The 144,179-nt window shown below is 34.7% G+C and overlaps 11 protein-coding genes, 1 long non-coding RNA gene and 1 pseudogene across 24 annotated transcripts; 4 read left to right on the top strand and 9 right to left on the bottom strand.

The window, feature by feature from the left end:
* Nucleotides 1–38,907: 38,907 nt before the first annotated feature.
* LOC120358699 lies at nt 38,908–40,735 on the bottom strand. The gene is made up of 2 exons (XM_039453739.1): nt 40,636–40,735; nt 38,908–39,809 (listed from the first exon to the last, which is right to left on the bottom strand). The coding sequence occupies exon 2, from the start codon at nt 39,807–39,809 to the stop codon at nt 39,195–39,197; it is 615 nt and encodes a 204-aa protein (XP_039309673.1). The 5' UTR covers nt 40,636–40,735; the 3' UTR covers nt 38,908–39,194.
* Nucleotides 40,736–51,558: 10,823 nt separating this feature from the next.
* Nucleotides 51,559–52,834, top strand: LOC113002993. Its single transcript, XM_026130480.2, has 4 exons — nt 51,559–51,894; nt 52,066–52,241; nt 52,406–52,513; nt 52,665–52,834. Exons 1-3 carry the CDS (start codon nt 51,696–51,698, stop codon nt 52,511–52,513), a joined length of 483 nt encoding a protein of 160 aa, XP_025986265.1. The 5' UTR covers nt 51,559–51,695; the 3' UTR covers nt 52,665–52,834.
* A 12,685-nt stretch (nt 52,835–65,519) lies between these two features.
* Nucleotides 65,520–72,903, top strand: LOC113005666 (retrovirus-related Pol polyprotein from transposon opus). Of its 8 annotated transcripts, none has more exons than XM_039453295.1 (6): nt 65,522–65,657; nt 65,763–65,874; nt 68,040–68,120; nt 68,252–68,351; nt 68,466–68,628; nt 68,715–72,903. In XM_039453295.1, exon 6 carries the CDS (start codon nt 70,273–70,275, stop codon nt 72,808–72,810), a length of 2,538 nt encoding a protein of 845 aa, XP_039309229.1. In that variant the 5' UTR covers nt 65,522–65,657; nt 65,763–65,874; nt 68,040–68,120; nt 68,252–68,351; nt 68,466–68,628; nt 68,715–70,272; the 3' UTR covers nt 72,811–72,903. The 8 variants fall into 8 exon arrangements, with proteins under 8 accessions (XP_025997281.2, XP_039309229.1, XP_039309228.1 ...); XM_039453294.1 differs by having other exon boundaries at nt 68,235–68,351; XM_039453292.1 differs by having other exon boundaries at nt 68,019–68,120.
* A 3,677-nt stretch (nt 72,904–76,580) lies between these two features.
* On the bottom strand, nt 76,581–80,364 carry LOC105198961 (annotated as a pseudogene).
* A 1,076-nt stretch (nt 80,365–81,440) lies between these two features.
* Nucleotides 81,441–82,541, bottom strand: LOC113004610 (E3 ubiquitin-protein ligase HUWE1). Its single transcript, XM_026138466.2, has 3 exons — nt 82,324–82,541; nt 82,047–82,209; nt 81,441–81,959 (listed from the first exon to the last, which is right to left on the bottom strand). Exons 1-3 carry the CDS (start codon nt 82,431–82,433, stop codon nt 81,945–81,947), a joined length of 288 nt encoding a protein of 95 aa, XP_025994251.1. The 5' UTR covers nt 82,434–82,541; the 3' UTR covers nt 81,441–81,944.
* A 614-nt stretch (nt 82,542–83,155) lies between these two features.
* On the bottom strand, nt 83,156–86,929 carry LOC105207101. Its single transcript, XM_039453731.1, has one exon. The coding sequence runs from the start codon at nt 86,927–86,929 to the stop codon at nt 83,156–83,158; it is 3,774 nt and encodes a 1,257-aa protein (XP_039309665.1).
* Nucleotides 86,930–86,946: 17 nt separating this feature from the next.
* LOC120358694 lies at nt 86,947–88,314 on the bottom strand. The gene has a single exon (XM_039453730.1). The coding sequence runs from the start codon at nt 88,312–88,314 to the stop codon at nt 86,947–86,949; it is 1,368 nt and encodes a 455-aa protein (XP_039309664.1).
* Nucleotides 88,315–90,245: 1,931 nt separating this feature from the next.
* LOC113006188 lies at nt 90,246–92,740 on the bottom strand. The gene is made up of 3 exons (XM_039453287.1): nt 92,147–92,740; nt 91,237–91,547; nt 90,246–90,566 (listed from the first exon to the last, which is right to left on the bottom strand). The coding sequence occupies exons 1-3, from the start codon at nt 92,248–92,250 to the stop codon at nt 90,481–90,483; spliced, it is 501 nt and encodes a 166-aa protein (XP_039309221.1). The 5' UTR covers nt 92,251–92,740; the 3' UTR covers nt 90,246–90,480.
* A 5,481-nt stretch (nt 92,741–98,221) lies between these two features.
* Nucleotides 98,222–99,418, bottom strand: LOC120358641. Its single transcript, XR_005575547.1, has 3 exons — nt 99,059–99,418; nt 98,794–98,982; nt 98,222–98,515 (listed from the first exon to the last, which is right to left on the bottom strand). It is a non-coding gene; the product is annotated as an uncharacterized LOC120358641 (long non-coding RNA).
* A 1,445-nt stretch (nt 99,419–100,863) lies between these two features.
* On the top strand, nt 100,864–110,876 carry LOC113005856 (copia protein). Of its 4 annotated transcripts, none has more exons than XM_039453325.1 (3): nt 100,864–101,157; nt 101,274–101,354; nt 108,121–110,876. In XM_039453325.1, exon 3 carries the CDS (start codon nt 108,134–108,136, stop codon nt 110,126–110,128), a length of 1,995 nt encoding a protein of 664 aa, XP_039309259.1. In that variant the 5' UTR covers nt 100,864–101,157; nt 101,274–101,354; nt 108,121–108,133; the 3' UTR covers nt 110,129–110,876. The 4 variants fall into 4 exon arrangements, with proteins under 4 accessions (XP_039309259.1, XP_039309258.1, XP_039309260.1 ...); XM_039453324.1 differs by having other exon boundaries at nt 108,113–110,876; XM_039453326.1 differs by lacking the exons at nt 100,864–101,157; nt 101,274–101,354 and having other exon boundaries at nt 108,188–108,343; nt 108,411–110,876.
* Nucleotides 110,877–111,056: 180 nt separating this feature from the next.
* LOC105205380 lies at nt 111,057–114,472 on the top strand. Its single transcript, XM_011174735.3, has 7 exons — nt 111,057–111,319; nt 111,418–111,468; nt 111,669–111,785; nt 112,169–112,303; nt 112,380–112,642; nt 112,876–112,981; nt 113,062–114,472. The coding sequence occupies exons 2-7, from the start codon at nt 111,435–111,437 to the stop codon at nt 113,217–113,219; spliced, it is 813 nt and encodes a 270-aa protein (XP_011173037.1). The 5' UTR covers nt 111,057–111,319; nt 111,418–111,434; the 3' UTR covers nt 113,220–114,472.
* On the bottom strand, nt 114,466–116,553 carry LOC105207186 (putative nuclease HARBI1). 2 transcript variants are annotated; one of them, XM_026132173.2, is made up of 5 exons: nt 116,334–116,550; nt 115,691–116,231; nt 115,471–115,614; nt 115,132–115,392; nt 114,466–115,059 (listed from the first exon to the last, which is right to left on the bottom strand). In XM_026132173.2, the coding sequence occupies exons 4-5, from the start codon at nt 115,279–115,281 to the stop codon at nt 114,526–114,528; spliced, it is 684 nt and encodes a 227-aa protein (XP_025987958.2). In that variant the 5' UTR covers nt 115,282–115,392; nt 115,471–115,614; nt 115,691–116,231; nt 116,334–116,550; the 3' UTR covers nt 114,466–114,525. The 2 variants fall into 2 exon arrangements, 1 of the variants encoding a protein (XP_025987958.2); XR_005575511.1 differs by having other exon boundaries at nt 114,558–114,914; nt 116,334–116,553.
* Nucleotides 116,554–132,856: 16,303 nt separating this feature from the next.
* On the bottom strand, nt 132,857–134,807 carry LOC120358629. Of its 2 annotated transcripts, none has more exons than XM_039453374.1 (2): nt 133,630–134,807; nt 132,857–133,505 (listed from the first exon to the last, which is right to left on the bottom strand). In XM_039453374.1, exons 1-2 carry the CDS (start codon nt 133,934–133,936, stop codon nt 133,333–133,335), a joined length of 480 nt encoding a protein of 159 aa, XP_039309308.1. In that variant the 5' UTR covers nt 133,937–134,807; the 3' UTR covers nt 132,857–133,332. The 2 variants fall into 2 exon arrangements, with proteins under 2 accessions (XP_039309308.1, XP_039309309.1); XM_039453375.1 differs by having other exon boundaries at nt 133,682–134,221.
* Nucleotides 134,808–144,179: the final 9,372 nt, after the last annotated feature.

The following is a 144,179-nucleotide window of genomic DNA, read 5'->3' as shown; positions in this document are numbered from 1 at the left end:
GTTTCCTACTGTGTCCGATTGCAACCACCGTGTGTCCGTTTCCTACTGTGTCCGATTGACACTGTGTCCGTTTCTTACTGTGTCCGATTGACACTGTGTCCGTTTCTTACTGTGTCCGATTGTCACTGTGTCCGTTTCTTACTGTGTCCGATTGTCACTGTGTCCGTTTCTTACTGTGTCCGATTGTCACTGTGTCCGTTTCTTACTGTGTCCGATTGTCACTGTGTCCGTTTCTTACTGTGTCCGATTGTCACTGTGTCCGTTTCTTACTGTGTCCGATTGTCACTGTGTCCCACTGCAACCACCGTGTGTCCGTTTCCTACTGTGTCCAATTGTCACTGTGTCCGTTTCGTTCAACTTGCTGTGTCCGATTTATTCTGTGCGCAACTGGGACGTTCCCGTTTATGATGTGATTTAGGAAAAAAAAAGAAAAATATAGAGTTTAATATGGATATTTTGTCTTCGTGAAGATAAAGGCTGATTGCTGTGCAGGATGATGAGTATACACGTTTAAATTTGATCGGACTCGTCTCTTTCTCTTTCTCTCTCACTCTGCATTTTTATTTTTCAATCACGCATTTTAAATATGGTATTTTTGACTAAAAAAAATATTTTCTACACGTACAGAATTATTTAAAGCAAGACGTAAAATAATTAAATATCGTTTTTAATTCTAGCATTATTTTAGTCTTAGTGTTTGAATTGATAAATAAATAAGAAAAAAATGAGAATGAGAATGGGATAGAGGCTTTGAAAGAACGGGTGAGAGAGTGAGAAAGAGGGGGAAGGGAGAGAAACTTGTGTTCTAGTTGTCAGCTTATTATTGCGATCGCCTCACGTAATTGCCCATATCGAATGGTGAATTGCGCCGGCCCTGCCTCACGCGCCCGGTTATTGGATAACTATTTCCTTTTCTTATTTAAAAACTACGCTTCGGACAAGTTTCTACTAAAGGAAAAGTTGTTTTAGAATAACCTCAGGAATATGTCTCGTCAAAGACACAAGGTTATCCTGAATCACCCTGTATATAGTGTTGGCAAAGATGTTACTAATGTCTGACCGATCGTCTATTGCCATCTGAGGGACACGGAGGAGTTCAAGATTCAAGATTCACGATTTGTCTTGATTCATACTTGCTACAAACGTGCGATCCTTCGTTTTCGGGACTCTCGAAATCCTCTCGGTGCTCACGCGTGTCGGAAACTCGGAAAAGGAAATAACGGAGAAGCTGCAAAACACGATTAAACGCGACACGACTTCCTACTATGCATTCGACACGACGGATGTTGGTACGAAGGCCAACACTTCACTTTCGGCAGTTCACGACAATATCAAAACATTCGCTCGCATCAAACACTCGTACGAGATGATAAGAATGTGAGTTGAAATGCGCTACGACGCATCGCGATCTTCCGCCGTGATCCTTAACCGACCTTTCTTCCTTCCTTCTAGATTCTTGGTACCCGCCCTACTATACACAGGAGCAATACGACAATGGTACAATGAACTGATTGATCGTAACAACTGTTTAATCTGGCGATCAAACTACTCAAAATTGTTTTCGAAAAAACTTTAAATTCTGCTATTAAGGGCACATGTGCGTATAGTCCTACTTGAAATTCGGAAGTGCCCTCCCCTTGAATGCGCAAGAGGAACGAACTCACTGACGAACGCTTGTAATGCGGAAGGAATCAATTGGATAACTGAGCAGATTTCAGAAATGCCAAAATAAGACGACATATTTTAGGGCTTGGATTGGTTAAAACAAACAAGATATCTAAAGGACGACAAGGGAACTTTTTGCTAATATGTTTTAGGAGTTTGAGCGACATACTTTTAGTCAAGGGATAAATAAAAAGAACATGATTGATGTCCTGTTTGCTGTAGTCACATGAGCAGGCAGGAGTGTTGATTAAATATTTTCTATAGAGATTGTAGTTAAGGTTATAGTGTCCACTGCGATTAATTAGTACAATTTCCTCCCTTTCGAGTGGCATCTTGTAGAACCAGGTTTTGGTAGGAGCTTTATTCCTGTTTTGATACATCGTCGAATGAAGATGTCCCTTTTAGTCAGCAGCAGCATTCAGATATTCGAAAAACCGCCGATCTCTGAAATTTTTGGCTTGGGAATGGAGATCTGTGTACGGAAGTAGAGGATTGGGCTTATATCCTTTGTTGACAGCTAAAATAGCCGCTTTATCTGCTTCTTTGTTGCCAAAGATACTCTTGTGAACTGGGATCTAGACTATAGTTATGTTGATATCCTGTGATCTTTTTCGAATAATTTCTGTTTTATACGAGAAATCAGATAATTATTATTTTTAGTGGAAAAACTCTCAATCGCTTTCAAAACAATGAGTGAATCCGTATAGATAGTGGCGTCCTCAGATGTAAATTTAATGGTCTGAAACAGGGCCAAGGCCTCAGCGGAGAATATGGAGATTGAAAGTTTATGAGTTATAGCTGCTTTAATATGAGGCAGATAAACAGCTGCCATAGCGCGGCAGTTTTTGAGTGACTTAGAGCCGTCTGTAAAGATCTCCATTAAAGAGTTGCAAAATCGCTCTCTATGTGCAAGAAAGATTTGCTGAATTTCCGCATCTGAATCATCCTTACTCACGAGATGATGGAGATTAGTATCAATAGTAGGCCTATAGATAGCGGCATAGTAATTGAGCAGAGAGTCTGGAGGAGTTAAGCTGCTGAATATTACATTCCTTAAGTAGCGAAATTGAGTATAGCGTTCAAAAATAAAAAACGTTTTTAAAAGATTGAGTTTATCACTTCTCCTTCTAGAAGCGAATGCTAAACACTCAAGATAATGTGTAACCGGGTTAGTTTGGTTAGAAAAGCATTTAATAGCACATTTGAAAGCTAAACATATAAAGCAAATATTTAGAGGTAGTTCGCAGGCTTCAGAAAACATCACGTTAATAGGAGTAGATATTCGATAGCCTAAGGCAGTGCTTATAATACGATGCATTAGTCTCTTGAACTTGAGGAACTTTAGAGAGCAGGTTTCCATGCAAAAAGCATGAGATCCATATTCGACGGCACCTCTAAACATGGATCTGTATATCCTAAGAAGGAGAGTAGGATGAGAACCCCACCATAATCCTAAGAGCATTGTAATAATATCCGCTATTTTACGGCCCTTAGAAATAAGACGATCTAAATGAATATTTCTTTTCAATTTTCTGTCTAACCAAATTCCAAGAAATTTAGCCTCTTCAACCCTGGGCACCACTAAGTTTTAATACATATATCTTGGGAATTAATAGGTGCGCTTTTTTTGTTGAAAAAGACTAGATGTTGCGATTTATCCGGAGAAAGGTCAAGACCTCTAAGTTTGAGAAAATTTTCAATTCGCGTTACAAATTCCTGGACAGTCTGAATGGCCACGTCCACGTTTGGAGAGGCAGCAAAGATAACAATGTCATCAGTGTACTGCAAAATGTTTGCGTCCTTGTGTATCACCGATTTTTCTTAAATAAATAATGAACATTATGGGGCTCAGCGTGGAGCCTTGAGGGGTGCCTTTGTGTACTAAATAAGGATCTTTAAGCTGACCATCCACGAAAAAGTGAAGTTCTCTTTCCGCAGTCATATTTTCTATAAACTTGCAGATAGGTATAGGAATTCCGATTTCGATTAAATCACGATAGAGTAGCTGCGGGATAACATTATCAAATGCGCTCTTTACATCAAGGAAGAAGAAGCATGAAACACATTCATCTCGAGCGAAGTTTGTCGGAACAAAGCAGAATAGCAATACTAGAATGTCAGCACAAGATTTACCCGATCTGAAGCCCGACTGAAAGTCAAGAATAATGCGACTAGCCTCCAGATACCATTATAGTCTTGAATATATAACCTTCTAAAATTTTAAAAACACAAGAGAGCAAAGCAATGGGCCTGACCCCTGAGTTCTGTGCCTGCGGAATTAGTACAATAAGTGAGCGTCTCCATGAATTTGGATAAACTCCCTCAAAGAGAATGTGATTAAAAATGTAAGTTAGAATGTTAATTTAACTTTCAGGCAAAGCTCTAAGGATGCGACAGCTAAATTGATCAATGCCAGGAGCCGAACTCATCTTGGAGTTCCTGATTTCTTTGATAATCTCGTTAGCAGAGATGGGATTATCATGCTTGAAATCCTTGCTGGAGTGGAAATTTAGAGAAGGATGAGATATTTGAGATTCTTTAACATCATTTGTCAACAGCTCAACGGGGCCCGGTAAGTAAGACGCGGGACAAAATTTTTTGATAAAAGCTTTTTGGGATTTTACAGTATCGTTGGGATCCAGCTGTGAGGACAATACAATTGAATTTCGTTTTTTAAAAATTTTGATAAGTGACCATACTTCCGTTGTAGGCGTCTTACTATTAAAGAAGTTGCAGAAAATCTGCCATCCTTTCCTTTTCTGTTTTTTAAAAATTTTATTACAAGAATTTTTGACCGCTAAGTATTCATTATAATTATTAACATTGGGACATTTTTTGAAATTTTGGATGACTCTTTTTCTATTTCTAAGGTTTTTTGGCAAGTCTTATTCCACTACGGGGGGTTGGTTCAAGAATGACCATGCCTGTGATGTATTGTTCTGGGGTTTTTTCGATTTTTAGGTATAAAGTTGTATAACTTGTCCCTGATATTGTTAAAAAAAATATTCATATTTTTCAATCGTGTTATTACCTTTAAGATTATTAATAGTAAAAGAATCCTTCATACATAAAGCAGAAAATTCTCGCAATACACTATCGTTTAACGGCCATTTATACACAAATGATCCGCGTACTTTAACTTTACCATTAATATGCGTTGTAATAGAAAAATGATCACTATCCCACGTATCAGAAGAGATACAACAAAAAGCAAAGAGAAGCAAGGCCAGAAGTCACCAGTGCAGGATCAATAATGGATTTGGAAATGCCAGGCGGGATAAGTAACGTAAGTTTCTCATCATTTAGAACCGTCCAATTAAAGAAATCCAGTGTCTCAGCCAATTTATTGCCTGTAGAGTCATCCGAATCGTTGCCCCAGTACTGATGGTGATAATTGAAATCACCTACAATAATAACCTGATTAACTCCATTGTCAAAAGATTGAATGTTAAGAAGATTATCAAAGAAGCTTTGTGGAGTATATTGCCCGGGATGTCTATACAGATTGACAATAAGCATCGTCTGTTTGCAAACTTTACCACTATCCCCATGATTTCCACTGAGGGGTGAGAAAACTCACTAATATCATCATTGGAGAAAAGGATGTTAACTCTGACTATTATGACAATACCCCTAGAGCCAGGATAAAGAATATTCTTACTTACAGTCCGAAAGCCATTAAGCCGAAAATTATGATCCTCTTGTAAGAGCGTTTCTTGGAGGCAAAGAATGTCTGTATTTTTAGCAATAAGTTGCAAGTTGGGTAACTTGCCCCTTATGCCCTTGCAATTCCATTGAGTAACTTTAAAAACAGAGATTTCTCTCTGCTTGTTATTATTATTGCTGGTGAATTTTATTCAAAGAATTCATCACAGGGCCATCAACATTTTGAGTATTTTGAATATCTTCTAAGCCATAAGTAGTAGATGTGTCCGTTGAAGAATTGTGGGAATTGGATACCTCCTGAAAGCGTTGAAAGAAATTAAAAGTGAGTTCAAGAATCCTATAAAAATTGCCAGACTGTAAAAGGGATAAAATTTTGCAACAAAAGAAAATCATAAATTCACCAATCTGGTTAGAGCTAGAGTATTGTTTTATATTATTTTCATAACTGTAATTCATCTGGTTGCCTGAATAATTATTGATGGTTACGCCGTTAGCATATGTTTGAGGCATTCTACCATTAGGAGCAAAAATATATTTTTGATTATCTTTGTATTTGGTTTGACTCGATATCAACGTTTTACTATTGTTTATTCTATTGCCGTTTGCATGACGTAATGTACGGCCATTAACATGAGGACCTTCCTCTGCAGGAGAACGGACAATCAAAAGCCACTTGAGAGAAAGTCCGCCCTCTTCTCCCCGGTGATGACCGCAGAGAAGAAAAGGGGAGAGACACTTCTGAATTAAGAATATTGAATTTATTGTAGGACAAAAACGGACTGTTAGAAATAGATTCACGTAAATCCGAGGTATCATAAGAATTGTTCGATAGAGGAGGAAAGTTTTGAAAGTCTAGTCTAGGATCAATGGATTTACTATAGCTCGAAAACCTGCCGTCTACTGAGTGGGTTTGATTAATTTTTTTACGGGCTTCATATAGGGGAATATTATAAGAAGCAGCAAAGGAAGCAACTATACGCTGACGAGTGAAAATAGGGCAATCTTTAGAAATGGCTGAATCTTCACCATTGCAATTGATACAAGTCGGGGGAAACTCCTTTTTTCACAATCCATTTCATCGTCATATTTATTTTGGCCGCATAGTAAGCACCTTGGCGTATTCTTGCATTGGGTACTAATATGCCCAGCTCTATAACAGTTGAAACAAATTCTAGTATTAGATATGAAAGCCAACTTCATATTTAACTTTGTTTAAAAAGATATACTTGGGGAGATATTGACCAGCAAATTTAATGCAAACAGAAAAAGTAGGAATGATTTTACACTTTCCGTTAACTTTCTGCCTCCTATTAAGCCTGCAAACCCCCACCATCTTGCAGGGAGATTCAATACACTGAGATATGTCATCCTCAGAGTGGTTAGTCGGAATACCCCGGATAACGCCTGATTTGATTTTATGGTACGAGGCAATAAAAGCCTTCAATTTATCTGTCTTCAGTAACGGAGAGTTAATTAATTGGTTAGCCGCAACCGCTGTTTTAAGTTCAACCAAAAGTTTTCCCTTGCTTATGGCTTTGCATTTTACAATGTTACCATATATAATTTTAGATATAATACGAGACAAGTGTAATGGGTGAGGCGCCACGATTTTATCCTCTGAATAAACATAAACAATAAATGGGGGCGAATCTTCCTTAAAATAATATAGAAAAGAATTATTATAGTTGTTGTTAGATTCTGAAGTATTAGTGTTGTTATTTTTGGCAAAAAGATTAGAGGTACCTGCTTGACCTTGAGATGCCGCAGACTTATTCAAAGCATTGACCTCGACTGTATCCAAAGGCATGTTATGAACACTTCGTGTTTCGGGTATTTTACCTTTTGATGTATTATTGATATTATCTTTGTCTTTCAAACGTGCCGTTCTCTTTCTGTTAGTGGTAATGTCAGTATCAATATCCATGGGCCTGTCCTCAATGTCTTCCATTCACTTAAGCTTAGATGCCACTTTATCACATGTTTCGTTGATTCTTCTAGATGCGTAATTAGTCGGCACGCCAACGACCATGATAGCAGCTTGTTCTCGTTAAATACGATCGTATCACTGCTGTTAGCCGCTTCAAGTCGTTCAAAAGAGTTCTTAGAGACTGAAATGTTGATATTTCGGGATGAACCATCAGGAAGAGGAGCATGAAAAGGGTCAGGATCAGGTGAAACCTTAGGAGGAAATTGCCCCTCTCCTCCATACGACGTCGACATGCGCTTAGTAATAAAAGTCGGTAAACCTTTACAAAAGGGGAGCAGCCTCTGACGACCTTGACCTTGATATATGTTATCAATGGGAAAATACTGAGTAACATACAAAAGGCTTTAAGTAAGGCTCACGTCTTATTAAAAAAATATTATCAAAAAAAGAAAAAATAGTTTTTCTTAATTATTTCACTAAATATTTATTTTACGAAAAAATGTGTTAAACAAAAAATGAAGCTAGTAATAAGCTCTATAAAAAAGGTCATATACATTTTTTATCTAACTTCAATACTTTAGTCGTTATAATAGAAAAACTGTTTTAAAATAACTTTTTAATTCTTAACAGTTTTCGTGAAAAGTAGATGCTTGGGCGGGGGAGGGGCTTCGGCCCTCCCCCGCACTTCCTCATCGTATTTTTTCTAACCCAACTCACCTCGTCTCAGTCGGTCCACTAACGTCGGAATGGATGCGGGAGAGGATGGACTGTTACATGTGTGTGTATACTTGTTTCGCTACCATGACAGTGCTTGGGTGATGGGGTGGGGGTGGTGGACTTTGCTTTGTGTAGCTACTTAGTACAAGCATTGAAAGTCTATAAATAGAAAAATATGCGTTGTTTTGATTTACGATTTAATGTTTGTCAGACAGTCAGTCAAATAACTTCGACTTCTGTAAATCATGCATTTTCATGAGTTTATTCATTTAACTCACGATATTGACCGCTTGTGGAATTTTTTGTGTGATAAAAATGTTGTACGTAGTGAAATAATATGTCCAAGATGTCAACATTCACACATGCATCTGTACACACATACATCTAACGGTCCACCTCCACCCATATCAATGCCGACATTAGTGGACAGACTGAGATGAGGTGGATTGGGTTAGAAAAAATCCGTGAGGGGGTGCGGGGGAGAAGCGGAGCTTTTTCCTCGCCCAAAAATCTACTTTTTACACAAAACCACTAAAAATAAAAAAAAATTATTTTAAAACAGTTTTTCTATTATAACGACTAAAGTATTGAAGTTAGATAAAAAATGTATATGACCTTTTTTATATAGCTTATTACTAGCTTCATTTTTTGTTTAACACATTTTTTCGTAAAATAAATATTTAGTGAAATAATTAAGAAAAACTATTTTTTCTTTTTTTGATAATATTTTTTTAATAAGACGTGAGCCTTACTTAAAGCCTTTTGTATGTTACTCAGTATTTTCCCATTGATAACATATATCAAGGTCAAGGTCGTCAGAGGCTGCTCCCCTTTTGTAAAGGTTTACCGACTTTTATTACTAAGCACATGTCGACGTCGTATGGAGGAGAGGGGCAATTTCCTCCTAAGGTTTCACCTGATCCTGACCCTTTTCATGCTCCTCTTCCTGATGGTTCATCCCGAAATATCAACATTTCAGTCTCTAAGAACTCTTTTGAACGACTTGAAGCGGCTAACAGCAGTGATACGATCGTATTTAACGAGAACAAGCTGCTATCATGGTCGTTGGCGTGCCGACTAATTACGCATCTAGAAGAATCAACGAAACATGTGATAAAGTGGCATCTAAGCTTAAGTGAATGGAAGACATTGAGGACAGGCCCATGGATATTGATACTGACATTACCACTAACAGAAAGAGAACGGCACGTTTGAAAGACAAAGATAATATCAATAATACATCAAAAGGTAAAATACCCGAAACACGAAGTGTTCATAACATGCCTTTGGATACAGTCGAGGTCAATGCTTTGAATAAGTCTGCGGCATCTCAAGGTCAAGCAGATACCTCTAATCTTTTTGCCAAAAATAACAACACTAATACTTCAGAATCTAACAACAACTATAATAATTCTTTTCTATATTATTTTAAGGAAGATTCGCCCCCATTTATTGTTTATGTTTATTCAGAGGATAAAATCGTGGCGCCTCACCCATTACACTTGTCTCGTATTATATCTAAAATTATATATGGTAACATTGTAAAATGCAAAGCCATAAGCAAGGGAAAACTTTTGGTTGAACTTAAAACAGCGGTTGCGGCTAACCAATTAATTAACTCTCCGTTACTGAAGACAGATAAATTGAAGGCTTTTATTGCCTCGTACCATAAAATCAAATCAGGCGTTATCCGGGGTATTCCGACTAACCACTCTGAGGATGACATATCTCAGTGTATTGAATCTCCCTGCAAGATGGTGGGGGTTTGCAGGCTTAATAGGAGGCAGAAAGTTAACGGAAAGTGTAAAATCATTCATACTTTTTCTGTTTGCATTAAATTTGCTGGTCAATATCTCCCCAAGTATATCTTTTTAAACAAAGTTAAATATGAAGTTGGCTTTCATATCTAATACTAGAATTTGTTTCAACTGTTATAGAGCTGGGCATATTAGTACCCAATGCAAGAATACGCCAAGGTGCTTACTATGCGGCCAAAATAAATATGACGATGAAATGGATTGTGAAAAAAGGAGTTTCCCCCGACTTGTATCAATTGCAATGGTGAAGATTCAGCCATTTCTAAAGATTGCCCTATTTTCACTCGTCAGCGTATAGTTGCTTCCTTTGCTGCTTCTTATAATATTCCCCTATATGAAGCCCGTAAAAAAATTAATCAAACCCACTCAGTAGACGGCAGGTTTTCGAGCTATAGTAAATCCATTGATCCTAGACTAGACTTTCAAAACTTTCCTCCTCTATCGAACAATTCTTATGATACCTCGGATTTACGTGAATCTATTTCTAACAGTCCGTTTTTGTCCTACAATAAATTCAATATTCTTAATTCAGAAGTGTCTCTCCCCTTTTCTTCTCTGCGGTCATCACCGGGGAGAAGAGGGCGGACTTTCTCTCAAGTGGCTTTTGATTGTCCGTTCTCCTGCAGAGGAAGGTCCTCATGTTAATGGCCGTACATTACGTCATGCAAACGGCAATAGAATAAACAATAGTAAAACGTTGATATCGAGTCAAACCAAATACAAAGATAATCAAAAATATATTTTTGCTCCTAATGGTAGAATGCCTCAAACATATGCTAACGGCGTAACCATCAATAATTATTCAGGCAACCAGATGAATTACAGTTATGAAAATAATATAAAACAATACTCTAGCTCTAACCAGATTGGTGAATTTATGATTTTCTTTTGTTGCAAAATTTTATCCCTTTTACAGTCTGGCAATTTTTATAGGATTCTTGAACTCACTTTTAATTTCTTTCAACGCTTTCAGGAGGTATCCAATTCCCACAATTCTTCAACGGACACATCTACTACTTATGGCTTAGAAGATATTCAAAATACTCAAAATGTTGATGGCCCTGTGATGAATTCTTTGAATAAAATTCACCAGCAATAATAATAACAAGCAGAGAGAAATCTCTGTTTTTAAAGTTACTCAATGGAATTGCAAGGGCATAAGGGGCAAGTTACCCAACTTGCAACTTATTGCTAAAAATACAGACATTCTTTGCCACCAAGAAACGCTCTTACAAGAGGATCATAATTTTCGGCTTAATGGCTTTCGGACTGTAAGTAAGAATATTCTTTATCCTGGCTCTAGGTGTATTGTCATACTAGTCAGAGTTAACATCCTTTTCTCCAATGATGATATTAGTGAGTTTTCTCACCCCTCAGTGGAAATCATGGGGATAGTGGTAAAGATTTGCAAACAGACGATGCTTATTGTCAATCTGTATAGACATCCCGGGCAATATACTCCACAAAGCTTCTTTGATAATCTTCTTAACATTCAATCTTTTGACAATGGAGTTAATCAGGTTATTATTGTAGGCGATTTCAATTATCACCATCAGTACTGGGGCAACGATTCGGATGACTCTACAGGCAATAAATTGGCTGAGACACTGGATTTCTTTAATTGGACGGTTCTAAATGATGAGAAACTTACGTTACTTATCCCGCCTGGCATTTCCAAATCCATTATTGATCCTGCACTGGTGACTTCTGGCCTTGCTTCTCTTTGCTTTTTGTTGTATCTCTTCTGATACGTGGGATAGTGATCATTTTTCTATTACAACGCATATTAATGGTAAAGTTAAAGTACGCGGATCATTTGTGTATAAATGGCCTTTAAACGATAGTGTATTGCGAGAATTTTCTGCTTTATGTATGAAGGATTCTTTTACTATTAATAATCTTAAAGGTAATAACACGATTGAAAAATATGAATTTTTTTTTCAACAAGATCAGGGACAAGTTATACAACTTTATACCTAAAAATCGAAAAAACCCCAGAACAATACATCACAGGCATGGTCATTCTTGAACCAACCCCCCGTAGTGGAATAAGACTTGCCAAAAAACCTTAGAAATAGAAAAAGTCATCCAAAGTTTCAAAAAATGTCCCAATGTTAATAATTATAATGAATACTTAGCGGTCAAAAATTCTTGTAATAAAATTTTTAAAAAACAGAAAAGGAAAGGATGGCAGATTTTCTGCAACTTCTTTAATAGTAAGACGCCTACAACGGAAGTATGGTCACTTTTCAAAACTTTAGAAAACGAAATTCAGTTGTATTTTCCTCACAGCTGGATCCCAACGATACTGTAAAATCCCAAAAAGCTTTTATCACAAAATTTTGTCCCGCGTCTTACTTACCGGGCCCCGTTGAGCTGTTGACAAATGATGTTAAAGAATCTAAAATATCTCATCCTTCTCTAAATTTCCACTCCAGCAAAGATTTCAAGCATGATAATCCCATCTCTGCTAACGAGATTATCAAAGAAATCAGGAACTCCAAGATGAGTTCGGCTCCTGGCATTGATCAATTTAGCTGTCGCATCCTTAGAGCTTTGCCTGAAAGTTAAATTAACATTCTAACTTACATTTTTAATCACATTCTCTTTGAGGGAGTTTATCCAAATTCATGGAGACGCTCACTTATTGTACTAATTCCGCAGGCACAGAACTCAGGGGTCAGGCCCATTGCTTTGCTCTCTTGTGTTTTTAAAATTTTAGAAGGTTATATATTCAAGACTATAATGGTATCTGGAGGCTAGTCGCATTATTCTTGACTTTCAGTCGGACTTCAGATCGGGTAAATCTTGTGCTGACATTCTAGTATTGCTATTCTGCTTTGTTCCGACAAACTTCGCTCGAGATGAATGTGTTTCATGCTTCTTCTTCCTTGATGTAAAGAGCGCATTTGATAATGTTATCCCGCAGCTACTCTATCGTGATTTAATCGAAATCGGAATTCCTATACCTATCTGCAAGTTTATAGAAAATATGACTGCGGAAAGAGAACTTCACTTTTTCGTGGATGGTCAGCTTAAAGATCCTTATTTAGTACACAAAGGCACCCCTCGAGGCTCCACGCTGAGCCCCATATTGTTCATTATTTATTTAAGAAAAATCGGTGATACACAAGGACGCAAACATTTTGCAGTACACTGATGACATTGTTATCTTTGCTGCCTCTCCAAACGTGGACGTGGCCATTCAGACTGTCCAGGAATTTGTAACGCGAATTGAAAATTTTCTCAAACTTAGAGGTCTTGACCTTTCTCCGGATAAATCGCAACATCTAGTCTTTTTCAACAAAAAAGCGCACCTATTAATTCCCAAGATATATGTATTAAAACTTAGTGGTGCCCAGGGTTGAAGAGGCTAAATTTCTTGGAATTTGGTTAGACAGAAAATTGAAAAGAAATATTCATTTAGATCGTCTTATTTCTAAGGGCCGTAAAATAGCGGATATTATTACAATGCTCTTAGGATTATGGTGGGGTTCTCATCCTACTCTCCTTCTTACGATATACAGATCCATGTTTAGAGGTGCCGTCGAATATGGATCTCATGCTTTTTGCATGGAAACCTGCTGTCTAAAGTTCCTCAAGTTCAAGAGACTAATGCATCGTATTATACGCACTGCCTTAGGCTATCGAATATCTACTCCTATTAACGTGATGTTTTCTGAAGCCTGCGACCTACCTCTAAATATTTGCTTTATATGTTTAGCTTTCAAATGTGCTATTAAATGCTTTTCTAACCAAACTAACCCGGTTACACATTATCTTGAGTGTTTAGCATTCGCTTCTAGAAGGAGAAGTGATAAACTCAATCTTTTAAAAACGTTTTTTTATTTTTGAACGCTATACTCAATTTCGCTACTTAAGGAATGTAATATTCAGCAGCTTGACTCCTCCAGACTCTCTGCTCAATTACTATGCCGCTATCTATAGGCCTACTATTGACACTAATCTCCATCATCTCGTGAGTAAGGATGATTCAGATGCGGAAATTCAGCAAATCTTTCTTGCACATACAGAGCGATTTTGCAACTCTTTAATTGAGATCTTTACAGACGGCTCTAAGTCACTCAAAAACTGCCGCGCTATGGCAGCTGTTTATCTGCCTCATATTAAAGCAGCTATAACTCATAAACTTTCAATCTCCATATTCTGCGCTGAGGCCTTGGCCCTGTTTCAGACCATTAAATTTACATCTGAGGACGCCACTATCTATACGGATTCACTCATTGTTTTGAAAGCGATTGAGAGTTTTTCCACTAAAAATAATAATTATCTGATTTCTCGTATAAAACAGAAATTATTCGAAAAATATCACAGGATATGAACATAACTATAGTCTAGATCCCAGTTCACAAGAGTATCTTTGGCAACAAAGAAGCAGATAAAGCGGCTATTTTAGCTGTCAACAAAGGATATAAGCCCAATCCTCTACTTCCGTATGCATATCTCCATTCCCAAGCCAAAAATTTCAGAGATCGGCGGTTTTTCGAATATCTGAATGCTGCTGCTGACTAAAAGGGACATCTTCATTCGACGATGTATCAAAACAGGAATAAAGCTCCTACCAAAACCTGGTTCTACAAGATGCCACTCGAAAGGGAGGAAATTGTACTAATTAATCGCAGTGGACACTATAACCTTACTGCAATCTCTATAGAAAATATTTAATCAACACTCCTGCCTGCTCATGTGACTACAGCAAGCAGGACATCAATCATGTTCTTTTTATTTATCCCTTGACTAAAAATATGTCGCTCAAACTCCTAAAACATATTAGCAAAAAGTTCCCTTGTCGTCCTTTAGATATCTTGTTTGTTTTAACCAATCCAAGCCCTAAAATATGCCGTCTTATTTTGGCATTTCTGAAATCTGCTCAGTTTTCCAATTGATTCCTTCCGCCTTACAAGCGTTCGTCAGTGAGTTCGTTCCTCTTGCGCGATTCAAGGGGAGAGCACTTCCGAATTTCAAATAGGACTATACATGTGCTCTTAATAGCAGAATTTAAAGTTTTTTCGAAAACAATTTTGAGTAGTTTGATCGCCAGATTAAACAGTTGTTACGATCAATCAGTTCATTGTACCATTGTCGTATTGCTCCTGTGTATGGTAGGGCGGGTACCAAGAATCTAGAATGAAGGAAGAAAGGTCGGTTAAGGAGCACGGCGGAAGATCGCGATGCGTCGTAGCGCATTTCATCTCACATTCTTATCATCTCGTACGAGTGTTTGATGCGAGCGAATGTTTTGATATTGTCGTGAACTGCCGAAAGTGAAGTGTTGGCCTTCGTACCAACATCCGTCGTGTCGAATGCATAGTAGGAAGTCGTGTCGCGTTTAATCGTGTTTTGCAGCTTCTCCGTTATTTCCTTTTCCGAGTTTCCGACACGCGTGAGCACCGAGAGGATTTCGAGAGTCCCGAAAACAAAGGATCGCACATTTGTAGCAAGTATGAATCAAGACAAATCGTGAATCTTGAATCTTGAACTCCTCCGTGTCCCTCAGATGGCAATAGACGATCGGTCAGACATAACATCTTTGCCAACACTATATACAGGGTGATTCAGGATAACCTTGTGTCTTTGACGAGACATATTCCTGAGGTTATTCTAAAACAACTTTTCCTTTAGTGGAAACTTGTCCGAAGCGTAGTTTTTACATAAGAAAAGGAAATAGTTATCCAATAACCGGGCGCGTATAGCAGTGAGGCAGGGCCGGCGCAATTCACCATTCGATATGGGCAATTACGTGAGGCGATCGCAATAATAAGCTGACAACTAGAACACAAGTTTCTCTCCCTTCCCCCTCTTTCTCACTCTCTCTCCCGTTCTTTCAAAGCCTCTATCCCATTCTCATTCTCATTTTTTTCTTATTTATTTATCAATTCAAACACTAAGACTAAAATAATGCTAGAATTAAAAACGATATTTAATTATTTTACGTCTTGCTTTAAATAATTCTGTACGTGTAGAAAATATTCCTTTTAGTCAAAAATACCATATTTAAAATGCGTGATTGAAAAATAAAAATGCAGAGTGAGAGAGAAAGAGAAAGAGACGAGTCCGATCAAATTTAACCGTGTATACTCATCATCCTGCACAGCAATCAGCCTTTATCTTCACGAAGACAAAATATCCATATTAAACTCTAAATTTTTCTTTTTTTTTCCTAAATCACATCATTTGTCACATACACTGCAATCATTCTTTTGATTGAAAAATACTAACGCATCACTTTATACAAATCATTATCGTCGATTACTATTAATCACTACTAATCACGCGTGAGAATTACTCAAAAAATGAAATACGTGCATGCGACCGTGATCTCGAAGATTTCAAGATCATTCCGGTTTTTGACGGCCGAAAGACTGAGTTTGATATGAGACAAAAGACAGTCGGTCGAAAAACGTGAACCGTGAACGCGACGCGAGTGCAACGTTTGGGGGCTCGTCCGGGATAACCATAAAATCTTCGAGTTCATGGTCACAGGCGCAACAGTATTTTTAATTCTTAATTATCGCGTTCTGACTTTTAGGACGTTGATTACGCAGAGATACCGCAAACAATAAAACTAGTCGACTGCTCGCTCGTAAAGCAAAGAGGATATAACCTAACCTAACCTCTTTGTTGTAAACACGTGTCGTGTGTTCGTCGTGTAAACACGTGTTTCTTTTTTTGAGTAATTCTCACGCGTGATAAGTAGTGACTAATAATAATTGACGATAGTGATTTGTATAAAGTGATGCGTTAGTAATTTTTGATCAAGAGAATGATTGCAGTAAATGTGACAAGTGATGTAATCTAAGAAGAAAAGAGGAAAATCTTGAGTCTATGAATATTCTGTTTTTGTGAAGATAAAGCTGATTGCTGTGCAGGACGATGAAGTGAGTATAAACGTTCAAATTTCATCAAACTCGTCTCTTTCTATATCTCTTTCACTCTGCTTTTTTATTTTTCAATCACGCATTTCAAAATACGCTATTTTTGACTTAAAAAAAATATTTTTTTACTCTTACAAAATTATTAAAACGAAGACGTCAAATAATTAAACATCGTTTATAATTGTAGCATTATTTTAGTGTCAGTGCATGAATTGTTAAATAAATAAGAAAAAAATGAGAATGAGAATGGAATATATGTTTTAAGAGAGCGGTAGAGAGAGGGGGAAGGAATGGAAACCAGTGTTCGAACTGTCAGCTGACCATTGCGATCGTCTCACGTAATCGCCCATATTGAACGGGGAATTGTACCGGCTCTGTCTTACCGCTATACGCGCCCGGTTATTGGATAACTATTTTCTTTTATAATTTAAAAACTAAGCTTCGGACAAATTTTTGCCTAAGGAAAAGTTGTTTCAGAATAACCTCAGGAATATGTCTCTTCAAGGACATTAGGTGATTCTGAATCACCCTGTATATATATATATATATATATATATATATATATATATATATATATATATACTGGGTGTTTCAGACCACCCGTACACCCCTTTTCTCTTCGCAGGATTAGGACCAATCAAAAATATGTTTAGACGAAAGTTGTAGGGTTTCAAAAGATCTATTCAATGATCTTATAAGTTTGACCTTGGATGGCGTCGCCAAGGTCAGATCGAAATCACATTAAGTTTTTTAAATGGAACACCCTATTTTTGATTCCAGAATCTAATAGCTGGTGTCAAGACCTTTCCAAAACACTATAAGAATGTTTATTTTCGATGACTACTTTCCGAGTTGTGCGGCTTGAAAGTTACACTACCGCCAGCATCAGCATTACTCAAGATGTACCATGTGGTGGTTACTTAGTCGGATTTAATCTTGTGTGTGGGTGTGTGCATACGTGCATGCGTATGTGTATGGGGGAGGAAAAGGGGAGTCAAAGTTTTATGTACTCTGCTTTTGTTTATTAACTGGATTGATTATGTTTGATGATCAATCATGTCCAGATTGACTGTATGCATTTTCCCGTGCTTAGCATTATCCAGAATGAACGACGTGGACGTGACGAGAATTTCATCCCATTGGGGTGCTTGATTCACGTGAGTCCCCTTGCCTCTCACGTTTGGGGTGCTTGATTCACGTGAGTCCCCTTGCCTCTCACGTTTGGAGTGCTTGATTCACGTGAGTCCCCTTGCCTCTCACGTTCGGGAATGAATGAGTGTATGTTTTGTTAAGCGACTAAATGTTCAAAGTGAGCACCATTCTCTGCGATGCAAGCATCAACTCTATTTTGAAAATCATTGGTTGCTCGAAGAATTTCCTCGGCACGTAAGGATCAAATTGCTTCACTTATTCTACGAATCATATTATCCCTCATAGTCGGACGTTCATGATAGACCAAGTTTTTTATCCTTCCCCAGAAATAATAATCAAGGACGGTGAGATCTGGTGATCGGGGTGGATAATTGATTGGACCGTATTTGCCTATCCACTTGTCGGGGAACATAGCATTTAATGCCGCACGAGCAACTCTCGATGTATGAGACGGACATGCATCTTGTTGGAACCACATGTTCAGGCGCAATTGCAGAGGAATATTTTCAAGTAAGACAGGAAGATCTGTCATTATCAAGGCGGAATATCTATCACCGTTTAGATTTTCGTCAAAGAAAACAGGACCTATGATTTGACTTCCAATAATTCCACACCAAACATTGACTTTCCCAAATGGTTTGATGATCTACTTCTCTCAACCAGTGAGGATTATTTTGTGCCCAATAACGAGAGTTCCAAGTATTAACAGATCCATCACTTTTAAGTGTACATTCGTCAGAAAATAAAATTTTCAAGTGGAAATCAAGTGGTTGCTGTCTTATAAAGTTGCAAAATACAAGTCTCTGTCTAATATCGTTATAATTCAACGCTTGATGAACAGATATTCTGTAAGGGTGAAATTTCTTATTTTTTAGAATGCGCCAAACACTGATTTTACTAACACCAGAATCTTGTTCTCGTCGTCTTAAAGAATCATAAGGGTTCAATTCTGTCGATGCAAGAATTTCCACTGTTCTTTCATCCATAATCGGAGGACGAATTTGTGTACCTTTGTTATGTTGAGGCTGAACGACACCTTTAATTTTGATTCGTTTAGCCAAACGTGAAAAAACATTTCGCGAGTGAGGAGTCCGATCAGGGTAACGTTCCCGCCACAATCTTTCCGCTGCAATGAATGTACCTCGACACTCACCTAAAATTAGCAGCATATCATATGCTTCTTCATTGGAATAGGACATGGCTAAATAAACCTAGACTAATAAAGAGGGTCGGATTTTTGTTGCGCGATTGATACTGATATGACGGTTATTGAAGACGTAGGTGACAAGTTTGAGAGAGTTTTTGTCACTCGTGTTGAGTTGAGTCACAATAGCGTTGTGGTGAATACATCTCTACTACATCCTATGCAAATAACAATATGTATAAAATCACGAGTTAGACATCGTTACGCAGAAAGCCGCGCTCGTTATTGCTCGTGTGCTACCGTTAAAGTAATAATGTAATTACATAATGTTATGACATACATATGTATGTGACTATCTACGGTCGCGACAGCTAACTTTCACGATTTTTCATGATCTGTTTTTGTTGGCCCGGCTCGCGTGTTTACTTTCTTTGTGTCGGCTGCACGGCTTTCTGCGTAACGCGTGATTTTATATTGTTATCTACATGGTGTTGGCGGTAGTGTAACTTTCAAGCCGCACAACTCGGAAAGTAGTCAACGAAAATAAACTTTCTTGTAGTGTTTTGGAAAGGACTTGACACCAGCTATTAGATTCTGGAATCAAAAATAGGGTGTTCCATTTAAAAAACTTAATGTGATTTCGATCTGACCTTGGCGACGCCATCCAAGGTCAAACTGATAAGATCATTGAATAAATCTTTTGAAACCCTACAACTTTCGTCTGAACATATTTTTGATTGGTCCTAATCCTGCGAAGAGAAAAGGGGTGTACGGGTGGTCTGAAACACCCTGTATATATATGTATATATATAAACTTTATACATATACATATATTGCGCGCGCGCCCGCGCACACACACACGCACGCACGCACACGTACACGTAAACGCACTAATACAAGGGATGTTAAAACCGCCCTATTACACTACTTTATTAAATAAAAATATTAATAGAAATGAAAAATACAACTTAAAAATATCAATCCAATGTATTTGCTTGATTTTTTTTGTTTGTATGACGCATTATCTGTTTTGTGTTTTAGATCAGTTATTACACAAAGACACGATTGATCGTCTCTGAAGCAAACAATATTTCAAGCCTTGTACCGAATCATCGGATCGCATAAATAATTTCTTTGAGGTAAATATTACCCTTTTATCTTTATAATAAGGTATAGGCAAAATAAGACTGTTATTTTAAATTTATTTTTTGTTGCAAAATCATCTTAAATACTAGGTGGTTTGTTTTAATATACAGATGTAGTAAGCAAGCTTTGCAAATGTAGCACATAGATTGTTACTGTTCGAGGTCAATCAAGTAATTTTACGTAAAATTTTTCACGCTTCACTTTTCACTTCTCATTTTTTTATTTTTCACTCATAAAGAATTCACATGAATCTTTTCAAGCATAGCGATTATGTAGTAGGTTAAACACGCAAAAGTTTAGTTTGGGTTTTAAAATTAGCCCTTTTTACAAGTTAAAAAGATGAAATAACAAATATAAAATATATTTATTAAATTTCAAGATATAACTGTTACTGAAACACATACATTTGGCTTGGTTCGTACTTTTCTGTTTTTATTTTATTAATTTTTCTAATTGCTTGAGCGTCAACTTTGAAACTTACTTCGAAATTAAAATTTTATTTATGTAAAAGAAAAAATTGTAAAAAAATATATTCCTAATTAAATAGCTATATTTTTCTTAGTTTTGTTACATAAACTTAATTTATGCAAAAAAAGCACGTTTCTCGCGACATTCTGGGATAGTTGGTAACATGGCCGTAAATGGGCAATCTTTGGAGTGGGGATATTGCCATCCTTGGACGGCAAAATGTACAAAATCAAGATTCTTGTACGTAGTGGTCTCTCCGGTTGTTTACGAACTGGAACAACTGGACGGAACACTCGAACGAAGGATCCACGTTCAGGACCTCAAATCATATCTAACGCTTCCTACTGATTCCTAGATGTGTCCCGCAATGAGTAATAGAGATCTACGGCGGATTTCCCGCAAATTCTATTACCGCCATCTACCCGTATGGGAGTTTATTAGGAATAATGACAAAGGCTTTTGGCCGGACCTGTGGGACACTATGGAACAGGCCCACCGCTGGAGGTTCGTTCAAAAAGACGAAAATGGATCTAGGATAACCGAGTTTCCTCGCTCTCGGGACACCGGCTCCCAGACCCTGGAGCCGAAACCCCTCGGGGCGAGCAGCTGGGAGGCGGGAAGAGCGGGAGCCCACGAGACAGTGGGCCGTAACCGGATGGCCGTAAACCCTTCACCACCAACGGTGCCCTGCGCGCCGCGGGCGGGTGTTGGAATTGCGGGTCCCGATTCCACGCTTACGCCGAATACAACTTCCCCCGCATGCAGATTTTCTGCTATGGCTGCGGGGAGAGGGGCGTGACGATACGAACGTGCCGTAATTGTGGCCCGGCGTACCGTCGAATGGACCCAGCAAGGGCGCCCAGGGGATCGCGCAACCGCCAACGACTGGCGGATGCTGCCCGCGACGGGCCGGAGGAGGAGGATCGCGAGCAGGAGTATTTGAGGCGACTACGGCAAGAAAATGCTTAGGACGCCTACAGGAACCCACACCTAGAGACAAAACCCCACTACCGCCCCTTGTCCTTGCCCCTTAGCACATTTTAGTTTTTATGTATGTTTAATTGTAAAGAGGGAAGAAAATATAGTTTTGTTGGTCTTCTTGATCTGTGCCTATACTCTTTTCATATTCGTCCCACCCCTCTACGACGGCAAGCGCTGTAGCGGAGAACGGAAAAGAAGAACAATAAGGCGTACTCTAAAACGGGACATTCGCTTCCCTTACTTCCTCCCGGGGAGAGAGACGCAACCCAGGCTACCCACCACGGCCTTATCGCTCTCCGGGACGGCGCTATGGAGCGCCACGTCACAATATATATATATATATATATATATATATATATATATATATATATATACAGGGTGTTTCAGACCACCCGTACACCCCTTTTCTGTTCGCAGGATTAGGACCAATCAAAAATATGTTTAGACGAAAGTTGTAGGGTTTCAAAAGATCTATTCAATGATCTTATCAGTTTGACCTTGGATGGCGTCGCCAAGGTCAGATCGAAATCACATTAAGTTTTTTAAATGAAACACCCTATTTTTGAGTCCAGAATCTAATAGCTGGTGTCAAGACCTTTCCAAAACACTACAAGAGAGTTTATTTTCGTTGACTACTTTCCGAGTTGTGCGGCTTGAAAGTTACACTACCGCCAACACCATGTAAATAACAATATAAAATCACGCGTTACGCAGAAAGCCGTGCAGCCGACACAAAGAAAGTAAACACGCGAGCCGGGCCAACAAAAACAGATCATGAAAAATCGTGAAAGTTAGCTGTCGCGACCGTAGATAGTCACATACATATGTATGTCATAATATTATGTAATTACATTATTACTTTAACGGTAGCACACGAGCAATAACGAGCGCGGCTTTCTGCGTAACGATGTCTAACTCGTGATTTTATACATATTGTTATTTGCATAGGATGTAGTAGAGATGTATTCACCACAACGCTATTGTGACTCAACTCAACACGAGTGACAATAACTCTCTCAAACTTGTCACCTACGTCTTCAATAATCGTCATATCAGTATCAACCGCGCAACAAAAATCCGACCCTCTTTATTAGTCTAGGTTTATTTAGCCATGTCCTATTCCAATGAAGAAGCATATGATATGCTGCTAATTTTAGGTGAGTGTCGAGGTACATTCATTGCAGCGGAAAGATTGTGGCGGGAACGTTACCCTGATCGGACTCCTCACTCGCGAAATGTTTTTTCACGTTTGGCTAAACGAATCAAAATTAAAGGTGTCGTTCAGCCTCAACATAACAAAGGTACACAAATTCGTCCTCCGATTATGGATGAAAGAACAGTGGAAATTCTTGCATCGACAGAATTGAACCCTTATGATTCTTTAAGACGACGAGAACAAGATTCTGGTGTTAGTAAAATCAGTGTTTGGCGCATTTTAAAAAATAACAAATTTCACCCTTACAGAATGTCTGTTCATCAAGCGTTGAATTATAACGATATTAGACAGAGACTTGTATTTTGCAACTTTATAAGACAGCAACCACTTGATTTCCACTTGAAAATTTTATTTTCTGACGAATGTACACTTAAAAGTGATGGATCTGTTAATACTTGGAACTCTCGTTATTGGGCACAAAATAATCCTCACTGGTTGAGAGAAGTAGATCATCAAACCATTTGGAAAGTCAATGTTTGGTGTGGAATTATTGGAAGTCAAATCATAGGTCCTGTTTTCTTTGACGAAAATCTAAACGGTGATAGATATTCCGCCTTGATAATGACAGATCTTCCTGTCTTACTAGAAAATATTCCTCTGCAATTGCGTCTGAACATGTGGTTCCAACAAGATGCATGTCCGTCTCATACATCGAGAGTTGCTCGTGCGGCATTAAATACTATGTTCCCCGACAAGTGGATAGGCAAATACGGTCCAATCAATTATCCACCCCGATCACCAGATCTCACCGTCCTTGATTATTATTTCTGGGGAAGGATAAAAAACTTGGTCTATCATGAACGTCCGACTACGAGGGATAATATGATTCGTAGAATAAGTGAAGCAATTTGATCCTTACGTGCCGAGGAAATTCTTCGAGCAACCAATGATTTTCAAAATAGAGTTGATGCTTGCATCGCAGAGAATGGTGCTCACTTTGAACATTTAGTCGCTTAACAAAACATACACTCATTCATTCCCGAACGTGAGAGGCAAGGGGACTCACGTGAATCAAGCACCCCAAACGGGAGAGGCAAGGGGACTCACGTGAATCAAGCACCCCAAACGGGAGAGGCAAGGGGACTCACGTGAATCAAGCACCCCAATGGGATGAAATTCTCGTCACGTCCACGTCGTTCATTCTGGATAATGCTAAGCACGGGAAAATGCAAACAGTCAATCTGGACATGATTGATCATCAAACATAATCAATCCAGTTAATAAACAAAAGCAGAGTACATAAAACTTTGACTCCCCTTTTCCTCCCCCATACACATACGCATGCACGTATGCACACACCCACACACAAAATTAAATCCGACTAAGTAACCACCACATGGTACATCTTGAGTAATGCTGATGCTGGCGGTAGTGTAACTTTCAAGCCGCACAACTCGGAAAGTAGTCAACGAAAATAAACATTCTTGTAGTGTTTTGGAAAGGTCTTGACACCAGCTATTAGATTCTGGAATCAAAAATAGGGTGTTCCATTTAAAAAACTTAATGTGATTTCGATCTGACCTTGGCGAAGCCATCCAAGGTCAAACTGATAAGATCATTGAATAGATCTTTTGAAACCCTACAACTTTCGTTTAAACATAGTTTTGATTGGTCCTAATCCTGCGAAGAGAAAAGGTGTGTACGGGTGGTCTGAAACACCCTGTGTATATATATATACCCTCCTCTTCACTCCCCTCTCTCCCATCACGTTTTCCGTGCTACGTTTAGGCCGTAAAATTCAGAAAGAGGATTTCGGACGATTTCTGGGCAGGGATGTAGAGAGACCAGAAAGCGCCCACTCTTTTTTTATTTTGTTACAATGACATATGCGTGCATACGCATGATTTACAAATGATAATACGCGCGTTTAATATGGCACAATAAATAATAATAATAATAATAATGTAATCAAAATCAATGGAATATATGGATACTTGAGTATTATTTTTATTCTCTAACTTACAAGCGTGAGGATTATTGATCTGATTTCAATACAATCTTTCAACAGTTTTTACGAAATATCACGTAAAGATTAATCAAAACTTAAAAAAAAATTAATAAAGAATTATATAATAATATACGATATGAGGTATCGAAGCGTTAGTCGGTAAACTAACGAATTTTAATCAAATTCTTCTCGATATTAACCTTTATTAACTAAGAGTGAGAAAATGCAATTTACTCAAATATTTTCGAAAAATTAAAGTTAAATAATGATTAAAATATACGCAGCAATTTTCTAAAAATTGTTTTTTTAAGGCAAATGGTAAAAACAAATATATAAACCCGTGTGATTTTTATAATTATTTTATGCAAAGTTGATTTGAAAAAAAATATTTATTACCTTTATTGTCGTCCAAGTGACGTATTTTGTCAGTCCACAATAAGGCTAATCATAATGAAATAATACAGAGAAATAGCTTTAAAAATATTAAAAAGTGGAAAATTATAAATCAAATTATATGTATTTCAGGTCTTACAAATTAATTTATTCTTTTAACATTTAATATTAAAGACAAATGTTGATCCCCTTTTCCTCCATCCATCCATGTCTGGATCCATTTCTCCAGCTTCTGCTTCTCCCTTTTTCTCTCACAAATGACGATCCTCGAAGAGTGACATTATATCCGAAACTATATTATATAAAGTGTTGCTTTTTTGAAAAAGTTGAATAAAGAATGACTTCGTAAATTGAAACCTGTCCCTTCACGGGTATCATTTCTTTTATTAACAGCTAGATTTGACAACATACAAACGCATGTCCTACGCACGTTCATATTATCTTGAGGTCTATAAAAATAAACATTAACATAATAATACTATACGGTAATTCTTTCAATTATGTGCTTTTTTATGAGAAATAAGATAATGTGTATTATACAGGGTGATTCAGAATAACCCGTTGTCTTTTAAGGGACGTATTCTTGGTCGAATTCTAAAACGATTTTTCCTTTGCCAAAAATTTGTCAGACGCTTAGATTTTAAAATATCAGCCGATTAAGTTAGCGTATCAGGAGTCTAATACAGATGGTACGCAGGGGCGGCACACTCACCGTTACGTGCGGGTGTGTCGTGAAGTGCCTGCTGCGCTCAACTGATACAACACAAGTATTTCTCCTTTCTCACTTTCTCTCTCTCTCTCTCTCTCTCTCTCTCTCTCTCTCTCTCTCTCTCTCTCTCTCTCTCTCTCTCTCTCTCTCTCTCTCTCTCTCTCTCTCTCTCTCTCTCTCTCTCTCTCTCTCTCTCTCTCTCTCTCTCTCTCTCTCTCTCTCTCTCCTCTCTCTCTCTCCCTCCCTCTCCCTCTCCCTCGCCCCCCCCCCTCCCCCTCCCTCTCCCTCTCCCCCTCCCTCCCCCTCCCTCCCCCTCCCTCTCCCTCTCCCTCTCCTCTCTCCCCCCCCTCCCCCACACACCCCCCCCACCCCCTCCCCCTCCCCTCCCCCTCCCTCTCCCTCTCCCACTCCCTCTCCCTCTCCCTCTCCCTCTCCCTCTCCCTCTCCCTCTCCCTCTCCCTCTCCCTCTCCCTCTCCCTCTCCCTCTCCCTCTCCCTCTCCCTCTCCCTCTCCCTCTCCCTCTCTCCTCTCCCTCTCCCTCTCCCTCTCCCTCTCCCTCTCCCTCTCCCTCTCCCTCTCCCTCTCCCTCTCCCTCTCCCTCTCCCTCTCCCTCTCCCTCTCCCTCTCCCTCTCCCTCTCCCTCTCCTCTCCCTCTCCCTCTCCCTCTCCCTCTCCCTCTCCCTCTCCCTCTCCCTCTCCCTCTCCCTCTCCCTCTCCCTCTCCCTCTCCCTCTCCCTCTCCCTCTCCCTCTCCCTCTCCCTCTCCCTCTCCTCTCTCTCTCTCTCTCTCTCTCTCTCTCTCTCTCTCTCTCTCTCTCTCTCTCTCTCTATCACATCACAATGCTAGCTTTAACTTAAAAATGTAATTAATTTTTATCTTAATTTTAATGATTTTAATAAGAGAAGTGCCAGGAAATTCTTTGTACAGTCAAAGAATTGAAAAAAGAATTGCACGAAATCTGCAAAAGTATTTACATCTCGAGTTTTTAGAAACAGTAGTACTTTTTTTGTTACAGAGAGAGAGAGGGTGGGGGGAGGGAGGGAGAGAGAGAGAGAAAGCAAACGCACGTACGCGCGTGCTTGCATAAACAAGTTTGGACATGCATTTACTTACGTATTATTCTGTACAGCGATCAATTAGTTGTCTCCACAATGAGACAAACCAAAGTTTCCTTGATCCTCTCGTAAATTATCACTTTAATATCATAATACACAATTTATTCACTTGATCAATAAAACTTGAGTAACTAATTAACGATCACTTCGAGTAACGATCACTGTAAATAATTATTAGTCATTCGGCGTGCGAAAATATGTAGCGAAAAGCTGTAGGTTATTTTACTCATTGTCAGGGTGTGCTTGTACATTTCGAAATTAAATTTAGAATTTTTTAACGTGTACTTTGCATGTAATTTACACAAACCTTCTTCATACAGAGAATACAAAAATGTTAATTATTGTAAATTGGATAATACAAAACGCAAGACAAAAACAATAACAAAGTTTTAAAACGTTGTTAATATATCTGTCTTTAAGATATAATAGTATACTAAAACCTTCAATTTAACGTACATTAATTTAATCTTAACGTAACATTTAACTTGTTAATTTTTTGTTCATGTAACTTTTAACGTAATTAAATTAATTTTAAAAACAAATAACTTTAACTTAATTTATTTAAAAAAATATATTAACTTACCCTCCATTTTATACATATTTACGCATAATGTATACTATTTATACTTTATGCATAAAAGCACAGCCCTGATGTCAGTATTTTTTAAATGCATTTTGCGCTACGCGATGTAAATTGTTGTAAAATGCATTCTGCGCTATGCGCAGCAAATTGTTGTAAAATGCATTCTGCGCTATGCGCAGTAAATTGTTGAAAAATGCATTCTGCGCTACGCGCAGCAAATTGTTGTAAAATGCATTCTGCGCTATGCGCAGCAAATTGTTGTAAAATGCATTCTGCGCTATGCGCAGCAAATTGTTGTAAAACGCATTTTGCGCTATGCGCAGTAAATTGTTGAAAAATGCATTCTGCGCTATGCGCAGCAAATTGTAAAATGCATTCTGCGCTAAGCGCAGTAAATTGTTGTAAAATGCATTCTGCGCTACGCGCAGCAAATTGTTGTAAAATGCATTCTGCGCTTTGTGCAATGAAATATATTAATTAATAGATTCGTGTTTGAAAAATTAATACTTTTACATTATAGTCGTTACATTCTACTTATTATGAAAAATTATGATTTGATGTTGAAAATATTTTATTTTTGTGTTCTTTTTGGATTTTATCTTATTATTCACTATTCTATTTTATTTGTTTAAAATGTTTTTCATTTTTCTTTTAGAAGTATTACTTTTTATTTTCTCTTCACGATTGTTGTATCTAGTGCGTGAATATGTTTTTACAGTAATCAAATATTTCAAAGCTTGCATTCGATGATTATAACACTTGTGACTACTGTCCAACCATCCAGCGTGATTTTTATTTGTTGCTTGAACACATGCAGCTACAATATTTTCAAGAACGTGATTGGATGCCCAATAATTTTGCCACATATGATTTAATGTTTTTAATGTTTTATGTTTTCGTTATATTTGTTAAAAGAGTAGTTGGCCTCACTAATTTTGTCACTGCAGGAGCATCATCATCATCATCATCATCATCTGAATATTCACGATATTCAATATATTTTTCATTTGCTGTCGCATCATCCATGGGAGTCTTCATCATATCGTTACGACAATTCTCACATTTAGTTTTTGTTACACTTCGTCGTGCTACAAATCCGGCAAAATATGCAATAGCATTTTCATCATAACCACTCAGTGGAGTTATATTTTCTATATTTTCAATATTTTCAAAATCTGCATATTCTTCCAAAAGTTGCGCATCTTCTAAATATGACTCATCTTCAAAGTCAGCATATTCTACAGTAGCAGTACTTGTATTCATGACTTTTTCTACCTCTTTCATGAGTTGACTTGGTTGAGTAATAAGTGCCTCACTTTCTGGACATTCGACGTTACCTTTGTCGCTTGTTTGTATATATCCTGTTGACAGTATATGTCTCATAGATAATCGTACCATTCTTGCTGTTAGATTTGGATTATGCCCTCCACGTTTTCTAAGTTTAGAAAATAAGTGCTCTACCGATTCGTGGTTGCACAATCCTGTTGCAAGTTCAAATCCTTGAAATTGATTTGCAAGTTTTTCATAAATTGCAAGAATAGCTCGTGTAGTTAAAACAAGGCCTCTGAAACATGGCATTTGAGTTACATTTTTGGTGATTTTGACGATCTTGAGCACCATTCAGTGAAATCTGTTAATAGAATAATTAAATCGGGATTCTTGGGGGACAATGGCCATTTTCCGCCAAATTTTATTTTAATACTGTAACTATTACACGCATCAATAATATTATTCATACGTTCTGCAAAATCAGCAGTTGCTTCCCATGTTTCAGTGTCTAACTCTTTTTTATTGCCAGTTGTTTTTATCGCACATGCAACCTTATGACTTAATAACTGGAATGCTAAATTAACCTTCATCTCCTCGAAATTATTCGGACGAATGTGCGCTTCTGTGATGTGAGATAACAAATTTGAATCTCCTTTTGTGGCATTGTCGATAGACCATGTCATTTCGATATCTGAATATGATGCAATTATTTTTCCATCACAATACAGATTAGTATGTCTCCTCAAGAAACTTGTCAATTTTTTTATCAAATGTGGAAAATCAAATGAGGCATAATATGTTTTACCGTTATGTGTAAAATATGGTTTATCTGTATTAATATCCAGTTGAGCATAAGCACTTTGATTGCTAGTTCCTTGGTCACATGTTAAAAGTTGCACGTCAGCTCCTGCTTCGTTTAGTCTATCTAGACATTCTTTTATTAATATCACTATTTTCTCTGCTTTCATACATTTTCCTGGTAGAAAGTATGCTAAAGGCTGACGCCATGGATGATGCGCAGTTAAACTATCTATACAGAATACAAAAACACATTTACTTCTGTCCGACTTTCTTCCTAAAGGTCCAAGATCAACAAGACCTTCTATTTGATCTAATTTCTGCGAATATTCCTCATAACTTTTTATAGACATTTCGTCCCATTTTAAAGCGCACACTCTTTCCTCTATTGGAAGCTGAGAAAGCTTGTCTTTTAATTTTTGAAATATAAAGTCACAAAATCCTGGTATGATATCATGTTCTTCCAGCCACCTTCGAATTGTTCGCTGTCCCGGAAAATTACAACCTGCTTTTCTTAAACGACAGAATGCAGAAGGTGAATAGTAATATAATTGCCTTGCAAGATTTTTTTCTTCTTGCGTGTATGGCGTACGTGGCGGATGTAGCTGCAAATTTATCATAGTTTTTGCAATGGGATGTAGATTTTGTTTATTTATTATTTGTTTTACAAACTTTCTATTTTACTTTTGTGTTTTTGGTATTCTATATCTTGGAGCGGTACGTAATTGATATTTTAAAAATCTTATATTATTTTGTAATTGATTTATCTTACGTTTTAAAGATTTAATGATGTTGTTTTGCTTCTTATTTGTTATATTTTCTTTATTTTCTGCATTTCTGTTCTGTACATTAATATGCGTAGCAACTGTTGAACTTTTTACACATACGTGGCTCAAGATGTGTCCATTTGCTAGTATCTTCTTCTTCTGAGCTGTCAACATCATTCAGCCATGAGTTATAAGTTTTTAATGGAGGTTCTTGTAATTGCTCATCAATTAATATATTGTCGGAAATGGATGTAAGTAATGTAACGTTTGTTTCATTTTTTTCAAATTGTGATTGCTTTGTAATATTTTCAGCTTGATTTTTAGCCTGTGTTTTAATAAAATTTTTTCTTTTTCTATTATATGTTTTTAAATTGTTCTGAGCAACATTAAATTCAAATGGAACTGGCACTGAGCTTTGAAAAATGTTCTTTACATAATTATGCGCAATAGCCGTTGAATTTTTCTTATACATATCTGGCTCAAGATGTATCCATTCGCTAATGTCTTCTTCTGAGTTGTCAAAATTCAGCTTTGATTTATAAGTTTTTAGTGGAGGCTCTTGTGATTGCTCTTCAATTGATATATTGTTGGAAATAGATGTAAGTGACGTTATGTTCATTTCATTCTTTTCAGATTGTAACTGCCTCGTTATATTTTCAGATATATATGCCTCTGTTTCACTTAAATTCGTTCTTTTTCTGTCACATTTTTTGAAATTATTTTGAGCGACACTTAAATCAAATGGGATTGGCACTGCGTCCTTTTTTAATCCCTTAATATTTTTATCCCTTACTATTTGGATTAAATGAATCTATAGTAAAATGGTTTTCGCACAATCCGGCACGTAGAGAAGTACGTGACCATTTTTCTAGACTAGCGTTTCCTATAATAGAGTAATAAAAAGGAAACGTTGAGAATTACAATTAAATTTTACTAAAGCATGATACAGAAAATATAAATAAAATATTAAATAATTAACTATTAAATAACAACAAATTATAACATACAATAAAACCCCGTGTAATGAGATTTAAAAATAGTGCTATTTATTTTATTTAATAAAATATAAAGAAATCATTCAATTTGGCTCAAATTGATGTTTTTGATTATAAAGAACTATTTGTATTTTACGCAACTACACAACTTTAAGTATGTTTAAAACATTATTTTCTAACAGTAAGAATAAATGCACGCCCGATTTCTTAAAACTCGAAAAATATAGAATATTAAAAAAATAGTTTCGAAATGCGATTTTACTCGAAGATTACATTGCAAAATAGCAGCGTGGCTGATCTGGATAAATCTTACATTTTCTTAACTAAAAGAATTAAAGAATCTTTAACTATCACTATTACTGACAATGAGATAAACTAATCTTACTTGCTTCTGTTTTTTTTTTTGCTTCTTATCTTTTTCATATTTGCTAATTTTTTACATATTTTAAAATATTTTTTATTTTTGTAATATTTCCTACATTATTTTGTTATTTTTAATTTGTACATATCTTTTATATTCTTCTTATTTGTAATATTTTTAGTCTTTTTTTTGATAAATGTAATGCTTTTATAAAATGCATTAATTCTTCAAAAAATACGACAGCCTGTTATTTGATATAATTTAGACAGATTGTAACTGTCATCATTGCGCAACTTACAATGTTTTTCTATATGGGCATATTTTTGAAAATTATTTCGAATAACTTGCAACTGTTGTTTCCTAAACAATTAACTTTGTTTTATTATTACGCAATCATAAGAAAAACAAGATCTAAGAATATTAAAAATAAAGAAATATAAAAAACATGTCAATAAAAGGTAAAAAAGTTTTACCTTTTATTGACGAAATATTAAAAATCAATTTTAATTTACGAAATATTAAAAAATGAAAACATTTTAAAATAAAAAACAAAGATAAGACATATTAATTAAAACAGGAGTAAGTTGGATTTGTTTACATGCTGCATAACTGTAATGAAATTTGAGATTCTTTGATTAATTTTAGTTTTTGCAACGTAAACTTTTAATGAATCTCTCGGTTGTCTAAATAAAATTTTTTGCAAGTTGTAAACTGCGTTTCTTAATTTATTTTTTTCATATTCCATACGTCGAGTTTAAAAAAATCGTGTAGATTTATTCCTATTGTTGAGAAATAATATTTTAAACATATGTAAAATCGTATATTTGTGTAAAATACAAATGGTTCTTTTGAGTGAGGCCCAGTTACGCACAGACACGATCGGACACCACCAATCACGTAATTTAATCTAACCCAACCAACGGAAATATTTTAAGCATCGGCTGCTATGATTGGTGGTGTTCAATCGTGTATGTGCGCAACTTGGACACTCCCGTTCTTTTTAATTGAAGAAATTAATTTGAGCTAAAATAAGTGACAGATTTCTTTATATTTTGATATAACAAACGACTGTAAGAAATGTAACAAAAATCGACATCAGACGTTATTCGGGGTTTACTTTTCAGAATATTGTTCTACGTTAAATATTTATTAATAAAAATTGAAATTTTATTTACACTATTTTTCAAACAAATTTTGTAACCGAGTAAATTTCTTTTACGCTATTCAAAAGTAAAACGGCGAACGACAAAATACCGCGATAGCTCGCTCGCACAGAGCGTGAGGACACCGACCTACAACCTGATCGTATCATATTTTCTTTCTCGATCGTGCGTCTAGCGAGAAGAATACATGATCATAGCTTGCATAATTAGTAAACTATTCTTTAGGCTTAGTGATATTATTTAAACTACTTATTTATTAATACTATTTAATTATCGTTCACAACTGTGCAATATTTAGAAAAATAGAACACTTATTGTTAGTGAGTAAAGCATCTTATTATTTATACATTTATCTTTATTTTCAAATAAACTTACAGAATTAGATAATTTTTTTATTTATTTAATACGTACTGAATAAAATTAATATTTATTTTATTAACTTTTTATATTTTAAGCAATAACAATACGGAAAGGAAGATTGAGACCCGATATTTATAATTGATTTTTATATTTAAAACTGTCTTGGGATGTTTATGTTTAAAACTGTCTTAAAATGTGGTAAACTAATTATAACACAACCGCATTAGCATCTTAAAATATTAATCACAAATACTAGCTACACAATAGGAACAAGTGAATGAGGAGCGCGTTGTTCCTGAGTGTTGCATATCTAAAAACGCTTATTCGTTAACTTTAATCAGCTGTCCCGCAAAAACTATTTGTCCTTCGCAATTGTGCTAAAGGAAAAAGTTGTTTCTTTTAGCACAAAGTATCATGTACTCCGAGGGTGCAGATTTTGGGACACTCTGTATATACCCTAGTAGCAATTTGCTGCAAGACTGCTATAAATCTTACAACAGATCTTTTTGCCAGCAGAACGTTACAATCTGTTTCTTCATTCTGCTCAAGTCCTTTGAAAGATTTCGAAAGATTCTATAAAGCAGATTCTTGCAAGAAACTTGCACGTATCTGTTGTAAAAATTGCAGCATTCTGTTTGCAGACTGCAGTGAGGGAAAGAATCTGCTTTAATTAAGTTTCTACAACAAATATCTATAAACAGTTTATTTGTATGTGGGCTATTCCGTATGAAACGGATCAGTCAATTCTCAGAAATGTTTTCAATTTTGCACATTTATAGTACTCAGGGAGATGTAATTTTGTGCGAAAAGAATTTTTAATTGCAAAATTAATAAAGATCTAAACAAATAAAAGTTTGACTACCATTTTGTATAAAAATTCATAACTTTATTGTTGATAACAGTAACTCAATTTCTTTTTAATTTTTACTGAAAAATGTTTTAATTTACAAAAAAAGTATGAATATTGCAAAAAAGTTATTTTCTTCAGTATTTGTTTAACAATAAATTTTTTAAGAATATTTGAAACAATCGGGAAAAGAATGGAAACATCTGGAAAAATTGTTTTTATTTGAATTTGTTCATTATGTTAAATTTATCTGAAAGTATACTATCTTGAGAATAAACCCCTAAATTTTGGTTGAATTATCTCAAAAATTAAAAATTTTATGAATATTTTTGTAAAAAAGTCAAATTTTGCAGTTTTTTCTATTTGATATTTTTTCTCTATGTTAAATTGTACTTAAAAAAAATTACTGCGATATCATCAGTGTTACGCGGAATATCACAATATTTTGTCGCACGCCGTTATAATTTTTAATAGTATTAAAGAAATTAATTCTGATACAAAAATTTTGGAAAATAGTGTAGGATGTTAGAAATATTAGTTACAGAAAGAGAATGAGAATGAGAGTGAGAGAGAGAAAATGTGCGAAAGAGAAAGCGAGAAAGAAAGAGAGAGAGATGAAGAGATCGAAGAAATAAAGATAGAGTTGCGTGTATGAGATGCGGGGTTTGATAGATGAAATCGGAGTCGTTTTCCGGAGCGAGCCTCGGCGTTCGAAATCGAAGCGGTAATTGGCATCATTAAGTTAATAGATGTTGTTCAAAATCGACGACGTCGCGGGTGAAATTAGCGATATTCGGGAGCAATTTTCGATAAACGTACGCATGTGTGTGTCTATCCAAAAAATATAAGAAGCTGTGACCGAGAGCCGGACGGTCAGACGATTCTAAGAATCCATAAAATTAACTAAGAGAATTTCGAGCGAATTTATATACATACATACAAACGTGTACGCAGCTTTGCGCGTGAGTGCCTCGCGTAAGAAATATCATTTATGCCGGTGTGTGTACATTAACGAATCTTGCTGACAGACTGTCAGCAGGGCCATATTGACAATAATGTTTTGCACATTTAACTTTTGCTACATATAATAACTACACACATTCTGCTCTGCAGAAAACGCTACTAGAGTATTTTTATGTATGAGAAACTCATAAATAAACATAAACTTACCACTATTACGTATCCATATATTTTGCCTAGCATCTGTCGGTAGTGGAAATCTATATATACATTTATCATGAGACACACGTCCATTTATACAATCTTTATACATGCACCTTTTATAAAAGTTTTCAGACGTGCATGTATTGTTCAAGTCACTTCGATTTGCCATTTTTTTCGATTTGCCGTTTATCTTCCTTCACTGATAATTAAACTTGTTTACAAACCCACTTTTCTTAAATTGCTAATTAAATAAATCCAATGCGCGAAAGTTTATGATTAATAAATGTAAATAAATACAAATATTAACAATACGAATCTTGCAAATTTATTATATCTACGTGAACACGAAATATGCTAAAAGATGCATCCGCGATTGCAACTGATTTGTTTTGTTTAAACGTCTTCAAAACAAATTGAAATCTCTGTTGAAGCCGCGAATCCTGCCTCCCTCCTCACCGTCTATTGCCGGTTGCTTCCCGCTCCCCACCATCGATTGTCATTTTTAATTCGTGTATTGCCACGCACGATTATTCTGTCGTTATTATTATTCTGTCACTTAAACAGTGCAGTGAATGCAGCATTCAAGTGCTTAAAAATGTAAGTAGAAACATTTTTTATTTTATAACATCCCAAACAACACGCATATTAAAACACGTATTTGTTTGGGATATGTAAATACATGCATTCATTCCGCTAAATTATGTATTAGAATCGACCTCTTCCCAAGTAGAACAACGAATCATAATAGCGTCAATATGACATAAAAGTAAATCGTGATTGATCGACATTTTGCAATCACTTTGATATCATTTTGCAATCACTTTGATATCAGGATGACTCCCTGTTAGCTCAATAATCTGAATCTATCTTAACACACATAATCCAGAAGTTCGAATGTATGTATCAAATGCATATATTGTCTTTGTAGTTTATTGGACGTTAAACAAGGACAAATAATGCTGTATGCGTTGATTTGATACGTAAATTCGAACTTCTGGAATATTCGCGTTACAGTAGGTCCAAATTATTAAGCCAAGAGATCGATTCTGTAATCTTTACGGTCGTTGTGATTTTGATATTGTTGTGCAGGTTTTTAAAAAATGTCCAAATTAATTTATTGTATGTTATTGCTTAAAATTATAATATATAGGTCCGGACAGCGAAAAAAAGCGAAAAAGAAAGAAAAGGAGGAAATGGAGATTGACAGAGATGTTGAGGAAGGAATAGATGAAGAGGCATTACTGGGCGAGGAGGAGGAAGAAGAGGAAAAGGTGGAGGAGAAGGAGGAGAAAAAAAAGAAAGAAAGGACAAAGAGAGGAGGAAAAGATCTCGAGGAAAGAAACAAAATGTAAGATATATGCTACTAATTTTTTTAAATGAGTGTTGTATTTTATTTAACTATTTTTTTACAATTCATATATTATAATATTATTTTTTTTTTTTCAGATATGGAAAACGAGGTACGCGAGACCAAAGAGGCGGAAGAAGCGCAAGAGGCGCAATAAGAGGGGCAAGAAGCGGAAGAGATGAAAGAGGAGGAAGAGGCAATTGGAGAGGAAGAGGCGGGTGGAAAGGAAGATGGAAGGGAGGCTGGAGAAGAGAATGGAGAGGAGGATGGAGAGGAGGATCGAGAGAAGGATGGAGAAATGGATTTGGACGCGGATGGGTGGGAAAAAGGGGATCATCATTTGTTTTTAATATTCAAGGTTACAATAATAAATTAATTTGTAAAACCTGAAATATATACAAAAAAGCTATTTCCCTGTATTATTTCATTATGATTAGCCTTTTTGTGGACTGACAAAATACGTCACTTGGACGACAATAAAGGTAATAAATATTTTTTTTCAAATCAACTTTGCATAAAATAATTGTAAAAATCACACGGGTTTATATATTTGTTTTTACCATTTGCCTTAAAAAAACAATTTTTAGAAAATTGCTGCGTATATTTTAATCATTATTTAACTTTAATTTTTCGAAAATATTTGAGTAAATTGCATTTTCTCACTCTTAGTTAATAAAGGTTAATATCGAGAAAAATTTGATTAAAATTGGTTAGTTTACCGACTAACGCTTCGATACCTCATATCGTATATTATTATATAATTCTTTATTAATTTTTTTTTAAGTTTTGATTAATCTTTACGTGATATTTCGTAAAAACTGTTGAAAGATTGTATTGAAATCAGATCAATAATCCTCACGCTTGTAAGTTAGAGAATAAAAATAATACTCAAGTATCCATATATTCCATTGATTTTGATTACATTATTATTATTATTATTATTATTTATTGTGCCATAATAAACGCGCGTATTATCATTTGTAAATCATGCGTATGCACGCATATGTCATTGTAACAAAATAAAAAAAGAGTGGGCGCTTTCTGGTCTCTCTACATCCCTGCCCAGAAATCGTCCGAAATCCTCTTTCTGAATTTTATGGCCTAAACGTAGCACGGAAAACGTGATGGGAGAGAGGGGAGTGAAGAGGAGGGTATCCATAGAGATAACATCGCCGCTCGCTCCATGTCTATCACCGCGATGCTTTCTCTCTCTAACTGAAGGCCTAAACAATTAAAGGACAATCACGTTGAAAGAGAAAGAAAGAAAGAGAAAGAGAGAGAGAGAAAGAGAGAGAGAGTTGCATTAAGATTTAAAAAAATTAAAAAAGCTAATTGTTTCAAAAGCATAATTTGAAGACATTTAAATAATAAAGAATTATGTAAAAACAAAAAGATGGTACATTTATTCGTGGAAAGACATTTATTTCTTCTTCATCATATGATGCGATGTTAATTAGAATTATTTTTTAAGTACTGCGTAAAATAGAATGTTTCTTTATTAAAGAACCAAATTCTCTCTTTCACTATTAAATCTTTTTTAAGTAAAAATATGAATGTGCAAAATATGGGCATAAACGTATTGATACGTATTAATATCAATGTTAATGTAAATAATTCAGACTATAATAAATAAAAAATTACGCGAAAGTAGACGTAATTAATCATTTGTGCACATTCTCGACCCTTGTTCTGGATGCAACACACGCGATACGCGTCAGATTTTATTTACAGCAAAATGGATGTTAGTACGGACAACAACCTACATCCATTTCTCGAGAGATGGATGTGGGCTGTTGTCCGTACTAACATCCACACTGTTTTTAACGGCGGGTTGCAAAATGGATGTGACATGTAGTTCCCATTCTGGCCAGAATGAATGTGCGTCACTAGTGTACGGGAGTTTCGAAGCGTTATAGGAAAAAGGCCGCCGTAGCCGCTCTCAGGTTCCTCTCTGTTGCAGGTGTCGCGTGGTCTCCGTCGGCATCCGTGTTTTTTCTGTTATGTTATTTGCCGGTAGTAGGGAGTTACAGTTTTTAACAAAAGATTATTCTACTGTATCGTTGATGTTTTTTTTCCATTATTTCTTTCTTTTTTGACATTAATATTTTCAGAACAGACCTACCGATATGTAGAAAGACAAAGTTAGGTATATTATTGTAAACAGCAGAATATCTTTCGCGATCACTCCGCAGCACTAGCAGCGTTCATTCTCCCTTTTCATGCCGACTGTTAAAGATATATATATATTGTGACGTGGCGCTCCATAGCGCCGTCCCGATAAGGCCGTGGTGGGTAGCCTGGGTTGCGTCTCTCTCCCCGGGAGGAAGAAAGGGAAGCGAATGTCCCGTTTTAGAGTACGCCTTATTGTTCTTCTTTTCCGTTCTCCGCTACAGCGCTTGCCGTCGTAGAGGGGTGGGACGAATATGAAAAGAGTATAGGCATAGATCAAGAGGACCAACAAAACTATATTTTCTTCCCTCTTTACAATTAAACATACATAAAAACTAAAATGTGCTAAGGGGCAAGGACAAGGGGCGGTAGTGGGGTTTTGTCTCTAGGGGTGGGTTCCTGTAGGCGTCCTAAACGTTTTCTTGCCGTAGTCGCTTCGAATACTCCTGCTCGCGATCCTCCTCCTCCGGCCCGTCGCGGGCAGCCTCGGCCAGTCGTTGGCGGTTGCCCGATCCCCTGGGCGCGCTTGCTGGGTCCATTCGACGGTACTCCGGGCCACAATTACGGCACGTTCGTATCGTCACGCCCCTCTCCCCGCAGCCACAGCAGAAAATCTGCATGCGGGGGAAGTTGCATTCGGCGTTTGCGTGGAATCGGGACCCGCAATACCAACACCCGCCCGCGGCGCGCAGGGGCACCGTTGGTGGTGAAGGGTTTACGGCCATCCGGTTACGGCCCACTGTCTCGCGGGCTCCCGCCCTTCCCGCCTCCCAGCTGCTCGCCCCGAAGGGGTTCGGCTCCAGGGTCTGGGAGCCGGTGTCCCGAGAGCGAGGAAACTCGGTTATCCTAGATCCATTTTCGTCTTTTGGAACGAACCTCCAGCGGTGGGCCTGTTCCATAGTGTCCCTCAGGTCCGGCCAAAAGCCTTCGTCATTATTCCTAATAAACTCCCATACGGGTCGATGGCGGTAATAGAATTTGCGGGAAATCCGCCGTAGATCTCTATTACTCATTACGGGACACATCTAGGAATCAGTAGGAAGCGTTAGATATGATCTGAGGTCCTGAACGTGGATCCTTCGTGCGAGTGTTCCGTCCAGTTGTTCCAGTTCGTAAACAACCGGATAGACCACTACGTACAAGAATCTTGATTTTGTACATTTTGCCGTCCAAGGATGGCAATATCCCCACTCCAAAGATTGCCCATTTACGGCCATGTTACCAACTATCCCAGAATGTCGCGAGAAACGTGCTTTCTTTGCATAAATTAAGTTTATGTAACAAAACTAAGAAATATATAGCTATTTAATTAGGAATATATTTTTTTACAATTTTTTCTTTCACATAAATAAAATTTTAATTTGGAAGTAAGTTTCAAAGTTGACGCTCAAGCAATTAGAAAAATTAATAAAATAAAAACAGAAAAGTACGAACCAAGCCAAATGTGTTTCAGTAACAGTTATATCTTGAAATTTAATAAATATATTTTATATTTGTTATTTCACTTTTTTAACTTGTAAAAAAGGCTAATTTTAAAACCCAAACTAAACTTTTGCGTGTTTAACCTACTACATAATCGCTATGCTTGAAAAGATTCATGTGAATTCTTTATGAGTGAAAAATAAAAAAATGAGAAGTGAAAAGTGAAGCGTGAAAAGTTTTACGTAAAATTACTTGATTGACCTCGAACAGTAACAATCTATGTGCTACATTTGCAAAGCTTGCTTACTACATATGTATATTAAAACAAACCACCTAGTATTTAAGATGATTTTGCAACAAAAAATAAATTTAAAATAACAGTCTTATTTTGCCTATACTTTATTATAAAGATAAAAAAGTAATATTTACCTCAAAGAAATTATTTATGCGATCCGATGATTCGGTACAAGGCTTGAAATATTGTTTGCTTCAGAGACGATCAATCGTGTCTTTGTGTAATAACTGATCTAAAACACAAAACAGATAATGCGTCATACAAACAAAAAAAATCAAGCAAATACATTGGATTGATATTTTTAAGTTGTATTTTTCATTTCTATTAATATTTTTATTTAATAAAGTAGTGTAATAGGGCGGTTTTAACATCCCTTGTATTAGTGCGTTTACGGTACGCGTGCGTGCGTGCGTGTGTGTGTGCGCGGGCGCGCGCGCAATATATGTATATGTATAAAGTTTATATATATACATATATATATATATATATATATATATATATATAAACTTTATACTTATACATGTATTGCCCGAATCTATCAATCCACGAAACCAGGGGCGGTACTTATCTGACACCCTGTATATATACACCCAATGAAATCTACAACGTGATAACGTGATAATGACGATATATATACACAAGGTAATCCAGACTATATATAATATCTAAGTATATATATAAAGAATTTAAGAAAGTTTTTATTATAAATCACGCTTAAACATATAAAATTAGTTAAATATAAAAAACCGTTTGTATTGTATCAGAAAATTAAGTATACGAGTAGGATTCGTTTTTTATTGCTGCATTGGACTGCACTAGCTTTTTCTTTTTGCTTTCATAAAAGTTTAAACATATACCTAAATATTATTTTTAACGCAGAATGTGCACTACTTCAGCAATAAGAAGCTTATAATACATATGATAGCTACTCTGAATCATAAAGATCAACTTAAAATTATACATTGTTTTTAAATAATTTTTTTATTTATTAGGGATTAAATCACATATTTAATCCCTAATAAATAAAAAAAATAAAAATGTTTCTTTGATATATAATAATTAAATGTTAATTTCACAATTTCAAACATATAAAGATTTAGAGCCGCTGTTCATATATCATCAAAAATTGGCTGCGTTTAGCGGAAAATACAGCTTTGCAATTGTTGTAAAATTCTTTAATATAAATGGTTAATACATTCAGATACAAAAAATAAGGGCAAATATTAATTATATCAAAGAATTTTACAACGGTATCAATAGACAAAATAGATCTATGAATGAAATAACCTCAATCTACATCTCAATAAGCAGACAATATTTTTTAAATGTTTTTTAAATGTTTTTTTAATAAAAATTTTTTCATACTTAATTTAGTTATTGTATTATATTGACATATTTTCTAGTTGCATTTTTAAACAAATAATAACAAAAAAGTTATTCCAGATGCTAATCCGCATTTATAAATATCAGTAGAAAAACTATAATTTTATATACGTTTATATAAATAATATGGTTTAATTATACATAGTTTATCCCCAGCAAACACCAAATATAAATGTAATATAACGTAGGAGCAACACGTAATATAACAGATGTTTTCCTGTAATTATATTATAATTATGTAACCTTCCTTTAAATATACAATATAACTTGGTTATAAAACTATTATAAAACTCCGTTATTTACATGTAATACTACTGAATAATAACATAACCTGCAATGTTGCGTATTATCTAACAACTATTGCATTGACAGTATGATGATGTTATATAATTTGAATTACGCGGGATTTTAACCTAATAGCATTACATTGCACGCTTCCGTTCTTTCCGTTGGTTCTCATCATAGGAGAAGGACGCCTTTGCAACTCCTGAAGATAATCCAAGGTAATCTTGTCACTTTTTTAATCAAACTGTAATGTTCATTGAACGTAATGTAAAGGTACGAAGTTTATTAATTTATATAATACTTATATGAAATATAAAAAGTAGATTAAGATAAAATTTGCATAATTAGAGGTTAGAATTGAAAGTCGCATATAAAATCAGAGATTGACACAATTATTTTTAAAGTAAAATATATTTTTCCCTTGATGCTCCACGTTAAATTGTTTTAAGTGTGACAATTGCAAAAAATTACTAATATTTTTTATAATAACATTTAAAATTTATTAATTCTTTAGTTAATTTCATTTTCATGTAACATATTTTATTGCATTTGTTCTTCTTCATGTAACATTTAACTAAATTAATTTTGAACATTGTTTTTACTCCACAGATTTGTCCTATCTTATATTTCCATCGGTCCGATGAATCTCTCTTATATTGGTGGTGGCTTCAAATCAGTTTTTACATCGATCTGATATCAATTTCTGGACCTATACTGTTTGTTGATTGGCCGATTTCATCTCTTCGATCAACTGCTATCAAGGTACAGTGTGAAATACGTTTTCTACATTATTACTTGATTTTGCATAGTGTTCAGATGTCAGAGATTGGCACAATTGTTTTCAAAGTAAAATATATTTGTCCCTTGATGCTCCACGTTAAATTGTTTTAAGTGTGACAATTGCAAAAAATTACTAATATTTTTTAACATTTAAAATTGATTTATTTAGTTAATTTTATTTTCATGTAACATATTTTATTGCATTTGTTCTTCTTCATGTAACATTTAACAAAACTAAATTTATTTTACATATAACATGGTTTTTATTCAACAGATTTGTGCTATCTTATCATGCCTAAAGATGTACGATATTTATCTAAGAGACGTTATAATCAATTAATTAAAAACGTATTAGATTCTATCGATGTTTTTCCTTTACAATCAAATGTTTCGACATCAGTTCAATAAGCGAATCAGCATGTACTTCTGAAAAAAACAATGTGTTACGTACTACATGCAATACATTGGATACAGAATGCCAAGTAAATGACGAAATAGAATCGCTATCAGAAAGCGACAGAGAACATAGTTTTTAATTAGAAAATGCTCTTGATTTGACAAATATTGATAATGCTTTTGACTTGACAAATTCTGATAATGTTCTTGACTTTACAAATATTGATAATATTTCTGGCAAAAATTTAAAAAAAGATTTGCAAACAGTTGTTGAGGACAATATTGCTCATAGTACTGTAAGTTACTTAAAATTTTGAAAAAACATGGTCATTCTGATTTACCTACTGATGTTCGGGTTTTAATGGGATCACCGCGAAATGCATCCATAAATATAAAATTTCTAGACAAGGGTCATTATGTACATTTTGACATTTCATCTGGTCTCCAACGAAACATAAACATGTATTCTGCATTTATAAAAAGTAATCATTTAAAATTAAATATTAATATAGATGGTTTATCTATTTCCAAAAGTTCCGGTAGTCAATTTTGACCTATTTTGGCGTCTATTAAAGGCATAGATGTTTATACATCACCATTTATAATTGGTATATATCATGGAATGTCGAAACCGAATGATGCAAACAAATTTTTAGCTGATTTTGTGAACGAATTTGTCTTTTTTTCTCAATGTGGTTTAGTTGTTTCTAATAACAGATATACTGTTAGTATTAACGCAATAGTATGTGATGCACCAGCCAAATCATTCATAACATATACGAAAGGGCATACTGGATATTTTTCATGTTCAAAATGTACACAAGAGGGTGATTTCAGATGTAATAGAGTAGTTTATCCTGAAACTCGTTGCACTTTACGTTCAAATGATACATTCAAAAATCGAGCTCAACCCGAGCATCATACTGGTAATTCTATACTAGAGAAGCTTTCCATTGGTATGGTATCGCAAATTCCGTTAGACTACATGCATCTTGTTTGTTTAGGTGTTGTGAAACGATTGCTACAGTTATGGGTTAGAGGTAGTATCAGATTATCAGCAGAAAATATCAAGAAAATTTCCGCTCATTTAATTGCAATCAAGTCCTGCATACTATCAGAATTCGCAAGAAAACCTAGAAGTTTATATGATATCGATAGATGGAAGGCCACCAAATTTCGCAAATTTTTTCTCTATACTGGCGTTATCGTTATGAAATCAGTATTAGCACCTACGTTTTATAATCATTTTCTTTCTTTGAGTATTACAATAAGAATATAAACTGATCCACTATTATTTATAATATTTAACGATTATGCACATTCATTATTATTGTGGTTTGTGTCAAACTATGGTACTATTTATGGTGATTGTTGGGACCCTTGGGGTCTCATGCAGCGTGCCGCCCGAACAGACGCCGAGAGAGGTGGCGCTATCATGAAGGGCGCCGAAAACGTGTGTGTGCGCGCCTCGCAGACAGGGAGTGTGTGTAGGTTTGAGACACGCGAAGCGGGATGTGGACGACTTCCACGCCTTTACGTATAGATACTTAAGCTGTTATTTGGCACCCAAAGGACACAACAATTGGCGCTACGGTTATAACTCAATTTTGAGGTTATACGAACCACGTATAAAATTCACGATGGATCAGTACTCAAGTACACTGCGTTAACAGAAAGCCAGTAAAAGCTAGCAGGAAGACAGCAATTGTTTATGCAACAAATGGTTGAGTCACAAAAGCAGATGATGAGTTTGCTAACAAATAAAGTACAAGGTAATTCCGCTTTTACATCGTCGCAGTTGGGAACGGATAGCAACTTGTCCGCCCCCCTTGCCAAATCATCCCAGTTTTCAAATCTGGCTGAACGATTGGGTTTATATTCACGAGCCGACTAAGTGCAAAACCTTTACACTGTGGTACGAGCGACACGAAGGCACCTTTATCGATGGTGCGAGAGGCTTAACAGAGGAAGATAGAAAGCAGTTACTTCTAAATGCCCTCGGCGATGATGAGTATCAACGATTATTGAGTCGTTTATCACCTTCCAAGCCACACAATTTAAGTTTTGCAGATATCGTCAAACATTTAAAAAAGCAATTTCATGACAATAAGTCACTTTCTCAACGTCGGTTTGAAGCTTTAAATTATCGAGCAACACCGTCCGTGGCTGTAATCGACATTCTTGATCGAATTAGCATCATGGGGGATGCTTTTGAAATTAATAATTTCAATATAGATCAACTCAAAATTTTGCTTGCAGCACTAGCGTTAAGTGGTCATGCTTATCAGACAGAACGTACTCTTCTGTTTAAGATTACAGCCGAAAAGGAAAACTGTACATTCAATGACATCAAAGAAATTTACTATGCTCATGTGGAACGTACTGCAGATGTGAGACGAGTCAAGGATCAACATTTTCCGGAAATCAACGCTGTACAAAAATATTCTAAATCCAAACCAAAGGAGAAGGAATCGAAACGTTACATAAAGCCTTCTACAAGTAAATCGTCATTTTCACAATGTCGTGGATGCGGTCTCTCAACTCACAAGAGAGATGACTGCTCTTTTAAAAATTCAGACTGTAGAATCTACAAGAAGACTGGTCACATAGCAAAGTCTGTTGGTCAAAAGGTAAAAAGAAGGTCGAAAGTATTCATTTTAAAGGTGTTTCAGGAACCGGTCAACAACATAGAAAATATGTGGAAATCTTGCTAAACGACAAGCAAACTAAGATGTAACTAGACACAGGCGCAGATGTAACAGCGATTGGATCTAAGATATGGACAAATATAGGATGTCCACCTTATAAATCTACTTGCGTAAATGTCTCTAGACACAAGTTGAATACGAAAGGATATTTCAACGCAACCTTAAGTTACAAAGGAAAGATTACAAAAAGGCCTGTTATTGTGTTAAATCGCTTAAAAACAGTACTTATAAGTGCATAGGTAATCGATGAACTCAAGTTGGTAGAATGTGACCAAGGAGTTACAGGAAATCAATTGGCCATCAACACGGTCAAAGATACTTCCTTGTCGAATCAATTCCCAGAACTATTTAGTGACAAAATTGGGGAATGTACAAAGGCTAAAGTCAAGCTACGCCTTAAAAAAGACGCTTATTCAATTCACGCACAACGCCGTCCAGTTCCACTCGCACTGGAAGAACAGCTCAACGCCGAGATCGATCGGCTTATTAGTAATGAAATTCTAACTCCAATTGACACATCAGAGTGGGCAGCTCCGATTGTCGTCGCAAAGAAACCAAATGGAAAACTACGCATTTGTGCTGATTATTCCACAGGATTGAACGAAGCACTAGAATCTGATGATTATCCCATTCCAAATATTGAGGATATCATGGCAAAACATCGAGGGAATACAAGGTTTACTCAGTTGGATCTTTCAGACGCGTATTTCCAAATGAAATTGGATGACGAAAGCAAACCTTTAACTACAATCAACACGCATCGAGGATTGTTTGTATTCAATCGGCTGGTTTTTGGTCTAAAACCAGCACCGGCAATAATCCAATGCACTCTGGAGCTCTCGCAGATATACCAGGTGTTCTGATTTATCTGGATGATATTCTCATCGATGGATGCGATCGTCTGGAGCATGACACACGTCTAAACGCTGTTTTGAACAGACTTCAAGACTGGGATTTCAGGTTGATCTTGGGAAAATGTAAGTTTTATACGTCATCAGTAAAGTATCTAGGATTTATTATTTCTTCCAGAGGAATCGAGCCAGATCCAGCGCGTATTCAGCCAATACGTGAAATGCGGATTCCAAATAATTCAAAGGAAGTTAGATCATTCCTTGGACTAGTCAATTATTACGGAAAATTTGTACCAAATCTACATCGCTTAAAGGCTCCGTTGGAAACATTATTGAAAAAAGATACCCCGTTTAGATGGACTTCAGCTTGCAATCAAGCTTTTCACAAGGTAAAAAAAGTTTTATCGAGTCCTCTTTTACTTGCACATTATGACTCTGCACAAACGCTAATAGTCGCTGCGGATGCAAGTCCGGCAGGTATCGGTGGTGTTTTATTACAACGCTACCCAGATGGCCAAGTAAAAGCTGTCTTTCACATGTCTAAGGTTTTGACGAAGACTCAACAAGGTTACAGCCAAATTGAAAAAGAAGCTTTGGCGCTTGTAACTGCGGTCGTACGATTCAGAAAGTTTATATTTGGTCGAAAATTTATTCTTCAAACGGATTACCGACCCCTATTAACGCTATTCCGTACTTCAAAAACGAAGGGTTTAGATACCCGTACTGCAAATCGTTTAAAGCAATGGGCTCTCTGCCTTATTGGTTATAATTTCGACATCGAATATGTCAGAACAGAACACTTTGGACAAGCGGACGCCTTATCGAGACTCATTCAAGAGGCTAGAGCAGAATCTTCTGATCCAGAATTGGAAGAAGTAGTAGCTTCCTTACAACAGCTGGAAACGGAAATTCAACAAATAGTGCAAGAATCAGCCCAGAGTCTACCTAAAACGACTCGGGAAGAGTTGCAACGAGAAACATACAAGGACGGAATTCTAGCCGAAGTTATCGATCGTTTACAAGTCGGATAGCAAAAATCCGATACGAAAGACAAGGATCTGCTTCCTTATTATCGTCGTCGTCAATATTTAACCGTCGTAGAAAAAACTCTTGTGTCTGACGATAAAATTGTTATTCCGCACAGTCTTCGGCAAGCTGTCCTACGACAACTGCACATTGCACATCCAGGTATTCGTCGAATGGTACAGTTGGCTCGACGTTACTTTATTGGCCTGTAATGCACGCTGACATCGAGGATTTTGTCAAGAAATGCAAACATTGTGCGGAAACCGCTCCAAATCCTACGAAGAAACCTCTTCATCCATGGCCGGAATCAAAATCACCGTGGCAACGTGTTCACATGGACTTTGCAGGTGCAATTCATGGACAATGGGTGCTTATCACAGTCGATAGCCACTCAAGATTTATGGATGCTGAATGGTTTTCAACCATTACAGCAACAGCTACATGCAAATATTTGCGTCGTCTATTTTCGAGATATGGCCCACCAAAGGCTGTAGTTTCTGACAATAGAACGCAGTTTACAGCAGAAGAATTTGTGGAACTCTGTGAGGACTTCAATATTATTCATTTACGTAGCCCTCCAAGACATCCTCAGTCGAATGGATTAGCAGAACGTATGGTAAATACGCTGAAACGCTCTTTAGATTTACAAGTTCCGTCGCAGAGAGAAATTAAATTAAATCAGTTCCTGTATATGTATAACTATACACCGTGTGAGGTAGCTCCGGATCACAAATCTCCAGCAGAAGTATTCTTTGGACGAAAATTTCGTACGCCCTTGGAGATTTTCAACCCGAAAAGCAAATCGGAAGGGAAGCTATCTTATCAGCAGAAAAGAATGAAGAACCTGTTCGACACTCATCATGGGGCAAGAACTCGAAAATTTATTCCGGGACAATTGGTGACGGTACAGTTGGCAAACGGCCGTCGAGTCCCTGGAAAGATAATCGACTGCATAGGATCTACAATAGCACGAATAGATAAGGATATCATCAAACGGCATTTCAACCAAATCTGGAAGCGCGCCGTTTCCTCGGACGAGAGGAACGAAACGGTAAACGAGGAGTTGTTACCGGCAGTACAAAATCCGGTGACAGATCCCTTATTGTCTCCCCTATCGTTCGAAGGGGCCAACCTCACCTTCAATAAGGATGTTTCCGCCCAGGAACCAGCTATACGGCGCTCTAGCCGACTCGCAGACAAAGATCGCCCAGATTACAAGAAACTAGGAGGAGTACGCCGCTACGGGAAACGTCCTTCTTAACAAGGGAGGAGCGTTGGGACCCTTGGGGTCTCATGCAGCGTGCCGCCCGAACAGACGCCGAGAGAGGTGGCGCTATCGTGAAGGGCGCCGAAAACGTGTTTGTGCGCGCCTCGCAGACAGGGAGTGTGTGTGTAGGTTTGAGACACGCGAAGCGGGATGTGGACAACTTCCACGCCTTTATGTATAGATACTTAAGCTGTTATTTGGCACCCAAAGGACACAACAGTGATGAATATGTTTCACACAACGTACATAATCTACTCCATTTTTCGAAAGATGTCAAAACGTTTGGTTGTTTAAAACTTTAGTTGTTTCAAATTTGAAAATTATATGCAAAAAATAAAGAAAAAATTACATAATTCTGGAAAGCCATTGCAAGAATTGTCTAATCGCGTATTCGAAAAATTACTAATTCCAATTCAACCGTGTCGTGTGGAACAGCATCCGATCGTTATTTACAAACCAAAATCGATGAACAATATATCTTGTGTGCAATTTAAAAACTTCAAAATTTTTACTAATGACATAGACAATTTCGTTTTGTTTCATGATGGATCTATGGTATTTATATCAGATATACTTGAAAATAATGACGTGTATTACTTATTCGAGCACGACGTTCTTTAAATCCAAAATCTGTATTTAGTATTCCATTCTCTTTGGAAAAACTTGGCATATTATTAGGAGTATAAATAAGTTTTCGCCGTTTCACAAAAAATGGCACCACTAGTATGTTATGGTTGAAATTGTCTGTTGTAAAACGTTATATCGTAAGGTTGGACATCTGGCAACAACATAACCTTAAAATATTAGCGATTTTGTATCAGCATCATATATCTTTTTTCGTGCGAAAATGTCGAGTTTTGAGCCGAATAAGCGTCATTTGCGGGAGCTTTTGATTTACTTCTTTAATTTGAAGAAATCTGCAGCCGAGGCGCATCGATTGCTTGTAGAAGCATATGGTGAGGCTGCCTTAAGTGAGAGAAGTTGCCGTGAGTGGTTTCACAAGTTTAAGAACGGTGAATTTGACGTCGAAGAACGTAGCGGAAGGCCGAAAGTGTACGAAGACGCGGAATTGGAAACATTATTAGATAAAGATTTGTGCCAAACGCAAGAAGCAATTGCACTTACATTAGGAGTGACTCAGCAATTTCACATCGCTTAAAATCATTGGGAATGATTCAAAAACAAGGAAACTGGGTTCCATATGAATTGAAGCCGAGAAACGTTGAACGCCGATTTTTCACATGTGAAATGCTGCTTGCCAGGCATAAACAAAAGGGTTTTTTGCATCGTATAGTCACTGGTGATGATAAAAGTGGATCCACTACGATAACCTAAAAAAGAAGAAATCATGGGGATCACCTGGCCACGTTTCAACATCGACAGCCAAGCCGAACATTCATGGAAAAAAGCTCATATTGTGTATTTGGTGGGAACAGCTTGGTGTCGTGTATTATGAGTTGCTCAAACCGAATAAAACCATTACTGGGGCTCTCTACCAAGCACAATTGATGAGATTGAGCCGAGTACTCAAGGAAAAACCTGCCTACTACTACTCCAGACACGACAAAGTTATTCTTCTGCATGATAATGCTCGTCCACATGTTGCGGTGCCGGTCAAAACCTACCTGGAAACACTCAATTGGGAAGTTTTACCCCACCCGCCGTATTCACCAGACATTGCTCCTTCTGATTACTATCTGCTTCGATCGATGGCGCATGGCCTGTCTGAGCAACACTTCACGTCATATGAAGATACAAAAAATTGGGTCGATTTGTGGATAGCTTCAAAAGATGAAGCATTCTTCCGACGCGGTATCCGTATGCTGCCAGAAAGATGGGAAAAAGTAGTAGCTTGCGATGGACAATACTTCGAATAAAACATTAGGTACCATTCTTTCACAATAAATGCCCAATTTTTGATAAAAAAACGGCGAAAACTTATTTATACTCCTAATAGTAATATTAATGAATACTTCGGATATTATTCAAGTTCGAATAACACAAATACAAAAAAAATGTTTAAAAATAAAAAGTAATGTCGATGCTGATTTTGTAATTCCTCTTCAATTTTGTAATAATTAAATAAAATACGTAACAATTGACTTTAACATATTTACATGTTTCTGAGTAAACAATCGTCTTTAAGATGAATAATGTACATTTTTCAGAAGGACAACAAATCTTTATATGGTAAGCAAAAGTTAACGATTTTATTAATATTTTTTTAATGTTATATTTTAATTATTTAGTGATGTTATTTATTTTATTTTTTAATTTTTTATTGCTATTAAAAATTTGGAGTATATTTTTACACATTTATATATTAAAACAATTATAAATATTGATATGTATAATGAAAAATATTAAAGCAATATTTTTGAAAAATATATATAAAAATTGGTATTTTTGTTTAAGTAAAACTTATTAGCAATTTGTGTACATTATTGGTTTTTTCTAGATTTGTTATACATACAAAATGACTTCTTGTTCACAAAATAATGAATACGCAGTGGTCCGTTTTTTATCGGACTGTACATACTCAGAAGTGCCAAAAAAAATGGCTTATTAAAAATGTCGAGAGTTTTATGTGCTGGTGGCCACCACGATATTCAAACACTGCAACGTTAATCGCGAATTGCGTAAATCCTAATTACGACTTGTGGAATAAATATGAAGTAGAGGTAGTAAAATATTGTTGTAAGTACGTCTTTTATTTCGGAGATACTCTTTTGTAAAATTTCAGTAATGTTATACTAAAATACTCTTTTCAAATTCTAATTGAAACCGCAGTATTGAAAACTATGTAGACTTTTACTATGTAGAGTTGAACACTCTTTACAAAGTATTACTGATTTCTTTTTATTACAGCTTCTCTTGAATCAACGCGAAAAAACGCAGCAGACGAACTGCAGACGACCACACGACAGATGAGGAACGATTTGGCCGAAGCAAAAGGCAGCACGTTCCTTATCAACCATATACAACAACATCCGACAAAGACTGTAAAAAGCAAAAAGAGTACGAGAGTACTGCAAGAAACAAAAGTACGTATGTGTCTATTAATGTACGTATGTTTTACATTAAAATATAGTAATATAGTTTAGTAACTTTCAATATTTAGAAATCTAGTGTAAATATAAGCTAATTTTTTTATAATTATGTTAAATCCAACCAATTATTTTAGTCTTATATAAGTTTTTTTTTATAGAAAAACGATTGCAATCAAATTCAATTATGTCAAAAATACCATCATATCCAGACAATTTTGGATCAATTGTACAAGATGGTACTGGCAAAACTACACCTACAGAATTAAGTAAGTAATAATTGATACATTAAAATACACAAGTATATGCTGAATGGTTTTGTAGCAATTGAATATTACTGTTGTAATAGGCTTTTGTAGATTATAATTGTATAAAAATTGCAATTATAATTTTATATAATAATTATAATCATTAATACAGCTCCAAAAGAAGTAAATCCACTGATTATTCGTGAATGTTTACCAGACATGCAAGATGTATCTGAACAAGAATTCAATATACCTATAATAATAGAAGGTATACTATATTAAAATCGACAAAACTAAATTTTAGCAGTAATATTACATAATTAAAACTATTTTAGATTCTGTTCCTCAACTTACGCCAGTCAACTTAAAGGAAAGCCTGAGTTTAAAAGTTATATATTTTCTTTATATAGGGGAGACCGGGGCAAATCGTTAGACCTTTTTTTCTTTTATGTCTCCTAAGTTCTATATTAATTAAAAAAAAAACATGAGCCGGTTTAAAAAGTTGAACCTTCCCCTTCACAATGCCGATATAAATAAAACATGCAAATATACTTGCTTTAAATTACATATAAAAATGTCGAGAATTAAGAATAGCCCCAAGCCCGGGGTAGGTTGAATTCGTAACTAGTCCGGGAATATTCCGAAATTTGTATTTTAAGTTGAAAGTCTGTAAAAAAGCTGTTGTTAAGACTTTCTTTTATTTAAAAAAGGATGTAGGTATACAAAAAACAAATGCAAACATACACTTTCGCATGTTCTTTTATGCCATCGGTGTGACAGATTTCCTAACCTCACAAGTGTCAATCTTTAACGCTTTATAACTTTTTACCTGCTTAAGAGCGACGATTTTATATTCATATTCATGTTCTATGTACTAAAAGACACAATATTATCAAGTTTGAACTAAATCAATGAAGAACTTTACTTCAATGTTTAACTCTGCGTAGCGCAGACGTTCGTAACACAGCCGAAGGGTTAGGGTTACCCAACTTAAGTTAGGCGCTACAATCAGTATTAACGAATCGCCCCGGTGCTCGGTATTACGAATAGCGCCAACATCAACTGTGCGCATTATGGTGTATGATCGACAAAAGTAGACATCACACAGCAAAAAGTAAACACGAAATGTTTCAAATACATTCAACTGGACACGATACATTCAAAGTTTTCAAAAAAACCTTATTATCTTATTTAAATTTCGAAAAAATGCCGACTATCAGAAATTACTTTGACTGTCGCAAAACACATTTTTTACTGTTACGACTTCAATATGACACCGTTACCAACAAATCTTTGTTAGCAACATCGTTACATTAGGACGTGTTTACAGTGTTTAAAGTAAATTTTTAATATGTACCCATAAAAAGATATTTCCAATTATTGAATTACCCCGTCTAACAATTTGCCCCGGTCTCCCCTATATTATTTTACTTATTTGAAATATTTTAATTATTTAGATATATGCATATTTAGATTATTTTAAAATATTTGTACCTTTTATGAGTAAAAATCTCTCTCTCTGTGTGTGTGTGTGTGTGTGTGTGAAAGAGAGAGAGAGAGAGAGAGTGTGTGTGTGTGTGTGTGTGTGTGTGTGTGTGTGTGTGTGCGCGCGCGCGCGCGTTTGCGTGTGCGTGTGCGTGTGCGTGAGCGTGTGCGTGTGTGTGTGCGTTTGCGTGCGCGTGTACGTGTGCGGTACGTATGCGTGCATGCTCGTGCGTGCGTACGTGTGTGCGTGCGTGCGTGCAATTTAATCAAGCTGATTATAATTGAGTATTCTGAATATTTATTGATTGCCAATTATGTTATAAAAACTCTTAAAGATATAAAACGGAATGCAGCGTGATATTAAGAGATAATAACGAACGGTTAAAAATCTGGAGGATGCAATTAAAAACCGTACATTACAGGTGAAAAATAAGGAAAATTTTATTGTGCAATGTTTTCCTATCAGCTCAATTGAGGACATAAAAAATATGGAAAATATGTTGACAGATACTAAAGAAGCAAATACACAATTCGTAAGTTTTTATATTTATGTGAATTTTATATATTTCCTCTTGATAACTTTATGAATAGTCATATAACAATTATCAGATTCGTATATGCCTTGCTTATATTCTGTTTTTTTTTTGTACGTTTTTTGATATCTCAGACCTTACCATTGGAAACGAAAATTTACGTCAAAGTTGACACACATAAAATTCACATCATACTATTCTAGAATAAGCACCCAGCAAACACAGAAAATAATAGTTATATAATTTGTGTGTGTCACGTTATATAACAAATTTTTACATTCTAGCAATATTGTAGTTATATAAAATTTAATTGTTGATATTACAACACAATAAATTATAACAGTCATATAACTGCCGTTTATCAGGTTTATATAACAATCACTTTATTTTAATAATATCTGTTATAAAACTAAATTATTAATACGACTCCTCCCTGTCGAAAATGTGCGATTAAAACCGATTAAAACGGAATCCTTTTTAATTGATTTTATTCTGTTTTAATCGATTCAATCCACGAGCGGATTAAAAAGTAATCAGTTTTTATTATATACGAATTGTAATTGATTTTAATATCGCTTTCGTGAATTATTTAAGTTTAATGCATAATATAAAAATTTTTTTAAATTTTAATTCATTTGCATTAAGACTCCTAAATACTCTCAGCGACCACGTTTCAAAATCCTGACATTAGTAGCAAGAAATATTATGCTGAAACGCTGAAAATTCTTGCGTGCTATTTTTTAAATAAAAAACTATTTTGATAAAATAACATTGTACATCATTTTAACTAATTTGTAAAATTGTTCGAAAACTATTTTTTTCTTGACGGTTGTCAAGAATTATTAATTGCCAAAAAAAACATAGCTTTCGGACAATTTTACAAATTTGTTAACGTGATTTATAGTGTTGTTATCAAAATATCTATTTAAAAATGGTACATAAGAATTGTTAGCGTCTCAACGTGTCACATCGCATTAAAATTTGATTTAATTATAATTTATGAAATTCTGTAATTTTGAATTAAAATGGATTTAACAATTGAGTTCTGGCGCCACCACTAGGTGGCCACGCCGTGGGAGATTTTCTCGTGAGTCGAGTGCGGCCACATGCCTTATATCTAGGCGCCACGGCGGCCGACTCCCCAGCTCATTCTTCAGTGAGACTTTTAGGAGCTGCTTATTGTAACCTTGAGACGAATACTCGCTCTCACTTTTTTCATCTCTCAAACATGATGTGTGCGTGCGTGCGTGCGTGCGTGCGTGCGTGCGTGCGTGCGTGCGTGCGTGTGTGTGTGTGGAACGCTGTTCCACATAAAATTTTATATTTTTATGTGTAAATAACAATTTGTATTGTTATTTAACTTTGTATATAAATTAAATGTTTATTTCAAATTTAATCTTTTTTTAATCCTTTTTAACAAAAAGGATACAAGAAATATTTTTTGTAAATTAAACATTTATTTCATTTACATTAATGTATTCTGTTTTAATAAATCTATCTGGGTTCCGATTGGGTTCTTATTTTCAATCGGTTTTAATACCATATTTTCGGTACAGAAATCCCGATCGATTCGGATTACTTTTTTTTTTAATCGGTTTTAATCGTACATTTTTGACAGGTCTGTATAACAAATATAATACAACTGTTATGTAACTGTTATTTTTCTTATGAGTGGAAAATTACAACTAACATGGACATTACATGTAACGCGCATGTTATATTGCGTGTTACTTTCGATTTTATTTTATTAGCATTGCCGTTATGTAACTGTGATTGCTGGGCAGATTAAAAATTGCAAATAGAAGATTACAATTTAACCCATTACATAATTTAATTTAATTTAATCAATTGTAATTGTAATTGAATTGTATTTGAGTGTACATTTTTACATACGTTAGTACATTTAATATGAATTACTAATAAAAATGTGTTTTTATAGAAAAGATTTTTACTGAAAATTGGCGGAAACAATCCACGGGATAACATCCAACGGATTTTAAAGAACATTTTTACAAATAAATGTGCCATGGATTGTTCATGGAAAGGAAGAAAAGAAAATTTTAAAATCTGTAATCTTCAGTTAATCAAGATTATGAAAAGTATGTATTCAGATACATAAAAAAATCTTAAATTAAATTTTATAAATAATTTACTTTAATTCTTTTATCTCTTTTCAAGGAGAGGTTATGTCGCGTCACGTCAGTCTCACAGAAGCGGAATTTGATAACATTGTGGCAGAATGGTTTTAATTTGCAAAGCAACGCCAACAACGAGAAAATAAGGAAAATGTTGCTGATGCGCATTAATATATTATCGTATTACTTCGTACTAATTAGCGTTATATTAAAATAACACTTATTATTTAAATGTTAAAACTTTTAACATGATAATTAACGTTTTAAAAAATGTTATGTAGTTGATAACGACTAAATTCTAACGCATTTTTATTCCTTTATACACATACATTTACAGATGTATATACCAAAGCATTAATTATTAATAATATTGATAAAAGTGTACTATTTGAAATTAAATACCTTTAAATGGAGCCACACTTTTTGTACACTTTGTTTGTATGAAGCATTATTACATAGTTAATAAAATCTGTATACAAAAGCTGATATCAAAATTATATATCAGAAATTTTGGTGTATGTGTATAAAGGATTATATTATGTTATTGTGACTCATTAATTTGTAATTCTTGAGGTTCGATTTAAATTTTATTTTTGCTCATAAGTGCAAGATTTGCTATGATCTCAGATAAAATATGCATTATACCTACAGCGAAAATGATTATTAACAAATTGTATTTTTGTTCTTTAAGACACTTTTGTTTTAATATAATTTCAGTAGAAAAAATATGCAGTATGTATGCAGTAAATATAATTACTACACATTACATTTTTCCACGTGTTTCTTTTTATTATATCAATATATATTTTGTTAAAACTTTAATAAATAGAGAAATTTAATATATGTTAAAAAATCTTTTCTCGCTAGTGTTTTCCTAAAATTTCAAATTTTACGTATTATTTCTAATACTAAATGCACATAATGATGCACATGTTATTTATATGATATGCACTTTCATAACTTGAATTTTGAATGTTATGACAGATGCCGTAAAATAAGTCTTACCCTTCTAAAAATTCCAGGTATGTCCAGATTTAAAATTATATACGGTCGTATCAGGACATATCTGGACAAATCAGGTCTTAACTGACACAAAATTCATCCAAGTAAAAAATTAAATTTGATTATACACGCAATTCCAAGTTCATGGTATTTAGTTGGAGTTCCAGATATAAGTCTTATCCGTTTACATTCATAATTCCAAGTACGTTTAAACAAGTATGAAATTTATGGCATAAAGTTTACTAGTTTTTACATGGAAGTTCGGTAATTTGGTTTATGTAAGGATTTCCGTGTTTAAATAAGTATAAGGATTTAGTATGAGTTTCCTGTGAAAGATTGGTCTGAAATTGCATGTACATTAACGTATTCAATTGAAAATATACAATATATGGAGTTCCAGAGAGCGATATAAGTACACGCCTTTATATGCAAACTCAGTGCTGATAGAGGTTGGACGCAATATGCAATTCCGCATACAATACATGTATGCGGTTATATTTGGAAATCCAAGGTTTGATCACTGGATAATCCAGTACATCTTTTCGAAATTATGCGAAAGTGATCACAATTGGAAATCCATGATTTGTACTAAATATGTTTTAAAATGGATTTCTATACTAGGTTATATTTGGAAATCCAAGGCTTGATAACTGGTAGATAATCCAGTATATCTTTACAAAATTATGCGAAAGTGGTCAAAATTGGAAATTCATGATTTGTACTAAATACGGTTTTAAAATAGATTTCCGTACTGGGTTATATTTGGAAATTCAAGACTTGATCACTGGTAGGTAATCCAATACATCATTCTGAAATTATGAGAAAGTGGTCAAAATTGGAAATCCATGATTTTTTAAAATTGTTATAAACAATAGTCATAAACAAATTTTTCAGGAAAACTGATTACGTTAGTCCCGGTCTACAATTTATTTTGTAAGCCCTAAGCCGTAAGAAATTGACCAACCATGGTCGATTATTTTCCTTATATTTAACTATGATTGGTCAATTTCTTACGGCTTATCTACTACACCTATTGTGGACTGGGACTTAATCGATTGTATATATGGGAAAGTTACTAAAGAAACTAATATGATGCTTTCTTAGACTGCGTTCCGATATACACTGCAAGTACTGAAAATCTATAGTTCACGTTACGTATACTATAGATTTTCAGTACTAGCAGTGAATTTCGGAATGCAGCCTTAATTGTATAGTAGTTATATAATTGTTATAAACAAATTAGTTGCAAAATAGATTTTTGCAACGTGCTTTTTATGTCAATAATGTTTTTTACATTTCGGTCTTATTTCTAATTGTTATTTTTTAATAATTTGTTTATAAAAATTGATATAAACAAATTATTAAAAATTGACTATAGAGGAAAACCGATTGCACAAATCGATTCTACGAGAAAAAATATTAAAGAAACACGTAATTCTTTCTAAATTGTCGTAGTTGTTATAAACAAATTAGTTGCAAAATCGGTTTTTGCAACATACTTTTTACGGCTTCATTTTTGGTTATGACTGTATGAGGCATGCGAGAGTAATGCAAGAGATAGAGATGCTAGTTGTGACTGTATGTAGTATCGGTAATACGCGCGTCGCGGCTACTACGTCGATCATAGAGACCCTCTAATAAGAGTCTGGCCATCACACGTATTTCGATATACTTCGATTTGAGGAGTTCTGATTGGTCCGCCATTTTTTCTCTAATGACGTGAATAGGCCTGTTCGTGTTGCTGCCCCTTTTGAATTAATTTCTTTGTCGTCTCTCTCTTTCTTACGATCGAATATATATTTATCTCATCTCGAGTGCAAAAATTTTTGGGGATTTTAAGCAACTCGAACAAACCTAATATCATATGGTATCATCTATCATCTTCATTGACCTAGTTTACACCGAACACTTGACACGCATACTAACAAGTAATAGCGTTTTTCATTGGGAAAACTAGTGCGAACTGAATGTGCACTTGCTACAGGTAATTGGGCGTTTCCGTTGGCACGGTCATCGCGCAAACCGAAACGTCCAATTGCCAGCAGCGAGTGCACACTCAGTGCGCACTAGTTTTCCCAATGAAAAACGCTGGGTGTTTACGATAACTAATCGGATCTCCGATTGGATTGAACAATGGTACTCAACGTAGGTATAGAAAATTTCCCTAGGCTAATCGGATTGACGATTGCTGTCTCAAATGTAATCCGATTGATGACGAAAGCGTGGAGACCGAGAAGCATGCTTGAAAAGTAAGTCTCTTTACTTTTTTAAATAATAACACAAAAAATCAAAGATAAAGTTAAAAAGAATGATTTGAATTTAGATTTATTGTAATTTTTTTTGTCTAAACACTGGATTTCGTTTCAATTTCTGTTTGTAAAAATTAATTAATCTATTCTAAAGTTTGTGGTTATATCGGAAACAAATTAAAATTAATAAAAAATTATTAATTATTAGGTACATATTAAAGCATATAATATTTCAAGTATATCATATAAAATTCCTGTTTATTATAAACTTAGTAAAAATAACTTTGAAATTATTTAACTACATTATACATTAATCAATATTAATTTACATGTTAAAAATCAATAATGTCTCTGAAAACGTTTTTTTTTATTCTTTTCCAGATCGTAAATAAACTTCAACACCAAGAATAAATAAAAATTACTGAAAAATGGATTTATATGAAGAGGGCATTATTGAACAATATCAATTTGTGCTAACTTAAAATTTGTAAAATCTACTTTTCTTTATTAGTTGTTTATTAGAGAGTAATAATATAGAAATGAAATATACGCATCATATATGCATACAATTATTTGAATTTTATTTATGTATATTCCGTTCTTATATTATTACTCTCTAATGAACAACTAACAAAGAATAGCAGATTTTACAAATTTTAAGTTAGCACAAATTGATAATGTCCCACATAGCACGTAATATTGCAGTGATATCACAGCAATATCACTTTTACATTGCAATATTACAAATGAAATATTGCAGAAATATCACGAAATATTACTGTGATATCACAGTAATATCAAAATGTCCGCGAAAACGCATCACTGTAATATTACTGTGATATTTCATAGTAATATTACTGTCATATTTCAAAATATTTCTGTGATGTTTATGTGATATTTAAATAATATTGCAAGAAATTAAATAAATAAATTATTTTACTTCATTTTATTTTTATTGTTATTCTTAATATTATTTTCATATTGTTATATGTAATATATATTAGACATAGAAAAAAATAATTATATTTATTAAAACAATACAATAATGTAAACGTAATAAATGTTTAACTTACAAAAAAAATCTCTTGTATCCTTTTTCATTTTTGTTAAAAAAGATTCAATTTGAATTATAATTTTAATTTATGTTCAAGATTAAATAACAATACAAAATATTATTTACATTTAAAAATATAAAATTTTATGTGGAACAGCGTTCCACACGTACCCCTTGAAAAAAAAGTTGATAAACTTGTTTCAATAAACTGATTACTGATCAGTAACTGATGATGTTTTATCAGTTAACTGACAAAATATAATCCGTTACTGATCAGAAATCAGTTCATTAAAACAAGTTTATCAACTTTGTTTTCAAGGGACGTCACATTGGGAAAAAAATTAGAACGAGTATTCGTTTCCAAATTACAACAAGCAACGATTTTCTTTAAAATCTCACTGAAGTGTGAGCTAGTGAGTCGTGGTGAGTTGGCTCGGTTGGCCGCAGTGGCGTCTAGATATAACACCTGTGGTTGCACTTGACTCACGAGAAGGTCTCCAGCGGCGCGGCCACCTAGCGGTGGTGCCAGCACTCACTTGTTTGCGTGGAGTCTTATACACACGGCGAGACCGGCTGTGCACGCGCTCACTTGTTTCGTCGTATGTGTGACAGTCGGTGATCGAGCCGCAACATTATATACATACATATAATTAATGAATTATAAAATATATTATAAAATACCTAATTAATGATAAAATATATATAATCATATTTTTTAATAGAGTTGAAAAAAAATTGAAATTTAAAGAAAAATTTGTTGGAAATTTAATATTTGAAAAACTTGAAAAACCTTTTACTGTGATGTTTAATAGTCTAATCAATATTAATGAATAAACTATTTCACAAAATAATGTACCGAGCAGTAAATATTAAACGACGTAAAAATGTATATTTTTTTCAAAAACTTCTAAATATACTTTAAAATATTTATTGCCAAGTGAATATTAAATGTGTATTAACAAAACTTTTTGTAAACATTTTTTTTTTAAATACCTTATAATAAAAATTTTTAAAAATTAAAATCGATTTTTGTGCTCCTGTAAAAATTATAAATGGTAATAAGACAAATACAAAGGTTTTTCTGTTATTTTTTAATAAAATCGTTATTGATCGAGTTGTAAAGCAATAATTAAATTGATAGATTACATAGAAGAGCGTACATTATAGTTTATACATATATACAGTTTAAGGGATAAACTAAGTAAATATCTAAACTAATAATAAAGTTAATTAACTTTTTTTCTTAACTTTCACTTTTATTCCACGAAAGGGCAAAGACATAATTATTTTATTTGTAAGTTTATTTCTTCTATAGGATACCGAAATTACCAAGAATATTAAGGATACTAAAAATATCGAAATTAATCAAAGAGATAGTGACGTTGCATTAATAAGACATAATAAAAACGTCATTTGACATTACCTTGTTCTTTGGAATTAAATATTGCAACAATATATTGCAATGATATCATTGGAATATTTTAATGTTATTATCACTGTGTAATATCACAGTAATATTTCTGTGATATTTCTGCGATATCAGTGGAATATTTCAATGTCATTATCACTGTGTAATATCACAGTAATATTTCTGTGATATTTCACAGTAATATGTAATATTTCTGTGATATTGCAATGATTCTGTGATATCACAGAAATATTACGTGCTATGTGGGGTTCAATAATGCCCTTTTCAGGTCAATCCATTTTCCAGTAATTTTTATTTATTCTTGGAGTTGAAGTTTATTTACGATCTGGAAAAGAATAAAAAAAACATTTTCAGATACATTATTGATTTTTAACATATAAATTAATATTGATTAATGTATAATGTAGTTGAATAATTTCAAAATTATTTTTACTGAGTTTATAATAAACAGGAATTCTATATGATATGCTTGAAATATTATATGCTTTAATATGTACCTAATAATTAATAATTGTTTTATTAATTTTGATTTGTTTCCGATATAACCGCAAACTTTAGAATAGATTAATTAATTTTTACAAACAGAAATTTAAACGAAATCCAGTGTTTAGACAAAAAAATTACAATAAATCAAAATTCAAATCATTCTTTTTAACTTTATCTTTGATTTTTTGTGTTATTATTTAAAAAAATAAAGAGACTTTTCAAGCATGCTTCTCGGTCTCCACACTTTCGTCATCAATCGGATTACATTTGAGACAGCAATCGTCAATCCGATTAGCCTAGGGAAATTTTCTATACCTACGTTGAGTACTATTGTTCAATCCAATCCAAGATCCGATGAGTTATCGTAAACACCCGCTGTCTCAAATGTAATCCGATTGATGACGAAAGTGTGGAGATCAAAAAGCATGCTTGAAAAGTAAGTCTCTTTATTTTTTTAAATAATAACACAAAAAACCAAAGATAAAGTTAAAAAGAATGATTTGAATTTAGATTTATTGTAATTTTTTTTGTCTAAACACTGGATTTTGTTTAAATTTCTGTTTGTAAAAATTATTAATCTATTCTAAAGTTTGTGGTTATATCGGAAATAAATCAAAATTAATAAAACGATTATTAATTGTTAGGTACATATTAAAGCATATAATATTTCAAGCATATCATATAGAATTCCTGTTTATTATAAACTTAGTAAAAATAACTTTGAAATTATTCAACTACATTACACATTAATCAATATTAATTTATATGTAAAAAATCAATAATGTCTCTGAAAATGTTTTTTTTATTCTTTTCCAGATGGTAAATAAACTTCAACTCCAAGAATAAATAAAAATTACTGGAAAATGGATTGACATAAAAAAGGCATTATTGAACAATATCAATTTGTTCTAACTTAAAATTTGTAAAATCTGCTATTCTTTGTTAGTTGTTCATTAAAGAGTAATAATATAAGAACGGAATATACATAAATAAAATTCAAATAATTGTATGCATATGTGATGCGTATATTCCATTTTTATATTATTACTCTCTAATAAACAACTAACAAAGAATAGTAGATTTTACAAATTTTAAGTTAGCACAAATTGATATTGTTCAATAATGCCCTTTTCATGTCAATCCATTTTCCAGTAATTTTTATTTATTCTTGGAGTTGAAGTTTATTTACCATCTGGAAAAGAATAAAAAAAACATTTTCAGAGACATTATTGATTTTTAACATATAAATTAATATTGATTAATGTATAATGTAGTTGAATAATTTCAAAGTTATTTTTACTAAGTTTATAATAAACAGGAATTCTATATGATATGCTTGAAATATTATATGCTTTAATATGTACCTAACAATTAATAATTGTTTTATTAATTTTGATTTGTTTCCGATATAACTACAAACTTTAGAATAGATTAATAATTTTTACAAACAGAAATTTAAACAAAATCTAGTGTTTAGACAAAAAAAATTACAATAAATCTAAATTTAAATCATTCTTTTTAACTTTATCTTTGATTTTTTTTGTTATTATTTAAAAAAATAAAGAGACTTACTTTTTAAGCATGCTTCTCGTCTCCATGCTTTCGTCATCAATCGGATTACATTTGAGACAGCAATCGTCAATCCGATTAGCCTAGGGAAATTTTCTATACCTACGTTGAGTACCATTGTTCAATCCAATCCGAGATCCGATTAGTTATCGTAAACACCCAGTGTGCACTTAAAGTGAAATAGATATATATTTGAACGTTAGTGAAAACAAGAAGGAACGTTCCAGTGCAGTCTAGTGCAGGAATAGAAAACAAGCCTCTGATTGATACTTGATTGGCTAAGCAAGCAGCCATATTGTGACCACAGCTGTTTGCAGAATGATACGAATAGTGTTTGATGACGTTAAGCTATATCCACACAAACTTGCATAAGTCCATAAGCATATGCATAAGAAAATGGACCAATCACGCGTTTAATATGAAGAACGCCATATTGCTGCATAGGACGTAAAAATAGCGTACGCTCATTGTCGAAAAATTTTTACCACCTATGTAGCCGCATAAGCATATGCATAATAAGGTTAACCAATCACGTGCTTAATATAAAGACTACAAAATTGCTGCACAACTCATAAGCAGAACATGTGCATATGCAGAAAAATTTTATATTGTTGATATATTTATGTAAGTAAGGTTATGTTATAGGACGGCGCTTGACAAATCTTCGTATTACGATCGTATCAAATAAAAAATATTTATTTTGTAGTTATTTCATCTGTTGAAAATACTCTCAAGATGGATTGTGAATTATCCAGTGACAAAGAAAACATGAATGAGCAGGATTGTACATACGAATATTGTGTAGAAGATGCTGATGTTGTTCTAATAGATCTCGTTAAAAACTTTCCCTTTCTTTATGATAAAAGTGCAACAGATTTTAAAAACGCAAAGAAGATGGAACGTACATGGATGGAAATTTCTGAATATTTAAAGTTACCAAGTAATTTTTTATTATTTTTATAAATTATAAATTTTATATTTCATAAGTCATCAACTACATATTTTTCTCTTTACTTTTTTTCTTTGCTTTTATTAATATCTTTTTTATTGTTAATTACAGTTACGGATTGTCAAAATAGATGGCAAAGACTTAGAGAAAAATTTTCTCGCGAAAAGAAAAGAAGAGAACTAGAAACCCGAAGTGGCAGTGGAGCATTTACAAGACCTACGTTCTTATTATATAACAACATGAAATTTTTGGATACTTTTGTTAAAAGCAGGAAGTAAGTTCTATTACCTTTCTATAAGATAAATTAGATTATATGCTTTTTTATTTTTATTATAACTAATTTTGTAATATAATTGTTTTATATAATTAATTGTATAAGTAATTTTTAGAACTTATACAAACATAACACCACAAGGAGCACATTTTATTTCTAATATATCCAAAACCAAATGTATTTTACAAAAGAGTAAGCCAGTTGAAACTATTAATAGGTGAGTACACTAAGTTCCACCGATGCCTTAACACATGAACTTGTATGCGTGTCAAGCCATATCGATATGATAGATTCGGCATGTTCCGACTCAAGATATTTTTACATTTTATGCCTGTTATCTGACGATTATATTCAATTAAATTATTAACAATAATTTACCTTTTTTTGGTTTTAATTAAATTTTTCTTAGATTAAAGTATATAATCAATTTTTAAGTCAAAATTAAATGTAATTGGTTAACTTTAAGAAAATTAATAAATATTGATAATAAATATAAATGTTATATTAAATTTTAAAATATATATGTATTTTATATGATTTGCAAAGGCAATTTAAATGTTATTTAATTTAACTAATACTCTGTAGATGCTTAAATTTTTCAATCGATAGATTTTTCTATAAATTCAAGATAAAGACATATAAGTAAAGTAAATAAAATAAAGAATGAGGATAAAATTATAGACAAATTAATGAATTTAAATAAATAAATGAGAGGAATAATAAGATAATTTCAATATCAAAGATTAAGAAAAATAATCAAATTAAAAGAAATTGAATTCTGAAGGGTATTTGATTATTTAAAATTGGATCAAATCCATATTCAAATGGGAATGTTTTTTCACGATCTTGAAATGATTTTTTAAAAATTAATAAAAGGCCTAGCGGAATAAGTATAGTAAAAGTGCCCCTACGGCTTTTCAAGTTGGCCTTCTTTCTATATGAAGACGTGCCCAAGATAGAGCGAAAACGATTATTTTTTACATTTTCACGATTTTCTTAGTAACAAATTAAATAAAAATTTGAAAACTTCTAAAAAATTAATTAGACTTAGACATTAATAAAAATATTTTTTACATTTGTTTTCAATGCAAATTTTGATTTTAAAAAAATGAAAATAGCTTTTAAACGTTTTTTCTACCGTGATTTCGTTGATTTACTACCTTGAAAAAATTACATGTGTTGTCTTTGTTCCCAACTTCTACAAAATATATTTTTATCAGATTTTTTCTAAAGGTGCGCCACAATGAAAAAAATTAAAATAACATTTTTCTTATTAATTTTCTTCAAAAAATGAGCAGATAAATCGTTTCTACCAGCTCTTTAACGCTTTATTTCTCTATATTCCATATTGTAATGTTTTGCTGATCACAAGTTGAAAGTTGGCGATAACTAAATAACTTTTTAATTTTTATATTTCCACAACATAAGCATTTATTTCATAGTTATGAAATAAAAACCTTACGTTATGGAATTATAAAAATTGAAAAAAAATTTAGCTATCACTAACTTTAAACTTGTGATCAGCAAAATATTTTAATATGAATTTTGTAGACAAATAAACGTTAAAGAGCTGACAGAAATAATTTACCCGCTCATTTTGCGATAAAAATTGAAAAAAAATATTATTTTAAATTATTTCATTGTGGCCTACTTTTTGAAAAAAACCTGAAAAAATATTTTTTATAGCAGTTGGGAACAAAGTTTCACATGTAATTTTGTTAAGGTGATCCATCAACGAAATCAGGGCGAAAAAAATGTTTAAATGTTATTTTCATTCTTTATAATCAAAATTTGCATCAAAAATAAATGTAAAAAATATTTTTATTAATGTCTAAGAGTAATATTATTAAGGTCCAAGTCTAATTTTATATTTATGAATTGAAGACCTTATGTCATGGAATCATAAAAATTGAAAAATAGTTTAATGTTTTTATCTTGAATTTATAAAAAAAATCTATCGATTGAAAAATTCAAGCATCTACAGAGTATTAGGTAAATTAAATAACATTTAAATTGCATTTAAAAATCATATAAAATACATATATATTTTAAAATTTAATATAACATTTATATTATTATCAATATTTATTAATTTTCTGAAAGTAAACCAATTACATTTAATTTCGACTTAAAAATTGGTTATATACTTTAATGTAAGAAAAATTTAACTAAAACTAAAAAAAGGTAAATTGTTGTTAATAATTTAATCGAGTATAATCGTCAGATGACAGGCATGAAATGTAAAAATATCTTGAGTCGGAACACGCCGAATTTACTATATCGATATGCACTGACACGCGTACAAGTTCATGTGTTAAGGCATCGGTGGAACCTAGTGTACAGTCGTGAGCTAAAAGGTAGCAACACTTTTTTCTTGATGAGTTCCTGAACGCGCACCTTTAACGAGAGATGAGAACGACTGCATCCGTCGAGTTTTGCGCGCAACGTCAAACCATGTCAAACGTTCGTATCCAAGGTGTACGACATAAGATTCGATCGGCTTTGGTCTAATTAATAATTTAAGCTTAATTAGACCAAATAATAAAGTCATATAATAAACTCCGTACAAATCTCAAGGCAATTTATGAATGCAGCGAAAAATTTGGATTTGCATAAGCTTGTTACAGAAGAGACCAAACTTGAATATATTAGGCTCGTGTGTCAAATGAAAATGACTGAAACAATTCGTAAGCAGTAAGTGAATTTTCTAAAATCTAGTAGGAAGATATATTGTTTGCTTTAACTATTTGTTTAATTACGTTTTTACGTTCTACGTTATTTTTATACTTTAAATCTTCATCGCTACAGGTTAAATGTATTCTTGGAAGGCTTTTATGATATTATACCTAAACGACTGATTTCCATATTTAATGAACAAGAATTTGACTTATTGGTCATCGTGCCTTATGTAGATATCGAGAATCTTGTAGCAAATACTGAACATCATAAATACACTGCTATGTCTTTACAGGTACTACATTTTGATATTTTGTATTATCTCAAGTTTGAAAGAATTGAATTATACTATATTTTTTTTTTTTTTTTTTTCACTTACAGATTCAATGGTTCTAGTGTATTACATAGTTTTGATCAAGCGGATCGTGCGAAGTTCTTACAATTCGTTACGTCCAAAGTGTCGTTACAAGATTTTGCTGTGTTAGAAGGCATGAATTGCATATAAAAGTTCCAAATTCACAGAAAAATAGGTCAACAGACAAACTTCCATCTGCACATACTCGATAAGTATCTGAAGAAAGAAATTTTTGTAATACTTTCTCATATGCGTGTATAAGCTGAAATTAAATCGATATAAAAGTGGGCTAAAACTGTATTCTCTAATTGCAGTTTCAATCAATTGGATCTGCCAGTGTACGAGACGTATGATAAACTTTATACAAATCTATTTATGAATGCAGCGAAAGATTTGGATTTGCATAAGCTTGTTGGAACGCTATTGTCATATAATATGTAGCATTAATAATAAGTATGAGTATAATAATAACTTATTCCACAAATAACTTTATTATTAAATAATATGATATTGACAATAGAAATACAAACTAATACTAAAATTTTTTTCAAATTATAAAAAAAATCATTTAACACTTAAAAAAATAATCTAAAAATATAAATATTGTAGGATGTTAAAATGTTAGCTAAGGAAAAAGAATGAGAATGAGAGTATGAGAGAGAGAGAGAGAGAGAGAGAGAGAGAGAGAGAGAGAGCGAAAGAACATGTGTCGTAGAAGAAAAGCGTCGTTTGACGAAAAGGATTGCCATTGTCCGAAACATGTATTGTTTTATGGTAGCTTCATAAAACACACAATCAATTGTATTCAAAGCGCGTAAATGTAACATCTGCGAATGGACGCACGTATGTATCAGGCAAAAGGGGTAAAGGCGAGTAGGCAGAACAAGCCAGAGGCAGAAGATTTCGAGCGATCAGAGAGAAACGATCCTACGAGTCGAGAGAGCGTTCTGTAGACACTCAACGAAATATACATATTATACTTATTATCTAAAAGTCCTTAATTGATCCCACATACACTTTGGGGGCTCGTCCGGGATCGGGCTAGTTAGATCCGTAGTATAACGAGTTCCGCGAGTGTCGAGTGTCGAGTTTTGAGTTTATTGTGAACCTGAAGAGACGAGCAATGAGTACCAGATACGCGAACGATCTGACGGTGGCAGAGCTGAAAGAGAGACTGAGAGAGTTGGGACTATCCAGTTCCGGTACTAAGAGCGAGTTAATAAAGCGTTTAGACGAATCACTTCCTTCCGGCGTTTGGACCGAGGAACAACCAGAGGATCAGGCGACGGGGAACCTGGAAGAAGCCGGTAATACAGGAGAGAATGAGAGAGGTACCGGAAACGAGACATCTTCAGGGCATCACCCTAGAGACCCGCGCGTAATCGAGATGGAGCTGGAGATCTTGAAACGCGAAATCGAGATGCTGAAGACTCAATCGCGGGCATCCGCTCGTGTATCAGATGCGCATTACGCATCGAATACGGAGATCAGGTCGACGCAACCTAGAGCAAACATGAGTGCCATAGCCGAGCTTCGTTCGACGGTACGACGGGCAATTTTGACATCTGGGAGAGTCAACTGAGAATGTTGAGACGGACCTACCGATTGGACGACGAACACACGAGGATACTGATCGGGATGCGGCTGAAAGGGAAGGCGCTAGAGTGGCTGCATTCCAAGGCCGAATACATGGAGATATCCTTAGAGGCATTGCTACACGAGCTCAGAACCATGTTCGATCATCGACCGAGCAGAGTGGCACTACGTAAAAAGTTCGAGGAGCGTGTGTGGAGGAAAGGCGAGACCTTCGCCGATTACATGCACCAGAAGGTCATCTTGGGGAATCGCCTGCCGTTTGACGAAGAGGAACTCGTCGAATATATCATTGACGGCATCCCTGACCGCGGGCTGAGGAATCAGGCGCGAATCGGCGGCCTCGACTCGAGAGCCGCACTGATGGAGAGATTTGAGCGGATAACGCTCTGGGACAAAAGGCATCCGGGGCACGGCGAGGAGAAGTCACAGTTTCGAGCGAAGGCGGAGAAGAGTGGCGAGAGCGGAAAGAGCGAGCAGAAGAAGACGACGCCAAGTGTGAAGAGGAATTGTTTTAACTGCGGCCTGCCCGATCACTTTGGTAAAGACTGCCCGACGAAGGAGAACGGACCGAAGTGCTTCAAATGCGGTGAGCGTGGGCACATTGCGGCGAAATGTTCCGAGAAGCGAGCAGAGGTAAAAGATAGTTACGTCGCAACGCAGGTAACGCAAACGAAATGTAAAAAGGAGGTTACGGTAAACGGTTGTAACATTGTCGCGCTAATTGATACTGGGAGCGATCTATGTTTAATGCGTGCGAATCAACATTCCGACATAGGATCTCCGTCGTTAGAGTACCGAGAAACGCGATTTCGCGGCGTAGGGTTAAAGGAAAACGTAGCTTTAGGAGAATTCCGTGCGGAATTAGCTGTCGACGGGCATTCTTATCCTATTTTAATTCGAGTCGTTGCAAATGATATGATTAGTCATAAATTATTAATCGGTGCAGATTTTTTGAATACAGTCGACTTACACATAAAAAACGGTAATGTGTCGATTAATCCCGTGGAAAATACGATAGCGAAAGATCAAACGCTTTCCGAGATCTTTCAAATAGATCTCGAGCGCAAAGAGACCGACAAAGCAGATCTGTCACATATTTCGAGTAACGAGCGTCGAACGGTTATTGAGAATATTATAAACAATTACAAACCAAATAAGGCTAAAGAGACTAGTGTTAAAATGTCAATTATTTTAAAAGATGAAGAGCCGGAATATCAGAGAGCCCGTCGATTGCCCGCAGTGGAAAAAGAAAAAGTGAACGGCATTATTTCCGAGTGGATTCGAGATGGCATTGCGCAACCATCACTGTCCGACTACGCGAGTCCGATAGTTTTAGTGGAAAAGAAAGACGGGAGCGCCCGATTGTGCGTGGACTATCGCCAGCTTAATAAAAAAATTGTACGCGATAGATATCCGCTTCCGCTAATAGAAGACCAGGTAGATTTCTTGCAAGGCATGATATATTTCAGTACGTTGGATCTGGAGAACGGTTTTTTTCACGTCCCGATAGAAAAGGACAGTCAAAAGTATACGGCTTTTATAGTGCCAGACGGGCACTATGAATTTTTGAAAGTCCCGTTCGGACTTTGCAATTCGCCGTCGGTTTTTCAGCGATTCATTAACACCGTTTTTAAAGACGCGATACGCGACCGGCTAGTGTTAACTTACCTCGATGATCTCATAATTCCGTCTGTCGATGAAAATACAGGAATTAAAAATTTTGAGATTTTGTTGAAAATCGCGAGCGAGGCAGGACTCAAGATTAATTGGCGCAAGTGTCGTTTTTTACAGACTAAGATAGAGTTTCTTGGCCACGTAATAGAGAACGGTCGAGTATACCCGTCGGTGCGTAAAATTGACGCGGTGCGTAAATTTCCAGAGCCAAGCAACGTGAAGCAAATTCAGAGTTTTCTCGGGCTGAGCGGCTACTTTAGAAAATTCGTGCAAAAATATTCAATTATTGCGCGCCCTTTAACTAATTTATTGAAGGCAAACGCGAAGTTCCGTTTCGAGGAAGAAGAGAAAGGGGCATTTCTTAATCTAAAAAATATCTTATGTGACAAGCCCGTATTACGAATATATAAAGCGAACGCGGAGACTGAACTGCATACGGATGCGTCAATCGACGGATACGGCGCGATCCTATTACAAAAAAGCGACGAAGATGGTGCGTTCCATCCAGTCTACTATTCGAGTAGCAAAACTTCGCCCGCCGAGCGGCGTTACACGAGCTACGAGTTGGAGGTGCTCTCCATTGTTCGAGCCCTAACGAAATTCCGCGTATATTTGTTGGGCATCCATTTTAAAATAGTGACCGACTGCCGAGCGTTCGCGCTTACTATGAACAAGAAAGACTTGTGCGTACGTGTGGCCCGCTGGGCACTGCTTTTAGAAGAATTTGACTATGTTATTGAGCACAGACCCGGTAAGAGCATGGTCCACGTGGACGCGCTAAGTCGTAATCCGATTCCGAGTTGCATGACTATAGATATACGAGGTGTGTTCAAAAAGTATCGCGAATTTTGAATTTTCGTGGGTTACGTATATTCGAATTTCGATCTTTTTGTGGCGTTATGTTGGTACTCATGTCTCTCACTTATGCCGACAAGCTCGGCCATTTTGAATGTTCACTTAATTGTTGACAGCTGCTTTGCTTGCACGTGTTTTGGATCGTCTTCGATTTTTACCTATTCAAAAAAATGGATCAAAGAACCTGTATCAAATTTTGTGTGAAAAACGAAATTAAGTGCGCGGATGCATTCCGAATGTTGACTGTGGCATACGGAGAAGCTACCTTGGACCGAAGCAACGTTTATCGGTGGTACAAAATGTTCTCAGAAGGCTGAGAAGATGTGAACGACGAAGAGCGTGCCGGACGCCCGAGCACTTCAACAACAGACGAAAAAATTAATGAAGTGGAGAAAATGGTATTGGCCAATCGTCGAATCACCGTTAGAGAAGTTGCTGAGGACCTAAACATATCGATTGGCTCGTGCCATTCGATTTTTATCAATGATTTGGGCATGAGACGGGTCGCCGCGAAATTCGTACCAAAATTGCTCAATTGCGACCAAAAACAGCATCGCATGAACATTGCTAATGAGATGTTGGACTCTGTCCGCGACGACCCAAATTTGCTCCAGAGGGTCATAACTGGTGACGAATCGTGGGTTTATGGTTATGACGTGGAAACCAAAGCTCAATCATCTCAATGGAAGCTGCCGCACGAACCAAGACCGAAAAAAGCGCGCCAAGTTCGGTCGAATGTGAAAGTTTTGTTGACAGTTTTCTTCGATTGCAGGGGCGTGGTGCATCATGAGTTCTTGCCACAGGGTAGAACGGTCAATAAGGAATATTACCTGCAAGTTATGCGCAATTTGCGCGAAGCAATCCGCCAGAAACGCCCGGATTTGTAGAAGAACAAAAATTGGCTTTTGCACCACGATAACGCCCCTGCTCACACATCGTTGCTTGTGCGCGACTTTTTGGCCAAAAACAACACACTAATGATGCCGCAGCCACCGTATTCCCCAGATCTGGCCCCCTGTGACTTTTTCTTGTTCCCTAAACTGAAGAGGCCCATGAAAGGACGACGTTACGCTACGCTTGACGAGATAAAGACGGCATCGAAGGAGGAGCTGAACAAGATAAAAAAAAATGATTTTTTGAAGTGCTTCGAAGATTGGAAAAACCGTTGGCACAAGTGTATAATATCTCATGGGGATTACTTTGAAGGGGACAAAATAGATATTCATGAATAAATAAATAATTTTTGAAAAAACACAAAATTCGCGATACTTTTTGAACACACCTCGTATGCGATAGCCTGTCAGTGCGATTCAGGCAAGCACAGCAAGACGACGGCGACGTCAAAAAGATATTTAACGCAGTGGAAAGGGGAGATCACGATGATTACATTATTAGAAACAATTTGTTATTTAAAAAACGCGATGGTGATATTCTATTAGTTGTTCCTAAATCTATGCGTACGCAGATAATTAAACGTATGCACGAGCAGGGCCATTTTTCGGTGGCAAAGACGGAGGCGTTATTGCGTAGAGAATATTTCATACCGAGCGCGAGATCGAAGATTGAAAAAATTATACAAAATTGCGTGACTTGTATCCTAGCCGAAAAAAAAGCAAGGCAAGCAAGAGGGCTATTTAAATATGATCGATAAGGGGGAATTGCCGCTAGATACATTCCATGTTGATCACTTAGGGCCGTTGCCGACTATAAAAAAAAGTTACAAATACGTCTTCGCGATAGTCGATGCTTTCACCAAATTCGTATGGTTATACGCAACAAAAACGACGAACACGACCGAGGTAGTGAATAGACTCAAAAAGCAATCTTTTGTTTTCGGAAATCCGAGGCGGATAATCTCAGATCGTGGCACAGCGTTCACGTCTAAAGAATTTAAGGATTATTGTTCGGCGGAAAATATTAATCACGTATTAACTACGACAGGAGTCCCTCGCGCCAACGGACAAGTAGAGCGGGTAAATAGAGTGTTGATTTCGTTACTAACAAAACTTTCGGATCCAAAGCACGAAGAATGGTTCAAACACCTTGATTCAGCCCAGTTATATTTAAATTGTGCGCCACACAGGAGTATTGGCATCACTCCTTTCCGCTTATTGTACGGGACTCACGCGCATGTGCGAGAAGATCCACAGATCTTAGAATTGTTAGAAGAGAATGGGTTGACAATTTCGAGAACGATCGGAGCGAATTACGTATACGAGCAAAAGAGAGCATCGCCAAAATTCAACGCGAAAATCGGAAAACTTCGACAAAGAGGCGAAAAGCGGCGAGAAAATATAATGAGAACGACTTCGTGGCAATTAAGCGTACACAGTTAGGTCCTGGCCTTAAGCTGGCTAATAAGTATCTCGGACCATATAGCATTGTAAAAGTGTTGCGTAACGACTGTTATATTGTACAGAAAATAGGCGAGCATGAGGGGCCGTCGAAAACCTCTACGTCCGCTGATTATATGAAACCTTGGACAGATTTTGCGAGCGATGAGTCGGAGGACGAATGCGAAGACGAAGATATTCGGGGGCGAATGTCGTTGCAGGATGGCCGAATGTAGGATGTTAAAATGTTAGCTAAGGAAAAAGAGTGAGAATGAGAGTATGAGAGAGAGAGAGAGAGAGAAAGAGCGAAAGAACATGTGTCGTAGAAGAAAAGCGTCGTTTGACGAAAAGGATTGCCATTGTCCGAAACATGTGTTGTTTTATGGTAGCGTCATAAAACACACAATCAATTGTATTCAAAGCGCGTAAATGTAACATCTGCGAATGGACGCACGTATGTATCAGGCAAAAGGGGTAAAGGCGAGTAGGCAGAACAAGCCAGAGGCAGAAGATTTCGAGCGATCAGAGAGAAACGATCCTACGAGTCGAGAGAGCGTTCTGTAGACACTCAACGAAATATACATATTATACTTATTATCTAAAAGTCCTTAATTGATCCCACAATATACATTACAATGCAAGTGTGTTATGTAATTTTTACATATATAATTAATTTTATTCTTATTAGATAACAATATTCTTGTCGGATATTCTTTAGGACTGTTTACATAAATTTTCGATATAAGAATAATACATTAGAAATATTGATACACTTTTATAATACATCTTCATAATAATATATCTCCAAAATTAAAAAATTTGAGTATTAGAATGCTAGAACATATTTCAAGTTTTGTTTTTTTTCAATAAAGTGAAATATTAGAAAGTTGGTATTACATTTCTTAAATGTATTTCTTGAATATTAAATATTATTTTAAATATTTACAAAGTGTGTGTGTCTATGTATATAATTTTTGCTTATTTTTATACAATTCAACATTTCCGTTGTTACGTTCTTTTCATCATTACATATTTCATTGTTTTACAATAATTCATCATTACAATATATTCTTTAACAGCACAAATCTCTCATCTTCTAAGGATGTTCCTGAGACGTTCTCTGGATGAAGTATGCTGTTAGGGTTAACTTATTAATATTGTTCAATCGCTGAGAAATATTTTTCGTTATATTTAAAGATATAAAGCAACAAAAGATTACATCTATACTTCATCTACAATTTATAGGAAATTAGATATGTATTGAGCATTAGGCTGAGCAATGATAGTCTTTTTAATTTATTCATGTTTAAAAATATACAATACTACATTAAATTTTATAACAAAATGTTTTATTATCTAAAATACCTAAAAACAATCAATATGAAGAACACACTGAACTTTTATTGTAACTTACAACATAAAAGGACCAGAATTTCTTTGGATATGAGGTAAGTATAATTGATCAAAGATTATAACAATAGTTTCTATGTATCTAAAGTAGATTTGTACATTAAATAGCTGTCTTTTATGGCAAATATCACAAGATTATGAAATAATGTAATGTTGTGACAGATATTTAAATTTTACCTATTTAAATGACATTGCTTTTTCTTATTTTGAGCTAAAATAAGAAATGCATCTAATGATTACAGTCTAACTCTTATCAATAACATAACTATACATTACATACTATTTTTTATATATACATACACATACCAATAGTAAACTGATTATCACTGTTGTCGTCATTGCTATCATGCTGTTGAAAAAATGTGTTTAAGTGAGAGCACATAGTACTGTGCTACATTAGGTCCAAAACGCGTGATCTGTGAAATAAAGTCAATTAAGAAACAATGAAAATCATTGATCCTAGTGGCCTCGGCGTAGCCGACGTTGAAGAGCTTGGCGCGATTGAACTCACGCATCGGATTCTGCTCAATCGCGAATATCCGGTCCAGGTTCTGTGACTGCAGGAAAGGAAGTATCTAATTCACGAATAGGAAGAGCTGACACTGCCGATTGCAGTAGGGTAGAATAATGCCACGTGAAAAGAAGATGGCAATTGAGAGGTTTCCACTGGCCACCCGGTAAGATATCGAGTCGATTAGGCTGCTCCTCTGGCCCTTCCGGGTAGACTAGTTGAGAGGACCGCCTATCGCTGATAGAGATCACGCAGGAGTTGTTCCTCGGCAGGTACGATTTCTCAATCTCATCGTAGATATTCTCAGTCTTGAAGGTGTAGTGAGAAGCGAATCGCGCCGGATGAAGACAACTAGTAGCATAGTAAGAGAGTGATCGTCACGGTGTAGGATAGCCCGCGCGCGTAATTCTGTAAGAGTATTTTCAAAATACCGATGAGGTCCTTTATTTTGCTAATTTTAAAAAACATTTTCTATTGAAAATTTAAAAAAATAATTTATTATTTTACGTAGAATTAATAAAAATGATTACTTCTTTGAAACCGATGGTAATAACGCTAGTGGAAATGGGAAAAAATTATTCACATCTTCATAATTACCCTCGGATGGCTTTTACCTTATATCACTGTCATTCAATATTCATTCCTTCATTCATTTGTTTGTTCTATTCACATTCAATATTATAATTTAAAAATATATTTCTGTATTTTTAACTTATAATATTTTGTCGAGAATAGTTCAAGTTACACAATCATTCAACTTTCAAACATTTATTCACACATAACTCATGGAAGGTTACATATAGTATTAATAACGTGTAACACTTCCATGGTTCTCTATCACTGCAGTTAATCTTTGAGGCATAGATTGCACTAAATTTTGGAATAACATGGGATTTACGCGGTAACCTTCCCATACTTCCAGCACGTGCTGCTCAAGGACTTTGCGTGTTCGTGGAAGCCGTGAATTCCAATTTTGTACAATTATGGCCTAAAGATTTTTTATTACGTTCAGATCAGGGGATTTGGCTGGCCAGTCCAACGTCCTAATGTTGTGTAGCCAACCAATTCTGAACTACTCTAGATCGATGCACTCCAGAATTATCCTGACAAAATTCACACGAGGTACAGCAGGAAATGTTTCTGCTACGAATGGCATCATCACATCAGACAATATGTTGATGTATTCCTCGCCGTTCATGTGCGGTGTAGTACGAACTAACGGCCCAGGTCCGTGCGAGGTCATACACCCTCAAAATGATAATGTAATGCGGCCACTTCGTTCGCGGAAAAGTACATTATCCCCATCGTACCTGGTGTTTCTTGTTCTCCATAATGTTACACGCCTAGATTCATCCGTTGAGAATACCTTTTCATCTGAGAAAATGGTATTGCTCCATTCATCCCTCCAATGCAAATGTTCTCTAGCAAAAACCATTCGTTAATTCTTATGCTGTTGCGTTAACAATTGATTTTGAGCAGGGATACGATGATAATATCCCTGTTCATGCCATCTACGCATAACAGTGAATCTAAAACAATTTAATCCCATTTCCGCTACCGTCTCTTTTGCAGATCGGAATCTGCTTTCTTGAAACAGATTTAAAAGTTGATGGTCTTCATCATCTGTAGTACAGCGAGGTCGACCTGGTATGGGTCGTGGATTTATATTCCCTTCTTCTTCCAATTGTTTTAATAATCGGTAAATTGTACACCTCTGCAAAAGAAACATTTTAAAAAACATTTTAAACTTTGATAATGATGAGGTGTCATCATAGTATAACATTTTTTTTATTTTTTTAATTAATTTTTCTACTTCTGAGAAAAAACCGAAAAAATCCGCGGAAAAATTGATAAAAAAAAACAGGTTTTTTTCGAAGCCTTTAAAACTATACATTATTAGGTACAGAATTGTAATAATATTTATAGATATATGTAAGTATACTTTACATTTACATAATCTTGAAACTTCTGTCACTGTCATTCCTGCGTTTATATATGCAAGTATTTTGCCTCTAACGAGAAATAGGGCCAGGCATTTTCATGTGATGTTGATAATATATTACACACACACACACACACACACACACACACACACACACACACACATATATACAAAAAATTACATTAGAGTCAATATATATTAGGTTTTTGCCTAAAGTTATATTTAAACAGAAGAAAATAGATATATATAAACAATCTGATGTTATCTATAACTCCAATGTAATTGTTTAACGAATCGATTAACGAATCGATTCGTGTATATATACATATATTCCTATATATTTTTTTTTAATGCAAAAATTTTTCTCATAATTTTTCTTATAATTTTTCATAACTTTTCAGAATACCTGTAATTTTGAAAAAAAAAAGATGTAAACTTCTTAAGTTGTTTCAGAGTATTTCTCATAAATGTTTCAATTTGTACATACACAAAATCTGAAAAATTTATAAAACTACAGGTATTCTGAAAAATTACGAAAAATTATATGAAAAATTGAGAAAAATTTTTGCGCTAAAAAAATATATATAGGAATATATGTATACATACACGAATCGATTCGTTAATCGATTCGTTGAACAATTACATTGGAGTTATAGATAACATCAGATTATTTATATATATCTATTTTCTTCTGTTTAAATATAACTTTAGGCAAAAACCTAATATATATTGACTCCAATGTAATTATACGTATACATATAAATATATATATGTAATATATTATCAACATCACATCAAAATGCCTGGCCCTATTTCTCAGTTCGTTAGAGGTAAAATACTTGCATATATAGACACAGGAATGACAGTGACAGAAGTTTCAAGATTATGTAACGTAAATGTAAAGTATACTTACATATATCTATAAATATTATTACAATTCTGTACCTAATAACGTATAGTTTTAAAGGCTTCGGAAAAAACCTGTTTTTTTTTTTTTTTCATTTTTTCCGCGGATTTTTTCGGTTTTTCTCTCAGGGGTAAAAAAATTAATTGAAAAAATTCAAAAAATGTTGTACATACTATGGTGACACCTCATCATTATCAAAGTTTAAAATCTTTTTTAAAACGTTTCTTATATAGGTAATTGTTAAGAATACCCACTGCACTTCCGATTTTAACGAAATTAGGCTCATTCGACGCGTTTTCACTCAAAATGAAAGAATCTGTCAAGAAAAAGTGTCGCTCTGGCCCGTGAACCGAGATATCAAGCGTTAAAGTTGGTGATTGCACAGGTTAAGATACCTGTCATCTCGGCGTTATGTAGCGAACTGAACATGCGCTGTGGTCACGTTTGCATGCAGGTGACCGCATGCGCATGCGTTTTAGTAACTTAATTTATTTAAAAAGTGTTAAATAAAAATTTTGAAATTTATGAATCTGTACAATATTTCTTATAATAACCCAACCTGAATCTTAGTTTTAAATAAAAAATTGTTTTGCATGAAAGTTGAAATTACCGATGTCTGTTTTACAGTGAAATTAACTTTTATCTTAATTTGCATGATACAAAGCACTTTCCACGTGAAGCGAGGTCCATCCCCATCCCACTTTCTCCACCCCCAGCGTACCCTCCTCCACAGATGTCTGCTTTGAAGCCACATTAATTGTTATTTTAATTTACATGATACAGGGGGCTTTTTACGCGGAGCGAGGTCCACCCCCACCCAACCTTTCCACCCCCACCTCCACCCCACCACCCCCTGCGCGCGCGGGGGGTGGTGGGGTGGAGGTGGGGGTGGAACAATTTCTTTTGCAGAGGAGTACAATTTACCGATTATTAAAACAATTGGAAGAAGAAGGGAATGTGGATCCACGACCCACAGGTCGACCCTGCTGTACTACAGCTGATGAAGACCATCAACTTTTAAATCTGGTTCAAGAAAACAGATTCCGATCTGCAAAATAGACGGTAGCGGAAAGAAAAGAACGTAACAACGGAAATGTTGAATTGTATAAAAATAAGCAAAAATTATATACATAGACACACACACTTTGAAAATATTTAAAATAATATTTAATATTCAAGAAATACATTTAAGAAATGTAATACCAACTTTCTAATATTTCACTTTATTGAAAAAAACAAAACTTGAAATATGTTCTAGCATTCTAATACTCAAATTTTTTAATTTTGGAGATATATTATTATGGAGATGTATTATAAAAGTGTATCAATATTTCTAATGTATCATTCTTATATCGAAAATTTATGTAAACAGTCCTAAAGAATATCCGACAAGAATATTGTTATCTAATAAGAATAAAATAAATTATATATGTAAAAATTACATAACACACTTGCATTGTAATGTATATTTATATTTTTAGATTATTTTTTTATGTGTTAAATGATTTTTTTTATAATTTGAAAAAAATTTTAGTATTAGTTTGTATTTCTATTGTCAATATCATATTATTTAATAATAAAGTTATTTGTGGAATAAGTTATTATTATACTCATACTTATTATTAATGCTACATATTATATGACAATAGCGTTCCAACAAGCTTATGCAAATCCAAATCTTTCGCTGCATTCATAAGTAGATTTGTATAAAGTTTATCATACGTCTCGTACACTGGCAGATCCAATTGATTGAAACTGCAATTAGAGAATACAGTTTTAGCCCACTTTTATATCGATTTAATTTCAGCTTATACACGCATATGAGAAAGTATTACAAAAATTTCTTTCTTCAGATACTTATCGAGTATGTGCAGATGGAAGTTTGTCTGTTGACCTATTTTTCTGTGAATTTGGAACTTTTATATGCAATTCATGCCTTCTAACACAGCAAAATCTTGTAACGACACTTTGGACGTAACGAATTGTAAGAACTTCGCACGATCCGCTTGATCAAAACTATGTAATACACTAGAACCATTGAATCTGTAAGTGAAAAAAAAAATAAAATAAAATATAGTATAATTCAATTCTTTCAAACTTGAGATAATACAAAATATCAAAATGTAGTACCTGTAAAGACATAGCAGTGTATTTATGATGTTCAGTATTTGCTACAAGATTCTCGATATCTACATAAGGCACGATGACCAATAAGTCAAATTCTTGTTCATTAAATACGGAAATCAGTCGTTTAGGTATAATATCATAAAAGCCTTCCAAGAATACATTTAACCTGTAGCGAGGAAGATTTAAAGTATAAAAATAACGTAGAACGTAAAAACGTAATTAAACAAATAGTTAAAGCAAACAATATATCTTCCTACTAGATTTTAGAAAATTCACTTACTGCTTACGAATTGTTTCAGTCATTTTCATTTGACACACGAGCCTAATATATTCAAGTTTGGTCTCTTCTGTAACAAGCTTATGCAAATCCAAATCTTTCGCTGCATTCATAAATTGCCTTGAGATTTGTACGGAGTTTATTATATGACTTTATTATTTGGTCTAATTAAGCTTAAATTATTAATTAGACCAAAGCCGATCGAATCTTATGTCATACACCTTGTGTTCGCGTATCGCCTCGGTCCAGTGATAACCTTCCTGGACGTAGACGGCTTAAGCGAAAGTACAGAAGGTACCTTAGAGACACGCACTGCAGTTACTGATAAACGCACTTTATTTCCTTTCAACACAGCGCTCAGGGATCTCCGTGCTAACGGAATACTAAAGCTCGGTACAATATAAGAATCGCACTCGCCGACAGAGTCAAAGCGGATCGCGGTCGCTAGTCGCGTGCTTACCGTGGCACAGTCGTCGAACGAGAGAGTGCCCGTCGACTAAAATTTGAACGAAAAGGTAATCGCGTTTCCCAGTCGCCCCCAGCTCCTCGATCCACCGAGGACGACGACGAGGCCGGGGAAGCAGACAGCGCCGTACGAATACGCCGGAATCGGGCGGCGCTTCAATTCGCTCAAATAACGAACATGCCGCCCACCTCGTCCGGCTGACGAAATACGAACTGGCTTGACTAAGGTGTAAACCAACAAATAAATGAACAACTACTCTAGATTACCGATTAATGACGTGAACAAAAAAAAAATAATAATAGGAGATCAGATACAACTATACTAAAGATTAAAGAGCTATTAAAAAACGTCCCCTGCGAAGAGCGCTCGTCAGTGCAACGTAGCGTCAGGTGGCTTGGTCAAGCCCCCCGAGAGGGCCTGATCCGTGGTGAGTGGAAGAGGACAGATCTTGGTGATCGGCCGTGTCAGCTCGGTCGCCGCCGTGCGGACCGTCGCCACGCGCACGCATCCGTCCGGTCCCGGAAAGACTCGTGTAACCCGAGCCAATGGCCACTTAGCAGGCGGCAGCAGCTCGTCCCTCACCAAGGCCATCATGCCCGGCGTTAGGTTGGTCCGCTCTCGGGTCCATTTGGAGCGCTGCTGCAACAGATGCAGATACTCCTCGTGCCACCGCCTCCAAAAGGATTCCTTGATTGCGGAGATCAACCGCCAGCGCGACGTGGGATGAAGATCGGACTCGGGGACCTCCGATATATTCCCGAGCGCCTCACCCACCAGGAAGTGGCCAGGCGTCAACGCCACCAGATCCGCCGCGTCCGTGCTAAATGGACTTAGCGGCTTTGAATTAAGACAGGCCTCAATCTGACACAACAGTGTCGCCGTCTCCTCATAGGTCAGGGCATGATCCCCGATGACGCGGCGCAGGTGATGCTTGACCGAACGTACTCCCGCTTCCCAGAGTCCCCAGAAGTGAGGAGCCTGAGGCGGAATAAACTTCCATTCGGTTCCGTCGTTGGCCAGCACCTCGCCGACCTCCTTATAGAATTCAGAGGCGGCCCGAAATCTAGCCCTCAGTTCAGCGTCAGCTCCTCGAAAGTTGGTGGCATTATCGCTAAGCAGCAGGCGACAACGACCCCGACGCGCTGTGAATCGGCGGAACGCCGCAATGAAAGCCGACGCCGACAGGTCCGACACGACCTCCAGGTGAACCGCTCGGGTGGCTAGACAAACAAAGAGATAGATATAGCCCTTGCTAGAGATGTTTCCTCGTCCCTTGTGAGCCCGGATACGCAGGGGACCGGCGTAGTCGACTCCCGCCGATGCAAAGGGCCTGGAGGGAAGCACGCGTTCGGGTGGCAGCTGGCCCATCCTCTGTTGTGCCGTTTCCGCACGGAAACGGGCACAGCGCACGCACTCTCGGGCGATCCTTCGCACTCGAGTGGCCACCCCCACGACCCAGAACCGGCGGAGGAGATAGCTCCGCATGAGTTGAGGGCCCCCATGCAAGGTAGCGGTGTGCGCGTTGCGAAGGACCAGCTCGGTGAGAGGACCCTCCTTTGGAAGAATCAGAGGGTGCTTCTCCGGGAAGGGCAGCTGAGCGGATTGAAGTCTACCGCCCACTCGCAAGGATCCATCCTTGTCCAGGAACGGACTCAAGGCTCGCAGCGACGAACCGGTCGGCAGCGGGCCGCCCGCCGTAAGCGCCTCCAAGTCCCCCGGAAACTCTCTTCTCTGCGCCAGTCTCACCAACCTAGACAGACTAGCCTCCAACTCAGCGCTCGTCAAAAACCCGTCTTGCTTGAGTATGCCTCGGGCGCTCCGATAAAATCTGCAGCAATACGCCACTACGCGTACAAGCCGCGTCAGCGACGAGAATCTCTCCTCGAGGAGGTCCTCCTTATTTCCTGGAGCGGCTAAATGCACCGCCCTTCTTTCCTCTTCTTCTTGGCGAGTGGCAAGGTCACCCACCGCGGGCCATGCGGCTGGCGGTCTCCGCAGCCACTCAGGACCCCTCCACCACAGGTCCAGTCCAAGGAGCTCCGAGACCGGAATCCCCCTGGTTGCCAGGTCCGCTGGATTGGAAGTCGTAGGGACATGCCTCCATCGCTCGCCCGGCACAAGATTTTGCACCTCCGTCACTCGATGCGCTACAAATGGTCGCCAGCGCGACGCATGAGAGCGAAACCAGCACAGGATGACCCTCGCATCTGTCCAGGCCACGATCGGTGCATCCTCCATGTCCAGCTCGCGCGCCACCCGGCGGAGCAGCCGTGCCACCAGGACAGCCCCGCAGAGCTCCAAGCGAGGCACGCTCTGCGTCTTGACGGGAGCCACCTTGGCTCTGGCCGTCAGCAAGGTCACCCTTACCCGGCCGTCTCGCCTGGTGACCCGAGCGTAGACCGCCGCCACGTAGGCACTCTCCAATGCATCGGAGAACCCATGGAGCTCCACCTCGTCCCCCGGGTCACGCTGCAGCCAGCGCGGGACTCTCAAAGCCGACAGTCCCGGCAGGGAAGCAGTGAAGACTCTCCAAGCGTCCACCAACTCAAGGGGAAGCGGGTCGTCCCAGTCGTAGCCGGCAAGGCACACATCCTGCATGAAGACCCGGGCGAATATTAGAACAGGCGCGACCCACCCCAGCGGGTCAAACAAGCGAGCCGCTTCAGACAGGACCGTCCGCTTCGTGGTGGTTTCGTGTTGCTGGGATACTGTCACACGGACTGACAGTGCGTCTTCATCAGGATGCCACACTATCCCGAGAGCGCTTACTGCGTCAAAGGCTGGCAGCAATGCCTCCTCCGGCGACGCCTGCGGGAGAAGCTCCCGCGTGTTCGAGGCCCACTTGTCCAGCGAGAACCCTCCAGCCTGCAGCAGTGCCACTAGCTGGCGCTGGACCTCCCGGGTCGCCGACAGATCGCTTCCTCCAGCTAAGATGTCGTCGACATAAGAATGTCGCAACAAGGCCGTCGCTCCCAGTGGAAAACGCGCAGCCTCGTCGTTGGCCAACTGCTGCAGCGTGCGTATAGCCAGGAAAGGCGCCGCGGTTGTACCGTAAGTCACCGTCCGGAGCTGGAACTCTCGAACTCGCTCCGTTGGGTCGGCACGCCAGAGTATCCTCTGCAAGTCCATGTCTGCCGGGTTTACTCGGATCTGCCGGAACATCTTAACTATATCGGCCATGAATCCGACCTTGAACCCTCGCCATCGAGTCAGGATGACCCATAGGTCGGACTGTAATCGAGGACCTGGTAACAAACAGTCATTCAGCGAATAACCAGATGTTGTTTTAAAGGATGCATTAAAAACCACACGTATTTTCCCTGTGGCCTCTCCAGCCTTGAAGACTGCGTGGTGAGGCAAGTAGTAAGACACCGACCGGGAAGGAGCATCAGCCAGTACGGGATTCATATGATCCAGCGCGAGGTACTCCACCATAAAGTCGATGTATCGTTTCTGCAGCTCGGGCTTCCTCGCCAAGCGGCGCTCCGAGCTGAGCAGCATAGACAGCGCGGCCGAGCGTGACTCGCCCAGCCGCTTAAGTCGATCCGGACGACAGGGCAGCCGTACAACGTATCGGCCCGACGCGTCCCGAAAGTGCGTCCGTCGGAAGTGCTCCTCCGCTTGATCCTCATCCGGAGTCGGAACGCGCTGAGCAACAACCTCTTCGAGCTCCCATAGTCGCTTAAGAGCTGTTGTGAGCTCATCAACGGGCTGTGCCAGCAGCACCGACACCGTGTGCGCAGCGACCGCAGCTTTCTCCCCGGAATCCACTGCGCCGGTCAGAATCCAGCCAAAGGCGGAGAGGTGCGCCGAAGGCGAGCCTAGTTCACCTTGCCGAATGTCAGGTCGCATCACTTGTCGGTAAACGTCGGCGCTGAGTACAACGTCCACCGCAGCCGGCGTCGCAAAGTCCGGGTCGGCCAACGGAAGGTTCGTCAAGTGCGGCCACGCACGCGCAACAACGCGTTGAGGCGGCAGCAGATCGGTCAATCGCCGGAGCACGAATGCCTCCGTCTCGAGGCGGAACGCGGCATCTGTTCGGGACCTTATGCCAAGAGTTACAGCGGTAGCAGCCTCCCCGGTTCGCGTACCCTGCAGACCGGATACCGCAACCCGGACACGGTGACGCGGCGCGCGTAGCATTTGGGCTGCACTCTCTGTTATAAAGGAGACCTCTGACCCAGTATCAAGCAAAGCCCGCACCCGCAGTTGCCTTCCAAACACGGTCCCTCAAGCAGAACCTGTGCCGTGGTCAGCAGGACGGTTCTTCTGCTAATAGCGGCGGTCGAGCCCACGCTTGCTGTCAAGGAGTTAGCGTCGGCGACAGTATCCTCCGTCCCTCGTGGCTGGTCCCTGGTGGTGCTTCCGGACTGCCCGAAATCAAGCCCATGCAGGGTAGTGTGGTGATTCGCGCCACACACCAAGCAACGACCGCTGGCCGGGCAAGAATCCGCCCGATGTCCAGGTTTCAGGCAGTTCAAACACGCGCCAAGTTTTTTCACCTGTTCCGCGCGTTGAGCAACTGGCAATGCCTTGTATTTGGGACCGAACGTCAGTGCGTGCGCACCCGAGCAGAGAGAGCACGTCTTCGCCTTTGGTTTCGGAGTCACGGTTGTGTTGCATGCAACGCGCGTGGCCTTAGCTGCGGACTTCGCACCCGCACCCGGTCCTCCTCGCGGAAGGGGGGCGTCCACCCTAGCCGCCTCCAGAGCGCGCACCCGGTTCTCTAGGTAGACCTGTAACTGCCGAAACGTCGGAAAGTCACGCGAGTCCAAGAATGACGTCTCCCAGTATATCCGTTTCGTGGCGTCCAACTTACTAACGAGCAAGTGGACGAACCAATCATCCCACGACTCGACCGGTCGCTCCAATGAGACGAACGCCCGCCGCGCCTGGTTGAGCACGCCCAGCAATCGTTTGATTTCCCCAGCCGAAGATTTAGTGGCGGCCGGGCAAGAAATCAAATGGCGCATGTGAGCGCAGAGCAGGACTCGCGGATTGTCATAGCGCATCACTAAATCCTGCCACGCCCCATCATAAGCGCCGTCCGTCAAGGGAACGCCTGCGACGACCTCCGCTGCTTCACCGGTCAGGCACCCCATCAAGTACTGAAGCTTCTGCACCTTAGGAACGCCCGTGACGTCATGAACGAGCGAGCGAAATAAATTTCGAAAACCCTCCCACTCGAGTTGATCGCCGGAGAATTTCAGCAGCTCCAGCTTCAGAAGCTGCATCTGTTTAAGTACCGGCGCGACCGCCGTAGAGCTCGGCCCAGGGCGCTCCTCCACCTCTACAATTCCCGCTCTGCTTAGCTGAACGAAAAGATCATTAAGCCTACTACGCATACCAAAATACTCCTCTTCCGTTTTGGTGAAGTAGTCGTCCTTGACGTAATTCGTTTTGTCAGCTTCGGGATCGGCTGCGATTTCAAAGTGCAGGTCTTGATAACGCTTCCAGTAATCATCGAGGCGCGCCAGCCGGATCGAGCCTTCATACGCCGTGATTTTGGCTTGTCCTAATTTTTGCATGTTTATCCACATACGGGAGATGTATCCCGCTAGGACAACTTTGTTTGATCGTTCGATCCAACATCGTGATGAGCACGGCGAGCTCAGCTTGGAGTCATACACCGCGCGCTTGATTCCGACCAAGTTAGTCGTTGCACGATCACGCGATGAGACCACGCGATCCCGACGCTCGAGCGAGCGCGCCTCGCGGCTTGAGTAACACGGACGCAAGGTACTGCTGCCGCGTGAATCACGACTCCGGCGCGTGCTACCACGTGTTCCACACGCGGGCACTCCGAGACTTCGTGATCGCGGAAGAGTAACGCAGCGGAAAGAATTGCTCGCGCCAGCGGAACGCGAGCAAAAATTGTTAACTTGCACTATGAAAGTATCCCCGGATTCAAGTTGGATCCGGCTCGAAGGACCAAATGTTCGCGTATCGCCTCGGTCCAGTGATAACCTTCCTGGACGTAGACGGCTTAAGCGAAAGTACAGAAGGTATCTTAGAGACACGCACTGCAGTTACTGATAAACGCACTTTATTTCCTTTCAACACAGCGCTCAGGGATTTCCGTGCTTACGGAATACTAAAGCTCGGTACAATATAAGAATCGCACTCGCCGACAGAGTCAAAGCGGATCGCGGTCGCTAGTCGCGTGCTTACCGTGGCACAGTCGTCGAACGAGAGAGTGCCCGTCGACCAAAATTTGAACGAAAAGGTAATCGCGTCTCCCCGTCGCCCCCAGCTCCTCGATCCACCGAGAACGACGACGAGGCCGGGGAAGCAGACAGCGCCGTACGAATACGCCGGAATCGGGCGGCGCTTCAATTCGCTCAAATAACGAACACCTTGGATACGAACGTTTGACATGGTTTGACGTTGCGCGCAAAACTCGATGGATGCAGTCGTTCTCATCTCTCGTTAAAGGTGCGCGTTCAGAAACTCATCAAGAAAAAAGTGTTGCTACCTTTTAGCTCACGACTGTACAACTCATTTAGTAATAATTTAACAAAGCTTTAATTCTTTTGTTTGTAGGTTGCAAATAATGGTAAAATATTTACTGGTTTAGTCATAATTTTTTTACATAAACTAATAAATAATTATAATCTTTCAGCATTTCTGCTCCATCTGAGGTGTTAAAATCTTCATCACCATTATCAATACTGTCGTCTTCATCATCTGTACCTTCATCTCCATCTCTATCTTCAACCCCATCTTTATCGCCAAGTATTAATGAAAATTCGTCATCAATGCAACCATGCATAAAATTTATGCCAGGAAATAAAAAAAACAAAGCAAAATGTACAATTATGCAAGAAGCGGACGAAGTTGACAAATCGTTTATGAATTTATCATCTGTTATGTCTCAACATTTCTCAGGTAAACAAAAAATGGATGAAGATGATGTTTTTGGTAGCACAATTGCATTTCAATTACGTAAAATAGAAGAACCAAGGAAGACACAATTGAAAGGAAAGATTATGAAGATTTTATATGAGTTTTAAAGATAATTTTTTATTACATCTTATAACAGTTATGTTAAAATCACATTAGGTTTGCTCTCTGTAGCTGAAGTGGCTGCAATAGTTGAGAATATCTTTTTCTTTCCAATGTGGAGTAAAAAAGATAAACTCTGAACTAGTGTAGCCAGTTCAGCTACAGAGAACAAACCTATTTCATGTCGAGACGGTTCTTGTTGTACAACTGCAGTAGGGTTTGCATAATTGCATACAAATATACAGCAATCTTAGAGCAATTGAATATTTTAAGTCAAAATGTTAAGTTTCAATGCATGGACAAAAGCATATAAGACTGATAACTTTTTTTTTTTTTTTAGTTACTATATAATTTTGTCTGCGGATAATATTTAATTTGTTGTTTTTATGCTTTATAAGTTTCTATGCACTAAAAGACTTATATTAAACGTTTTGTTTATTTGAAGTTTTTTTAGTTTATTTTCTTTTTAATTTTATTTTCTATTACAAATAAAATAAGCATAAAATTTTTGTTTGCTTGAAAATAAACTTTTATTTATAACTTTAAGACGTATTAACGTGTTCTATGATAACAAATATTATTTTGTTCAAATGTATTAAAATTTTTACATTTCGTTATAATCAAAACCAAAGTAAAAGTGATATTAAGTTATATGCATTGTTGCCACTTGTTTTACATCAATTATATATTTAATTCAGCACATAGATATGTATATTTTTGTACTTTTGATACAGAAATAAAAAAGTAAAAATAGTACTGGATACAATATTTATTCGTATAACGTATGATACGTAGATCCCACGTGTATACGTTCATATTGCCATGTAACTTCACCTACGGATGATAGCAAATATTCAGTTGAAATGTCTCTTTGCTCGTATGCTTCACGAGTTGCTCTATGTGCACTGCAAGGCCTTAGACGTTCTATTCCTTCGTTTTCATCTCTCCATCTTCCCGGTATTACTGTTTCCATAACATTATCATGATCGACAAAGTTTGTTGGGCAGTATGTTTGTTCGCATGATGATTTTTTGGCGTTTTCATTAAAAAATTGTGTAAATTTACGCATGCTAAAACATATCGATCAACAGTTGATGGATGAGCACAAATTGGGCAACGAAGTATTCGCCATCTTGATACTAGAATACCAAAAGCATTTTCGATTGTACGTCTTGCACGTGATAAACGATAATTAAATATACTTCTGTTATCGCTCAAGTATCGACCAGAATAGGGACGCATAACATTTTTATGCAACTGAAAAGCCTCATCACCAACGACAAAATAGGGCAATTCTATATCACATCCAGGTAATTTCCTTGTTTCATGCGATATATTAAGTGTGCGATTATATAATACTTTTCCAAATACTGATTTGGATAGAACACCAGCATCACAATCACTGCCAAAAGCACCTACGTCAACTACAGTGAACTTATACTCATGATCACATATAGCCATGAGTACTAAGCTAAAAGTCTTCTTATAATTAAAATATAAGCTCCCAGATTTTGGTGGTGCTTGTATCTGGATGTGCTTTCCATCCATTGCACCAATTGTGTTTGGAAAATTCCACCGTTGCCAAAAGCCCGTGCTTATATTTTTCCACTCATTCAATGTTGGTGGATTAAGATATTCAGTACTAAGTACGTTTGAAATTATTTCGCATGTTTCCTTAACTATGGAATGAGCAGTTGATAATCCAATGCGATATGCTAATGCTATTGATGTCATTTGGTCACCTGTTGCAAGAAACCTATTTTCAAGAAAAAGGACTTTTTTATTATCTATCTATCTATCTATTTATATAAGTACCGTCTTCTGTCTGTCTGTCTGTCTGTCTGACCGCGAACTACTTATTCGTTTTAGTGGACCAAATTTTTACTAAAAGTATATAAAATAGGGGTAGAATTTTCCGGGGAGTGCTATGATATGTATAGTTTTTCGTTACCGATTTTTTGGAAATCGGTTTGAAAATTATTAAAATTTCGAGAAATAATAAATATTAATTGACCAATTTTCATGAAACCAGTGCCAAAATTTTTTTAATTTTTGGAAGATAAGTTTAATTTTTTATTAATGGATCAATTTTCTTGAAACCAGTGCTAAAATTGTTCTAATTTTTTGTTGATTTTGATGAAACTGGTACCAAAAGAATTTTATGGGGATGGCTACTATGGGGTTGGAAATTGGAGGTTTCATGGGGTTCTATTGATGCTCCTAATTAATGAGTGAGGAGGATTTGGGAAGAGGGGAATAGATTTTGAGCACGCGCAAAGCGCGGGCGAAAAATCTAGTAATTATATATAAAATATCAATAACAAGGTTCAGAATTGAATTTATTTATACAATTACCTGAGTGTAATAATCAAACGCTGCTCTGGAGACAAGGCTCGCCAATTAGATTTTTTTAAATATGATCCTATCTTGCTTAATAATAAATTAAATAGTATCTTCATTCATTCGTGTATATTTAAAAAACATATCTGAATCTTGTTTCAATTCTTGAAAGAGGTGGTCAAAATCTCCTTGATAAAATCTTAATGTATTAATTGGACGACCATCTTCTCTTATGTTTTTTTAATAGACGATGTCGACGACGTCTGTATAATATATAACTCAAACATGACAAAGCACATAACTCTTCAGCTTCCATATTTCAATTTTTAGATTTTTCAGAGGATATGTCGAGTAACACGGATTGCACAATATAATATTACAAATCCACGGAATATATATATGTCAATTTGATAATATTTATTCTACAGTGACGATTGAACGTTTTCTTTACGACGCTGCATATGCGTACACATATAAAGATACATTTGTGTAGCACTTTTCTTATTAGATATGTGATTGGTTCATTTCTTTATGCATATGGTTATGCAGCTATGCAAACTTCGTCTGAATTGACCCTTATTATGGTTATAATTGTGCATATGCTTATGGGCTTATGCAAGTTTGTGTGGATATAGCTTTAGAGCGGTCCCAAAATGGCGGTGGAGGACTCAATTGCATACTAAAGGGCCTCGCACATGAAATGCATAACATAACATAAGCACAACATAAGACTGATGGACCAATGACCATCCAACATAAAGTCGCCATATTAATTTACATAAGATTCCTATTGGTTCAGAGGCTTTATGCTACGTTTATGCTCTGTTATGCATTTTATGTGCGAGGCCCTTAAAGGTTGGTTTATGCAGACCGCAACCGTTAACTTATGCCGGAATCTGTAAGAAATTGGCCAATCATAGTTGATCATTCTTCTATAAGTCGATTTAAAGGTTATGGTGGAGGTTCGATGCATTGACGTATGAATATCTGGACGGAGCCTAAAGGCGCGGGGCGTGAACATTTTAGGGGAGGAGGGGGCCGCCATATTGTCTGGCGACATTAGTACTGCCATCTGTGAGTAGACTAAGGAAACAACTGTATTTTCGTCTGTTTTCGTCCAGTGCTCCAGTTTCTGTGTGACGTGTGACGTGTGTTGTGTACAAAAAAGTTACCTTAAAAAATAATTTGTAAAAAATGCCGCTTTGTATTGCAATCGGTTGTTGCAATAAAAGCTACCGAAAAAGCAAAGAGCAAATTAATATTGAAAAAAATATTGCAATTACATTTCACCGGTAAGTACTGTATATTTATAACCTACAAAATAAAATTTGCTTCTATTTTATATATTTAAATAAAATAAGATTTAATGAAAATGTTTTTGCTGCTTGTGTCTGAGCGTCGAACATTCTCGTTGATTCATATTAATAATGTAGATCCTTTGTATCCATTATACATTATCCGTCTTTCAAGTTGTTATAGGCTTATTGACGGAAGCTCCTCGCGTGAACCGCGTGAACGTTGTTTTTATGCACGGACTTCGGTGGATTGAAACGTACCTTGCATGCTACTATTTATTTTATATACAATTTAGTTGATATGTGTGTTTCATTAGATTTCCACAAGATGAATCAAAAAAATTAACTTGGGCTAAAGTTATGGGCCTTCAGATGGAATGTTTACCCAAGTCTTCACATTTATGCTCGTTGCATTTATCGGACGACGACTTCGATCGCAGTTCCCTGACACGAATAAGATTGAGAGAAAATGCCATTCCAATTGTAAATATCGTTTTATTTGAATTATATTATTTTATTTATGTGAATATAATTCTGTTTGAAAAGTTTATTCGAGATCACATAATTGATATATTCAAATTATCAAAAAATCATTAGATTATTATTATATAGCATTTATAATATAAAATCTATGGATAAATGTATATATTAAAAGAAATTTTATATTTACAGTCAAATATTTCAAAAGTTGCGGGTGCAGAAGAAGTCTCTTTGCAAAGTAATACATTGTCAGCTACATCAACAGAGTCGGTGCACGAGGATGATTCGATTGTGAGTACTTTTCTCGAGCATAAGATTCATTATATTCAACTAAGTGCAATGAATAAAATTTTAAATGTTATGTACAATTACAGTGCGAGCCGGAAATAAGCAGAATTACATTAAAAAGAAAAAGAGAAGAAGAGTCTACTTCATTTGGTGTGTATACCGAGCGACTGGAGGATACACCACGGAAAAAATTATTGCGCAAAACTTTAATGCACCAAAAGAAATATTATGAAAGGCAAGTGCAAACATTAAAACAAAAAAACAAGCGGTATGAGAAACGGATCGCGCAATTGAATACAGTTCTAAAAGAACTCAAACAAAAAAGTTTATTGGCAGACGAACATGCCGATATATTAAAAACAATAGGTAAGAGTAATATACACTTGTTGAAGCAAAGAGTAAAATATCAAGTAGCAAAAAAAAATCTCTTTCTAAAGAATATTCTCCTGAGCTTAGAAAATTTGCTTTAAGCTTGCATTATTACTCACCTAAAGCATACAACTATGTACGCAAACATTTCAATTCATGTCTTCCACACCCAAAATCAATAAGTAAATGGTACAAATCGATTAATGGAAATCCCGGTTTTATGCAAGAAGCATTAAATAGTATTTCTGAACGGGTAAAAGCTACAGATTATCCACTCTTAGGCACCTTAATTTTTTATGAAATGTCGATTAGACAACATATTGAATACGATGGTAAAAATTATAGTGGTTACGTTGATTTTGGGGATGGAATTATAAACGACAATACTAGCATTGCCAAAGATGTCTTGGTTTTTCTTTTTGTGTGTATGAATGCTGCATGGAAAGTACCTGTGGGCTATTTTTTTATTAATGGAATTACGGCTGATCAAAAAAGTGGTTTGATTAATCAATGCATTTGCTTACTGCATGATACTGGTGTGAAAGTGGTTGAATTAACTTTTGATGGTGCTACCACAAATTTATCCACGGCAAAAAAATTAAAATGTAATTTAATGTCAACTGCTTTACAGACTTGGTTTCCCCATCCAATTACAAATGACAAAATATTTATTTTTCCTGATTCATGTCATATGATAAAGCTTATTCGCAACTTGTTTGAAGATATGAAAGTAATTATTGATGGATTAAACCAACTTATCCAATGGCAGTACATTTTAGATTTACATAATCTACAAAAACAAGAAAGCTTACATTTAGGAAATAAGTTACGGTCAGCACATATTCAATATAAAAAACAGAAAATGAAAGTTCGTTTCGCTACTCAGTTATTTAGTAAATCTGTTGCTCAAGCACTTCAACTTTGTAAAGAAAACTTATGTCTTCCACAGTTTCAAGATTGTTCAGCAACAATAGAATTTTTATCCAAATTTAATGATTTATTTGACATTTTTAATTCCAAAAACATGAATCAGTTTAATTATAAACAACCTATTAACTCTTGGAATTATACAAAAATAATGGACAAATTAGACGAATGTAAAACTTATATTTTGAATTTAAAATTGCAAAATGGGACTCCAATTGTTGATTCTGTAAGAAAAACGGGGCTTGTTGGATTTTTGATATGTATCGAAAGTTTAAAAGGCTTATATAATGAAGTTTGTGAGAAGCAGGAGCTTTTGAAATATATTCCAACATACAAAATAAGTCAAGATCATATTGAATTATTTTTTGGTTGCATTAGATCCAAAGGAGGCTATAATAATAATCCAACAAGTCGCCAGTTTAAGGCAGCTATTAAAAAATTGCTAATTCATTCCGAAATTCGAGATTCGGGCTCTGGTAATTGTATACCTCTTGAAAACATAACAATTTTACACGTAACTTCTTCACAAAATAGTGAACAAATAATCAATGCTTCTACTCCGTTCAATTCATTAAATGATGATCTACAATTAAACTGTAATGTGACTGCAGACATTATAGAAGATCACGGGTACTTTCCAGACATTCGTAGAATCACCGAATTTTCTTCAAGAATTATTGTATATATTGCTGGATTTGTCGTAAGATATCTTAAAAAGTCATTGTATTGCGAAGACTGTGTTCATGCGTTAACTTCAGATGATAAAAATGATGAAAACTCTATTTTGATACAAATCAAAAGCCACGGACGTTTACAATACCCATCGTCTAGTGTGACGAAAATTTGTCACGAAGCAGAAAGAGTTATCCGCTTTGCTTTAGCAGAAAGTGGAGGAAAATTTATGAAAAAAAAATTTACAGATACTTATCTTGTAAATTTGGTACTTCGAAAATTTACTGACTCCAATAATTTATTTATTAATTTAAAAGAACATTCACATGATCAAACTGCTTTGGAAAACCATATAATACATTTAACAAAAGCAATTGCTGGCAAATATATTAAAGTTAGATTATATCATATTTGTAAAGAAGCTATGGAAGATAATAAACAAAGTGTAAGACACTTTCGTAATAAATTAACATTGTTCCAAGGACAATAGTATTTCAAATTACATTATCTTGTGTTTTAATGATATTGTATCAATGTTATTCTCGAATGATTGTATCAATTTAAATAAATATTGTATCAATTTTTTCTGTAATTATTGTATCAATTTCAATAAATATTGTAATAAAAATTATTTTATTTTACAAAAACATATTATTTTGAACGATTAAAACCAGTCTCACTTTCTTTTCTTTAATTCAATAATACAATTCTTTCAATCAATTCATGTTGAATTTCAAACAGAGCGCCAAAATGTCGCCAGACAATATGGCCGATCCCCCGTCCCGCTAATGTCGATCCCCTCGCCAGAAATCCGACCTTACGCTCCGTCCAGATATTCATACGTCAATGGTTCGATGTCGCTTCTCTCTTTATATAGGACTCTACGCGCGACCGGCGGGTTAAAGGGCCTCGCACATGAAATGCATAACATAACATAAGCACAAAATAAGATAAATGGGCCAATGAGCATCGAGCATAAAGTCGCCATATTGATTTACATAAGATTCCCATTGGTCCAGAGGCCTTATGCTACGCTTATGCTCTGTTATGCATTTTATGTGCGAGGCCCTTTAAGACTATAAAGGTTGATTTATGTAGGCCATAACCGCTAACTTATGCCGGTGCCATAAAAGTTGGAAGATAGGAAACCTATGCTTCCGTTTATCGAGACTTTCCATATGCCGGTGACTTATGCCGCAACCGTAAAGTTGACTCAACTTTAACTTTACGGCATAAGTCAAGAGCTTATGGTCTTCATGACAATATTGAAAGTAATCAAAAGCGATCAAAGGTTATAATTATAATAATAGTATTATTTTTACAGTATTTGTGCGGTTTGAAAACAGAATGGAAATATTAAATAACGATATTAAACTGATAACTTTAGTGAAAAGATATAACATTTAGATACTTACAATAACGTAATGACAAGTCTGTGTTCAGGACTTATTGTGTTTTGATTAATGCGAAACTTGATAAGTTAATGTTTAATCAATTCAAATAATGTATAAAAACATTCCCTAACAGCACAAAGTCGACTTTAAGTCGACTATGAGTCGGCCATAACTGCTAGACGTCTGGAAAATGAACGTCCATAAATCGACTTTAGACGACTTAAAGACGTCTATAAGTCATACAATGTCCCACTTTAATCGACAACTATAAGTCGACTTTTAGAGACGTCTTTAAGTCATACATTTGAAGACAACTATAAGTCGACTATAGTTAGCCATCCTACAGACATTCTATGCAGTTGTAAAGGAAGGAATATTGAAATTGGGAAAATATGTTATAACATTTTTTACTTGTTTGATTCGTTTTATTAAAAAAAAAAGAAAATTGTTATAATATGTAAAGCAAATATAAATGTGTATATCTGTGTATATGTATTGTGCGCATTTGTTTAACTTTGTGTGTGTATATGTATATCACAATAACTTAATGTATATAAAATTATTTCGCATAATATTACTATTGTATACAGATGCATTTGTTAAGAAAAATAATAATAAAAATAATAATAAAAACTTTTAACTATATTATATTAATGGACGTCACATAAGAAAAAAAACCTTTATTTCTCACCTCTCGTTAAATATCCTATATACATGTATAGATTCTAAATTTATACAATGTCAATGTAAAATGTTCTTTCTATATAAATTATAGAACCTAACTAACTTTTTAAGAAATGGATCCTTTGTTGTAGATGCTGCAAAGATAAAATATTCTTTTTTATTTTGCATTCTGCAACTCGAATCTCTAGTGGATAAAGAATGTCACTTTGTTTTACTCAAGATATTGAGGGATAATTTGTTTATCTTGATTGCTGGTACATTCCTTATGTTCTTTTCTGCAATTAGAATGCACAAATTGAAAGTGATATTATTAAAAAAACAATTGAATCAATCATTTAAAAAATAATTCAACTTAAATAAAAAAAAAATTAATTGAGCGTCAAAATCAAGATGTTAATATCTATAACAATATTTAATTAATATCAATTTTTAATTAATTTTAGTGCTGCAGTTGTAAAAACTAGACATCTTTAATTCTCTAAAAGTGAGAGTTGTTGACGTATGTTGTTTTTCAAATGAACAAATTAATTTTTGTTTTGAAGACAAAGCTCACTTGTAGTAAATATGTTCAGTTGTAGCTTCTTTTCTCCGTCACGTAAAGTTCTTTATGACTCTGCCAGTTTTCGTGCCATTCAACCTCGACACCGACATAAATACCATGGATTGGAAATGCTTTGGCAGAGAAATCTCGATACACATATCTCCAGTGTTTTTAACTGCTTCGGCACCACTGATCTCAAAACTAAAATATTCGCAATTGATCGTTTAAATATTCGGATTTATATCTAATTGATATGGTTTTACAAAAAAATACATACTATAGTCCTACTTCACGACTCGTCTGTCCCTCAACAACGGCTCACAATGGCAATCGCCGCATATGACCGGTATGGCTGCACACGCTCCGATGGATAATAAAAAATAGCGGAGAGTACAAGAGAATTTTGTATGTCCGAACGACTGCAGCTAATAGTCTTTATTCAATAAGCACAAGACCCGACAGACGGGTAGGATTACAACAACGCGGATTGACTCTTGCAAGAAACTTGATGACTCTCGCTTGGCGCTACATGCAGCAGCGGTGACAGCGGTGCTCGCTCACTACAGTGGCGCTCAGTCGAGTCGATTTCAAAATGTCTTTTTCTAGACGTCTTAAAGTCAACTTTTGAAAGACGTCTGCAGAGTCTATGCAAAGTCGACTTGCAGTCAACTCTGAAAGCCTGACTTAGAAAAGTCGACTTACAGTCGACATATGAATGGTTTTGCTGTTAGGGTTGAGATGTCATTCTTGTGTATTCTACAAAATGTTCTTCATCTACTGTTTTCAGATCATAGAATAAATTGTGAAAATGACCTTTAATTATTCTTTTTCTATTTATCGAACGTACACCCAAGGACTTTGATTCTGTCCATGGGGAAATTTTCCAAACTAAGAAGTCACTAGAGTCCTATATAAAGAGAGAAGCGACATCGAACCCCCACCACAACCTTCAGTATCCAATTGAGTCCTCCACCGCCATTTTGGGACCGCTTAACGTCATCAAACACCATTCGTATCATTCTACAAACAGCTGTAGTCACAATATGGCTGCTCGCTTAGCCAATCAAGTATCAATCAGATTACCAATGAGAGCTTCGGACATCAATGTCGCTTCTCTCTTTATATAGGACTCTAGAAGTCACCACTTTCTACATACTAGCAGTTCATGATTAATGAAACGACTAGAGCTTATTGGTCGTTACGTTAATCATGAACTGTAAGTATGTAGACATATAGCGACTTCTCAGTTTGAAAAATTTCCCCATGGACAGAATCAAAGTCCTTGGGTGTACACCCCAACGGTGTTTTCTTCTGTGATTTTTAGTTGCAACATAATAAAAGCCAAGGATTATTAAAAACATTCCCGACACAATAACATCATCATTTGTATTATCTATTGTTAAAGAAACTATTTTATTATTAAGTTTTTACGACGCGGCGTGATCACAGAATGATTTAGGTTAAATCATACGGCATACAGCAAACCTCGATAAACCACGACATCAAATTTTATGGCATAAGTCAACGGCGGGGTGCGCACGATTGGACACCGTACGATTGGACACCACCACTCACAGCGGCCGATGCCTAGAGTTTTTCCGTTGGTTTGGTTAGATAAGTCAAGATGATTGGTTGGTGTCCAATCGTGCTGTGTTCAAAAGAGTGTCACCCGTCAACGGCACTTAAGTTACCGGCATATGATTATACACACACCTTCCATAACCATAACAATAAGATATACCGTACGAATTAGCCAATCACAGTCGAGAATTCAAATTCTTATTTCTGAATTCTCGACTGTGATTGGCTAATTCTTACGGTACGTCTTAAGGTTGGTTTATGCAGGCCATAACTGCTAACTTATGCCGGAATCTATAAGAAATTGACCAATCATAATTAAGGTTGTTTTATGCAGGCCGTAACCGCTAACTTATGCCGGAATCTGTTAGAAATTGACCAATCATAATCGAGTTATAAAAGAATAATCGACTATGATTGGTCAATTTCTTATAGATTACGGCATAAGTTAACGGTTATGGCCTGCATAAACCAACCTTTATGGTTACGGTTATGGAAGGTGCTTGTTATAGCGTTTACACGCACAAGAATGCGCATTGCGCAGCCATATTGTGCATTGTTGTGCATTCGTCTTCCACGTGCGAGAATTTTTGTTCGACGGGCGATCACGTCCACCTACGGGACGTGATCGCCCGTTTACCGTTATTCGCGATGTTTGCCTAGCGATACGCTATCTGGTGGTCAATTTCGGAACTACTGTAAGTAGGGTCAGCTGTGGTTATGTTTATCATTCAATTTCGGACAACTAAAGATATTTGTGAATTTTATTATTTATATCTTCAGTCATGTCTGCAGAAAGTAAGTTAAACATTAGATACTTTTTTATGATTGCCTCAAAATGTACACAAAATATAGTAGAGGTTAGAGAGCCTATTTTGCACGTGAAATATGACTTATAAATATATTGTTTTCAGAAAAAATTGCGATTTTTTCGCCCAAAAAATGTACAAAATCAAAAGTAAATTGCAGTGTACCAGGATGTGATTCGACTGCAAGTAAAGACCGAAATTTATCATTTCTTTTATTTTCAAAAGCAAAAGCTGTAACAATAAAAATTAAAAATTATTTTGGAAACACCGAAATACTCGACTTGCGAAGTGTTTGGTTAAACAAGTTTAAATTTGGGAAAGCTTGTAGTAATACCATGAAAGTATGCTTAAAGCACTTTACCAAAAAAGATTTTTGTTATTTAGGTAAATTACAAAATATCCAGTTTGTTTTCCTGATTTTTTAGTTTTTATATTTTTATTTTATTTTAGGTGAAAATTCGCGCAGAAAAGTTTTAAAAAAGAATGCAATTCCTTCGTTGAATCTCCCATCAACTCCCAAGCATGGAACCCAAAAACAAAAACCTATAGCAAGACCTCGAGAAAATAAAAGTCATCGACAAATAAATTTTCAAAATTGTAAAAATGAGCAATTGGAAGCACAAAGGTAAAAAGATTTGGAAATCTGATTTTGCTAATTTCATATTTCAAATGCTTAACATATAGAATCAGGAACTTATCAATTTGTGAAAAAATTGAATCAAAATGCTGTAAAAGGGCATAGTATTGGCCAATTTGATTGAAGGTAATAGATTGACTATATTTTGCTCAGAGTGTGAAATTGCAAGCTTATTTAATTTTATTATACATATAAGTATTTGCATATTAAGTGTTTTTTAATAATCTTTTAATAATCTTTTAACAAATGCAAGTCTTATAATTAATGCTTGGGTGTGTTTTGAAACATGTTTTTCGGAGTTTCTTGTACACGATTTTTAGCATATGTTGTGCATGTAAAATGTTGCATCATTTTAATTATTATATTTCTATTAGGGAAATAAGTAACTGCCTTATGATTAACGTCGTCATTTCAGAAAAAGATGCAGAAGAATAATTTTCCCAAAATAAAGGAAATTTCAATTTCGATGCATGTACATTTGAAAGAGAATTGAAGGCATGCGAAGGTTTTCTTTTATCAAAAACTAGCAAAAGAAACGTTGGCACTCAAGTAACTAGTGGAGACGTACGCCCTCACTCTATTCTATTTTACGTAACTTCGGATGAAGTTCTTAATACACTCACCGATATTCCTACAATAGAAATCTTAAATAAACTAGCTCAAATTATTGAACAAGTAAAGTATTCTAATAGGAAAGGCCATTTATCTGTAAAAGAACAAATTCTTTTGACTCTCATAAAGATAAAATAAAATTTATCTTACACTATGCTTGCTTTTCTATTTTCTGTTGTAAGTAGGCAGTAGGCAGTAAAAATATTTAAATCTGTGGTAGTTGTTTTATCGACTGTCTTATCACAATTGATATATTGGCCTTGTCGTGAAGAAATTGATAATAATATGCCACGCTGTTTCAAAAAATATAGAAAAACTAGAGTGATTCTTGATGGTACGAAGTGTCAATTGAAAAACCGAAATGTCTTTGTTGTCAAATTCGATGTTACTCCCAGTACAAGTGTAATTTTACTATTAAATATTTAACAGGTGTTACACCGGCCGGAACACTATCATACGTAAGTCCAGGATACTGTGGTAGGGCGTCTGATAAACATATTTTTATGAAATCTGGCCTATTAGAAAAAATGACAGGTGGTAAAGACGCGATTATGGTAGACAAGGGATTTCTAATTGAATATGAATGTGCTTCACATAATATAGAACTAATTCAGCCACCGTTTTTACGCGCTAAAAAACAGTAGTCGCACGAAGAAGCTGAACGAAATAGGAATGTAGCTGCGGCGAGGGTTCATATTGAAAGAGTTAATCAAAGAATCAAAATCTTTAAAATTTTAAATAATCGTTTTCCATGGAATTTGATTGCTTATGCAGACTATACGAGGTGTGTTCAAAAAGTATCGCGAATTTTGAATTTTCGCGGGTTACGTATATTCGAATTTCGATCTTTTTGTGGCGTTATGTTGGTACTCATGTCTCTCACTTATGCCGACAAGCTCGGCCATTTTGAATGTTCACTTAATTGTTGACAGCTGCTTTGCTTGCACGTGTTTTGGATCGTCTTCGATTTTTACCTATTCAAAAAAATGGATCAAAGAACCTGTATCAAATTTTGTGTGAAAAACGAAATTAAGTGCGCGGATGCATTCCGAATGTTGACTGTGGCATACGGAGAAGCTACCTTGGACCGAAGCAACGTTTATCGGTGGTACAAAATGTTCTCAGAAGGCCGAGAAGATGTGAACGACGAAGAGCGTGCCGGACGCCCGAGCACTTCAACAACAGACGAAAAAATTAATGAAGTGGAGAAAATGGTATTGGCCAATCGTCGAATCACCGTTAGAGAAGTTGCTGAGGACCTAAACATATCGATTGGCTCGTGCCATTCGATTTTTATCAATGATTTGGGCATGAGACGGGTCGCCGCGAAATTCGTACCAAACGCCCCTGCTCACACATCGTTGCTTGTGCGCGACTTTTTTGCCAAAAACAACACACTAATGATGCCGCAGCCACCGTATTCCCCAGATCTGGCCCCCTGTGACTTTTTCTTGTTCCCTAAACTGAAGAGGCCCATGAAAGGACGACGTTACGCTACGCTTGACGAGATAAAGACGGCATCGAAGGAGGAGCTGAACAAGATAAAAAAAAATGATTTTTTGAAGTGCTTCGAATATTGGAAAAACCGTTGGCACAAGTGTATAATATCTCATGGGGATTACTTTGAAGGGGACAAAATAGATATTCATGAATAAATAAATAATTTTTGAAGAAACACAAAATTCGCGATACTTTTTGAACACACCTCGTATATTTATTATTGCATGTGCTTTGATTAATATATCTAATCCAATCTTATCTTCTGACAAATTTTAAAATTACAATGAGGCATGTACAATGAAGGACAGAATAGGGGCAACACATTTTTTCGATGTTTTAGAACAGCCTTGCTCATCGAACGTAATTGCTTGGATCCACAGGTAAGAATAAATTATTAATCACTCGGTGACAGGATACATTCTGAAAACCATCGAAAAAAATGTTGCAACTTTTCTGTCCACCACAGTAACCCAGATAGCCAAATAATTGCAAGTTGTCGACAACTTGTCACAAATATTCATATTAGTTGTCAGCAAAGCAACAGAAGCGGGTATCCTTTTATCATTACGTTCTTGCCAGCAATAGTTTTTAAAATATAATACCGGCAAGTTTCCAACAACTTATCAGCATTATACTTATTATAAGTTATAAATGAGAATTGTTGCTCACATGTTGCTGTCATGTTGCTCGCAGATTGCTATAAACAATTTTCAAATATAGTAATGGCAAGTTCTAAACACAACTTACCACAATATGATAAAACAGATTGACTTCAATAATTTGTCCACATTTGCTCGACAATAAAACTCAGCATATTGATACTAAATTGACTAAAACATTTTTGTCGCATTAAATAAAAGGCAACGTAATAGCAATTAACAAGCAATTTAATCTGCGCGATGATTTGCTTCAGATTGAGTTATCACGTTTTGCTATCTGGGAACATACTAACATAGCATTTTAGTTGCAACTCTTTTGTCCACCACAGTAACATACTAACATAGCATTTTAGTTGTATTCCTAAAATTGTGATGATTTCATTGGTGATAATGTGTGATTTTCTCTACTACTTAGTTTAATAGATGTTTATATTTTTATATGTATAAAGATATTATATTTAAACTAGATTATTAATAATATACTAATAAAAATATGATTTAATGTTTTTGTAATAATTTTTGCAATATATTAAAATAAATTCCAAAATAATTTAAATATTTAATGTTGTATTTTCTTCGGTCTTATCGTTTTCCTTACATAAGCAGTGCAGCATTTTTGACAAATAAACATAGCGAACATTAGTCAGCATATCAATGGCAAAGTTTTTATCATACAGAATTTCTAAAATGTACATAGATTTATATAAAGGATGAATAGATAACAAGGTCACATTTCTGAATGTTTAATATAAGTAAACCCAACTGAATTTGTCCATAGTACGAATGTTTCTTTTTAAGAGTATAAACTTTCTCCAAAAAAGAGCAACAGTTTAAGCAGTCATAGATTGTTTTCGTTTTTCTTTTATAAGGACATTTAACTTCTAATAACAACTCCGGACCACTTGCGCCAAAAATAATTCCATTGGGAGAATATCCAACCCACGAGCATTGAGGATGACAAAATCACATTTTACCACTTTTTGTCCTGTAACTTTTTCATATTCATTTATCTCAAATTGTTCTTGCATCAATCCATGTTTTACGTACTTATTTTTAATTTCTTTTGGACAAAAATAAGATTTTGAGTTTTGCTCCCAATTTGGTTTTACATTTTTGAAATAAGTAAAAATATTGTAAATTCTTGAACCGGATATTCTAAATTTTCTTGCTTCATTCCATGCTATATGAGATTTTATTGTATCGTAACATAATTTGGCAGCATCGGTTCCCAAATAACCAAACTAGATTCAGCACATCGGGCAAATTAATGCATTGCATGTATTGTTGTGAATTTGCCGGCAATTTGCTGGCTACAGAATTTAACGTAAAACTGAGTCAGCAACAAGAGAGCAAAAACACAACATCACTTAACGAAATGTTAAGAGCAAACTTTTATTAATAATAACATATCATGTTGACAGCAAACTGTCGGCTCGTCATGAGCTTGCATTTGTATATGTCATAATAACAGCAATATATGTTAGCAAAATGATGGCACGTATGACATCAAAAGTTTAATACAATAAGTAGAATATTTTATTGTTAAATGAATAATTTAGACATGTAAAGAAAAGTAAAGTTGATACTTTAAAAGTCTTGAATGTATTAAAGAGTTCTTTTATTAAACAAAAGCAATTTGTTGTATGGAAACAGCTGTCATCTTTTTAATTAAATTTGTCACGTCGTTCTTAAGAGTTTGACGCACTGCTGATTGTAATTTCTGCTCTTTGAATAAAAGATTTTTCTGCCCATTTATAATTTGAACACTAATTATTTCTCAGGTTATGGGCCCAGTCTAAAACGCGCAGTGTAATAATAGTTAACGCGAGTGAAAATAATAATAATAGTATTAATTTGTGCGTGTGTTCCGGAAATAGTTTATATCGTGTGTGCGGTTTAGCGTAACATGCAGGCGGAAGAAGACAGATATAAAGTACCTCTTTTCGATGGAACCAATTTTAGCAATTGGAAATTTCGCATGGAAACGTTACTCACGGAACACGATTTAACTGATTATGTTGAAAGGCCGGTAACGCGGACGATCGAATTGAAGGATACGGACACACCGGAACAGAAGGCACAGAAAGAAGCGCAGCTAAAGCCTCTCTTTAAAAGCGATCGAAAATGTAAATCGCTTATTGTTCAACGAATAGGCGATAGCCATCTGGAGTATGTAAAGGATCAAGAAACTTCTTATGAAATTTGGAGAATTCTCAAAAATACCTTCGAGAGAAAAGGCATCGCAAGCCAGCTTAGAATACGGAAGAAGCTGCTAACTATGAAAATTGAGACGACAGAGACGATGAGTACACATTTCCTTAATTTTGATAGGCTTATTCGTGAGTTAAAGTCCACTGGTGCCGTGGTTGAAGAAACGGATGTTGTCTGCCATTTATTATTAACGCTACCTTCAGAGTATGATGCGGTTGTGACAGCTTTAGAAACTTTATCGCCAGATCTACTCAAAATAAGTTTTGTGAAGAATCGTTTATTAGACGAAGAAGCAAAGCGTAGCGGATCGAGTGATGCGGACAATGGAAAACATGTGGCATTTGCGACAAGTAAAGGTGGAGTGAAGAAAGGAAGTGGAAATAATGTGAAATCTCAGTGGAAAAACAAATCGAAATTTCAATTTCAATGTCATAATTGTGGTTTGTATGGACACAAACGGGCTGACTGCAGGAAACCTCGTAAAATAAAAGAAGCAGGAAGTGCAAATATTACTACGGAGGATCTGAAGAAGAAATCAACTGCAGAAGAGGAATATGCATTCAATGTTGAAGCGGAAATCGACGGAGATACCTCGACGTGGTATTTGGATTCAAGTGCGACGGAACATCTAGCGCGTTCGGGTGAGAAACTTTTTAATATCAAGGTATTACGGAAACCTGTTCAAATACATGTTGCTAAATCTGGACATAAATTATTTGCAACGGAATATGGAGAAATTCAGGTACGTACATTAGTAGATGGAAAAGCACGTTTGATCACAATTAAAGAAGTGTTGCTTGTACCAAATCTTCAATTTAATTTATTGTCAGTTCGAAAGCTGGAAATGAATGGTTATTCAATTCTTTTTAGTAATGGTAAAGGAGTTATTAAAAAGGGAAACTGTACGGTTGCGGAAGCAATACGGAAAAATAGATTATATGAACTTGATATTTGTAGAGAATCGTTAATAGCAAATGTCTGTAGCGTGGAAAATAAAATAGATTTATGGCATAAGCGTTTTGGTCACATTGGTTATGATAATTTAAAGCGGCTGTCTTTTTTGGTAAACGGTATTAAGCTAGAAGAAAAGTTTGACAGGAAAGCAATTGGTCAATGTGAAATTTGTATAAATGCAGCAAACGATATTACCACATTCTCAGACGCGTGTACGTGCTAAAAGGGCACTTCAATTGGTTCATAGTGATGTTTGCGGTCCTATGGGCACTGAATCTTATGACAAGAAGAAATATTTATTGTCTTTTATTGATGATTTTACTCATTTTACTGTCGTGTATACTCTACGAGAGAAGAGTGAAGTTTTCAAGTATTTCAGGCTTTATCATTCAATGGTGGAAACATATTTCAATCAGAAGCTCAGTAGATTAAGATGTGACAACGGACGAGAATATCTTTCTACAGAAATGAAGAATTTCTGCGCTAGTCAAGGAATTCAATTTGAATTTACGATTAGGTATACACCACAGCAAAATGGAGTGGCGGAACGGATGAATCGTACTATCACAGAAAGAGCACGTTGTATGCTTTTAAATTCAAAGGTGAGCAAGAGTTTTTGGACAGAAGCAGTTCAAACAGCAGTGTATTTAATTAATCGAAGTCCAACAGAAGCTATTAAAGGAAAGGTTCCTGCTGAGTTATGGTATGGAGAAAAACCGGATGTTCAAAAATTAAGAATTTTTGGATGTATTGCCTATTTACGTTTACCCAAGGAATTAATTGGTGGAAAATTTGATTCAAGATCAAAGAAATGTCGTATGATGGGTTACTGTCCGAACGGGTATCGTTTATGGTGTCCGGAAGAGAAGAGGATCATTTTAGGACATGATATAATCTTTGATGAAACAAGGTTTGTTCTTGATGGAAATGAAGATTTTTATAGAAACGGTCAAATAGAACATGAAGATAAGAAGACGATTTCAACAAAACATCAGGATGAGGAAGCGGAATTTCAAGAGGAAAGGATTTCAAGAGACGAAACAAGAATGAATATTAATAGTTCTGAAGAAAATGATTCTTTCGAGAGTGCAAATGAAGAAGAAATTGTTCAAAAACGGAGTTCTTGCAGTTCAGAAAGAAAAGAAGAACAGAAGAATAAAAAACTTAGACGCAGTACAAGACTAAAGACTAAACCCAAATATTATGATGAATATATTGGAATAGCTTTAAATGCTGAAACTTTTGTTGATGATGTACCAGAAGATTATGATGATATTCAACGGAAAGAAGATAAAGAATACTGGTATAAAGCAGTACAAGAAGAAATTACCTCTTTATTGGAGAACAAAACTTGGACTCTTACGAAATTACCGGAAGGTAAGAAAGCAATTAACAACAAATGGGTTTTTAAAATCAAACGAGATCAAGATAACAACGTTCAGCGGTGTAAGGCTCGTCTAGTTGTTAAAGGATGTGTTCAGAGAAAAGGTTTTGATTATATGGAAACTTATGCACCAGTTGCACATATTATAACGGTCAGAACACTTTTTTCATTTATTAATCAAAATAAATTATTTACAAGACAGCTAGATGTCAAGAATGCCTTTTTGCACGGAATTATAGAAGAGGAAATTTATATGAAGAAACCTCAAGGTTTAGAGAAATCAGATGGATTAGTTTGCAAATTAAACAAATCTCTTTATGGACTGAAACAGGCGCCACGAGCATGGAATGCTAGATTTGATAGTTTTGTAAAAGGACTTAACCTTAAACGTTCAGAAAATGATATGTGTTTATACTCTCGTATAACAAAACGAAGCAAGCTGTTTCTTCTACTTTATGTGGACGATATTATTATTGCAGCTGATAATAAACGAGAATTAAAAGAATTAAGAGATATGCTAATGCACGAGTTTCCAATTACAGACATGAAGAACCCACATTATTATTTAGGAATGAAGATTGATTTTCGGCATAATGGCATATTCCTAAGTCAAAAGGCTTTCATGGAGAGAATGTTAGAACGGTTCAACATGACTGAGTGCAAACCAGCTAAAACACCGATGGAAGCAAAAACAAAGGAGAAAGAAGATCATGAAGAAATCAAAAGTATTACTGAAACAAAGCCTTATCGAGAATTGATCGGATGTTTAACGTATCTGATGCTTTACACACGTCCGGATATTAGTGCAGCAATTAATTATTTTAGTCGTTTTCAGAATTGTGCTACAGAGAGTTACTGGATTGGTCTAAAGCGAATTCTACGTTACATAAAGGGTACACTGGAATATGGATTGTTCCTACCAAAGAAGAGAAATATTATTCCTCTGCTTGCATACGTTGATGCAGACTGGGCCAGTGATAGCGATCGGAAATCTGTTATTTAATTCAAGTTTATGGAGCTACGGTGTCCTGGATAACAAGAAAACAAACAACGATAGCTTTGTCGTCAACAGAATCTGAATATGTAGCCTTAGCTACAGCAGCAATTGATATTTTATGGTTTATTAAATTGTTACGCAATTTTGGACATGACTGTGATGAACCAATTACTGTTTTTGAAGATAATCAATCTTGTATACATTTACTAAATAAATGGGAACATTGTAGACTGAAACATATTGACATTAAATATAATTTTGTTAAAGATCTGTGTAGTAAAAGAAAGTTGAAAGTTGTGTATATACCTTCAGATAAACAGATTGCTGATTTTTTGACTAAAGGGTTAACGGGAGAACGGTTTGTCAAATTGCGTTCAGAAATAGGAAATTGTATATTTTGATTTAAAAGTTAAATATATAAAGATGTTAAATTAAGAGGGAGTGTTAAATGAATAATTTAGACATGTAAAGAAAAGTAAAGTTGATACTTTAAAAGTCTTGAATGTATTAAAGAGTTCTTTTATTAAACAAAAGCAATTTGTTGTATGGAAACAGCTGTCATCTTTTTAATTAAATTTGTCACTTCGTCTCTGTCGTTCTTAAGAGTTTGACGCACTGCTGATTGTAATTTCTGCTCTTTGAATAAAAGATCTTTCTGCCCATTTATAATTTGAACACTAATTATTTCTCATTTATGAATATTGTTAAAGATTTTAAATTGCAGCTTATTATCGACAATTTGGTGACATGACAATATTTGTTTATTTTGACGACAATTTTTCGTCAACAAGCTATCATGCAGTAGTTTTATTATATTGAGATATCCTAAATAAATCTTATATTAAAAAGTTGGTAAAAATCTGTGAAGCGCGTTTTTGGTCGCATTTATCATGATGTATCCTATATTAAAAAGTTTTCTATATTTAAAATTTGGTGAAAATCCGTGAAGTGCGTTTTTGGTCGCATTTATCGCGGTTGACCGCTTTCCGCGATGCCGATTGGCTCGCTGCCTGGCTGGCGTGGACGAGTCTATTATGGTGTAATAATGATCGAGGGTGTATTCCGAAAGTTCTATTGAAAATATCCCTTTTAGTCATAAGGTTGGTAGCGCTGTAACTAACTACGTTGTGTTCCGTAATGTAAGTTAAGTTTATGATTATCGTTGGCTCACGTTGGTTTGCAGTGATCAACAAAGAGGTTAGTTTAATTTCTTATATTTTAATTATTTATAAAATAATTGTAATCATTATTGATTAAAATATTATTTACTGACAATAATTTTGATTTTAAAATAGGAATCGAAAAGCAGAAAATGGATTTTCAAAAATTCCGTGGAGATAAAAATCGTAAGTTCTGATTAATATTAATTTATTAATTGTAAGTAAATTAAATTATGTCCGTTTTTGTGCACTAATAGTACATAATAAAGTTTATTCTGTTTAAGTAGTTGGAGAAATTGTAGTAGCTTAGCTAGCTTACTTGTTTTAATATTTCATGTTTTTAGATAAGCACGGAAAGATAATTTATTCGATTTAATTGTTTACAGAACAGCTTCAATCACAAAATGTTAATATAAATACAATCAAACAATTAACATTATTTGATGGAGTATCCAGTTATACATTATATGTTTCAAATCAAATATATGAACGTGCGATTAAAGGTATAAAATAAAATTTTTATATTTCTTTTAACAAAGAATGTAAAATATTTTAACAGTAGAAATCTTTTCAATCTATTAAATGTTTATATTAATATCTATTCAAAAATATTTTTTTTTGTATTAGTTTTTCTGTATTACCATATAAATAATTGCAATTTATATATACGTTCTTTACAGTCACGTAAAAATAAAAATATATTTCTGTGAAAGTAAATTTTTGAAATTTTGTATACAAGTAATTTTATTTTTTAACATATGGCTAAATAAAAAATAATTGAATTAATTTTTTTAATTTTTTAAAATTTGCAATAAAAACATGTAAAATTATTTTATTAATACTAAAATGCAAAATAAAATTTAATTTAATTTGTTTTGTGTGATAGATTTGAGTTTTGCAACAACTCTTTTGCATCAACATAAAACTATAATAACGAAACAGGCGTCACATTGTTTAAGTACAAATGATACATTAAATAATTCTAATGCTTCCGTTCAGAAAGAGAACAATTTAAATTTAAGTGAGTGAAAATTTACTACAGCATTTTACTTATAATTATTTTTTGCCCAATAGAAACATTGAGGTAAATATTTCAGGTAATTCACGTACGCAGTGGACAACTGAACAAATTCGATTACTATTACATTTATATGAAAAGCACTGCACAGCATTAGACAATAGTGAGATAAGTAATCGAACATTTTGGAGATATCTCAATGAAGGTTTGAAGAATAAAGGACACAATTTTACTGTAGAACAGTGCAAAACTAAAATAAATAATATGAAAAAAATGTATAAAGATATAAAAGATCACAATGCTCAAAGTGGAAATGATAGAAAAACTTGCGAACATTATGAAGTAAGAATTTCATATTATTATTCTTATTGTTATTATTCTGTTCTATATTACAGAGATATATTATTCTTATATTATTCTGTTGCATTAAACAGAAAATTTGTGTAATTTACGTCAAATATTCTATTATAGTCTGTTTATTACATTATTATTAATGCATTGTTCACGTGCGCGAATATGTACATACATATATATACAATAATTTGTTTTTCAAGTAACTATTTTTATTTGTGTAGATCATGGATAATTTATTTTCTAAAAAACCTTGGATAAAACCATTATCTGTAGCAGGTTCAGATATTCCTTTAGGAAATGAAATAGAAGAAGACGAAAAACCATTGAGTTAATATTCTTAAAAAATATTTTATTAACATTATTATTAATACTTAATAGACATTAATATTTATTTTATTTTATTTTAGAACGCCAAAAAGTATCACCTAGCAAAAGAACACCTTCTAATGACAAAGATTTTATAGAAGCATATAAAATGCATAAACAATTGCAGAGAGAAGCAACTGAAGATTATAGAAACAAAAAATTAAATATTTTAAAACAGATTGCAGACTCTACGAAGTAATGTTACAAAAGTTTAAACTATAAAAAGATTATTTGAAAAAAAATATAATTAAAATAATTTAATCAGTAAAAAGTATTTTAAATAATGCTTTTATAATAAGTTTACGTTAATGTAATGTTAAAGTTTTTTTTTATTTACAATTTTATTATTCATATAAAAGCGTTGTTGAAACGCGTTCCTAAGTTGAAAAGTGCTGAAAGGCATTGTTCCTAAATTGTAACCAAAGGTAATACAGTATTAGTTATTATTAAGCGGTAAGATTATTTACTTTCAAAATTTTAATAAATTACTTTTATTTGTGTAAAGTTTTGAATGCAAATAGAACGTTTTTATTTTTTGATGGATATTCTTAAGCATACGAAATGTTTTTATTTTTTTTAGATATTCTTAAGCATACAGAATGTTTTTAATTTTTATTACATATTCTTAAGCATACAAAATGTTTTTATTTTTTGTTAGATGTTCTTAAGAATAATACAAAAAGTATCCAGACTATAGCGCACTGGAAGCTTCTATTAGCTGTATTAAAAAAAAGTGATTACACACACACACACACACACACACACACACACACACATATATATATATATATATATATATATATATATATATATATAAACGAGAACAAAAGGTAAACAGAACGCCACTTAGTGATGTTTGATATCTTTAATGAGATAGATAATTGTCCGCTGCTTTTTGTTTCCCCGCATAGGTCGTTTATTAGTAAATGTGATGTAATGGAAGTTACAGAATGTCTTAGTAGACAAAGCAACTATTTAGTATTGTTCTTGTTTACTGACACTTTTGAAATATATAAAAAAAGACCAAAAGCTTTTAACTTAAAGGATCCTAATACTAAATGGCTTGCAATCAATTAAACTGAGTCATGGAAAACATATTAAAATGTCACTAAGTATTGTAAGAAAAGTCAGATATATGAGAAACTGATCGTAAATATCGTTATGTACATGCAAAGTATACGCGCTTGTGATAAAAACAATTATAACTAATTATGTAATTCTTTCTAGAATATATTTTGAAAAAGACTGCAAATAATCTATAACTTCTATAAAATAACGTTAAAGTTTTTTTTTTATTTATAATTGTAGTATAAAAGTGTTATAGAAAAGCATAGAAAAGCGTTGTTGCTAAGTTGTTACTGTGCATAAAAAGTTTAGTTATAAAAACTGTAATCATATATAATAATAATGTAATAATATATTGCAATTGAATAAAAAGTCAAATATTTTTAATATATTAGTAATTTATTTTTTTAAAAACTTTTACATAATATTCTGCGTACAAATTAAGTATTCAACATATTTTTTATTTCTTCTCTTTTTACTAGTCCTTCATTTTGTAGAAATTGATTTACTGCCATTGGCTCTGGTTCCGCAGCCAAGTTTTCATTGAAAATAACTGGATAATCAAAATTATCATCTTGCAGTAGACAAATGTTATGTAAAACACAGTAACTTATTATATAGTATGGTATTAAATCCGTTCTTCTCATTGGTACTTTATCCAACAGAAATCTCCATCGTCCTTTTAATAAGCCGATTGATCTTTCTACTATCATTCTAGTTCTAGAAAGAACACTAGAAAGAACACTATTGTATTTTATTTCTTGCTCAGTTAGGTGACCATTATCTTTATATGGCACCATGATATGCTTTTGCAATACATAAGCTGAGTCTGCAATAATATGGGTGTTATCAGGAAAAAACTGGTCGTTACATTTTTGTTGTAATCCTGAATACTTAAATACTCTCATATCATGCACAGATCCAGGAAGGCCAGCATGACAATGTAAAAATTGCAATTTATCATTACATACTACCTGTATAAAAAATTATTTTAAATATTTTAAAACACATTTTGTTAATCAAGTAATCATAATAAATATATGTACCTGCAACTGAATAGAGTGTCTTCCTTTCCTGTTGATATAAGATTGACTGTCTTCCGATGGAGCTAATATACAAATGTGCGTTCCATCCAAAGCTCCAATAACGCCAGGAAAACCGTATTCAATTTGTAATCTTCGACTACAATCATCCATTTCTCTTCTATTTGAATAAAATAATTCCTATATCTACAAAGAATTTTGACAACTTTTCGTACCGCTCGCCAAGCTGTTGCATTGCCAACATTAAATTTTGTAACCACCGACCTTTAATTAAATTATATGGTTATTAAATAATTATTAATCATGCCTTTACAAAAAATTATTTTTATTTAACTAGTTAACCTGTATGAATCTGGTGTTGCTAACACATATAAAGTTATGTACAATTGTTTCTCTGCAGATATAGGTATTCTTCCAGAATCATTTTCTTCTTCTAAATCATTTCTTAATAAAAATAGAAGATAATTAAAGGTTGTTCTTCGCATTCTGAAATAAATGTTTTTGTCTTTTATTTTTGTACATACATACATGTAAGATTAATAAATTAATTGTATGTACATACCGAAAGTTTTCTTGAAAACTTTTATTATCGTATTCATAAATTACATTTTCAATAAAATTTTGAACTCTTGCTTTTCTTCTTCTAGTATGATTTTCGTTGTTCTCAAAAATAACATCTAATATTTCTTCTTCACTGTCAGAACTTTCACTTGAACTTGAAAATAATTCATCAAATATAAGTAAATCCATTTTTTAGAAAAATATAAGTGAAAGCTAAAGAAGACCGATGATATATATGGCATTGATCTTGTCTATATCCTGGTTTTGTCTGGCAATTTTTTAAATAGGCGTGAAACCGTTGTTTATTTGGATTGCATTCTTCTAACATTTATTTTATATTTTCGAAGAAGTTGGCATATGGAGAATATGCTTGAACAAAATCTGGTTCAAACTTGAGAAATATTTCACCGATGCTGATATCCTCTGTTCAATGAGCATCACTACAGTGCAATGTCTCCAATAATTGTTTATAAACATTATAAATAGAAAACTTTGCAGTTAGTTTTCATGCAGTTTTTGGAAGGTCTTGTGTTTTTGAATTCCTATTTTAAAATCAAAATTATTTTTAGTAAATAATATTTTAATCAATAATACGTGATTACAATTATTTTATAAATAATTAAAGTATAAGAAATTAAACTAACCTCTATGCTGATCTTTGCAAACCAACGTGAGCCAATGATAATCATAAACTTAACTTACATTACGGAACACAACGTAGTTAGTTACAGTGCTGCCAACCTTATGATTAAAAAGACTATTTTCAATAGAACTTTCGGAATACACCCAAAGTTCAATCCTAGGGTATGGAAAAAGAACAAAACTTATTAAAAAAGACTCAAATGACCGATCGAGTAGAAATCCTAAGCTTTTAGTTCCAAAAATTTGTCTATTCGCCCAGATGGCGCAGAAATACAGCTTGACTTTAATGCCTCGTGCCCACAGGACGCGGCAAGGCTTGCCGCGCGGCGGAAGTTGGCATGGTAGCCAATCATGAAGTTGAACTCGATCCAACTTTTGCCGCGAGGCGGAAATTACATCCAGGCGAACGAGACGTTGATTGGCTATCGAAATATTCCTCAGCCAACTTCTGCCACGCGGCAAGCCTTGCCGCGTCCTGTGGGCACGAGGCATAATATACGGAAGTGTCCATACCCTTAGGTAACTTGGGTAACTTCTATAACCTCAGTTTTGATCGGTGATATCTCTGAAATATTCCAAAGGAATATTTGAAAATAAAGGGTCAGGTTTACTAAATGAATACATCAAATGTAATTAAAAGAAAGTGGATTGAAGCGGATTAATATATCAGATGAGTATTATTTTGAAAAAGTAAAATTGTTATTATTTATCAATAAGAAATAATACTTTGTGAGGTATTCTCCTTATTTACAGGTAAAGCGAAAGTTGGTGAACAAATAAAGAAGGAAGTATTTTGTTCGCAATGTGATTGCAAATACGAATGCAGAAATACAACTATTATTAACCCTTAAACACGTAAGTTGGTCTGAAGACCTTATACGAAGTTTCGAACGCTTCCTGTGTGAAGACGGAATGAGATAGGAGGTTCGGACTAAGACGTAAAAAAAGTTTGAAATCTTTTCTTTCGATTGATATAGTTGATCAACTTTTTTGGTCAAGTAGAATTCGAACGGCACGACAGCAAAGTTTTGTTAGGGTCAATGCGACCCATATAGTGTGTCGGTGAAACTTTTTCTGTGAGTATTTTACATAAAAAAACTGGACAAAATACGTTCGAACAAGTCGGTTTGCGGATGTTACTTGCATATACTCTGTCTAAAGTTGGAATATTATAAAATGCTGCAAAAAGGGAGTTTTTCTGGAATATATCATGAAACACATTAATTTTTAATTGTAGACACGATTTAGTTAGAAATATCTTATATTCGCCTTGTTACATAAGTACATTTTTTAATAGAAATGACAATGATATAATTTTTTTGAAAATATGAATCTTTAGCTTTAAAACGCCGTATTGTAAAGTCTTTAAAAGTTCTTTGTTGCAAAGATATGATTTTTTTTTTTAAGTGGATTTTTAGATGTCCAAAAATACCTCATATTCTCCATGTTAATGGAATAATTATACTTTTTAAAAGGAATGATTTTGCCAAATTTTATTTTGAAAATGTGATTCTTTAGCTTTAAAACGTCGTATTTGAAAGTCTTTAAAAGTTTTTTATTGCAAAGATATGATTTTTTGAAGGAAAAGTGGATTTTTGACCAATTTCTTATTTTTGCTTAATGGTTTTTTCGTAATAACTTTACAATAAATTATTTTTCAGCAATGCCGATTGCGTAATCACACTCCTGAGATTCTGAACTTTTATTAAAAAAAAATATTGTAGAAAAATATTGATTGTAATCAAAGTTATAGCTTCTCAAAGTTGAAAGTCTCCCAGACCTGAAAACGTGTTTCCGTATTTTACAGAATCGGTGTGTTTAAGGGTTAAGTTGATCATTATTTTACTGGTAAACCTTATGTCACTCTCATGCAGTCTATAATATGTAAATTCTATTAATTTAAATTTAAATTATGTGCAATATAATGTGCAAATTTATGTTACAGATTGTGGTGATAATAATTGTATGAGTTATTTTATTGTTGGTCATTTATATATTATTCTTAATCTGGATTTTTTATATGTTATTCTAAGTCTGTGTGGATTTATTGATTAATAAGTGGTTACACAAAGCATCCACTTATTGGTTGTCACGAACATAATAATGAAGAAGTAAATGTCGTTATTCTTACTTTTCTTTCTACACTTACATGCGAGCATATAAAAAAATTTAGATATCCCTCTATTTACAACTATATTAATTATTAATTTTTAAACTTGCAAGATATTGAATAAAGATTAAGTAAATTGATTAATAATAGATTATCACGAATCAATCGTTCAATTTAAATATTAATTTTATAATACTAAATATGTTAGGAATGTTGTTTTTTAATCAAGTTGGAGTTAATCTTTGTTTGAGTTAATATATTGATTTTACAATATTTATCATCAAACTAATTTGCAGAGGGATTTTGATAATTAAAATAGTTTTCAAAATTTTAGCACTATTTTTGCATGGTTTTTACACGTTTCCAATCAGCATAAAATATTTTTTTTAATGTTTTTAAAAACATATTTTTATTTATAAAAACGTAAAAAAATGTTAAGTGCTTCTTTTTTCATTACAATAATGTTTTTTTAACATTTAAAGAAAATGTTTATTTAATGTAAAAAAAAAACGATGAAATATGATAGGAGCGTTTACTCTTTTTCAGTTAAAAAGGATTACATTGAAAAAATTAGAAATTTTGGATAGAAAACTATAGGTATACATTTTGAACGGACAGATAGAATACGATAAACATATGATAGGATCGCTTACTCTTTTTTATTCAGAACAAGATTATATTGAAAAAAATAAGAAAGTTTGTATAGAAAACGATAGGTATATTGGACGAGCAGATAGAACTTGATAGAATAATATACAATTTTTCATTCAATTAGTGACTATATTAAAAACAAAAGAAATTTTGGATAGCATTGCATAAAATTTTGTTTAAACATTTATTATAAGATACGCAATCTCATTCGTAAAATTCTCATAAAATATGATATATAATTATTCGTAATAATCTTACAGTTTTTTATTTGTTTCGTATGTGAGATATTTTAGTGACGTTACATTATATTTTTATCGATAATATATTAACTCATCTACGAAAATGAACAATCAGAAACACGATAAAAATGTAAAAGAATATTTTTTACTATAAGCGCTTTTTAATTCTTTAATTTAAGATAGCATTGCATAGAGTCTTGTTGAAATATTATTATAAGATATGAAATCTTATGATTGGTAAAGTTCTCATAAAACATGATTCATAATTATTTGTAACAGTCTCATAGATTTTTATTTGTACGATATGTGAAATATTCTAGCAATATTACATTGAATTTCTACCGTTGAAACATTAAGCCAGTTATCAAAATCAGGAATCAGAAAAGCGATAGAAATGGATAAGAATCTTTTTAAATACAAGAGCTTCTTAATTCTTTAATTTTGGATAGTTTTCCATAGAGTCTTGTTGAAACATTATTATAAGATATGAAATCCTATTATTAATAAAGTTCTCATAAAACATAATGCAAACAAAGTTTTCCCGTAGACAAATTAAAGCACTTACTTGGAAAAGTATTTGGACGGTAATTGTATAAACGTTCGATGGTCTTGTTGTTGCGACAGACGGAACACAAGTGAGGCAGAACCGTTAAAGCCGGAGTCAGTAACGTATCTTCGTATTATCTTTAAGCGAGTAAACAAAAATAGGAATTATGAAGGAGATCTGTGTTATTCTGTAAGTTTAGTCCATTTGTTTATTGATTTTTAAGTATCATTTCGGAAATTAATCTCTTTTCGTAATTTTCTTCGGTGTCAAGAATTTTTATTTCCTTCCAATTGAAGGAATTAATAGTCAAAAAATATTCTATGGTTTGTTATGACTGAGTGTGGTTTCTATGGTTTGTTATGAATGATTTAAAAACGATGGAGCGAAAAATAAAAAAAGGTGAAACTTTTTATTCTGCAGTGGTAAAACATTAAATTTTTTTTCTTAACTACAGTGAGATTACAATTTTATATAATTTATAAGTTAACGCTTTACATTCAGAAATTAAAGGAGCATCTATTCAAAAAGCGGTAAATTCCGTGCTCCGGATTATTTTAGATGATAAAGTGGCAAGTTCTTTTAATTGGAAAGGTTAACGAGGAACAAAACTAAAATTATCAAATTGCAAGTTAATGATTGATAAGTATATTATTTTACAGTTATTTTACAGTTTTTTATTACATCTGAGATGTTTGCCATTTTGTAGCACGGGTAGTGAATCACGAATATATATTTTGTCACAAAGAAAGTTTAATTTTTACAATTGGTTATAGATAATATTTAATCCCTGTTTATTTTATTATTTTTTAGTTATAAATTTTTTCTTACAAAAGCGGTGGTAAGGAATTTCGATCAATAAACGAAACCATATTTGGTAAAAAAGCAGGACATTGGCTGGCCCAAGCCACTTTTCGTATAAAAAAGTAAGTATACATTTAGTATACATTTTAGTTTTATACAAAATTAACAAAAGATTTTTCTACTGTATTGTTGATGTTTTTTTTCCATTATTTCTTTCTTTTTGACTTTAATATTTTCAGAACAGACTTGCCGATATGTAGAGAGACAAAGTTAGATATAGTATTGTAAACAGCAGAATATCTTTCGCAATCAATCCGCAGCACTAGCAGCGTTCATTCTCCCTTTTCATGTCGACCGTTGAAGATATATATATATATATATATATATATATACAGGGTGTCCCAGACCAATGTATAAAGATTATCACGATGAGGTAGAAGGGATCGAGATAAATGAAAAAGTCTAACATTATTTTGCGATATTTGCAATAATTTTTGAGTAATAAAATATTAAGGTCAGCCAAATAAGAGCGCGCAAAGAGACAAGCGGTCGCTCGTCTGAACCGTAGGTCCGCCCATTGCGGCCCGATTATAGGCGACGGTAAGTGGCGCGCGGCGAGGGAAAGGATAGCTTGGCACCGCACCGCGTCGAATCGGGCAGTCTTACGGCTCAGGCGACCAACCTGCTTCTCCGCGCGCTTTTATTCGGCTGACTTTAATATTTTATTACACGAAAATTATTGCAAATATCGCAAACTGTTATTAGACTTTTTGATTTATCTCGATCCCTTCTACCTCATCGTAGTAATCTTTATACATTGGTCTGGGACACCCTGTATATATACCCACATATCACGTAATATTGCAGTGATGTCACAGCAATAACACTTTTTCATTGCAATATTACAAATGAAATATTGCAGAAATATCACGAAATATTACTGTGATATCACAGTAATAACAAAATGTCCGCAAAAACGCATCACAGTAATATTACTGTGATATTTCACGGTAATATTAGTGTAATATTTCATAATATTTCTGTGATTTTTATGTGATATTTAAATGATATTGCAAGGAATTAAATAAATAAATTATTTTATTTTTTTTTATTGTTATTTTTAATATCATTTTCATATTGTTACATGTAATATATATTAGACATAGAAAAAAATAATTATATTTATTAAAACAGAATACAATAATGTAAGCGTAATAAATATTTAACTTACAAAAAAATATCTCTTGTGTTCTTATTCATTTTTGTTAAAAAAGATTTAATTTAAATTATAATTTTAATTTATGTTCAAGATTAAATAACAATACAAAATATTATTTACATGTAAAAATATAAAATTTTATATGAAACAGCGTTCCACACACACGTTGAGAAAAGAATCAGATCGAGTATTCGTCTCCAAATTACAACAAACAACGATTTTCCTTAAAATTTTACTGAAGTGTAAGCTAGTGAGTCGGCCGCGGTGGAGTCTAGATATAACTGTGGGTGCACTCGATTCACGAGAAGGTCTCCAGCGGCGCGGCCACCTAACGGTGGTGCCAGCACTCACTTGTTTGCATGGAGATGCACTTATACATACGGCGGGACCGCATAGCGGCTGTGCACGCGCTCGCTTGTTCTGTCGTATGTTGTAACGATCGGTGACCGAGCCGCAACATTATGTACATACATATAATTAATGAACATTGTAAAATACCTAATTAATGATGGAATATATATAATCATATTTTTTAATAGAATTGAAAAAGAAAAGTGAAGTCTAAAGAAAAATTTGTTGGAAATTTAATATTTTAATTAACTTGAAAAACCTTTTACTGTGGTGTATAATAGTCTAATCAATGTTAATGAATAAACTATTTTACAAAATAATGTACCGAGCAGTAAATATTAAACGACGTAAAAATGTATATTTTTTTCAAAAACTTCTAAATTTACCTTAAAATATTTATTGCCAAGTAAATAATAAATGTGTATTGACAAAACTTTTTGTAAACATTTTCTTTAAAAAAATTCCTTATGATAAAAATTTTTTAAAATTAAAACCGATTTTTGTGTTCCTGTAAAAATTATAAAAGGCAATAAGACAAATACAAAAGTTTTTTTGTAATTTTTTAATAAAATCATTATTGATCGAGTTGTAAAGCGATAATTAAATTGACAGATTACATAGAAGAGCGTACATTAGTTTATATATACAGTTTAAGGGATAAACTAAGCAAACATCTAAACTAATAATAAAATTAATTAATTCTTTTTCTTAACTTTTACTTTTATTCCACGAAAGGACAAAAACATTATTATTATATTTGTAAGTTGATTTTTTCTATAGAATACCGAAATTATCAAGAATATTATGGATACTGAAAATATCGAAATTAATCAAAGAGATAGCGACGTTGCATTAATAAGACATAATAGAAACGTCATTTGACATTATCTTGTTCTTTGAGATTAGATATTGCAACAATATATTGCAATGATAACACTGGTATATTTTAATGTTATTATCACTGTGTAATATCACAGTAATATTTCTGTGATATTTTACAGTAATATGTAATATTTCTGTGATATTGCAATATTTCTGTGATATCACAGAAATATTACGTGCTATGTGGGTATATATATATATATATATATATATATATATATATATATATATATATCTTCATGATAATCTTAAACCTAAATAGCACTTTCTGACACACTATCCACGCATTATTGAAAAAAATTGTATCTCCTTGTTACGTCTGGCGAGAAAATTTTTATTTTTCCGCGCCATCCGTACTAATAATAACCTAATCAGAATCCGGAAACATTCTCCGATCAATTAGATAAATCCCGCATCAATCGATATCGCTCGATTTCAAATCTCATACGGCTTGGCTACCTCGTGCCGCCCCCTCGACGCGCAACACCTGCGAGCGTCCATCGGCGCGAGGCAAACATCATGCGCGCCGACCCCTCGGCTCGCGGCCCCCTTTGATACCAACAAGCTCCGCGCGTTGGAATTCTATTCATCTTTCCAATTTAATACGAAATATTAAGAACGGCAAATTTATAATTATCTAAACGTGATCCACTCATGGACGCTTCCCATTGCTGCGCCATGCAACACCGATCGAAACAACTCTAAAATCACGGCCAATAAAAATGCCAAATAATTTTGAATCAATCAATCTCCTACGAACGATAATTAAACCTTAACTTTTTATACATAAAACTATTGCATGTGCTTGGCGCTATCACCTCGCACATTCTCAATATAAATTCTATTAAATTCTATTAATTTCCTGGGCACTGGATTTCGCGTCGGGGCTTGGTATGCGGTGCCCCCGAGAGTCGCGATCCCCGGAGAAGTCTACAAGCGCTCGCGCGATATAGGCGCAAGCCGCGCGGTCGCGGAACGGGGCGGGCTTCTAAGGGCCACACGTTACGAAAAACTATCGCTCCGAATTTTCCGTGAACCTGAGGAATCGTCCCGCGACACCTCTTGCCCATATCCTTGCCTATATAAGGAGCGAAATCGGAGCTCGAAATTCAGATCAGTCTTGTTGGTCGAGTGAGATTCGCTGCCATCGGCGACCACCAACGTTCAGACCTCCAGGTACGATCTCAGCGACGGGAGGGTTTTACTCCTGACGAAGACGTTGGTCTTCGGGGTGGCCCCGGTCGGATCGCCTCTTTTCCTCTCCTTCCTTTCCACCAGAGATCCTGAGGGTTGAACCTCACCTAGCACTAGCTAGAGTGTGGCCTCACTCGTTTCTCTGCCTCCCTCCCTTTCTTCCGAGCGTTGGAGAAGACTCGCGAAAGCGACTCTCCAACGTCTCCTCTCTCTCTCTCTCTCTCTCTCTCTCTCTCTCTCTCTCTCTCTCTCTCTCTCTCTCTCTCTCTCTCTCTCTCTCTCTCTCTCTCTCTCTCTCTCTCTCTCTCTCCTCTCCCTCTCCCTCTCCCTCTCCCTCTCCCTCCCTCCCTCTCCCTCTCCCCTCCCTCTCCCTCTCCCTCTCCCACCCCTCTCTCTCTCCCTCTCCCTCTCTCTCTCTCTCTCTCTCTTTCTCTCTCTCTCTCTCCTACGGCGTCGAAGAAGACTCGCTAACGCGACTTTTCGACACCGTCCTTCTTCCCTTCCCAACCCGTCGAGGAAGATTCGCTAGAGCGACTCCTCGACACTTTCCCCTCTTTTCCCGTATAATTCCCACCTTTAAGGGAGGCGTTCTAACGGGTGACCACTCCGACCCAGCGGATTCGTCACTCGTAACAAATACACGATCACTAATTTATTTTTCTAAATTTCGTAGATCTTTTATACTGAGCTTTCTCTCTCTCTCTCTCTCTCTCTCGCGTTAAAGTTGTCCATTCGGAAGATCGGTAAGTTACTTGCTCATATACGCATTCACGTGGCAATCCTTCTCCCATATTAACTTTACCATGCCTCGTTTGAAGCACATATGGGCAAACGTAGGGCACACCGCGCGTACGCCGGCGGCAGAAAGCGCTTCTTTCGCAAGATGACGTTTTACCCGCAGCCCCCATATGTAACCATCTACTATTCCGTAATCACGAAAATACATATACATATTCAGTTTAATCATTACACGCTCTGTCATTCATTTAATCCCACGCCAAGCTCAAGCACGCACGCTACAACTCCAGTAGCGTTAATAAAACGCTACTACATTTTTTAAACCTACTCATAAGTCACCTAATAACATATTTTCCTATAATACATCCTACTTCCCATACAAGGAATTTGTCGCGTATCCGGCCGTGTTATCACACGATTCGGAGCCGCGACTGGTGACAGCTGCTTTAAAACCAAAAGTAACCAGCAAAAAAGATCTACGTCCCGGGATCGCAACCCTCGCGAATCCGCGGACGTAACTCTCCTCATCACTTATCATCTATGAGATTTGAAACGAAACATAAAGATTTAAAATTAAATGCCCACAGTTGCAGAAGTCGCGTGAATTTGCCTTTTACACTTTCTAATCGAACTCAGCTTTAATCTACGTATTGATATTTGAATAAAAAAGGATTTTCTGATAACATACAGTGGGGTTATATAAAAAATTTTAGAATTGAATCAAACATCCAAAAATACAAAAAGATTTTCTATTAACTACATATTACAAAGAAAATGGTATTTGTTATAAACCTTCTTCTGTGATTAGAATTACAGATAATATTTTATCACAATTCAGTAAAATAAAATACTTGCCACTTGCCAACTTTCTTCTTCCTCCCCCCTGTTTCTACATCTTTCCCAAACATGTTCCCATGTTTTCCCCTCTCCTTCACATAATCTACATTTCTTTTCCTCCTCTTTTTCCCAATATCTTCCTTCTCTCATCTCGTTTCCTAGTCTAAACCTCGCTATTCTCCTCCATCTACTCTTTCCGGGATAAGAAATCTGTCGTGTTTGAAACTTCTTCACTCTCATTTACAATGCATAATTTTATTTACTATTGTTGTGAATAATTTTATTAATATTCTTGTGTAAAACATCAGATCCACAGAGATATAAAAAAATTTATTTATTGTTTTACATAAATCACAGATACGAGATAACATACTTTTTTGTTTTCTTCTTGAATCTTCTCATACACACCATTTTTACAAGTTGATATTATAAAGTAATTTTATATTATAATTTTAATTATAGTTTTAATTGTTTTAAATTTTCAAAAGTGACTTTCAAGTTAAATTTTAATTTTAATTAAAATTGATTATTTGTTATTATATAATGTAATAAATAATGCTAGAAAAAAGTGAATTCCACTGAGTAAATGCAAAAGACAGATTTACTAACAATAAACCATACAGAATACTGCTAATCAAATGTTAGAAGTTTCTAACACAAGTAGAGAAATGTAGAGCTATTTGCGGAACTGTAATGGAAAATTTGATAAGAATCTACCGAACTAGTACACTTACATTCCAGAAATCAGTTTGCAAGAGAGTATTCGACGGGTCAATTATTTAACTGGCAACACTGCTTTAAATAATCGATCCTTATGTTATCTATTATAATATAAAATAGTGGTAAAATCACATGGCCATAAATTTTAACAAATGATTTTGCTTGCTTATTCTGATTCTGACTAATAAGATTAAGGACTTCGGCTGTAATATAGAAAACTCACTATTCAAAGATAAAATTAGTGAGCAAAACATTTTAAGTATGTATCACCAATATAGTCCCTGAAAAGTAAATTGAAAACTATAATGTATTAAAACATAATGCCAGAGATATCAATATTTTAATATATGTATCTGCTTTAAGTATTTAAGATGATTTATGCATATTTCTTTTTTATTTTTTTTTAATTTTATTTATATCTGTAAATAAATACGTAAATTTTGTTTATAGAACTCTCCGATGTCGATCGGCGGACAGCGCTTGAATAGAAGACGCACAATGTATCTGCCATCAGCACCGCGCGAATGCGTGGCTACGAAATGCTCCTCGCACTACTGCTCTTCAGGGCTGAAAAGAGCCTGTCAAGGAGTATCTTCGATTTCCCAAAATCGTCTAAGCTCCTGATCTAAGGCTTCCAAATTCAAAGGCCTGACAAAGTAGGCAAGATGGACCCGAGGCAGTGGCATTAGCGCTGATCACCTTTGACGCGCGCGAGAATTTTGGAACATTGGCCGAAAAAATGCCCTCCAAATCACGAATACGTGTTTCGAGAAATCAGTCGAGAGCCTCATACTATGGAATACTCGAGTCTTCACCGGTTTTCAACTTTCACGCTTTCCGAGTAGCGGGATCAACTTTTTACGTGACGCTATAAGACAAGATATCGCTTAACATTTGCTCGAACGTTCAATTTAAATTTTTTAATGAAGCGATAGCGCGATTCGCTTTGTCGCGAAGTGCGTTAAGTTTAGAGCGGATTTGTGTCGGCAGAGAATACAGCGCGGAAATATGCACGTCGATGAGCCGTCACTTATTACCAAATCGCGAAACTAAAGTTCTTCAGGAAATGTCAAAGTTGTCCGCGGTAATTGGAATCAATGTTATAGGCCGGTATTCATAGTCGATTCTTATATTTAAGATCGTCTTAAGTATCACCTTAAGATGCCATCAACCAATCAGAGAGCCGTATTAGCATCTTAAGACGTTGCTTAAGACAATCTTGAAATAAGACTCGACTATGAATACCGGCCATAGTGCATGACCGGTAATACTTGGGGTGTTTACGATAACTAATCGGATCTCGGATTGGATTGAACAATAGTACTCAACGTAAGTATAGAAAATTTCCTTAGGCTAATCGGATTAACGATCTCTGTCTCAAATGTGATCCGATTGATGACGAAAGCGTGGAGACGCAGAAGCATGCTTGAAATGTAAGTCTCTTTATTTTTTTAAATAATAAAACAAAAAATCAAAAATGAAATTAAAAAGAATGATTTGAATTTAGGTTTATTGTAATATTTTTTGTCTAAACACTGGATTTCGTTTAAATTTCTGTTTGTAAAAATTAATTAATCTATTCTAAAGTTTGTGGTTATATCGGAAACAAATCAAAATTAATAAAACAATTATTAATTGTTAGGTACATATTAAAGCATATAAAATTTCAAGCATATCATCTAGAATTCCTGTTTAGTAAAAACTTAGTAAAAATAACTTTGAAATCATTCAACTACATTACACATTAATCACATTACACATTACAAAATAATATTAAATTGTATATTAAAAATCAATAATCTCTTTGAAAATGTTTTTTTTATTCTTTTCCAAATCGTAAATAAACTTCAACTCCAAGAACAAATAAAAATTACTGGAAAATGAATTTACATGAAAAGGGCATTATTGAACAACATCAATTTGTGCTAACTTAAAATTTGTAAAATCTGTTATTTTTTGTTAGTTGTTCATTAGAGAGTAATAATATAAGAACGGAATATACATAAATAAAATTCAAATAATTGTATGCATACATGACTTTTATTGTAATAAAATGTACATATCTGTCATCCATAGCAAAAATAAAAACTTTTTCGTGATAAAATCACACAAACAATACAAGCACGAAGATCTAGCTACGACTGTTGAAGGCATTTTTGTTCAATTTGTATTGATATACAGTAACGATCAAAATATCTCTCTATTACTTAAAAAACATTTTGTAAATTTTAACATAATCTTTGGATTTTAACGTGACATGAATCGTAATATGCAACAAATTATACTACTTTATAATAATAAGGTTTCGATCAGCAAAAACTAGAAAAAAAAAAATTTCTTATATGACAACTCAGGCAGCACAGAGAATTCAAAAAGAATTTTTAAAGAATTAAAGTCTATGTCATCAATTCTGAGTTTATTATAAGTTTAGCATATTACGATTCGTGTTAAAAGCCAAAGATTATGTTAAAACTTACATAAAATTTTTATTTTTGTTATGAATGACTGATATGTACCTTTGATTACAATAAAAGTCATATATGCGTACAATTATTTGAATTTTATTTATATATATTCCGTTTTTATATTATTACTCTCTAATAAACAACTAACAAAAAAAGCAGATTTTACATTTTTAAGTTAGCACAAATTGATATTGTTCAATAATGCCTTCTTCATATAAATACATTTTTCAGTAATTTTTATTTATTCATGGAATTGGGAGGGTCCCAGATGCGCACAGACCCGATCGGACACCACCAATCACGTAATCTAATCTAACCCAACCAACGGAAATACTCTAGGCATCGGCCGCTATAATTGGTGGTGTCCAATTGAGCTTGTGCGCATCTGGGACCCTCCCCATTTATAGACCCGTGTGAAGTTAGCACCCCAAAGTAAAAAAAATAATATTTTTTTTTTTAGAGTGTCGGCTTCTTTGTTAATAGTTCTATAGTGCTTGATAATTTTTAGAAATAGTTCTAGCGATTTAACCCCCCAAAAAACGAGTTTTAAAAATAAGGTGCCAACTTCACGTTGGCACCCTATTTTTAAAAAAATTATATTCTTTTTAGAGTTCCCAGTAGTTTTTGAATAGTTCTATAGTTCCCTATACTTTTTTTCAATAGTTCCGTTTTATTTTCAAAATTATGAAACTTTGAAAATTCATAACTTGGCTTCTACAAAGTACGTAAAACTTTTGTAATTTTCACTTTACAGAAAAAAATTATTTAACTTCTTTGAGCAATCAGGGAGTGCTATTCAGCACACTCAAGAAAAAAACCAAAACTCCAAATTTTTAATTTTTTGGTACTTCGACATTTTTCGTGGCAGACCCTACTGGGTACGTAAAACTTTTGTAATTTTTACTTGACAGAAAAAAGTTATTTAACTTTTTAAGAACACTTAAGGAGTACTATTTAGCACACTAAAGAAAAAAACTAGAACTCCAAATTTTTAATTTTTTGGTACTTTGAAATTTTTCGTGGCGAACTTTTTAAGAGCACTTAGGAAGTACTTTAATTGAAGAAGTAATAACGTTAATGTAAATGTGATAACTTAACACTATACGTGAAGTTGGCACCCCATTTTTAAAACTTGTTTTTTGGGGGTTTAATCGCTAGAACTATTTTTAAAAATTATCAAGCACTGTAGAAGAGCACTATTAGAAAAGAAACCGGCACTCTAAAAAAAAATATTATTTTTTTTACTTCTTGTGCTAACTTCACACTGATCATTTATAGTACGAAAAAATCACACAAGTTTATTGTAATATTTACACGTTATTGTAATATTTGTGTGTGGTTATTGTAGTATTTTTTTGTAGTTATTGCAATATAAGATTACAATTTCCAGCCCATGCGTCTTTCGTAAGAGTAAACAGGAATTCCATCCCTGCTGAAAATTCCAGACATGTCCAGATATAAAATTATATACGGTCGTATTAGGACTTACCTGGACAAATCAAATCTTTACTGGTACAAAATCTATCCGAGTAAAAATTAAATCTGATTATGCACGCAATTCCAAGTTCCAAGTAATATTTAGTTGACATTCCATATATAAATATTATCTGTTTATACCCATAATTCCAAGTATATTTGAACATGTAGGAAATTTACGACATAAAGTTTACTAGTTTTTACGTAGAAAACCGGTGATCTGGTTTATGTAAGGATTTCTGTATTTAAATAGTATAAGAATTTAGTATTAGTTTTCTGATGAAAGATTGGTCTGTAATTGCATGTATATTCGTATTCAATTGAAAATAAACAACATATGGAATTCCAAAGAGCGTTATACGTATACGCTTTTATGCGCAAATCCAGTGCCGATAGAGATTGGATGCAATATGCAATTTCGTAGAATACTTCTACGCGGTTGTATTTGGAAATGCAAGGCTTGATCACTGGTAGGTAATCCAGTATATCTTTTCAAAATTATGCGAAAGTGGTTGATATTGGAAATTCACTTATGTTAAAAACGGTTTTGAAACGGATTTCCATACTGGGTTATATTTAGAAATCTAAAATTTGTTTGCTGCTGGACGGCAACTAAACATCCAATTTTATTTTTCGAAATTATATGAACATAGAGAAAGTCAGAAATCCGTGACTTGTGTATTGAAAAGCTTTAATGTGTAAAAGCTACACGGTTATATTGGAATATCCAAGACTTTCTCTTATTCAATATTAAGTGGAAACTGTCAATCCAAACTTTCAATCCATTTTACTGTTTAAAATTCAGGGCTGGTAAAATTTTGCCCAACTCAGTTAAACCCACCCAGATAAAATCGGTTTTAACCAAGTAAAAAACCCATGATAAAACCCACAGACGTTTTATTTTACTATACAACTTTAAAGCCTAGGAAAACATAAATAAAATTAATATCTAGATTGTAAATCACAAAAAGAACAAAAGTTGCGCTTTATTATTTATATTTATAATATTTCTAAATTATAATGTTACTTAATACGTATAATATATTAATATATAAAATAATATATAAAATAAAAATATAAATATAAATAATACATAAAATAAAATTGTATAAGAAAAGTTATATCATAAAATTATATAATAAAATAATATCTAGATTGTAAATCACAAAGAACAAAAATTGCACTTTATTATTTATATTTATTATACATGTATTTTTAAATTATAATGTTAGTTAATACATATAATATATTAATATATAAAATAAAACATAAAATAAAATAATACACAAAATAAAAATATAAATATAAATAATACATAAAATAAAACTATATAATAAAAATTATATAATATAATTATATAATAAAATAATTTTTACTTTGTTAAATGAATTAAATATGATTCAAAATAATTTAATTAAAACTTGAAGTAGATATTAAATTATTAAAGATTAAAAATATTTATTTATTTTGATATCTGTAAATCTTAACAAGTTTGTCATCTTTTTGTGGAGCCAATGAATTTTTCAACTTGCTCCAGACATGACCAAATGTAGAAAAAATTCTTTCTATAGCTGCCGATGAAGCTGGACAACTGAAGAGATTTGCCATAAGAATGCAAAATTCTTTTTTAGGGCCATTACTAATATCCATTTTGTCGCATTTATTAGCTAAAATAATCCACCATTTATGTGATGACATTGTTGAAATTACTTGATCAGAAAACATGTTGGATGGGTATTTATCAATATCTTTAATTTTGAAACTTAATATGTCATCAACATACTCTGGATAATTCTTTAGAATTAACTCTTCAGCTTCCTTTTCTTCATTGCTGCTCAGATCTTTCCCAAAGTATTTAGGATGCATATAATTAGCTAAGAAATGATAGGGAGTAGCTGCCTGATTATATCTTATTTTTATTTTGTTTGAATATTGCTGTAATTGTTTATCGTTTAATAAATTTTTCCAAATTATAAATGCCTCGGAAAAATTTATTTGATCACTTTGCAATTTATTCAAAGCATTTCCTATTATTTTTAACTGTTTTTGCAAGTCTAGTGAATTGGAATATATGTTAATATTAGAAATTTTATTTTTAATTTGTTTGTAATCAGCATTGCTTTCAAATAAAGACTCATTTTCTATAACTATATCTCGATATATGTGATAATTATTTATAAAAGTATCAACAATCAATTTGTGAGTTCCACCTAGTATCATTTGGCAGTTGGAGCATTTTAGAATTTATTTTTTTTTTTAAAGTCTATGAGTCAGATGATTACGAAAAAATTTTTGAATATCTACGATATGTTTTAATACTGTTTTTGGTGTAAGTTCTTTTTCTAATAAATTTAGATAATGGGCAGAGCACCCATAAGTTATAATATTTGGATATATTTCATGTAAAGATTTTCTTATTTTAACCATTTTATGTTCATTATCAGTACAAATAGCAAATACTTTTTTACCCAATTTCTCTTCACATGTTTTTATTGAATCGACATCAACTTCCAAACAATACTCTGCGGCCTTTTTTTCCGTTTTACAATCAATGGTATTTAATAAATAAGAATGTTTGCCTGTGTGAATTGAAGTGGCAATTATTGGATCATTTTTCACGCTCGACCATCCATCCTGCAGAATTGTAATGGGCCTACTTTCCTGCATCAATTCAGATGTCATCATAAGGTCAATTTTTTTGGACACGATGTCTAGTAAAGGTCCTGATAATTCCTTTCTATTAGGCGGATTATATCCTGGACGAAGAAGATTCAAAAATCGCAAAAAGATGGATGTTCTACTTTTTCGAATGCCAGATTTGAAACATAAAAAAACTCAGCTAAAGCTTCATCAAATTGATTCTTTTGTTGTTTTGTAGTTGGAATTATGAAATCATTCAATGTCCCTTTTCGTTTTAGTTTTTTAGGAAGACTGTCATCGGATCCTAAGAAATTTTAAAAACACGTAATGTATAATAACAAAAAATATATATAATATATATATTATATATATTTTTATTAAATATATATTTTTATTAAATATATATATTTAATATAACATTTACTTACTATTTTTAACTGTATTGAAAGAGCTAATTTCTAATGGTTTTATTTCATTTACTTTTGTTGATGTTGCTACAGATGTTGAATGACTTGAGTTTGAGTCAGTGTCTGAATTGGAATCATTTTTGTTAAACTTAGTGCATTTCTTTAAATGTGTTCTGATTCTTTCAATTTTTGGACTAAGAACACAATCACAATATTTACATTTAGTTATTGTTTTCTCGTTATTTTTTTCAATTAATACATGCATCCATTCTAAAGACATTTTCCTTCCACCTTTTTGTTTCTCACTAAATCCACTATAACTTGACATCTTGATGATTAATTTTCTGCTATAATAAGAAGTTATATATAAAGTTTTAATTTCTATAAGTATTAAGATTATCTTAATACGAGTACTTGCATATACAGCACATAAGTCGAGTCGTGTAACGTTTATAGGTTATGTCAATGCGACCTTGTGTCTTGTGTGGCATTCGTAAACTAACGCCACACAAGGTCGCGTTGATATAACGCCATTGTGCTGCCATCTAAATTAAAAAACTAACAATATTTAATATATTAGATGTAGTAAAAAGAAATCCATTATTTTTCCAATAGATGGATTTAGTAATCTGTATCTCGCGTTGTATAAGTGCGACCGAGTTACACTGACGGCGTTAAAAAGATAAGATTTCCTACTAAAAAAACGAGGAGATCGAGTGATATGAGTGCGTACCTGGCGATTGCAGGATTGAGTATTTGAAATTGTCTGAAAGAAGCAAGATCTACAATCCGTAATTGTTCCAGCTAGCCGGAAACTGTCTCCGGACTAATATCTTCAAATTACTTTATCCGTCTGATCGCAGACGGGCTGGTACAAATAAACAACTTACCCGATAACCTAAAACTGTACGATTCTCACCACGTGTCGAGTGATCCCCCTCGGTGATTACGGGGGAGGATCGGACAGATCAAGGACAATGGAGCCTCTCTTAACTCCCTCCGAGGTGGAAGAAATGGAATGGTCCCAAGTGATCAACAATAAAAGAAAAAGTTCATCTCTTGAACAAGTTATATGCATGAAAAGCACACCGATCGATATTGTTACAGAGAAAAAAGAACAGTCTAATTCAAGAAATTATAAGATACAGCCAAATAATATACTTAGTTTTTTCCAAGACGATAACAGAGGTCCCTTCACAGTATGGGTTCGACCTGCGCTCATCGAAAAAGATAACAAACAAAGACAAGTCAAGAGTCTCAGCCCGTTCAAAGTAGGATAGCTAGTATGTAAGAAATACAATAACATTATTAATATAAACAATAAATCAAAATCCACAGTTGAAATTAACTTCAGATATTCTGAAGAAGCTAACTTGCTGGTTATTGATTCTCTCTTGGAAAGCAACAACTTAAAAGCTTTCATTCCAAGTTTTAGATTGATACGAAGAGGCCTAGTTAAAGGCATAGACGAAGACATACCAGAAGAAGAGATAAAGGAATTTTTGGAATCAGAAGTTAAAGTTCTAAACATAAGAAGACTAAATAAGAGAAATAGGGATCCAAATAGACAAGAAGAAGACCCTAAATGGCTGCCTAGTAAATCAGTTGTAATTACCTTCTCTGGTCAAAACCTTCCAAGAGAAGTTTTCCTTCATAAAATAAAAATAGAAGTTGAACCCTACTTAATGTTACCGATCGTCTGCTACAATTGTTTTGGCATTGGTCACCCTAGTAAAGTGTGCAGAAGAGAGACCAAATGTAACATGTGCGGCGAGGATAAACATAACGAGAACTGTAATACTCCCACTCCAAGGTGCGCAAACTGCAAGGGCGACCACAAATCTACTGATAGAAAATGTATAATCTATTGCAAGGAATTTGAAATTAAAAGACTTATGGCTTATGAAAATATCGCCATGAGTGATGCGAGAAAACTGGTATATAAAGTTAAAAGTAAACTTAGACCTAGTATCTAAGAATTTCTTGTACTGCGATCAAATTCACACACCTTATTCGGCGAAGCAGCGAGGAAGCAAAAGAATCACAGCCACTCTTATATACAGAAAGAATCCAGCCAACATACAAACAAGATAATCAATCCCAATCAATTTTACAACTTCCATAAGGATAACTGCGAAGACTTCATCGACTCCAGAGAGTTATCCAAATTTCCTAATGGAATAGCTCTTCTTAAAGCGAACAAATCTCCAATGGTTGACAAGGTCAATGCTGCGAAATCTTCAACCCCAGAAAAGCACGAGAAATTCAGCGAAAAGGAAAATATGAAGCCGTCCACCCAAAAGCCAATTCTCAAGAATGTTTCAATAAATCCAACATCCCACCTGACAGAGAAGAAAGAAAAAACCTATCCAAACAGTTCATCGGACCTATCATCACCAAAGACAATTAGAACATATCCTAAAATAAGTAAAGAGTCAAGTAAAATTTTAGTTAACAGTACAAACAAAAATGACAAATAGTATAAATTTGAGAATTCTACAATGGAACTGTAAAGGTTTAAGAGGTAAGACATTCGAACTAGAAAGATTTGCAATTGAATGGGATATTATTATGCTAGTCGAAACTTTCTTAAAACCTAAACAAAAAGATTTTCATATTAACGGCTTTGAAACTGTCCGCTTCGATCGACTAGACAATAGTCGAGGAGGCATCGCTTTTTTAGTTAAAAAAGACATCATTTTTGATACTATCCACTTAGATTTTAACCCGATCTCTCTAGAGACGGGCTCTATATCGGTGTATACTAATAGAGGTAACATTTCTTTAATTGCATGTTATAGATCACCGATAAATAACAATAACCTCACTCCCAATGAGTGGCAAAACTTGCTAGAGGCGGTCAAAAAGAAAAACGATAAATTTATTAACGGTGGTAATTTTAACTCTCACCATACCTCGTGGGGTAGTGACCATAATTGCAGAAATGGCAACACCATTTACAACTACACTGATCCAGATCACTATATTATATTAAATGATGGAAAATATACACATGTATCAGGCGACTTGACAAAATCTTGTATTGATCTTTCTATAGACTCTCCCGCGTTGGCTATTGATTGTGAATGGAAAGTTGAATCGGACAATTGGAGGAGTGATCACTTTCCGATTACAATTAACGTTGATGTAATTACCGAATACATTCCTAAGTCTCAATATAAATATAAAGTTAACAAGTTAAATTGGTCTATGTTCTATAAATTCTGGGAACAAAATAAAAATGATTTTAATTCAATTAACTATCTTAACTTATCTGTCTGTGAAAGATATTCAATATTCTTATACAAAATAATTGAAGCAGTTGGATTATCTTTGCCAGAGAATAAAAGTTATAATAATACAAATCTTACCGATAATAATAGTAAAAATAAAAAAAGGAAAAAGAGTATCCCAGCTATTTGGTGGAATGATAATTGTGCTAGAGCAGTCGAGAACAGAAAGGCCACATGGCTCTCTATTTAACATAATTTTTCTAGAGAAGAATTCTTTGAATACAAAAAAATTGAAGCTCAAACAAAGGTAATATTAAAAAACGAAAAAAAGAAATCCTTTCGCGATTTCTGTGAGACTCTTAATAAAAATAGTAAATGTAGTTAAGTTTTCAACAAAATGAAACGTTTCAACAACAAATTTTCGAAACCCAGCTCCTATGAAGGAAACAAAGAAATTTTAGATGCAATGATAGATTGTATCAATGAATTATGTGCCCCGGGAACTCAATGTAACTTTCCAAATTCGACAGAAATCCCTCAACCAGACAATCACTTCTTAACCACGCCTTTCGACTATTGTGAACTCTCCACTGCTTTAGAAAATATTAATAAAAAATCCGCCCCGGGATACGATAAGATTAACTATCAAATCATCGAAAAACTCCCAGAATTTCTTAAAAGAACATTATTAGACATATTCGATGATGTTTTACATACGGGATTATTTCCAGAAGAATGAAGAAACTACCTGTGCTTTCTCATTCCTAAAGCTAATAGCAAAAAGGTCAGATCAATTAGCATGTCCTCTTGTTTTCTCAAACTTTTAGAAAAAATGATCAATGAAAGACTGGTTTGGTGGCTTGAACACAATCAAATAATAAATAACTCACAAAACGGTTTTCGAATGAATAGATCATGTATTGATAGTCTCGCTATTCTCATTTCGGAAACAGAAAAACAATTCTACAAAAAAGAACAATTAGCCGCAGTATTTTTGGATATTAAAGGGGCCTATGATAATGTTGCCCCAGCAATATTTGATATTCCAAATAAGATATTCCCCCAGCAGATATGAATATTCCAAATAAATTAATACTCTTTATCTATCATTTAATCTCGTATAGACAGATCCACTTCATTAATTACCCGGGCATATCTCGCCCCACTTTTAAAGGATTACCTCAAGGTAGCGTACTAAGCCCCACTCTTTTTAACATCTATATTAACAAAATCGATAATATAATTAGTCCTGAAATAAAAATTTTTAAATTTGCAGACGATATAGCATTGTACACTAACAACCCACAAATAGAGATTAGCTTAAATAACTTGGAACAACAAATCAAATGCTTGTCTGATTTGCTGACCTCCAGAAATTTAATTCTAGCTCCCGAAAAATGTAATTTAATAATTTTCAATCGGGGAAAAGAAAAAGCTAATAACTTAAGTATAAAAATTGCGGATGTTATAATCAAGCCATCTTCTCATATTAAATTCCTGGGAATGATTTTGGACAAACGTCTCAATTGGAATCAACACGTTGCACATATCTCAAAAAAATGTGATATTCCCATTAAAATTCTTAGTTGTATAAGAGGCATATGGTGGGGAGCCGATCCTTCCACAATGCTTGTTTTGTATAAATCTTTAATAAGATCTAGATTAGAATACGGTGGCTTCCTTATGTCTCCCTGTAGACCAGACTTGTTTTACAAACTCGAAAAAATCCAATTAAAATGTCTGCGATTAGCTATGGGCTATAGAAAATCTACGCCCGTAAACATAATTATTAGTGAGTCAAAACTTATGTCACTAGATTACAGATTTGATCTTTTAAGCCACAAATTCCTTCTCAAATGCATAGCAAATGAAAAAACCCAATTAATCAACATACTAGAAGACATTAATAATCTCTTCGAACAACTTATATATGAGAACAATTTCAATAAATCAAGGCTGGTCAACAATTATGAGGAAGTCCTCCCGTACGAAAACTTATTATTCAAATCACAAATGCCTGTTTTTTATCGGATGGAATTTAACAATCAATTTAATTTAATCAATGTCGACCTGAAAAGTGGAAAAACAATTAATGAAGCTGAAGATTTCGCTACTAAATTTATTAAAATATTTGAAAACAAAATGAAAAACAAATGTTGCATTTTCACGGATAGATCGAGAATCGAAACAGAAATCAATTGCAAAGTAGGAATGGCCATTTGGAGTACTGATGAAAACTTTACTAAAGGATTTAAACTTTTTCATATCACTTCCATTTTCTTGGCGGAAGCATTTGCAATACTGAGTACTCTCAAAATGATTGTTAATTCAAATCTTAATGATTTCCTGATTTTTTCGGATTCTAAAAGTGTTCTTGAAGCTTTAAGAAACTCAAAAAAGCTAAAAAGTCAATCTTTCATTATACAAAAAATTAATAAACTTCTCTACGACTGTAAAAATAAAAACAAAAATATAGAAATGGTCTGGATTCCATCCCATAAAAAAATACTAGGCAACGAAAAGGCTGATGAACTATATAGCGAAAAGATCAGCACAGGAGGGCTTGTTACTCGAACAAGAGGTGCCATACTCAGATGTTGTAAATATCTTTAGTGCTAAATATACCAAAGAAAATGAGAAGTTCCTCCAACAAAAAGCGCGTGAACAAAAAAAAGGGTACTTTTTTCTTCGAGAACTATTTGAAACATTCCACTCGTCCATGGTTCTTCAACATAAATTTCAATAGGAAATCTATCGTGACAATTAACAGACTCCGCAGTGGGCATAATTCTTTAAAAAATAGTTTATTTATAATAGATTTAAGATTATTGACAATAATCTCTGCCTATGTGGCCAAATTGAAGATGAAAACCACATTTTATGGGAGTGCGAGAAATTTACTAAAGAAAGAAGAACCATGATCGAGAACTTTAATAGATTGAAAATAAGTACGCCGATAGATCATAGAGAAATTCTTAAAAAAAATGAATCCCGAAGAGTTATTGATAGTCATAGAATATTTTAATAGTTGTAAGGTAACCATATAACCTGTTCCTATACGATTTCATAGATTATACAAATTCAAATGTTCCGTATTCCAATGAATATTTTGATGTAAGCGACACCTACAGCGCCTGCATATATGCACAGGGTGTTTCTTAAAAAGGGTTCACCAATTATATAGTGTTATTCCTTGTTAAAGACTGAATTGAAAAGTCGTAAACCATTTTCTTCTATAAATGTTTAATAAAGCACAAATTACTGAGTAAAGCTAATGCAATCAACGCTATCCTTTAAACAGACATATGTCGATGAACTACGCGCCTAGGGCCCTATTCTTGAAAACATACTAATTAATAACTTGCTAGTTGCCTCTACAACTTCACCGACGTATGTCTGATTGAATTAGCTTTATTTAATACTTACTGCTTTTATTAAACATTTTAGGAAAAAATGGTTTACAATTTTTTGATTCAGTTTTCATTTGAAACACTCTGTATATGTCAAAAAACAAAAAAAGAAGGAAGGAAGCGTCGATCTCAGCTATCCTACCGGTAATTTCAGATAGAACCTACGCGAATCGCAGGAATTTTCCGAGCTAGCATTTCATTGTTTCTCTCAGTGAACAGTAAATTAAATCCGTTTTATTTACTCTCCGTCTCTCTCTATCGAGACAGCGCACACGACTGAGGGAGTTCGAGCTAGCTTTTGCGAGCCCGCGACAGGCCTCTAGCACATTCGAGCTACACACGAGTATATTTCCGCTAAACATAGTCAACACAATTATTCTCAAATATACAATTAATTTGCTGTTTTTACGAACTGATTATTTGCATCGCCGCGATTGTGATTTTATACATATACGCCGCGTTTAACACGAGTAATTGTAACATGTTTGTGTGTCTCAAGTTAACCAGTGAAGAAAAAACGATAGTTTCTTCGAAAGACATATATAATTTCAATGAAAAAAAAATAATAAAGACAAAACTATACCGAATTAAGTCCGCGCAAGGTGAAAAAATATCCAAGCACTCTGTGGTGGCTTATCACGGTAAGTTTTTTGTCTTATTTACAACATATATTTTACATTTAATTTTAGAGATAGTTGAAGAGATGTATTTTGGTTGATCGGATTTAAAAATCGTTATTAAATCTATCTACATATCCCAGTAAGCAAGAAAATCACAAAAGCACGCTCGACTACCGGTAGCGGTATAATGCATGTCCTAATGCGTTTTTATATTATTACAGAAAATTGAAATATTTTAGAGAAACAGATTCTCAGAAAGCGTCTTGCAGCTGTTCCAACTGCTTATTTGGATTCCGCCTCTGATCCAGAAATCCAAAACTTGAGAAAAGTAAGTTTTTTATTTACTTACAAAAACTCAACACTTATAAAAATCCAATTAAAAAAAAATATTTCCTGTAAAATACAATCTCTTAATAATCTTTGACAAATGTTATAGTGAAATGAAATAATTCAATTATTAATATTTAAAAAAATGTAATTTTATTAAATTGTGCTAAACATAAGTATGTAGGATTCTACATCACCAAATCACACACATTATATCTGACCCATAGTCCTACTCTTTTTTCTTTTATACCGATATTAATTTGTCGGCATTGACTGTAATTTTCGGATGTTGATCAAATAGTGCCTTTTGTTAAATTTTTTTTAAATCCTAAAAGTTTTTTGTTGCAAAGATATGATTTTTTTTTAAAGACAGTGTAGATTTTTGAACAATTTTTCATTTTTGCCTAATAGTTTTTTCTTTTTAACTTTATAATAGCTTTATAATAAATCATTTTTTGGCAATGCCGTTTGTGCAGTCACATTTATGAGATTCTAAACTTTCATTTGAAAAAAAATTGTTGAAAAATATTGACTGGAACCAAAATTATAGCTTCTCAATGTTAATAAAGTCTTCCAGGTATGAAGATGTGTTTACGTAAATATTGTAATTGCGTACAACTCATAAACTAATAGAATTTTAAATAATAACCGCGAAAAGCTCAAGTATATTTACTTTTAGTCAAAGATGTTCATCGTTGTAATAGCCTTTTGCCAGGTATGTATTTTCAGTATTTGACTATTTATCTGTGTAGGAATCAAGAGCGGCTAACAATACCAAAAATATTTTAAATATCAAATCACAGAAGTTGTCGGAGCAACATAAACGCGATATGGTAAAAAAAATTTGTTATATTAATAATGTGTACTTATTACATTTATTCTAATCCCTTGGTAAATTTTTATCTACGTATTTTAAGATATTTTTTAAATAACAATGTTACGTGACTTTTACACATTGCATAATTAATAAATTATTAATTATTAAATTGACATTTAAAGAATATATTGTCTTCTGAACGCGTACTATTAAAAATGTACAAATTTTCTGCGTGTAGTTATAGAATACAGGAATAAACGTCAATGTTCTTGTAAAAGTTAAATAATATTACCTTATATCTTCGTTCAATGTTTTATTTGTATATGTGCGAAATAATACGTGAGTAATTTAAATGAAAAAATTTTTCCAATAACAAGATTACACATTAAAAATTTCTGTAAATCTTTCTTTACATTTTTTTTTAATTCCGCATAATTAAAGGCCTTAATTATAGACCGAATATTATGAACGTAATGAATATTACCTAAACAAAGTTATACACAAATTATATAAATGTTAATTTATTATTATAATTATTTGCAACGATACCTGAAGTTACTGTATTAGATTACATAAAATTGTTAATTTAAACGATAAATTGTTACACAATGTTTAACTATTAACAATTCCTAGCGAACACAGTTACATAACGGCAATGTTAATAAAATAAAATCGAAAGTAACACGCAATATAACATGCGCGTTATATGTAATGTTCATGTTAGTTGTAATTTCCCACTCATAAAAAAAATAACAGTTACATAACAGTTGTATCATATTTGTTATACAGCCCTGCCGAAAATGTACGATTAAAACCGATAAAAAAAAAGTAATCCGAATCGATCGGGATTTCTGCACCGAAAATATAGTATTAAAACCGACTGAAAATAAAAACCCAATCGAAACCCAGATAGATTTATTAAAACAGAATACATTAATGTAAATGTAATAAATGTTTAATTTACAAAAAACATTTCTTGTATCTTTTTCGTTAACAAGGATTAAAAAAAGATTAAATTTGAATTAAACATTTTATTTAAGTACAAAATTAAATAACAATACAAATTATTTACACATAAAAATATAAAATTTTATATGGAACATCGTTCCATACATACACATCATGTTTGAAAAAAGTGAGAGCGAATATTCGTCTCGAGGTTACAATAAGCAGCTCCTAAAAGTCTCACTGAAGTATGAGCTGGGGAGTCGGCCGCCGTGACGCCTAGATATAACGCATGTGGCCGCACTCGACTAACGAGAAAATCTCCCACGGCGTGGCCACCTAGTGGTGGCGCCAGAACTCACTTGTTAAATCCATTTTAATTAAAAATTACAGAATTTCATAAATTATAATTAAATCAAATTTTAATGCGATGTGACACGTTGAGACGCTAACAATTCTTATGTACCATTTTTAAATAGATATTTTGATAACAACACTATAAATCACGTTAACAAATTTGTGAAATTGTCCAAAAGCTATGTTTTTTTTTGCAATTAATAATTCTTGACAACCGTCAAGAAAAAAATAGTTTCCAAACAATTTTATAAATTAGTAAAAATGATGTACAATGTTATTTTATCAAAATAGCTTTTTATTTAAAAAATAGCACGCAAGAATTTTCAGCGTTTCAGCATATCATTTCTCGCTACTAATGTCAGGATTTTGAAACGTGATCGCTGAGAGTATTTAGGAGTCTTAATGCAAATGAATTAAAATTTAAAAAAATTTTTATATTATGCATTACACTTAAATAATTCACGAAAGCGATATTAAAATCAATTACGATTTGTACATAATTAAAACCGATTACTTTTTAATCCGCTCGTGGATTGAACCGATTAAAACAGATTAAAATCAATTAAAAAGGATTCCGTTTTAATCGGTTTTAATTGCACATTTTCGGCAGGGAGGAGTCGTATTAATAATTCAGTTTTATAACAGTTATATTATTAAAATAAAATGTTTGTTATATAAACCTGATAAACGGCAGTTATATGATTGTTATAAGTTATTGGATTGTAATATCAACAATTCAATTTTACATAACTACAATATTGCTAGATTGTAAAAATTCGTTATATAACGTGACACACTCAAGTTATATAACTATTATTTACTGTGTTTGCTGGGTTACTTTTAAAAAATATTAAAATACATA

This window comes from Solenopsis invicta, chromosome 9, assembly GCF_016802725.1.
Source record: "Solenopsis invicta isolate M01_SB chromosome 9, UNIL_Sinv_3.0, whole genome shotgun sequence".
NCBI classification, from domain to species: domain Eukaryota; kingdom Metazoa; phylum Arthropoda; class Insecta; order Hymenoptera; family Formicidae; genus Solenopsis; species Solenopsis invicta.
Note: the sequence above shows the minus strand (reverse complement) of the source record. Positions and strands in the feature narration are given on the sequence as shown.

Excerpts from the sequence above, each read along its gene's own strand:
- LOC113005666 (XM_026141496.2), top strand. The coding sequence starts at position 70,273 with ATGTTGAGACGGACCTACCGATTGGACGACGAACACACGAGGATACTG.
- LOC113005856 (XM_039453325.1), top strand. The coding sequence starts at position 108,134 with ATGGTGGAAACATATTTCAATCAGAAGCTCAGTAGATTAAGATGTGAC.
- LOC113004610 (XM_026138466.2), bottom strand. The coding sequence starts at position 82,433 with ATGAATGCAGCGAAAGATTTGGATTTGCATAAGCTTGTTACAGAAGAG. Across the intron at positions 82,210-82,323 it reads ACTGAAACAATTCGTAAGCA|GTTAAATGTATTCTTGGAAG; the intron begins GTAAGTGAATTT and ends TCCTCGCTACAG.
- LOC113006188 (XM_039453287.1), bottom strand. The coding sequence starts at position 92,250 with ATGAAGATACTATTTAATTTATTATTAAGCAAGATAGGATCATATTTA. Across the intron at positions 91,548-92,146 it reads CGTTTGATTATTACACTCAG|GTTTCTTGCAACAGGTGACC; the intron begins GTAATTGTATAA and ends TCTTGAAAATAG. Across the intron at positions 90,567-91,236 it reads ACTCATGGCTATATGTGATC|GAATAAATATTGTATCCAGT; the intron begins ATGAGTATAAGT and ends CATACGTTATAC.
- LOC105207186 (XM_026132173.2), bottom strand. The coding sequence starts at position 115,281 with ATGGATGATTGTAGTCGAAGATTACAAATTGAATACGGTTTTCCTGGC. Across the intron at positions 115,060-115,131 it reads GACACTCTATTCAGTTGCAG|GTAGTATGTAATGATAAATT; the intron begins GTACATATATTT and ends TTTTTTATACAG.
- LOC120358694 (XM_039453730.1), bottom strand. The coding sequence starts at position 88,314 with ATGCAAAAATTAGGACAAGCCAAAATCACGGCGTATGAAGGCTCGATC.
- LOC120358699 (XM_039453739.1), bottom strand. The coding sequence starts at position 39,809 with ATGTGTCCCGTAATGAGTAATAGAGATCTACGGCGGATTTCCCGCAAA.
- LOC113002993 (XM_026130480.2), top strand. The coding sequence starts at position 51,696 with ATGAATACGCAGTGGTCCGTTTTTTATCGGACTGTACATACTCAGAAG. Across the intron at positions 51,895-52,065 it reads AGAGGTAGTAAAATATTGTT|CTTCTCTTGAATCAACGCGA; the intron begins GTAAGTACGTCT and ends TTTTTATTACAG. Across the intron at positions 52,242-52,405 it reads GAGTACTGCAAGAAACAAAA|AAAAACGATTGCAATCAAAT; the intron begins GTACGTATGTGT and ends TTTTTTTTATAG.
- LOC120358629 (XM_039453374.1), bottom strand. The coding sequence starts at position 133,936 with ATGTCAAGTTATAGTGGATTTAGTGAGAAACAAAAAGGTGGAAGGAAA. Across the intron at positions 133,506-133,629 it reads TTTCAATACAGTTAAAAATA|GATCCGATGACAGTCTTCCT; the intron begins GTAAGTAAATGT and ends AAAATTTCTTAG.
- LOC105205380 (XM_011174735.3), top strand. The coding sequence starts at position 111,435 with ATGGATTTTCAAAAATTCCGTGGAGATAAAAATC. Across the intron at positions 111,786-112,168 it reads ATATGAACGTGCGATTAAAG|ATTTGAGTTTTGCAACAACT; the intron begins GTATAAAATAAA and ends TTTGTGTGATAG. Across the intron at positions 112,982-113,061 it reads AGAAGACGAAAAACCATTGA|AACGCCAAAAAGTATCACCT; the intron begins GTTAATATTCTT and ends ATTTTATTTTAG.
- LOC105207101 (XM_039453731.1), bottom strand. The coding sequence starts at position 86,929 with ATGCTACGCGCGCCGCGTCACCGTGTCCGGGTTGCGGTATCCGGTCTG.